General features: G+C 35.0%; 2 long non-coding RNA genes across 3 annotated transcripts; both read left to right on the forward strand.

Annotated features, from left to right (window-relative positions):
* The first annotated feature begins 38632 nt into the window (after window positions 1-38632).
* On the forward strand, window positions 38633-39117 carry LOC119766983. Of its 2 annotated transcripts, none has more exons than XR_005277246.1 (2): window positions 38633-38748; window positions 39015-39117. It is a non-coding gene; the product is annotated as an uncharacterized LOC119766983 (long non-coding RNA). The 2 variants fall into 2 exon arrangements; XR_005277247.1 differs by having other exon boundaries at window positions 38633-38693.
* Window positions 39118-39528: 411 nt separating this feature from the next.
* Window positions 39529-99391, forward strand: LOC119766982. The gene is made up of 3 exons (XR_005277245.1): window positions 39529-39566; window positions 70287-70330; window positions 99315-99391. It is a non-coding gene; the product is annotated as an uncharacterized LOC119766982 (long non-coding RNA).
* The last annotated feature ends 16093 nt before the right edge of the window (window positions 99392-115484 follow it).

Consider the following 115484-nt stretch of genomic DNA (forward strand, 5'->3'; position numbering starts at 1 on the left):
CAAAAAGCGTAATCAAAAGCAAAATGGACCGTTAAATTAGCAACAATTGATTATCAAGAAAAAAGAAGTGCTTTAAATTTGATTTTTAAATGTGAAAATTTGATCTCACGCTTATTTTTCTGAATTTAGAAACAAATCTATTTTATTTAATATTTCATAAACGACAATTCAGGCTACTTATTGTACTATTTTCAAAAGCTGTCGTGGGCCGGATTAAATGGATTTTTGGGGTGGATTCACCTGATTTATATTCTACTTGAAACAATAAATTATTTTGCAAAACTAAAATATAAAACAAAAAACTAGCATTAAACTTTTTTGCTTCTTAAACTTTTCATAATTTCAATTCTGTGATTGGAGTGTCTTCAGGGATCCCAAATCTACAATACCTTGACGAAACTGAAACTTCGATTTGCGTGAAACTTTGCTCTAAGGGGTTATTTTGATTCCTGATCACGAATCCGAGGTCTATTTTTCGATATTTTGTGACGGTGGGGCGGTACGACCCCTATCATTTTTCGGATTTTTTACTAAGACACGTTTTTTAATGATTTGTAGCTCAAAACCGTGAAGAGATAGAAATTTGGTGTCAAAGGGACTTTTGTGTAAAATTAGACGCCCGATTTGATGGCGTACTCAAAATTCCGAAAAAACGTATTTTTCATCAAAAAAAGTTAAAGAATAGTTTTAAAATCGCTGCCATTTCCCGTTACTCAACTGTAAAAAATCGTGAGACATGTCATTTTATGGGAAATTTAATGTACTTTCCGAATCTGAAATAACCCAGAATGGTAATTTATTCATTTAGAACAAAAAAGGAGAATGGGCAAATTTGTATGGGAGCTGGTCCAAGGATGTACACGAACGGGACCAACTTTTTTCGAAAGATCTCGCCGAGACATGAAAAAAAGTCTTCTGGACCAACTCTCTAAACCCCGGGGTTCAAAAGTTACATGCTGTTGAAGTTTGAGCATTTTGGGTAAAAATGTACAAAAAATCGTATTTTTGCTATTTATAAAATCATTTATAAAATCTCTGTTTCATTATGGATTTCGATAATCTTGACTTCATTCGACGCGTATCAGCAAAAACTATGAATTCTGATATGTCTTAACATGATTGAAACATGATTTCTCTTGTTTTTATCCGTTTAAACCGTTTGTGCAGTCGAAACTCCTAGGATGACCAAAGACATCCCAACACATTAACAAAGCAGTCTGCCATACTGACTGAAGCTATGCGGGTATGTTCCGGGGTCAAAAACCGTCGACCTCTTGCTTGTTATGACTGTAGCTCTACAGATCATAACTCCAGGGAGTCCTTGGATGACCCAGGACATCCTAACACATTAGCAAAGTAGTCTACCACACTCACTGAAGCCATGCGGGTATTATCCGTGGTCAAAAACCGCCGACATCTTGCTTGTTACGGCGGTAGACTCACCGGTCTTAACTCCAAAGAGTTCTCGGATGACTCAGACCATCCCAATAAGTTGTTACAACATTGCACTGAAGCCTTCCATACTAACTGAAGCAGTCTGGGTCGGATCCGGTTTCAAAACCTTGAAGTTTCGACTTGTTTATATGGGATGCCTCTTGCACAAACGGTTTAAACGAATAAAAACAAGAGAAATCATGTTTCAATCATGTTAAGACATATCAGAATTCATAGTTTTTGCTGATACGCGTCGAATGAAGTCAAGATTATCGAAATCCATAATGAAACAGAGATTTTATAAATGATTTTATAAATAGCAAAAATACGATTTTTTGTACATTTTTACCCAAAATGCTCAAACTTCAACAGCATGTAACTTTTGAACCCCGGGGTTTAGAGAGTTGGTCCAGAAGACTTTTTTTCATGTCTCGGCGAGATCTTTCGAAAAAAGTTGGTCCCGTTCGTGTACATCGTTGGACCAAATTCGCCCATTCTCCTTTCATTTTAAAATTACGTTATTTTTCTAACTTTGCAGGGTTACATTTTAGAGTAAAACAATGTTCTACAAAGTTGTAGAGCAGACAAAAACAAAAATTTTAATATATAGACATAAGCAGTATGCATGTATTCTTCACGAGTTATTAGAATTTTACAAAAAAGTTTTTTTTTAAAGTTATGATTTTGACCATTTTTTCGAATTTCTAACCCCTAAAACTCAATCGTGTGCTTTTAAAAGTATTTTTTTCGGAAAGCTCAGCTAATTTTGCATAAGAATGACCCCTTGGACGATTGTTCAAAATTCATTTTTTTTTCAAAAAGATCTAAACGCAGGGGAATGCATATAAAATTGATTTCAGTTGATTACATTTAAATTTCCATTGAATTAAAAGAAGGTTTTTGGAAAAATATTTTTTGCACCCTGAATTTTCAGGCCAACTTTGAAGGAGGGGGGAGGGACAATAACTTTAAATAAAATTTGTACCAGCCTAACCTGAAAAAGAGACTTGATAAAATAAGGTAAACTTAACTGAACTTAATATAAATGGCTCTCGAAAATTATTAAAGAACTGCTGTTCAATTGCATTTGCATCAATAACTTCAAAACTATTGAACTTATAGTCTTTAAGATGATAGATAGAATCTTTATTTTTGAAAAAGTTGAATTCGATGGAAATAGTATCAAGTGGCTATATTCAATTCACGTATTTGCAGTCGCAACGCTACATGATTTCTTGTATTGTGAAGTAAAAGCATAATATTTTACTGAGTCATTGGGTTTTTTTTCTAAGGAAAGGCCAACAAAAGTATCAAAACACCTTAAAAAATCCGCCTAACCACTCCAGCAAATAACAAACAAATCACTCAAGTATCAACAAAACTGACAATGAAGTGACGATTTTCGGGATAATCCCAGCTAGTAACACTTGCATCGAAGGTTAACCACTGTGAACTCAGTTTCAGGAGTTGACTTTTTACACTACAGTCGTGATAAACGCTTCGTCACAGGCAAACGGAAAACGGTGCAATATTCTCTGGAAAGCTTTGGATGATCGCGCAGAAAAAAAAAATAAGAACCATTTAGTGAGGTTTGCAATTACATGAGCAAGCAAACTGCGTGAATCGCCTAAAGTGAGTTGTAAAGCAACTAAACTAGTAAAAGAACATTACTCAAGAACTTGTCATATGTAACGGAGTCGGTGACAGAGGGTTTCAGGCGTACAATTAAACGCTCTAACACTGGGCACCAAAACAGTTATTAAAATCTTATGACTGATCACTGCCGTAACAATAATTGTTCTGACTTAATCTCGCCATGTGCCGCACCTATTCTGTCGGAGTTTGTAAACAATATTTTTCGGTTATTCAATTCTTCGACGACGACGACTTAATTCTTTCTTGAGTTTTGTTTGTGTTATTATCAGCTGCTGACGACGATCGTTCTTTATTCGCGATCGAGCAATGAAGACTTTGTTGAAACTTGATGTCTGTATTAGTCATGACTGCGCTCGGTCACACTGATCCACGTGCTTGTTCGACTCCAAGTCGGGTTTTAAGAGAGCTAGCGTGCTAAAATTGCCGGGTACGGCAAAATTGCGGAAAAATTTTCCTACGCATGTCGGAGCCACTTTAGAGAAATGATTACATCACGGGAGACGGGTGTCCAGGTGGTACTTAGAGTGGCGTTTACCTCTCCATGTGATAACTGTGATGTAAGGAAGGCATTGAAACGTGTGTCTAAGTACTGAAAATAACTGGGTTAGCGATGTGATTTGTAACAATTCTACGATTAGAATGCGAAAAGAGTGAATAAATCTTAGAAAAATAAACACAACAAACACTCCACTGACTCCGACTCTAACTCAAACAACAACTCCACTACAAAGGAGTTTAAAATTAGACAACTCTGACTCCAGCTTCTGAAAATTTAGCGACTCCAACTCCGCCTCCGGGTCCTCGAAAGTATCCAACTTCATCGATTCCGGCTCCGACTCCAACTCAACAGCTTTGAAAAAAAACTTTCAAGAATTCGAGTGATAACTAAAATTTTTAGTATTTTTTTCTAAATTTGCCCTATACTTCAATTATATTAAAGAATCAAAAATCTAAAAAAAATCAAACCATTCAATATAAAAATTATCATCTCTAATAATCCAATTCATTTTAAACAGAACTCTGAAATTTTATGTCTCCTTAAGGGGTTACATATATGTAGAAAATCACAAAATTTCATATTACAGAAAATTTATTTAATCCGCTCCACTTCAACTTCATGATTAAACTGAGTAAGAGACAATTTAAACTCAAAATTTTGCCATGCGCAAAGCGAGCTTTCAAACTTAGTGAGCGTTTTTTCTCGAAACACCGAGTTGATTTACGGGTGCCACGATATCTCGAGATGGGATTAACCAAATTGAATGAATTTGGGGTGAAGACTCGCAAGACATATCCCGTGTGCATGACGAAGCCCGATTTTGAAATTTTGCATTAAAAAAAACATAAATCAAAAACTGACGATTTTTTTATATGAAAATCATAAAAATATTTTTATCTCTTATTAAAAAAAACTTTTGGGAAATCGCCCTTCGTCATGCACACATGACCGGTTTGACGAGTCTTCACAAAAACTTTGAGCCGATTTGGTCACAGCAATGTTACACAGAAAAAAATCAATTCCCGTATTCGTGAATTAAGTTCACGAATTTGAGATCCACGAAGGAATTAATTCATGAGTATGGTGCATTTGCACTATAAACGTGAATATATTCCTTCGTGGTTCTTACAATCGTGAACTGAATTCACGGTTTCGAGAATTGATTTTTATCCGTGTAAGATATCGTGACACCCGTTTTTTGGAACTGCTAACTTCAAATAGCTATATCTCGGCAACGATACAACCAAATGCCTTCAAATTAGTTTGGTTAATAGTTATAATACAATAATATATATATACTTAAAATATATATATACTTAAATGTCCTGAAAACACATTTTTGAATAAGTTTAACTGTGTGCTCAAACATACCTCTGACATTTTTGCCGTTATACATGTATGTTACCTCTTAAAAACACATTTTAAAATTTTAACGGCCACCAATTTTAATCTTAACTGTAAAATGTCAAAATAACACTACTCGACAAAACAAAACTTGTGTCAAGGGATTGACGATATCTCATCGGTTCCTCAGAGTAAAGGCATCCCCGAATCCGATGCAATCGACAGAATTTGATTTTATGTCCACGCGGACTGACGAGAAGCTGGTAAATTTTTTAACATAAAAAAATCGAACAATTTAAAAAAAACTTGCGTCTCCTCCCAACTATATGAGCCATCTACAAAAATATGGAGGCGCCTGGTGCATAGCCATTTCCTTTAAACACAACGGAAACAACCAATACAAATGTATAAAAAAGTTGTCAAGTTCGGGGGGTCCACAGCTAGCATTTTTTGTACGATTATAAAAATAAATATTAAAAGTTTAAAATTAAAATATTTGAAAAACATTTTTTTTAAATATATTTGTTTACTAAAATTTTATGTTTCTCAAAGGTCTATGGGTACTTCGGGATGTCCATGGTCATCCAAGGACTCCCTGGAGTTAAGATCTACGAGTCTACCGCCGTAACAAGCAAGAGGTCGTCGGATTTTGACCCCGGATTATGTGCGTATAGCATCAGTGGATATGGTAGACTACTATATGAATGTAATGGGATGTACATGGTCATCCAAGGACTCCCTGGAGTTAAGATCTACGAGTCTACCGCCGTAACAAGAAAGAGGTCGTCGGATTTTGACCCCGGATCATGTGCGTATAGCATCAGTGGATATGGTAGACTACTATATGAATGAAATGGGATGTACATGGTCATCCAAGGACTCCTGGAGTTAAGATCTACGAGTCTACCGCCGTAACAAGAAAGAGGTCGTCGGATTTTGACCCCGGATCATGTGCGTATAGCATCAGTGGATATGGTAGACTACTATATGAATGAAATGGGATGTACATGGTCATCCAAGGACTCCCTGGAGTTAAGATCTACGAGTCTACCGCCGTAACAAGAAAGAGGTCGTCGGATTTTGACCCCGGATCATGTGCGTATAGCATCAGTGGATATGGTAGACTACTATATGAATGAAATGGGATGTACATGGTCATCCAAGGACTCCCTGGAGTTAAGATCTACGAGTCTACCGCCGTAACAAGCAAGAGGTCGTCGGATTTTGACCCCGGATCATGTGCGTATAGCACCAGTGGATATGGCAGACTACTATATGAATGTAATGGGATGTCCATGGTCATCCAAGGACTCCTGGAGTTAAGATCTACGAGTCTACCGCCGTAACAAGCAAGAGGTCGTCGGATTTTGACCCCGGATCATGTGCGTATAGCATCAGTGGATATGGTAGACTACTATATGAATGTAATGGGATGTCCATGGTCATCCAAGGACTCCCTGGAGTTAAGATCTACGAGTCTACCGCCGTAACAAGCAAGAGGTCGTCGGATTTTGACCCCGGATCATGTGCGTATAGCACCAGTGGATATGGCAGACTACTATATGAATGTAATGGGATGTCCATGGTCATCCAAGGACTCCCTGGAGTTAAGATCTACGAGTCTACCGCCGTAACAAGAAAGAGGTCGTCGGATTTTGACCCCGGATCATGTGCGTATAGCATCAGTGGATATGGTAGACTACTATATGAATGAAATGGGATGTACATGGTCATCCAAGGACTCCCTGAGTTAAGATCTACGAGTCTACCGCCGTAACAAGCAAGAGGTCGTCGGATTTTGACCCCGGATCATGTGAGTATAGCATCAGTGGATATGGTAGACTACTATATGAATGTAATGGGATGTACATGGTCATTCAAGGACTCCCTGGAGTTAAGATCTACGAGTCTACCGCCGTAACAAGCAAGAGGTCGTCGGATTTTGACCCCGGATCATGTGCGTATAGCACCAGTGGATATGGCAGACTACTATATGAATGTAATGGGATGTCCATGGTCATCCAAGGACTCCCTGGAGTTAAGATCTACGAGTCTACCGCCGTAACAAGCAAGAGGTCGTCGGATTTTGACCCCGGATCATGTGCGTATAGCATCAGTGGATATGGTAGACTACTATATGAATGTAATGGGATGTCCATGGTCATCCAAGGACTCCCTGGAGTTAAGATCTACGAGTCTACCGCCGTAACAAGCAAGAGGTCGTCGGATTTTGACCCCGGATCATGTGCGTATAGCATCAGTGGATATGGTAGACTACTATATGAATGTAATGGGATGTACATGGTCATCCAAGGACTCCCTGGAGTTAAGATCTACAATCGATGTAAAGTTATCGAAATATTTAAGTTTGAACGATGAACAAAAGTCCTTGCTTACCACTTTAGCCAAACGGCGACCTCTTTTTTGTTACGGCGGTAGACTCGTAGATCTTAACTCCAGGGAGCCCAACACATTTATATAGTAGTCTACCATATCCACTGATGCTATACGCACATGATCCGGGGTCAAAAGCCGATGACCTCTTGTTTGTTACGGCGGTAGACTCGTAGATCTTAACTCCAGGGAGTCCTTGGATGACCATGTACATCCCATTACATTCATATAGTAGTCTACCATATCCACTGGTGCTATACGCACATGATCCGGGGTCAAAATCCGACGACCTCTTGCTTGTTACGGCGGTAGACTCGTAGATCTTAACTCCAGGGAGTCCTTGGATGACCATGGACATCCCATTACATTCATATAGTAGTCTACCATATCCACTGATGCTATACGCACATGATCCGGGGTCAAACTCCGACGACCTCTTGCTTGTTACGGCGGTAGACTCATAGATCTTAACTCCAGGGAGTCCTTGGATGACCATGGACATCCCATTACATTCATATAGTAGTCTACCATATCCACTGATGCTATACGCACATGATCCGGGGTCAAAATCCGACGACCTCTTGCTTGTTACGGCGGTAGACTCGTAGATCTTAACTCCAGGGAGTCCTTGGATGACCATGGACATCCCATTACATTCATATAGTAGTCTACCATATCCACTGATGCTATACGCACATGATCCGGGGTCAAAATCCGACGACCTCTTGCTTGTTACGGCGGTAGACTCATAGATCTTAACTCCAGGGAGTCCTTGGATGACCATGTACATCCCATTACATTCATATAGTAGTCTACCATATCCACTGATGCTATACGCACATAATCCGGGGTCAAAATCCGACGACCTCTTGCTTGTTACGGCGGTAGACTCGTAGATCTTAACTCCAGGGAGTCCTTGGATGACCATGGACATCCCATTACATTCATATAGTAGTCTACCATATCCACTGATGCTATACGCACATGATCCGGGGTCAAAATCCGACGACCTCTTGCTTGTTACGGCGGTAGACTCATAGATCTTAACTCCAGGGAGTCCTTGGATGACCATGTACATCCCATTACATTCATATAGTAGTCTACCATATCCACTGATGCTATACGCACATAATCCGGGGTCAAAATCCGACGACCTCTTGCTTGTTACGGCGGTAGACTCGTAGATCTTAACTCCAGGGAGTCCTTGGATGACCATGTACATCCCATTACATTCATATAGTAGTCTACCATATCCACTGATGCTATACGCACATGATCCGGGGTCAAAATCCGACGACCTCTTGCTTGTTACGGCGGTAGACTCATAGATCTTAACTCCAGGGAGTCCTTGGATGACCATGGACATCCCATTACATTCATATAGTAGTCTACCATATCCACTGATGCTATACTCACATGATCCGGGGTCAAAATCCGACGACCTCTTGCTTGTTACGGCGGTAGACTCGTAGATCTTAACTCCAGGGAGTCCTTGGATGACCATGTACATCCCATTTCATTCATATAGTAGTCTACCATATCCACTGATGCTATACGCACATGATCCGGGGTCAAAATCCGACGACCTCTTTCTTGTTACGGCGGTAGACTCGTAGATCTTAACTCCAGGGAGTCCTTGGATGACCATGGACATCCCATTACATTCATATAGTAGTCTGCCATATCCACTGGTGCTATACGCACATGATCCGGGGTCAAAATCCGACGACCTCTTGCTTGTTACGGCGGTAGACTCGTAGATCTTAACTCCAGGGAGTCCTTGGATGACCATGGACATCCCATTACATTCATATAGTAGTCTACCATATCCACTGATGCTATACGCACATGATCCGGGGTCAAAATCCGACGACCTCTTGCTTGTTACGGCGGTAGACTCGTAGATCTTAACTCCAGGGAGTCCTTGGATGACCATGGACATCCCATTACATTCATATAGTAGTCTGCCATATCCACTGGTGCTATACGCACATGATCCGGGGTCAAAATCCGACGACCTCTTGCTTGTTACGGCGGTAGACTCGTAGATCTTAACTCCAGGGAGTCCTTGGATGACCATGTACATCCCATTTCATTCATATAGTAGTCTACCATATCCACTGATGCTATACGCACATGATCCGGGGTCAAAATCCGACGACCTCTTTCTTGTTACGGCGGTAGACTCGTAGATCTTAACTCCAGGGAGTCCTTGGATGACCATGTACATCCCATTTCATTCATATAGTAGTCTACCATATCCACTGATGCTATACGCACATGATCCGGGGTCAAAATCCGACGACCTCTTTCTTGTTACGGCGGTAGACTCGTAGATCTTAACTCCAGGGAGTCCTTGGATGACCATGTACATCCCATTTCATTCATATAGTAGTCTACCATATCCACTGATGCTATACGCACATGATCCGGGGTCAAAATCCGACGACCTCTTTCTTGTTACGGCGGTAGACTCGTAGATCTTAACTCCAGGGAGTCCTTGGATGACCATGTACATCCCATTACATTCATATAGTAGTCTACCATATCCACTGATGCTATACGCACATAATCCGGGGTCAAAATCCGACGACCTCTTGCTTGTTACGGCGGTAGACTCGTAGATCTTAACTCCAGGGAGTCCTTGGATGACCATGGACATCCCGAAGTACCCATAGACCTTTGAGAAACATAAAATTTTAGTAAACAAATATATTTAAAAAAAATGTTTTTCAAATATTTTAATTTTAAACTTTTAATATTTATTTTTATAATCGTACAAAAAATGCTAGCTGTGGACCCCGAACTTGACAACTTTTTATACATTTGTATTGGTTGTTTCCGTTGTGTTTAAAGGAAATGGCTATGCACCAGGCGCCTCCATATTTTTGTAGATGGCTCATATAGTTGGGAGGAGACGCAAGTTTTTTTTAAATTGTTCGATTTTTTTATGTTAAAAAATTTACCAGCTTCTCGTCAGTCCGCGTGGACATAAAATCAAATTCTGTCGATTGCATCGGATTCGGGGATGCCTTTACTCTGAGGAACCGATGAGATATCGTCAATCCCTTGACACAAGTTTTGTTTTGTCGAGTAGTGTAATGTTTAAGCCCAGAAGCAGAAAATTTTGTTTTATTTTAAACATTGAAAATCGGACCTTTACTTTTCAAGATTTTGGTGATCAAAAAACTAGGGCTAACTGGGCAACACTGATCAAATCTCATATTTCCTGTTTTTTTATCGTTGCAAACTTCAAAAAAGCAAAATGCAGATGGCTTTTCGACAATATTAAGGATAATTATAAAAACTGAAAAACTGCGACTTAAAAAAATACCAAAAATTGCTACAACTTGAAACGATGCACTGAAGTACTTTTTGATTGCAAATTAGAAAAAAAACATAAATGATTTAGACATTTTCTGAAAAAGATGGAATTGAAGCATTTTAGGCAGTACAAAAATTAAATTGTGTTTTTTGGAAAACAATTTTTAGTGACAAAAACTCATTTCAAAAATCAGCAAAAAAAAAGTTCCGTCCATCATTTTTTTGGGTGCAGTTCACAACTTTGCCGAAAACATCAAATCGACCGAAAAATTCCTCAAAAGATACAGATTTTTGAACTTTTACTTACCACTTTGCATGGGCAGCTGCCAAATTTGTATGGAAAATTACCGTAAAACGGGGTGACTTTGATAGCCGGGGTGACTTTGATAGGTTTGAGATTTTTCCGCAAAATGAAGAGTACAATTAAAATACGTAAGGAATGGTTTAGAAACATAATGACCGTGGTAGAGAAGTGTTCAAAGTACTTCTAGAAGAAGTTTTCATAAAATTTTGAAAAGTTTAAAATGCTTGTTAAATATAATTAAGAAAAAGTTTGATGAATAGGATTATTTTAAAATTCTCAAAGTGTCATGATTTTCTCAATGAACATGGTTTTTAATCGAAAAACGGAATGCATTTTCGGATTCTTTGGACAATTTTCCACTAGTAGATGGTTAAAAAAGTTTGTAAATAATAAATAATATGTGTTTTTGAAACACAATTCAAAAAAATCTCCAAATTTATAGGCAATTTCAGTTGAACAAATTTCATGTAAAATGTGAAAACTTGTGATTCGTGTTTCGAATTCAGTATAAAATGCAATATAAATCGTTAATTTTATAAACAAAACTAGTTTTAACAAATTTCAGTTAATTCCGACTTTTTAACAATTTTACCTAAAATTTCTATGTATTTTGCTTAAAAGCTTATAAATTTAGTTAACTAAATATAAACATTGATTATTTTTTTCATAAAAAACTATATCAGCTACTTTAGTGATGGTACATTTAGCGTACAAATAAAGTTTGAACATCTTAAATATGATTTTAATAAGAAAAACTATGACTATCAAAGTCACTCCGGAATTAAAACTAAGAATTTTTAACGTAACTATTTTTCTAAACATTATTGAAAAAACTTTTTTTCCGAAATAGTGCATGGACTTTGTGTAGTCTACCACAGTACAAGTTCTAAAAATAATAATCTTGAGAAAAACCTTACCTGTTGGAAAATATTCTAAAAACAAATTGAAATCCTATCAAAGTCACCCCGGTTTACGGTATCTGGACAAACAATTGATGAAATGGCTTCTTGAGCAGGATGGCTCCCCAAAATTTTAATTAATTAATTTATTAATATTCTAAAAAAGTTGCATTTCGTTGAGAATTGCTCTCATGTATTATTTTTATTTGTACATCAATTCCATATGAGGTCAATTCTCTACGAAATTGGCTGATTTCGACCATTTGTATTTTTTGTATTTTTTTACTCGGCTCAAACTTTGTGGGGGCCGTTAAGTTAACTAGAAAATCGCCAAAAAAATTCTTCCTTGCGCCTATTTTTTCTTAATAGTTCTCAAAAATTCTTACAACTTTACCGAAGACTTGGTGCCTTGATCAGAAATTCACTCAAAATTTACGGATTTTTGAATATTTACGAACCATTTTTGTATGGACAGCTGCCAATATTGTATGGAGACTTGTATGGGTGAACCAATGACGCAAAATAGCTTCTTTGGTCATAGGGAAGGCTCCCACAAAGTTTTAGCCAAATCAAAAAATACATTTAAAATCCATTTCCGGTTTTGGTAGGGCGTTAAAAGTTTCGTCTGTTCATAAAGAACATTTTGGCATAATGACACGGCATGATATATTTCAAAACTAAAAAAAAAAAATATTTCAAACATCGAAAACAAATCTCCCTCAACGTAAGCACGACTGCTTGTTTACACTTTTTCAATCCGTTCAAAAGAAGAGAGGGAGATATTGCGGCAGCAAGTCGGTTACGCATCGCGCAAAAGAATTGGCGCTATTTCCTTTCTTACAGGCAGTATGAATGCACGCGAAAAAAAATAGAACAGCCACAATTGCAACGTAATTTCATTGGCCGAGGTCAAGATCAAGTCGGATGGCCCGCAAAACAGTTTGCTTCTTTTTAGGGTAGGATGGTCTATTGTGGACGATTTAATTGGAATTGGTTGATAGCAAAATGTAAACTGTTCAATAGACAGTAGGGTTAATCTTTAATAATGTTAGATATTAGGAAGTTTATCAATTGTCGATCCACCTGGTTCATACTTTTGGATTCAGCAATGCTCTAACGTGTCTCAATTGAATTGCATTAAGAAACAAGCTATCTTCAAATGAATCACAATTCCAACTGCCATGCTGCATCACAATAAAACGATTTGTGAGTCGTATTTAACCTAAGTCTACGAAGCAGAATTACAATCTTGAAATGCTGAGGTCACAAAACAATTCCGTCCTGGGAAAAAAATAGGATCACCTCGACGTCATTCGCCGATCTCGGTGCATTCCCCGGTTCTTTTTCTCTATCGGTGTGTTCCGATTGCATTCCGATCGAGTGCATCCATCTCACCCCGTTGTGACGTTGATAACACGTGATTGACAGACGCAAGAAGCTGTCATTTCGCGTGTGCCCTTTCCGTCACGGCATGACGCGCAGGTCACACTTGCGCTCACACTCTCTCCGGGTGGTGGTTGTTACCCTTCAGTTGGGTATCAAATGTTTTGTAAACTTCAACTGGTGCATTACCATGAGCAGGTCCTGATTCCAATCGAGTTGAGCTGGAGCTGTTTTATAACACAATTGAAATTAGCACATTGGCACGGGACGAGTAGATAAGACTATTGTGCTAGCACCAGCAAAGTCCTCGTTTAGGAAGTGTGGCTTAGTGACTAAAGCCACTTAAGCCGGGTTAAGGAGATTGGGAACAAAGATTTGACCTGAAAGGGAGAATCTAGATCGGTTAGTGCAAGTCTTAGCTTAAACAATTGACGTAAAAAGGGAGATTACTACATTGATATGTAGATTTTTGTTTCTTGTTTCTTGTTTCTTGTTTCTTGTTTCTGGTTTCTTGTTTCTTGTTTCTTGTTTCTTGTTTCTTGTTTCTTGTTTCTTGTTTCTTGTTTCTTGTTTCTTGTTTCTTGTTTCTTGTTTGTTCTGTTTGTTCTGTTTGTTCTGTTTGTTCTGTTTGTTCTGTTTGTTCTGTTTGTTCTGTTTGTTCTGTTTGTTCTGTTTGTTCTGTTTGTTCTGTTTGTTCTGTTTGTTCTGTTTGTTCTGTTTGTTCTGTTTGTTCTGTTTGTTCTGTTTGTTCTGTTTGTTCTGTTTGTTCTGTTTGTTCTGTTTGTTCTGTTTGTTCTGTTTGTTCTGTTTGTTCTGTTTGTTCTGTTTGTTCTGTTTGTTCTGTTTGTTCTGTTTGTTCTGTTTGTTCTGTTTGTTCTGTTTGTTCTATTTGTTCTGTTTGTTCTGTTTGTTCTATTTGTTCTGTTTATAATGTTTGTTTGGCTGTCTGTTTTTGTTTTCTGTTATAAAAAAAATTCAAGCCGTTTATCTTTTCAATAGAATGACGAAGCGAAATTTTCATTCAGAATTTACTGATAAGACCTATTCGAGACACCTTCTTCGATCATGCTATTTTTTTCTTGCTACGCAAAACCGTAATTTTGGCGTCCAGACAAAATAACATCAGAGTTCATCTCGCACGAGTTGAACTTTGAGTAACACGCTGCTCACTTCGTTTGTTTTGCTCCGCATTTTCATGTGATTCACATGTGAGCATGTACTGTTATGTAGGGAAATTATCAAATGGTCCACTTTTGGATGTTCTTGGAATTAAGTCATTGAGGAGACTAGAGCACGTAACGTTTTTGAAGAAAATATTTTATTTTCCTGTTTTATTTTTTGTTTTTTTTTTCAGTCAAAATTATTAAGTAATTTAGGGATGACCCCTGCTAAACTCCACCAAACAGTAGCTCCAGTTGTTGTTCCAGTTCCAGCAAACACACTCATCAAAACGCACTTTGATGTGACAGGTTCGACTAGTTGCTGCTGATAAGAACCCCAACCGCTAAGCTGAGGAGGGGCCCTTAAACTATAACTTTCTTGCTTATACAAACTCGCTCAAGTGTTGTTGAACAAACAACAAGCGGGTGTCCGGGCTCAACTAGGTTCGGTTCAAAGTACACCCCCGGCGGGGCGGGCCAACCAGAGCGAATCAGCCCGGCTCTGACGTCAATCGACGTTCCGAGCTTTGAGTGAGCCATTATCATAAATTTACAGAATTTTTTGAAATTGTTTGTAAACTTTGATTTTAAAAGAATCCAAGGGCGCACGCTCTAATCTCGCCACGTGCGATCAAGGGCCATTTTTTTGGGAGGTAATTACCGCTGATAAAGAAAACGATTTGTTTGAACTTCAAGGTCTGATTTCGAAATTCCCCGGCGGAATCGTTGGATCAACAGCAATCAAATCGCGGCTACACCCACACCCAATAGATTGTTCAAATCTCCTCGATAAGATATAGAACTGCCCGAGAAATCAACGACCCGCGTCACAAATGCGATGATTTTTTCGTGATTTTTCGTCAAAATTGCCCACAAGTATCACTTTGAAACACGCGAATCCGTTTCATAAGAGGGTACACGGAGGACTTTGTACGCGTAATTAACACCACGAGAATACGCCGGAATGAGTCGGACAGTTGCGTACTTTGGACCGGGCTTCGCGTCAACAGACTTTGAGGGTTGAGTGTTTGTTATCTGGTTGTTTCGTTTCGTTTCATTTCATGAGGCCATTTTTTCTTAATGACGCTGAAAATGGTAATTGGTAATAGTTGATGCAAATGAGACGGTGAGAAGGGGATGCAGGGTGGGTAGATTTTCTTGCAATAGATAGGTTTGGCCTGTGGTGAGAAACGGATGTGAACGTTTTCTTTGTCTTGATTATTGATCAATTTTCTATTATGAATTTAAGGTAAAGAAATATAATTGCTGGACAATATTATGTATAGTCTTACAAATTTAGTTTATCTGCACGGAGAAAAAAGAGTTCTTAAAATCGTGAACAAGCGTTCATGAAAATGGGAACCTCGAACAAAGTGTTCAAATTCCATGGTACGATTTTGAAAAACGTACCATGAAATTTGAACACTTTGTTCGTGGTTCTCATTTTCATGAACGCTTGTTCACGATTTTGGGAACTCTTTTTTTTCCGTGTGATGATATAAAAAATATACAAGCTTATGATATTAAATAGTTTTCTTGAAAAAAAATCAGAGTGTCGATTTACAAATGGGCATATAAAAGAAATCCATTCAAAAGGACGAATGCCAAAAGGTTGAATGGACAAAAGGTCAATGTTGAAAAAGGTAAACAAATTCTGTAATATTTTTTTTCTAACAAAAAATACAATTATAATCTAGCAGAAATTGTCAAACTTCTAAAATATTATTGTAAAATTTATTTTATTCCAACAAATCCACATTTTTCTGTGCGTTTTTACACTCTTTCAGTAATGATCAGATTTTTTTTTATGATTAGCATAACTTCCAAACATTTTTTTGAAAGTAACGTCATCAGGGGTTACATTGGGTCTGGGGGATGAGATTGGATGATATAAAAATGCTGAAATTTGTATGACCCAATCTCATCCCCCAGACCCAATGTCATCCCTGATAATGAACAAAAATAAAATCAGTTCTTTAAATAATTCTGACTTTTTACATCATTTGTGAGTTTTTCTATTCTTTAAAACTAAACTATTCTTGATGGTTTGAAACAAACCATCTTGGAATATTTTGACGTTTTGTCCTTTCCACCTTTTATCCATTTGACCCTTTGTCTATTCGACCTTATGACTTTCGAACATTTGTCATACATTCGTTCTATTTAATGTTTAATTTTCATGTTGGTTCCAAGTTTTATGTACGCTTGATTTGTGATTTTGTGAACAATTTTTTTTGGGTAATAATGTTCTTCAATGTTTGAACTTGATGACGAGAACATGTATTTTATATAATTTTCTTACAAAACAATGAAAATGTAGTTAATTTTTTACCAGTTTCCGTCATTTCATCCAATGAATCAAACAAATTGAAATGTTCATTTAACTTTAAGTTTGGAATTTATGATATGTTATTGCAGTGATCTTTAGAACAATTGTGATTTTATTTTTTTCATTAAAAATATGTTCATACATTTATCAAGAGTCTAACATATGGACAAAGCAGATAGCAATATTTTTTTTTTCGTTTTAAAATTTATGGCAGGAATTTAAAACATTGGAAAGAAATAATTTTTTTATGAAAACAAAAATCACTATAGCTCAAATATTTAAATCAAAAAACGAAGAAATAGTTGCCGAGATACACTGTTTTACATTGTTCGTTCAAAAATGACGGTTGTTGAGTGACATTTGTAAAAAGATTTATTTTTACAAAATAATAATACTGAAGTGGCTGTTTATCTGAAATCAGTTGTCCGATTTTGCTGTCTTTTCAAAAATATTTTTCTGGTGTGGAATTATGAAGGAAATCATAATTATTTTGAAAAACAATAAAATAATATCTTTTTTTATCCTAGTTTGGACACGCTGCATATAATTTAAAAAAAATAGTAAGGCCGTTGCAAATATTTTTCGAAATTTATGTCGCCCCCCTCCCTTATTCAAAATTGGTCTGAAAAATCAGGGGGCAAAACATATGTTTTCTAAAAAACTTGAAAAAATTATATGAAAATAGAAGTCTAATCAAATGAAAATAATCTAAAATGAATTTTTCTGCAATGATAATCATTCTTAGCATTTTTGGGCTTAGTTAAAAATGTTTTGAATTTTTATAAAATTCCATGTACAGCACAGCAAAAAAAATATGTTTCTTAGATATTTTGGAAACTTATGATGGCAAAACAACTGGACAGGTGTATAATGCATTTTAAAACATTTTTTTTCACTGAAATGTTGAAACCATGGCTCGTAATTTAATTTTTTATACTTTTTTATTTTCTTGCCCCTCCCTCGACTTTGGTCAGAGTCGAGGGACATAAACTTCAAAAAATATTTGCAGCGGCCTAAAGTCTTTAAACAAATTTAATTCAGAGCGTAAAAATTGATTTCACAAAATTGTCCAAAAATATTTTTTCTCTAAACTCATATTTTTGGTGCCAGATTTTGCCCCGATCTAAACTCTGGCGCAATAGAAGCATAATTTCGTCCGCTGAAACTAAATTAGCTGTTGGATTTTGCTTAAAAAATATGGAAAAAACTTACTTAAAACTATGAATTCGATAGATCTTATTTGCAAAATTTTTAAACTTAAAAAGTTAACAAAAACTCTCGAAAACTTTTATTTAATTTTTTAAAACAAAGAAAAAAAACTCTAAAATTTTTGATTTAACATCAATATAACACAAAGAACTTTTCTTGTTGGAATAAATGCTTAAACTCAGTTGGTTTAAATTTGTTATCTCAATTATTTTGCAAAGAACTTAAGCTAAAAAAATTGATTTTTTTTTTCTAAAACACTTAAACTTTGAAACAACTGATCATGTGTTTGAAACAAACAAAAGACACAGCAACCAAAATAATTTTTAAACATTTTTTTTTGCAATTCCGTCGTGAAACTACTTACTTTTCCTGTCATTCTTGAACGACGAAATAGCCTACTTTTCTGTACCAAAAATGAAAGAATCGAATAGCAACACTTTTCAAAATAAATGCTGAAAAGTTCTACTTTTCAGCACTTGTTTCGAAAAGTAACACTTTTCAACATTTTTTTGATTTAAACGATTTATTGACAAAATACATGAAAATTTGACTTAAAATTTCACTCAATGGGTGTTTTTCGGAATTGCAAAAAATGTTGTATGGAACTCGTTGCAAAACTTGATTTTTTCAGCACTCGACGTATTTATCCAACTCGGTGAACCTCGTTGGATAAATGTACGACTCGTGCTGAAAAAATCCTCTTTTTGCAACTTGTTGCATAAACTACTATTTCCTTATTTTCTTTTGAGAAACTGCTTTTGTTTGATAAAATGCAAAAAGTCATAAAATAAAAAAAATATTTTGTTTTTTAAGCTGCTCTTTCTGAAAAAAAAATTCAATACACTTTCAATTTTATATTCTTTCTTTTTAACAAATTCAAAGAAGTTCTCATGTATAATGCAAAACTTCTTCCATGAAATTATTTGTAGAAAAGCCTTTTTATTTCCATAGAACTGTTAATATTTCAAAAATATGTTTAAACAATAAAGCATTTAGCTTAAGAGCGAGTTTTTCACCGATGTGAAACAGGTCGTATCGAGGTGCTCCGATTTGGATGAAACTTTCAGGGTTTGTTTGTCTATACATGAGATGAACTCATGCCAAATATGAGTCCTCTACGACAAAGGGAAGTGGGGTAAAACGGGCATTGAAGTTTGAGGTCAAAAAAACATGAAAAATCTTAAAATTGCTCGCATTTCCGTAAAACTTCATCGATTCCAGTTCTCTTAGATGCATTCGAAAGGTCTTTTGAAGCCCTTTAAAATGTGCTATAGACATCCAGGATTGGTTTGACTTTTTCTCATAGCTTTTGCAAATTACTGTTAAAAATGGATTTTTTTAAAACCTTAATAACTTTTTGCAACAGCCTCCAACACCCATACTCCCATAGGTCAAAAGTTAGGGAATTTCATGGACTATAAGCCTACGGTATTAACTTTTTGGCCAATCGCAGTTTTTCTCATAGCTTTACGATTTTTCTAGAATAAACATTTTACAACGGTGATTTTTGCCCTGTAGGCCTCCATAGTGGCACTTTTTGGTCTCAATTTTGTCATATTCGGAATCCTCAGAAAATTTTACGTTAGATTGAGGTGTTGGAATTTTGAATTTGATTGAAAAAATGCCATTTAGAATTAATTAAAATATTATTTAGCATTTTGTCGGATTAGGGGTAAAACAAGTTTTCGCCTACTTGATACAGCATTTGACGTATTGATCCTAGGGTAAATAATATCTATTTCTTTTTTCAAAAATGTTTTATTAAATTATTATTTAAATCAAAATTACAACTCCAATACTTCTAACTTACGTGAAATTGTCCGAGGATTCCGAATATGACAAAATTGAGACCAAAAAGTGCCGTCTTCTTGGCCTACAGGGCAAAAATTACCGTTGTAAAATGTTTGTTTTAGAAAAATCGTAAAACTATGAGAAAAACTGCGATTGGCCAAAAAGTTATTACCGCAGGCTTATAGTCCATGAAATCCCCTAACTTTTGACCTATGGGAGTATTGGGGTGTTGGAGGCTGTTGCAAAAAGTTATTAAGGTTTTAAAAAAATCCATTTTTAACAGTAATTTGCAAAAGCTATGAGAAAAAGTCAAACCAATCCTGGATGTCTATAGCACATTTTAAAGGGCTTCAAAAGACCTTTCGAATGCATCTAAGAGAACTGGAATCGATGAAGTTTTACGGAAATGCGAGAAATTTTAAGTTTTTTCATGTGTTTTGGACCTCAAATTTCAATGCCCGTTTTAACCCACTTCCCTTTGTCGTAGAGGGCTCATATTTGGCATGAGTTCATCTCATGTATAGACAAACAAACCCTGAAATTTTCATCCAAATCGGAGCACCTCGATACGACCTCTAGAACAAACCGAGCAGAATTTACAAATACTGCCTCTTAAGTAGATTAAATTTATGTTTTAAGTGTAAAAAGTAAATGGAAATATTATTTTTTCACCAAAAAAAAAAGAAAGCGTTGCTAAAAATTAAAAAATGCAGCAAATTTGTCTTAATGTATTCAAAATGACTTTATTTTAGTCCAAATAAACACAAATCGAATATCAGATTCTAACTTCCAATTAGAAGTTAGCAAGCGTTACTAAACGTTACGCTTGCTAAATACCCTGTGGTAAAATCACTTCCAATAAGAATCACAAAACCCCTCGTTCGACACGCCAACCGTATCACCCAAACGTCAAAGTTATATTCCCATTGAAGAAGGGCACCACTCACTGCAGCCAGGCAGCGATTGCGCAAACAAGCGCTCAAGGGTGGCGTTCGGTTTTCCAACTGGAAACTGTCAAAACCTGCGGACGACGGAACTGTCAGAGGCAAAGAAAAAGATACTTCGCACTGGCACTGGTCGGATCGTCGGTCGTCAGTCGTCGCGGTGATTTACATTTTTTCCCGTGTGTGTCGTGCGTGTGTTTCGTTTCGGCTGGAAGAAAGTTGATGTTTTTACCGTGCGGACGTTCCGGTGGTGCCCCTCGCGGAACCTGGTGCCGTGTGTAAAGTGCGCTGTTGTGGTGTGTGAATCGATTGCTCGGACACCTTCCGGGCCCTGCTGCCCGAGTGGATTGTGATTGTGATTGAAGCGGAGCGAAAAACTGTCTTTCGGAGTACATTTTTTTTGGGTGTTCTTTTGTGTGCGAGTTTGGTGTAGTTTTTTGGAGTTGCAAGGAAAACTTCGGAAATTCGGGGGTGAGTTCGATTGATTTTTACGCCCTTACGTGAAAAATGGTGAGGAGAAGGGGGACCTTTGCAAGGATATTGGCGAGAGAAGAGACAATGGCGTCTTCGCCTGCTGGGATTCTTGATAACAATGCAGTGCAAGCGGATCGCCCCAGCCAGGATGATAACAGAGCAGGCCGCGACGCGCACAGACAAGATTAGTCCTGTTTTCGCTGGCTGCATGGCCCTTCTAAAGGGGCCATATTCCTTTTGCCGTGAACTCTCGTTCGTATCGATTTTCTGTCAAAACGACCAAGTCCCTTCCGACAGGCAGACAGACGAAGAGAGGGGGATTCCAGTCGGAAATGATAAACATAACACAGATCGTCTTCCAGTTGGAAGTGACTTTTCCGCTTATCATCCGCGGTGAAGCCTGCTACGATGTCCGGTTACAGAACCGCTTCGCGGAGCTGATCGATAGCGCGCAGTGGGCTTAAAATAGAATTTGTCGCAATAATCTGCCGTCGCCGCCTAGCCGCAATCACCGACGACGGTGACACTTTCCGATGACGGCTGTTATGTATCGCATTTTATCGATTTAAGGTTATGTCAACGCCATCTTTGCCCCGACAGCAGAAAAACGAAAACAAACCGAAATTTGGGTCGCCCTGAAACCATTTCCATGTTCTCCGGACCCTGGCACCCATTCGGCGAATCCAATTAAATCGCTGTTTTTCCCCCCGCTCAGTCACAGTTCACCAAGTTGGTAGCGCAAACTGCAATCAAGAATAAAAACAAACCGAAGACGGGAGACAGATTAATCGCGCTGCTGGTGGTTGTTTTATTTTGACGTTTTTTGTGTCGCGACGACCAAGTCTTGAGATGTCAGACACGCTCGCGGCGATCGACCTCCGAAAGACGGAGGAGGAGGACAAGGCATGCCATGGAAATATGGCACGCAGACAGAGAAGCGCGCGGCGGAAATTCCGGACATTCCGGCGCAGGCAGGCAGGCAGGCGAAGCGGGCGCGATCGATGGACTATGAACTCGTTGAGTTTGCTTTGTGAAGGGTTGGAACAGCTGATAGTAGTTGGATGGGATTTTTCAATAATGAAATATTGATCACTGTCATGGTCACAAATATTTTCAATTTAATTTATAATTTGTAAATAGTTGTTAAGCATTTACATACAAGTCTTGGATTTTCTCATACTCTTTGAATGTGGTTTGAAAATTGGTTTTTTGACTGCATTCAGCGATAATTTATTTTCAAGTATGCGAAAAATAAATATTAAATATTTTTATACAACAATTTGTTCTTTGTTCGTTTTGACTCTACCCAGGGATTTATTCTGTTCATCATCTGGGAATATACAATTTCTAAAGCTGTATTTAATATTTTTGGTGAAATTAGAATTAATGGTAATTTAAAATTCATGTGCCCATTTTTTTAATTTTGATTTAAATTTGTTCAAAAAAGGATTATATAAATGCTCTCAAGGCATTATGAATTTATTTTAAAATTATCGGTGGACATGAATGCATTTTCACTTATATCAAAAAAAATATTCAAAAACAACGATCTTAAATCAGGATGGCCAACTCGAGAAAAAAAAAGATAAATCCGGAATTTCACCGAGAAATTTCAGTTTATGAAAATTTCAGCAAACTTCTGTCATATCAATATTGTTTTTTTTTATCTACGAGAGTATTATTTAAAAAAAAGTGTTCGAAATAATATAACAGATTCATGCTACTTGGTTTTCGATTTTTTCTGTTTAAAGTATCCCATTATACTTTTAGCCTTGTGTGAAATAATTTTCAAAATTTTTAAATATTATTTGAAAAAAAAAATCTGATAAGATGCAGTTTTCCATCAAATTTCCATATCAAAAGTTTGAGCCAAATTTAAAAAGTAAAGAAAAAAAAAACAGTTTTAACAGCTAATATTTCATTTAAATTTTTTTGGACATCAAGCTTTGGTGATTTTGCTATTATTGCATTTTTTTTGTGATAAATCCATTCGAAAATGTTGCGGACATTCTTTTCTAAATCAATTAATTTGTGTATTTTATTTACTCTCAAAAAGTCTAAAAGAATTGGTATTTAGAGATGCTCTAAACTTTTTATTTGAAATTTATTAACTGCCAAATACGAAATACCAATCGAAAAGCCTAATTAAAAATTAATTATCAACATGAAAATTATTTTCAAATCGTCATTAAAACGATTTTTTATTGATATTAACTTTAGAACAAAGGGCATGGAAATAAAAAAAACTCAAGCCTTATGAAAGTAAGATTGTGTGAACTTCTGAAAGCAATCCTGAGAAATGTAAATAGTCAACCTAGAACAGATTAAAATGCATTGCAATTTGATGTAAAAAACTGAAAAAAATCATTTGTTCTCGGCATAAAGACGAAAAAAAATCGGAAAAAAAACGAAAATTTTAAAAACCACCCTGAATTTTGATTCCACTGTATCTTAAAAAAGGTTAAGGACAATGGTCCATATTGTGATTTTACGTAAAACGGCCTAGAGACTCGATTTTTTAACGTTTCGACCACTTCCTAAAAAATGTTTTTAATAAATGTTTGTTGTATTTTTTAGAGTTGTTCCATCCTGCATTTTACGTAGAGTTTGCTCAAACAGATATTTAAAAAAAAAACTTTTGGGCTCGCAATGAAATTTTACTTCAAATTGTAAAATTAAAAAAAAATCTTTGAAATTGCGACTATTTGTGTTTGTATGTATTTGCATTTCAGAAATCACATAAAAATTTCCTACAAATTTGTCATTAACTAAACGAACATAAATTCTGTAAGCTTATGCGGTAACTATATGTTGTTGAATTTGTAAACATTGAAATGTTTCCAAAATCGGCAAAAAAATGTAGGATTTTAAATAACACTGTAGTCGATTTTGAAAACATTTTGCAAAGAAATCGAAAAAAATGTTGACGATTTTAGAAACATTTAATTTTTTACAAATTCAACAATATTGAGTTTCCGGAATTGCTTACAGAATTCTGTCCGTGTACTTTTTGATAAGATGTCGTGATACAGCAATATCTCAATAGGGTCCTAAAGCCCTTATTAAATTATATGTACAACGGTTAACAACACGATTAAAACAATTTCTTCTTTAAATAATGAAAAACTGGTATGTTAGCTGGAAGAGATAAAAACGACATTCAAATACAAAATTTCATAATAATGGCAGCAGTTTCAGTTTTATTCTAAACTGATTTAAAAGTTGTTATAAGATGTCTTACTTCTCTTTTTTTGTGGAATTTTTGAATGAAATCAGCCACCTCACCTTAATTTAAAAAATATATAAAACCCGGTTTAACACGCCAAAGTGATTTAAATTGCCAAAGTTTATCGATTGATGATATCCGCATTATCTGTCACTTCAAGTTCCCCCGTCTCAGCCTCCACTACCAGGTGCAAATGGGTTAACTTTTCGTGTTATCATCAATTCATCAATAATAACACGGTTGTGTACCTTGTTCTACCCTGTTCCTCCGTGGTCCCCAAGGAAAATTACCCCCCATCCCATGACCAAAAAGGCCCCACTTTCCAAAACACGCAAACTGCAGCCGAGACGCGCACATTAATCATTCATCGTTCAACGTTGATGTTTCGGAAGCCAACCCCCCGACCCCACTCCAAACCACGTGGAAACAAGTGTCGAAACCCACCTGGGACCACTTCCACCCCAATCAAAGTCCCTATTCATCCGAGCTCCGCCAGAATGACAACGCGGTGCCCAAATCAACATCCTTTTCCGCCCTCCGCCCGGGGAGCCATTCCGGTGCCGTCGGTAATGAACCAGATTATTTTTAACCTGCGATTCCCGAATCGATAACCCAATCCCAATCCAAAGCCATTGTCCTTTTTTTTCATTCTTCTGTGTTTGTTTGTCGTCAGTTTGATCGGTGTACCGACGACTGCGTCTCCCTCCCGTACAGTTACATTCCCAGAACCTTAAAAAGAGCACCGCGCTTGTTGCAATCGATTCGCATTTTTTCGGTAGAACCGACAATACCATCAAAGGAGCAGGCGCCACCGCATGCATACGCACTTACACACACTGCGCCACAAGAATGGGAAAACTTTTTGTCTACTTCGATTGGGCGTTGTGTGGCATTGTGTGTGTGTGTGTTGGGGCACCACCTCTCCTTGCATGGAACCATGTGTTGAAACGTGACGTCAACGTGGTGCGGTGGAATGGAGGGGGGCAGACTTACGTGACTGGAAAGTGGTGGAGAGAAGAAAGGGAGCAGTAGGCTGTGCGATGCGACGGGATGGAACAGGATATCGTAGAGGGTGGCAGTTTTTATTTTGAGATTAAAGTATTAAAAGTGCGAATCATCTCCGGAGTTTTTTTTTTTTTGATTATTATTTTAAAAAAACACCCCAAAGGCAACAATTTCAAAAAAATAAAAAATAAATCAAAATTGAAATAACAACCCTTGATTTTATCATTTCTATGATAAAAATGTTTAAAAATGCATTATAAACCTGTCCAAATGTGTTGCAATCATTAGTTTCCTACACACTAAAAAATTAATAATATTACACTAGACGTAATTGCAAATCTAACGTAAAATACAAGCATGTAAATTCAAAATATGCGTAACATTATGTGTTCTTGAGCGCAAATGAATTAGTTTTCTTGTGCATTCACGTACACAGAATTTTACATCTAAGGAATCGTAATATTCGCGCACTCTTGATGCACATACCTAGAGCGTGTTATTTGATGTAATTTTCAAGCAAATCAGACCCAATTTTATTCGTTCTCAGATATTTCACTTGACCGTGCATCGAAACGTCAGCCATGTTGAATTTAGCTGACGGATGGTGCGCTTGAGAACAAATTTCATTTTCGCGAAACCTTTGAAAAAGCAGTAACTATCTTTCACTGAGTATCAGAGGAACGTTAAAAACATTGTAAAAGGTAAGTTGATTGATTTTCCGTTGAAAACTAAAAACAATCTAACAATTTTTGTGCTTTTACAGGCCCTCGTGTTTTGTTCCGCCAACTTTTCCATCATTTGGTACAGCTCCGGATCTCAACCTGCGCGAAGGTTGGCGGAAGAAAAAGCTCAGTTCTTGGCTTAAACGGTCAGTGTCCATTGCGGATCCGACGGAATTTGACCAGCAAAGGCGATCTGATGAAGTTTCCCGGCAAACATCAAAACACAACAAGGCACAGAGTGTCGTCAAATCGATTCAGGTGACGACTAGTAGCTGGAACCGGTGTCTGAAAACAATGGGGAATGTGACTGTCTGAGAAAATCTCCCGCAGAAGAGAAATCGTTGAAATCGGAAGTGCTAACTAAAGACAAAATTATAAAAAAAAAGTGTGAATTGTCATGCAGTAACGAGTGTTCGAATAAAAATTACTTATTTGTGAATAAATGTGGTGTTTTTCTCTCAATCCAATAAGAATTCTCCCAGCCCAATTAGAAAAAATCCAAGGAAATTACGTTCGATGTAATTTTACACGACCATGTCGAGTCTTGTTTGGGTCGTGTAATTTTAAAATCAGACTGAATTTTACGTCTTATTTGACGCTCCAGTTATGTGCATCAAATAGACAGAATATTACAGGATTTTTTCGTAGTGTGTAAATATGTACGTATTGAGCAAAATTTTACTAGGCCGGTACAAATATTTTTAAAAGTTTTTGTCACCCCCCCCCCTTCAAAATTGGCTCGAAAAATCAGGGGGCAAAAAATATATTTTTACAATAAATAAACTTCAAAATTTCAATGAAAATTCAAGTGCAACCAGCTGAAATCAAATTAAAATACATTCTCCTGCGTTTAAAATCATTTTTAGCATGTTTGGGTTTATTAAAAAATCTTAAGATTTTTTGAAAATTTTCGATTCAATTTTTTTTTTTTCGATACATACAATTTTTGTTTTTGTCAGATCTTAGATTTTTTTGAAAACTAATGATTGCAAAACAACTGAACAAGTGTAAAATGCATTTTAAAACACTTTTTTTTTATTTAAATGTGAAGACTATGGCTTGTTATTTAAATTTTTATATTTTTTTATTTTTTTGCCCCCCCCCTGACCTCGGCCAGGGCCGAGGGACAAAAACTTTTTTAAATATTTGCATCGGCCTTATGGGCGAAAAAAAATATTTTTTTTGCGGTACTGTACATAGGAATTTCGTAAAAAAAATAATGTCAATCCATTCTCATGATGAATATGATTTTTAAAGGAGGAAATTGCATTTTAAATTGTTTTCAGTCAATAAGACTTCTATTTTCATTTAAATTTCAAAGTTTTTTGAAATATTTTTTTTTTATTTTGGGACGGTTTTGAAGGGGGATGGGTGGTGGTGACAGAAACTTTGAAAAATATTTGCAAAAGCCTTACCTTGACTTTTTTTTTAAATCCCGGAATTATATTTGAGTTTCACTTAATACAAATACCATAATTTGTATTCAATATTGAAGGTTTTCAAAAAACAACAGTATGAAAAATTGCGCTCAATTTTTTTAACAATTATTTAAAAAAATCGATTCTCTTCTCGATCTTCTCGATATCAATATTGTCATTTGAATAAGTATGCTTTGATTTTTTCGTTCTATAATTTGATACTTCTCGCTCTCGACGGTCCCTTCAATATCGATAGAGAGAAAGAGAGAGAGAGAGAGAGAGAGAGAGAGAGAGAGAGAGAGAGAGAGAGAGAGAGAGTCCAGTGTAACTTTTATGGAAGAATTAAATCAAATTAGTTGATTTAATCCAGAAAATGCCAATGAAAAAAAAAGTTTAAAATAAGTTCATGCTTCTCTTCGATGCTTCATTTTTGTCATTTTTTGTAAGTCTGTGTTATGTGTGCAATGCACACTGTGCATTAACCCTTTACAACCTAAACGCGGGCTTCGATCTAAACAATCGTCAATACATCAACTTTTAAATTAATGTTTGAGCATTAAAAATATTGGAAAGAGAAGCTTTTGAAATTTTCTAAATTTTGAAAATTTTACTATTTTTATGGATCTAATCCAATGTTTAAAAAAAATTATTTTGCAGGGACATTAATTTCTATTGACCCAGACGTAAAGATTCTGAATTTTTCATAAAGTTTTTTTTTATTTAATACAAGTCAGACAGGTTAGTTCCACTAAAACAACATTAATAACCGTTGCAGGATAGTTGCGATCCTCGTTTTAGGTTTAGTTTCATTTATTTATCTATATTAATCGTTATTTTTGCTGTTAGATGAATTCTGTTTTCAAGAAAAAATGCGTTGCTAAATTTTGGATGGTTTGAAAAAGCAGTTAGCTGTTCTAACTGAAATTTTGATAAATGAGATTATTACAATGAGTTCTAATCGGAAAACGTAAAACATTTTCGGATTATTTGGACATTTTTTCACTTAAAACAAAATAAAATTTGCTTCTAATTTTGTTACTATTTGATATTGAAAAAAAAAACAATTCGAAAAAAATATTCAAAATAATAGAAAATTTCAATAGAACAAATTTCAAATAAAATATCAATACTTTTAATTCGTGCTTCGAATTCAGTTCAAAGTGCAATCAATATTTTTATGATCAAAACTCGTATAGCATTTTAGGCTAATGCATATATGTATTTTGAACACTTTTTATACGATAAATTCGTATATTGAAAATTATTATACTAATTAAAAATTAAAAATTCCAAGGCAACTATTTTTTAAACACCATTGAAAATGTTGTATTTTCAAAAACCTTGTGCGGTACCTGTACCCCAGAACATATTTAAAATAGTCATTTCGAAACAAACCCTAATTCATTTTTTTGCCAAATCCAATGACATCAAAATGAAATGTAGCACAAATCATAGTTTAAAGGAACTTCAAAATTCTATTAGGTTTTTAACACATACGACATACGAAATTGATAACACTGATAAAATAAATTGAATTGAACTGAAACAAAACTTAACAAATGGAACATTTTCCAAAAAAATAATTTATATTCTATCAGTTTCACCCCGGTTTGCGGTATTATCACTCCTCAAAGCTCGTTAAATTGCGTGAGTATTTTTTTCAGTAAAAATACCTATGTTAAAAACAATGAAAACAATAAAAAAACTGAAATAAGTTGCCACCATGCCCACTAATAGCAGCAAAATTCCATGGAAAACGAATAAGTGCTGATTTTATGCCTTTTGCTCCTTCCACCCGAGAATTTTCCTGCTCCCCTCTCCGATTTGTCGTCCCTCCAAAGGACGAATCAGTGTGTGAGTCTATGCCGGAAAGGCCATTTATAGGGAGGTGTCTCTGTATCAGTGTGCCTTGCAACCACACAACGTGGTGTGGCCGGGAAAATGTAAACCAACAACGACGGGGGGAAAAGGGAAATCGATTTTCACCACAAATACACAGACACACCGCGGAATGTCCTATTCCCTTCTATTTGAGTATGAAGATGTGTTTGTGTAAGTGTAAAAGCTTGGTGGTAGCAAAATAAGGCTAGATGAAAAACGGGACGAGTTCAAGCTGCTTCTTGCTGCTGATAGTGATGCTGATGGACGGCCTGAAGATGTACGGGAATTTCGCAGCACCACGACTTGATAACATACTGAGCAGATACACTTACCCACACAGACACGAGCTAGGATACGCACATGTTTTTGCTGATATACTTGAGGCATACTTTTGGACGGAACTAACGAGCGGAACGATGACGGTATGCTGAATATTGGTGCATGGATACGAAAAGTTTGGAGGTTTTAGGGAGAACTGATATTTTCCCGAAATGTAATGCATCGTAAGAAAATCGAATAAGCTTTTTGTAACTTTAATTTACACAAAAATTAATGTTGAGATTGTTTGTTCAAATAATGAAAATTGATTAAACCTTTATTTTGCATAATTTCGTGAAACTTTTACAAAATTACTACCAATAACTGTAGGGGAGAGTGGGGAGACTTGATCCCTTTTTTTTGTATCGCACATAACTCTGTCAATTTCTCACAAAATTATGATCTTTGTGCATGAATTGAAAGCTTAAACATTCAACTATGTTTGGCTGATAAGGGTATTCCATCAGATAAGCTCTTCGAATAATGCCAAGCGTTTTTAAAAAATATTTTAAACCGGCATTTTCAAAATGTTGGGGGTAATTTGATCCCCCTTTCAACATTTTGAAGAAATCTTAAGCAAAATGTTTCTTATTCATCCAAACTTTTAATTTTCTATAAGATACAGCAATTTCACATTAAACCTGTACGTTTGTGTTCAAAATATAACAAGTTTAGCATGTATAATATTTAAAAACTTAAAATTTTCTTTTTTAGATCAAAATTGAGCATGTTTACAAAAGCTGGTAATTTTTGTTTACAAAACTTTTGAAAAATGGTTCAAACTGCAGTAAGTTATGTACAACTATACTAAAGGAAACTATGTACGAAAACCCACCCAAGTTATTTAATTTTGAGGCTGATTCCAGTGACTGTAAAAATGCAGGGATCAAGTCTCCCTAAACGCACTTTTTTAAACAATTGATTGTAAAAATAGTATGACGATAAATTTAACATCAAATGCGTAAGGGTTTTGGAGTTGATATGTTTATTAAACAATCCATGTATAAAAAATTTTTTTTTTAATAATTTTTGAGTGTTTTCTATACTTATCAAAACAAAGAAAAAAGATCTCTTGGAAGTTTTTTGCAGCACTTCTTAGAAAAATGTGTGTAACTCAATCTAAACATTTTTTAATTTTTTTCTTTGTTTTCTACAATGAGTTTTAGTCAATTTCGCACAACTTTCTAGAACAAAGCTAATTGTTTTACCCACATGCTGACGAGATACAGGCTTGGAATCAAGTCTCCCCGGGGATCAAGTCTCCCCACTCTCCCCTACACACTGGCATAATTTTGAATGTGTGGTGCTTTTAAAATGTTAGTCTTGATTTAAAAAAAAATAAAAGATAAATTCGAAAAGATAGGAAAATTTCACGAATGTCTCATTTTTTAATTTGTATGGAAAATTATATGGACAAACTAATGATGCAAAATGGCTTTTTTGGGCATACCGAAAGTGCCATAAAAGTTTCAGCTGGATTCAAAAATACAAAAATTAAAATTAAAAAAAAGACCGATTTCGTAGAGAATTGCTCAAAAGTCCCTTTGACACAACATTTCTATTCCATCACCGTTTTAGACTGCAAATTATTGAAAAACACATCTTTTCCAGTTGCTTCAAACATTAATTTTATCAGAAATAATTCTGATATCATAATTTCTGATAATCTGATTAATTATATAAGTTACGGAAATTGTTTTCCGCATAATTGATCGACACCACCAACATCGTCAGCACAGCCGACAACAGTAACCCAAACTGCGAACAAAGCTAAACTTCGTTTACCTCGATCATAATTTCTGATAATCTGATTAATTATATATAAACCAAACAATACATTTAATTAAACAAAATCATGCTGACTTTGTTCATTTTTTTTTCAAGCAAATTTCAATAAATAGTTCAAAAAATTTAAGAAAATGTATACTTCCGCTTAAATTTCGGGAATTCCCGGGAAATTTACAAATTTACCGGGAAACGGGGAATATTTTTTTCGGGAAATCCCGGGAATTCCCGGGACGGGAAATTGGACACTCTAGTTGGTAGAGAATCACCCATATTTCACTCTACAAACAAATACCAAAGTATTTTTCTTTTGTAATTCTTGATTTGACATATTTTTAAATGATTCATTTTTTTACCTGTAACTAAAAATTTGAAAAATCATAAAAGCTAGATAACTTCTTCAAAAACTTTTACCTGAGCAATTTTCGACCATTTTTTTTTTCATTCGGCTCAAACTTCGTTGGGGCCTTCCCTATCACCAAAGAAGCCATTTTGTGCATTGGTTCACCCATACAAATCTCCATACAATTGCTGGCAACTGTTAATTCAAAAATGGTACGTAAACATTCGAAAATCTGTAACTTTTCAAGGAATTTTTTAATTGATTTGTCTTCGGCAAAGTTGTAGGTATTGATGAGGACTATTCGGAATAAATAGGCACACGGAAAAAAATGTGATTTTATAGTTAAAATTAATAAAAATGCAATTTCCCAAAATCCGCATTTTTTTTATTTTGCCGACATAACATTTTTTAAATATTGATTTTTGTAAAACAAAAATGAAATCTTGTACTTGGACTGTACTTTTACTGTACTTGTTTTTGAATTATGGTGAAAAAAAGGTAATTAAAAAATCGCCAAATTGCAATGCAATTTTGCAAAATCCGTATTTTGTTTATTTTTGTTTTTTTTTATATATTTTGCCGATGAGTTATGATTTTTTTTAAATAGTGATTCTTGCAAAAAAAAAATGTATTTGAATTTTTGGGAAAAAAAAGTCAATTAAAACATCACCAGTTTTTCCACCGTGTACCTATTTTTTCTGAATAGTCTTCATCAATACCTACACTGCCCCTGCTCGCATAAATGTCCCATATGCAAAAACAGCAAGCTGAGAAAAACGCTAAACAAGTTTGTCCCACACATAAGGCTACGTGTTAAGTTTTCACGAAAAAACTGGATTTCCTCCTGATTTCTAGAACAAAGTACTGGATGATATAGGCTCTTTTGAAAGAGCACACGATTTTGAACCAAACTGCATCAATAACTCAAAAGTGTCGAAAATGCATATGGGACATTTATGCGATCATGGGCAGTACAACTTTGCAAAATACATCAATCATCAAAATCAATCAAAAAATCCCTTGAAAAGTTACAAATTTTCGAATATGCACGTACCATTTTTGTATGGACAGCTGCCAAAATTGTATGGAGACTTTTATGGCCCCTGACATCAACTTCAAAAATGTCGAGTTTTGTTATACGAACAATTCCAAATCTCCAAAAAATGCTCTTATCAAACTACTTCTTTAAAAGAAATCATCAAAAATGGTTGAAGAAAACAAAAAAAAAAAAGTGTCGGCAATCTTAAAATCAAAAGGGCTGATCTTTCAAAAAAACTCACAGCGATAAAATCCTTTTCAGCAACCCCCTGAAATAAAAACAATCCTACGATTGCCAAGTGGAGCCACAATTAAATTTTGCGAGCACAAATTATCGTTAAATTTTATCTGCCGTCCTTTTCTTCAGCAGTGCTGCTGAGGCCACTCGAAATCTCGATACGGCCATCGTCACTGTCGAATAAATACTGGTTTGTTCGTTGCTCCAAATCCTGCATCCTTTCCTCCTAAATCGTGACGGCGTTTGCTAGTGTTTGTCCACACCGGGGGGATGATCAATAAAATGTAAACCACGCCTGTACTTATACTGACTGCATACCAAGGTGCGGGTTTTCCGGTCAGAAATACACTCTATTTGTGTGTATTGGTGAGCTGGCCGGCGTTTCTATTGTTGACGTCGTTTTTCCCGATCGAGGTTTTTCGGAAAAGCATCTCAGTGTGGGTAACTGTGTTGGTGTGGGGAAGAGCAAGGGAGATGGCACATGTAATTAATAGTTTTATAATTCTTGTAATCGCTCTTCTTTTCAAGAGTTGAGAGAGAGAAAAAACAGGAAGAATTCGTTAACCTTGCCTGAGCTGAACTGATTGAAGGTGGAGGTGGTGGTAAATTAAGTGATCCAGATGAGGGTTTATTACACACTGCATGCATTCACATTTCCGCACATGGATTAAGAAGGGAAAGGGTTGAACCGGGTCGTCCTTCCTGCTTCTGCTCTAATGATGTAGGTTTGTTGAACACGGAAAACGGGGCTTGACCTACATACTAACGAGGGGAGCAAGGGTTTCTTGAAGTATGTGGTTAAACGGCGATTTGATTGAGATGTGGGAGATTAATTTCAAATTCTCACCGAAATAATGATTCAATACTAAATTCAAACAAAAAAATCATTCTCTTCTCCAATTTCAGTTCGCTTAAATCATCCGGAAAAAAGCAGTATTCCGTGTAATTAGGTAAGTGCCACCTCTGTAATGAAGTTACCACAGAAAGCAAACAATCAACCGTCAAACCGGTTGAGTCCTGAAATTAAGCATCCCTTCCTTCGTGCCCTCCCACCTGCTGGATGACTGACTTTCCCCTTAAGAATTCAGACCGGAGAAACCACACAAGAAGGCACCGTAGGATCTTCTCAACTAGTCACACAAAGAAGACCCACACACAAGAAATGCAAAGCAAGCCATGGAGGAACCGCGCTTATTGTGACGACCAACAAAAGGGCGACCCACCCGCGTCTCGTCTTCCACCCCGTCCTGATCCGAGTAGGCTACTGGAAGTCAGCGGTTTCAGTGGGTGGATGGCGGAGGAATGTCTTCATAGAATCGTACATCAAACTAACCGAGCTGTGGATAGAGAGAGTAGGCGCTGGCTGTGTGTTATCAACAAAACATGACACAGAAGGGTTGCCAGGGTGGATTTAGTGTACACTTTTAACTTTAATCGCATAATTTGGGGATATGTCCAGTATGACTCAGAATTTATCACGAAAGAGGACTACGTGATCCCTTGTTTTAATTGCACTTTATCACCTGCTTCAAGTTCTGCAAAATATAACTCAGGTGTTATTAGCTATACGGTTTTTACCAAGGGGGTTCCACTTCGTTTCATTTTTATGACAAAGTGTTGCCAGTCGTCGGGATTTTGTGCTTCCAGAATAATTAAATTGTTTTTTTTTTTTTTTTCATTGGAGAAATTCTCTACGTTTTCGAAAATCGGCTTTTCTTCGTTTTTTGTCCAGGTATTTCTTGTGTAAAAACAAGCAACTGAGAGCTGATCATACAAAATGGACATGAGATTGTTGGAAAATCTGTATTTTGAGAAGGGATTTGATGATCGATTTTGTGCCTTCGGTAAAGTTGTAGGTTATCATCTGGACCCTGGGAAATCCTGATTTGTTTCCACTTTTCATCACTCAAAGTTAAATTCTCAAAATATGTATTTTCTTTCATTTTAGATATTTTGTTGTTGTATTTTTTAGGGTACATCCAAAGGCATTTATTTTTGCTGGAGTTTAGGGTGGTGCTAAATCTAGTACCGGAGTTAAGAATTCCTGAAAAAAATATGATTTTTGTAAGAATACGAACATAATGTCAACAACATTATTTTAGAAAACTAAATTTAAATTACAACCTCTTTTTAAGTGTTTTGTTTTTAAGATTAAGTCATTTTCTGGTTAATTTTTTCGGAAAATACTCATTTTCAATTTAAAACTAGTTTATGAACGAAAAATCTGCCTAAATTATGAATTATTTTTCAAAACAATCATTTCAAAGTACCCTAAATAATTGTTTGTAACCCTTTTCAAATTTTTGGATTGACCCTATTTTGTATTTTTAAAAAGTGCAGAACATTTCACAGAAGTATTTTTTAACACTAAATATTTAACGAATACTTACCGAGATACTGTCAGTAGAAAAATTGAAGCTAATTAGATAACACATTAATTTTTCACAAAATTAAAAGTTCAAAAAACTTTTCTTTTCAAAAATAATTTTTGTAGGGGTGCATTTGTTTTTTTTTTAACATTTCCCGAAAATTTCAAACAATCATGGCTTTCACTTAAAAATTGTGGTGACTGTCAATTTCAATATTTTTTTTTAGAATGTAAGGACATTTTTTTCTTTGCAAATTGTCAATATAATGCTAACCATCTATTTTAATGATACAGGAAAGATTATCTGCTAGATTATTTCTCTAAATTGCAATTTGTGTTATTTAAAAATATAATTGAAAAAATCATTTAAAGCCACCGCAAAACCGGGGTGAAAAAGCTTGCCCCTTGAAACATTTTTTTTAGGAAATTTCAAAATTTAGGTTGAAGCGGAAGTTGAAACTGGAAACTATTCAACATGCATTTTTCTTCATTGATTATCATGATTAAGCTGTCCTGTTTTGAAAAATGTTTTTTAATTTTGTGAAATTCCATGTACAACACCACAATAAAAAAAATTGAAAAAAAAAATCATCAATTCAAATGAAAACATATCTTTGCAAAAGATTTGCAAACAACATTCTGCTGAATTACATTATTTTAAATTACTTTTTTCAGTAAATTTTTTGTACTTGGATTGTTATTTCATATGCCTATATTTTTATTGTGTCCCTGGACCTTGAGCCTATTTGCAATGGACAAACTTCTAATTGAATAGAAGGTTCTTGAATTTTAGAATAAAGGTTGGTGATATTTTATTGTAAATTCGTTTTAATGTTTTGAAATAATTTCTGCTTTTGTAAGAAGTTTATGACGTTTTAATTGCGTTTTAACGTCAATATATTTTCTAAATATTTAATTTCTTCATTTAAAACGAAAATCTTTATTCCATTTATGTTAAAAATACTCAAAATTGTTCACAAAATATCGTATTTATTCGAAAATACTCAAATTTTCATGATTTGCAAAATGGGTATCGAACGAAGTGGAGTTTTGTATGATTTTTTACATTATTGAAGTTTTTTTGAAATACTTAAATTTTTACAAAATACCCTTTTAATAAAAAAATTAAATTAAAAAAAAATTAAAAATTAAATTAAATCCAATTAAATTTCCAAAATTTTTAATATGTTCTACAAAAAAAAATTCAAAAATTGAGTATTCTCAAAAATTTGGTATTTTGTTAAAAACGAAGTATTTCAACTAAAAGAAAATAAAATGAAACATTAACAAATTTCGTTTGATACTCATACTGCACATTATAAAAATTGGAGTACTTTCCAAAATAAACGGTATTTTGTGAAAATGTTAGTATTAAAAAAAACTATAATAAAGTGAAAAGCATACAAAATGTCGCTTCTTTTGATACTCATATTGCAAATTGTAAAAATTTAATAAGTTTCGAAAAATACGGAATTTTGTGATTTTTTTTTATATTTAAAAAAAATCTAATGAAGTGACAATGCAAACCAAATTTTGCTTCGTTTGATACTCATATTGCATATTATGAAAATTTGAGAATTTTCGAAAAAACACTATTCTGCGAAAATTTTAGTATATTTTCCAAAAAAACAATAGAAAAGGGAAAAAGCATACCCAATTTCGCTTCTTTTGATACCCATATTGCAAATTATGAAAATTTGAGTACTTTAAAAAACGGTGTTTTGTGGACAATTTTGAGTATAAATGAAATGCTTTGAAACTTACTACATTTTCAAAAAATATATTCCTTGTGAAAGCATTCAAATTTTAACGTGATATGGTTTAATTAATTCGAGCTTATAAAGAATAAAAAGAAAACGAGTTATCGTCAATGATCGGCGATAAGATTATTAAAATTAAAACAAGAATTCTGATTTTTATAATCATGATATAAAACAATATTTTTTTTTTCAAAAAATAAAATTAAAACCACTCTTTTTATTATTTCTCCCAACATCGACTTTGGACAGTTTCTAGGAATATGAATTTAAAAAAAATACTTGCCTTAGCCTATCTGCAGATTTTTATTTATGTTAAGTTTGGATGAACTTTTAAAAATTGATGAATATTTTGTAAGGCTCAGTTTTTTACAAAGTGACTAAACTCGTTTCTACACCCAAAACTGGCAGCGCTAGTCCGAGAGTATGATGGTCTCGAGTCGAGAGAATAGTGGTACCATTCACGGACGCAGAGAACACAGCTCGAGATGGGCGATAGAACTATTCTCTCGAGGTTCATTTGCAAAAAAAGTTCATCCGTCAAACAAAAAACCAAAAGTGTCGACAACGGGAATCGAACCAGAGACCTTTGACAAACCAATCCAATGACTTAGCTGCCTCGGCCACCACAGCTTGGTGACCAAGGAGAAGTCAGAAGTCGATGTATGACACTTGTTGGAGATTTATTGATTCAACTAACGAATGAACTCATTTGTTATGATGGTGTGAGTTGGTACCATTATTCTATCGATTTTGGCACTGAGCCCTCAATAAATTTTGAGAGAACGATTATCTCGACTCTGAATTTTGGGTGTAGAAACAAACCTGCATCATTTGATAAAGGATCAGCAAAAATTTGGTTCATTTGGTCCAAGGGGGGAGACGAATACCTCAGATAAAAAAAACATTAGCTTTAGATATAAAAAAAAATCTTTCGTAAAATTAAAAGTCATAAAATAACTGGCAACACTTCTCCCCTCCTAACATTCCCTTAATTCTTTCACACCAACACAAACCCACCACAATCGGCACTCGTGCCGCAGAACCTGCTCCATTTCACCCCGACCCCAAAAAAACAGGAAAACGTTATCCTCGTGCCTAACCGACACTAACACTCCCATAACTCCTGCTCTCTCTCTCTCCCGGTTTGTTGTCACCCGGTTTTCCAACGGTCGGCCGTAGCCTACTGCTGATGTTTTCCCCCAAGTGCGCATGCGCCCCACCCCTAAACACACGACGCCACTGCCTACTGCGATGGTATTGGTTTTTTGTGGGGAAAAATTCGCTTTTCCAGCACCGTTTTCCGACCAGCAGTCAGTCAGTCTTGGTTGACGTCCGTTGCGGTTCAGTTCAGTCTTCGTGGAAAAGCATTTAATCAATTTCTCGAGTAAAAACGCACTGCCAATTCGCCGAAAGTGTGGTGTTCCGGTGGTCACCAGGAAGTCTCCAGGTTTGCAGCACGTCGCGTCCCCGGTGGGGTGATTTATGGGAGTTTTCGTTTTTGGGTTGTTTTTTTGGTCCCAGAAGAAGTTTGCTTTCGTGAGTTGACGGGAAAGGATTAAGGATTCCGGTGGCGTCAGCTGAGCTGGTCCTTTCTTAGGGTTTTTCCTTTGAACGCACACACATCCCTGGGAAAGTGATGTAACTCTTGACACACACGCGCGTGTTTTTTTGAAAAAGAAAAACGAGGAAAAGCCGGAGAGGTTATGCCTTTTCCATCAACCACGAAACTCCCTTCAAGTGGCAATCAGAAGGTTGAATTTGCCTGAAGCTTTTTCTCAAGTGGGGTGACCCATCTTCAAGTGAAATCCTTGCAAATTGCGAAAAAGAAAAATCAATCTAAAATCTACTTTTATCCTAGTTGTGAGAAAAAAGGGGGTTTGATAAATGGTGCAAAGTGTCCAACATAATCCAGAAAAAAAATTATCCTGTAGAAAAGTGGGTACTTGTGAGAGCGAGTCCAGGTGATTTTGAGTGAAATTAATGTGGTGAAAGGAAGAGAAAAGTAAAAAAATCACACAATATTTGCAAGTCATTAACGATTTCGCCCTTGGCCAGTGTGGTGAATCGACAAAAAAAGTGAAAAAGTGTGAAAATTCAAACAGTAAGCTTTAAATTTGTGAAGTGAGGAAAAGAGGAAGCAAAAAGCACCGGAACCAGATCCCCGGTTTCGCCTGGACCGTCCCGTTACTCTCCCAGGTTTTTCGGAGGGAAGTTGAAACGATTAGCCGACCCGGAAGTTTATTGTTCCCTGGTCTGGTACCCAGCGGTGTTGAGGAGGTGAGGGCAGGGTGAGGGTTTTCGCCTTCTTATCTGTTTGCTGGTAAGTTAATGGGTTTGGGGAAGAACTTTCAGAAGGGGGATGGGAACTTGTGAGGGTTTGGTAGGGAATGGATCTTTTGTTTATTTCGGTCTTGAGATGAATCGAATACTTTGGGGACTTTCGGTCAATACTATTTATTCCCTTTTTTATTGTTTTGATCCTTGATATTTTGTTTATTTTATATTTCTACTTATCGTGATTGAAGATTTTATGATTGTTATTTGTATTATTATTTTTAAACTTTTATCATTTTTAATAGTATAACCGCATAGGTATTTTTCATAAAAAGTCACATAAGTAGTTTTTAATTTCAAATTGATTTTTAAGGAATTTTTCATGATTTTTTCAAACATATTAAAAAAAATCTCAAAGTTCATAACTTGACCGAAGTAAGAACGCCCGATTAGATATTCTATTAACTAATGGGGAGAAAGCTCAAAAACTTGCTCAGCAGTTTGAGAGTGCTCATAATTTCAACTTAAATGTTTTGAGTCCTATTGAAGATCAAATTTCAATAGAATTTCAGAATATTGTTGAACAAGAAATTTCATCAGATGAAGTTTTTAATACGGATCTGAATGAAATAAAATCTATTATCAAAAAATTTAAAAATATGAAAGCCCCTGGTGAGGATGGCATTTTTTACATTTTAATTAAAAAATTACCAGAAGCAACTTTAAGTAGCTTGGTCAAAATTTGCAACAAATGTTTTGATTTGGCATACTTTCCCAGTAGTTGGATGAATGCCAAAGTAGTTCCGACTTTGAAACCGGATAAAAATCCTGCTGAAGCCTCAAGCTATCGGCCCATTAGTTTGCTTTCATCTATTAGTAAATTATTCGAAAGAATAATTCTTAATAGAATGATGACGCACATTAATGAAAATTCAATTTTCGCTGATGAGCAGTTTGGATTTCGCCTTGGGCATTCAACTACTCATCAGTTGTTGAGAGTTTCAAATTTAATTCGAAGCAACAAATCTGAGGGCTACTCTACTGGCGCTACTCTTCTAGACATAGAAAAAGCATTTGACAGTGTTTGGCATAGAGGTTTGATTGCGAAATTGAAAAGGTTTAATTTTCCGATTTACATCGTGAAAATTATTCAAAATTATTTGACGGATCGTACTCTGCAGGTATGTTATCAGAACAGCAAATCTGATCAACTACCTGTACGTGCTGGCGTCCCTCAAGGAAGCATTTTGGGTCCAATTTTATACAATATTTTTACTTCTGACTTGCCTGATTTGCCCCCAGGATGTCAGAAATCACTTTTTGCTGATGATACAAGCAGCTCCGCCAAAGGTAGAAGCCTTCGTGTCATCACAAGAAGATTACAAAAAAGCTTGGATATTTTCAATTCTTATTTGAAAGAATGGAAAATTACTCCAAATGCTGCAAAAACTCAACTTATTATTTTCCCTCACAAACCAAGAGCTGATTTTCTTAAACCAAAAAGTCATCACATTATAAAGATGAATGAGGTAAATTTAAAGTGGGAGGATCAAGTGAAATATCTTGGACTTGCTTTTGACAAAAACCTTACTTACAAGGATCACATTGAAAGTATCCAGGTTAAATGTAACAAATATATTAAATGTTTCTATTATCAAAAAATTTAAAAATATGAAAGCCCCTGGTGAGGATGGCATTTTTTACATTTTAATTAAACAATTACCAGAAGCAACTTTAAGTAGCTTGGTCAAAATTTGCAACAAATGTTTTGATTTGGCATATTTTCCCAGTAGTTGGAAAAATGCCAAAGTAGTTCCGATTTTGAAACCGGACAAAAATCCTGCCGAAGCTTCAAGCTATCGGCCCATTAGTTTGCTTTCATCTATTAGTAAATTATTCGAAAGAATAATTCTTAATAGAATGATGACGCACATTAATGAAAATTCAATTTTCGCTGATGAGCAGTTTGGATTTCGCCTTGGGCATTCAACTACTCATCAGTTGTTGAGAGTTTCAAATTTAATTCGAAGCAACAAATCTGAGGGCTATTCTACTGGCGCTGCTCTTCTAGATATAGAAAAAGCATTTGACAGTGTTTGGCATAAAGGTTTGATTGCGAAATTGAAAAGGTTTAATTTTCCGATTTATATCGTGAAAATTATTCAAAATTATTTGACGGATCGTACTCTACAGGTATGTTATCAGAACAGCAAATCTGATCAACTACCTGTACGTGCTGGCGTCCCTCAAGGAAGCATTTTGGGTCCAATTTTATACAATATTTTTACTTCTGACTTGCCTGATTTGCCCCAGGATGTCAGAAATCACTTTTGCTGATGATACAAGCATCTCCGCCAAAGGTAGAAGCCTTCGTGTCATCACAAGAAGATTACAAAAGCTTGGATATTTTCAATTCTTATTTGAAAGAATGGAAAATTACTCCAAATGCTGCAAAAACTCAACTTATTATTTTCCCTCACAAACCAAGGGCTGATTTTCTTAAACCAAAAAGTCATCACATTATAAAGATGAATGAGGTAAATTTAAAGTGGGAGGATCAAGTGAAATATCTTGGACTTGCTTTTGACAAAAACCTTACTTACAAGGATCACATTGAAAGTATCCAGGTTAAATGTAACAAATATATTAAATGTTTGTATCCACTTATAAACAGGAATTCTAGACTTTGTCTCAAGAATAAACTGTTAATTTATAAACAAATTTTCAGACCTGCCATGCTTTATGCTTTGCCGATCTGGACAAGCTGTTGCTTAACCAGGAAGAAAAAACTTCAGAGGATTCAGAACAAAATTCTGAAAATGATTCTGAAACTTCCTCCCTGGTTCAGCACCAGTGAACTTCATCAATTAGCCGAAGTTGACACTTTGGATGTTATGTCCAATAAGATAATTGATGCATTTCGACAAAAATCATTGCAGTCTTCAGCTGCATTGATCCGCTCTTTATATAGTTTATAAGTTAGTTTTAAGGTATCCCTTTTCCCTTTTGTACATGTAGGACCTCCTACATTTGAAATCACTGAATAGCGAAAGCTACAATATTTCATGAATAAATGAAAGTTGCTAGTATTTAAAATTGAGGTGAAAAGTCATCAATTGTGATTGGACACTCAATAATATTTTAACTGAATGAATGTACATGGAAGAGAAAATCAAAATAAATATAAACTAAAAAAAAAATCGCCCGATTAGATTTAAAAGTTAGATATAAAATTATTTAATTAAGGCGATTTTTTGTTCAGTTTATCAGTTAATCATAAACTACAACTTTGCCGAAGCCTCCGAATCAATCATAAAATACCATCTCAAGATATGCAGTTTTGATTATTTTTGTGGCATTTAATTTTTGCAGAACCAATTGAACCCTTTGTGAAGAAACCAATGAAGCATGTTGGCTTATTGGGACATACAAAATAGATTTAAAATTACAAAATTTCTAAAGCCAAAATTACACATGCTACAAGATAACACGGTTTTAACAAATTGAATATGATATGATAAAATTAAAAAAGAAATACCTTGTTAAAATTTCCCTATTTATTCTAAATTATTTAAACTACTAACTCGCTCTCGAATCAGCTTTATCAAAAAGTTAAGCTTGCAATTTTTAATATTTTTTTTCAAACATTATGCTTTCCTATTACTTTTCAACAATTTTACGATTTCTTGGATCATAGGAAGTTAAAAAGTAAGATATTTACAATTTGAAACCTAACTGCTGTCAACATGAAGTCGGAAATTTATTTTGTTGATCTCTATAAAATTAGAACAAAAATGAATTTAATGTATTGTTTTCAACGATGAGAAAAACTTTTAAAAATATTTGTATAAGCCCTACACAGAAAAAAATCAATTCTCGAAATCGTGAATTAAATTCACGAATGCGAGAACCACGAAGGGATATATGCACGTTTATAGTGCAAATGCACCATACTCATGAATAAATTCCTTCGTGTTTCTCACATTCGTGAACTTAATTCACGATTACGAGAATTGATTTTTCTCTGTGTAATGCTTTCAAAATAATAAGTCCAAACCCAAAAAAAATCAAGGCAGAAATCCAATTATATTATTGGTTAATCAAAGTTTAATACATTTGATTTTAATTATAGTTTTCAAAGCATTTTTATCACAATATTTGCGATTGTCTGTTTTTTGCCTTCCTCACTGAGGTAAGGCTATAATCCTGCTCTAAAAATGAACTTTTGAAAAACAGGTCAAAGACCTATATTCATGTATACCTATCGACTCAGAATCGAAAACTGAACAAATGTCTGTGTGTGTGTGTGTGTATGTGTGTGCGTATTCCCCTTGGTACTCAAAATTCTTGCCAAGTTTTCTCGGCACTGGCTGATCCGATTTGAGTCAAACAAGTTGCATTCGATCCGGTTTGGTGCCCCATACTGCACTATTGAATTGTTTGAAGATCCGATAAGTAGTTCAAAAGTTACGTATAAAAAAGTGTCAGAGTTGCGAATCGGGTGCTGGTATTTTGATGCCGGATCTCACTTATCTATATGAAAACTATGTCCAGATTCATCATCCGACCCATCGTTGGTTAGGTAATCGAAAAACCTTTCCAATGAGTCCAAAACATTGAAGATCTGGCAACCCTGTCACGAGATATGACCACTTAAGTCATATTTATGTACATTTTTGAAGCCGGATCTCACTTATCTATAAGAAAACTATGTCCAAATTCATCATCCGACCCATCGTTGGTTAGTTAATCGAAAGACCTTTCCAATGAAATCAAAACATTGAAGATCTGGCAACTCTGTCTCGAGGTATGACCACTTAAGTGATATTTATGTACATTTTGAAGCCGGATCTCATTTAAATGTATGTAAACTATGTCCAGATCCACCATCCGACCCATCGTTGGTTAGGTAATCGAAAAACCTTTCCAATGAGTCCAAAAAATTGAAGATCTGGCAACGCTCAGTTTCAAGTTTTGACCGCTTAAGTGACATTTGTGTAATTTTTTTATTGAGAAATAGATGGAATTTGTGTCCAAACCCATCATATCACCAAATGTTGGTAAAAAGTGAGGAAGGCACCAACGACATAGGTGGATTAAGTTAGTTTTTTTGTTTGATTCGCTTTAAAAAAAATGTCAATGAATTGTTAGTTCGTTTTTATCACAAAAATAATCATGTTAAAAACCAATTTATCAATGCAACTTTCAAACACTTGGAATGGAATAACTTTCCAGAAATTTTATGAAAAGTACAATTCTTTTTTGACAAAATTATTCATTTTGTTATTTGCAACAAAATCTAATAGATCAGTTTTGATAAACAAGAATAAAATTTGTATTCCAGATGGATCTTTAAAAATATTAAAAAGAAAAATGCCTTTTTATCAGCTTCTTTCTGATCTGACGACTTAGTTATGCATCTTTTCATGTTTTTTTTTTCAATATTAGGGGAACTTAAAATTTGAGCTGCAGTGAAAATACACAAAAATTGCCATAAATTTTAGTGCAATTTATTCACTATCCAAAATTCCACCTTCACCTCTGCCGTTTTGAAATTTTTTTTAAAATATTTTTTTCGAAAAAATCATAAAATTTCACAATTATTTCATTTTTTAACATTGAAAATTATACCATTCTTGCTGAGGCATTAGAAATTGAGGAAATGTTTGGATGAGACTCAAAAAAAAATATTTTTTCTTGTTTTTTTTCTTTTATTCAACAATTACAATTAAACAATTTCAAGATTTATTTTTTGAAATTGTTTGAAAAGTTTTAGGGGTAAAAACCGCAACTTTTGAGCCATAGAGAAGCATGAATAATTGTTGCCTCCGAGTTATGATTTTTCGTTTTTTTTTTTGAAAAATATAAATTTTAGTCAAAAAATTGTTTTGCTTCGGTTTTTAATGTAAAATAAATGTTGCAATCAAAAAGTACTCCAGAGATTTTTTGATAAAGTGCACCGTTTTTAAGATATAGCCACTTGAAGTTTAATTTTAAACTGAAAAATCCCATTTTTATTTTTTTTAAATAGTGTCCAATGGACACTATCCATGATTGTTCATTCCTGTGAATATATTTTTTTCCAATAAAATTGCCAAGATACATTGAAGTTTTTTAATTATTTTTTAAGCCCAAACTTTTCCACATTTTGTAATGCAAATATCTCAGCAACTAATGGTCCAATGTTCAATGTTGTAAAATAAAACAACTGTGAAATATTATGATCCAATCGGAAAAATATTTAAAAAAAATGTGGAATGAAATGTTTCAAAAGGCCCAAACAATCAATATTACATTCATATATGTCATTAAAACCTTTGAGGGTATTTTCTATTAGAGAGATTTTACATTTTTACAATTATCTGTTTTTTACTAAAATAAGAAAACAATTTCCGAAAATCATTATTTTTGATTTTTTTGTGTGATTTATAGGGCAAAACCCTATCATTTTTAAGGTATAATTCTGGGCAAATTTTGTACCCGCAATTTATGATTTTTGAAAAAAATGTTTTTTTTTAATCGAAATTGCACCAATAAAAATGTTCGACTGCAGTAAGGCAATGTAAAATCGAATTTGGAATAGAAATTTTTTTAAATAATTTAGGTGAAGTGCACCGTTTTTAAGATATGGCCACATAAAGTTGGAAAAATTTAGTTTTTCCTTCTTTTAAATTACGGGGGGTCTTGAGTTTGAGCATGAGGCTCTATAAATATTTTTTTCGAAAATTTCCTATAAATTTGTTCAAGAAACATTAAAGATTTGAGCTCCCATTTTCTTGTACCAATATCTTAGCAAGTAATTTTAACATTTCTGAAATTTTCTGATCATTTTGAAAAAAAAAATTCAACAATTTTGAAACCAAGGCTAACTTTTCTAAAAGGCTTTATATTGAATGTTAATGTTAGTCGTGATTCCAAAATTCCATGAGTTTTATTTTAATATTATTGCAGTGATGGTGGGGGAGTTTTTGAAACATTTAAAAATACTTTTTTAAGTTTAAGACAGGAGATGTCGTGTCCTTGGTCAAAATTTGATAGAGATGAACCCGCCTAATCCGGCATGTAACGCTCTAAACTACGGGATTTAGAAAACAAACCTAAGGTCCAACTTCACCACTGACAGTATTTATGTTTTATTTGAAGAATTAAAAGGATGCATTTTAGCGAAATTAATTTATTAAGTGATAAGCATTCCAAAGTGAAAGAAACAAATGAGTTTCTTAGCACAACATCCACCTCACTAACGCAACTATCAACCTCAGCGACTGACCTTTCCATAAACCACTGAATGGCTCGGTAAATGTCAGCACCATTCTACAAACATAACATCACCATCACCGCTGTCCCTGATTCTGCTGCTGATTCTTGGATGCTGGTCGTCCTGTGTCATATAATCAGGCCAGAACAAAAAAGCAAAAAAAAACTGCTGCTCACAGAACCTGCCACTCCAAATGAGGCCAATAAGCAAAATAAAAAAAAGAGAAAAACTTTTCCCTCATAAAAGCGAAAAGGACCTTCGTCGTGGCAGCATTGCGGCAGGAAAAAAAAAAACAAGCAACTTTTCATCAAAAGCCGATCTGGCCCATTCATTGATTTCAAATGAGGCAGAAGGAGAACCAGGGAAAAATGAAAATCCGTACATCTGCAGCGAAAATTTACATCTTTAGGTGTACGTCACGTACTCCGGGTACACGAAATGTGCCTCCGGGGGCCATCGGGGTTCGTCGGCTGATGAAAGCAGAGTCCTTCGAAGTAAGAGGACGACGTGCTAAAAATAAACTTTCTGCAAAAAAGGATGCACGTCCTGTCAGTGGGGAGCTTCGTTGCACGGAATACTTTAGCAAAGAACCAAGTTTCATCAGCTTTCAGCTTGGTGTGATAAAACGGAGATTGAAGTTCAAAGACGAAAACGCCCACGCGTACAAATTGGGTAAACATCGCTCACAAGTACACACAAATTCTCAAACACAATTCGAGGAAAGGGCCATCTACCCTAACGTCCAATTGCGGCCATAAACAAACGGACGACCGCTATCCGTTACAATTGTATCAACTTCGGAGTAGTGGGTGGGGTTGGAAAAACTCAACCAACCCCGAAGAGTAGGCCATGGCTTGCTGCCATTCGGGGGAAATCCAGCTCATCCGTGGAGTTTTGCGGAACAATGTTTTCCTTTTCGGTACATGATCACAGTGTGCGGTGTTGTTGTTTATTTCTGTGTGTGCGACCCCCTTCCGAGTTGGGTCCTTTCCGTCAGTGAGACGTGCCATCGCGGGCGGGGTTGTGTTTATGGTTTTGTGGCACAGTTTTTGGTCAGGTTGAATTAACTGGACACATAAGTTTTGTGTTATGGAAGACAGCTCAGATTTCCAAGAAAATCTAAATTACTTTATTGTATGATGTTGACCTGGATATTAAATTGATTTGATAAATAATTTTTTTATCTGATGTTTTCTTATTTAAAGTATACGAAATGTTTGTTTCATGAAAAAAATGTTTCAAATTGGTTGACCACAACATTGAACATAAACGATCTATGTAAAATTTATGTCAAGTGAAGTTACGTAAATCACCGTCACCGCAAAATGAACAAATTTTCCTGCGCGTATCAATATCTAAAAAGCCACCAAATGGCACCGTTTTGAGCAGTGAAGCCACCGTCAAGTCGTCACCTTTGGTGTGGTCATTCAAATCCCCCACCAATCCCAGGTGTGATTTTTGTTCCTTCACAAAAAAAGGTAAAAATGAAATATTTTTCGCAAACCACCACCAGACTTGTCCTCACCATATCGATTTCCCTACACTCCTCTAAACACGCACACAAACCAAAGTAGGCACTGACTTTCACCCTACCTGCAAAATAAAAGGTGGAAAAACTTGTGAAAATCGCGCCTCCTTCGACCTCGCGGGTATTAGCAAGGAGCGCGCGAAAAAAGCACTTTTGCAAACAAAAACCACAATACCAGTGTTGTATAGGGTAAAGTTTGTTTGTTGGTCGGATTGGCGCGTGGAACTTTTCATATTTTATTTTTTGTTCAGGCTAATATTTTTTATGAATGCTCGGTCGCGACGAGGGTGACTCCAAACGTTATCAGAGCGTAACGAAAAAAAAGAATATGAAAAACGAATAATAATGCCCCACCAACTAAATGGCAGAGATTGTAAAAAAAAACTCCGTCACTTTGGGAAATTTGTGGCGCTTGATCTGGCTCTTTTGCTCTCGCGCTCGTTGGTGGTGGTGGAAAAAGGGACGCGGTATCTAACGCCGTAATTTTCTGCATATTTAAACAAATTGGAATTACGCGATATGACGTCCCGCGCAAGCGTCCCTTGTTTACCTCCGAGTTTGGTGTCTAACTTTTGCTTTCCTTGGGGTTGGAAAAGTTCGTCCCGCGAGAGTGCACGCGCGGAAAATTGTTTCACGGAAGAAGTGCAGGAATTTCCTTCTCGGGGAAAAACTTTCGCAAAAGACATGCTTACTCTGGAATCGCTTGCGATTTGCGAACTTTGTGGTTGCGCGATTCCAGGAGAGTTGCAGAACTTTCGTGTAAATTTGCAAAAAGGGCTTTAATTTGTAAATATTTAAATTTAATGGAAATTCAAAATCAATAAATACTCACCTACTCTCTTCCCCAAACCAGAATCTAATTTAATTTGTCAATAAAGACAAACACAAAAGGCAACAACCTTCTCCAATTACAGCCAACATTGTTTGAAGTCAGCGCAAAGGTAACAAAGCATAAATTAAATTTTAATGTTTACTCCCTGAGGAGGTTCTCCCGGTTAAGGGGTGGTATGTCAATCAATGTTGGCATTCACCGTGCATAATATGTTTGTCTATCTGCCTGCGGCCTTTTCCGAGCCTATTTTCCCCCTTTCATTTTGGCAGTAAGAGGAGTGATCACATCCCCACCGAAAAAGTCGCATAAGCGATGTTGTTGTTGTGTTTGTACGCACGTGGGCGGATCACGTTTCCTCAACACTTTAATTGGCCTACTATGATGGGTGAGCGAAAATTGCGACAGCAGCAGAGTTGAGTTTGTAAACTATAACGAACGTCAATTAGGCACCAAATGTCGTGACATTTTGGCGAAAAAAAAATTAAGGGTGCGTGCAAACGATTCGCAAAAAATTTGGGTTCATTAGACGTCATTTGAAGAAGATAAATTAACTTCTTGAAGTAGGTAAAATTCGCACGATACGGTTTAAAACAGAAAAGCCCATTGAGAGAAAATGTAAAAAAATAGGAAAATAAAAGTTTTTGAAAATTCAGGTATTGTAATTTTTCCAACAATTATGTTCTAAAAAGTTTCCAACCATTTTTTTTTAAATCATCTAAACCAACAAAAGCTGTAGAAAAATATTGTTTATAAGCTTTTCATTGCAATTTTCATGCCTCAACATACATTGAAATCAGGTCAATATTACAATATTTGAGAATAAGGTTCAGTCAAAGGTCGAGGGGTAGTTGATCATTTTGTGGCTGAACACAATCGTAATTTCACAAGAAAATAAGGAAAGCATGTTACTATCTGTTTGACGATTTGAATTTATTCTATTTATGATTTACTTTCAATAAGATTCGTCTTTAATTTTTTTCTCCTTTTTAATTTTTTTTTTATCGACCGTCCATTGTGTTCAAAAAACAAATAAATGAATTGAGACGTGGACAAATATATTGTTATATTTGTAAAAAATGTTCTTTTCACAAGTGAATATTCAGATAACTGATTGATATTCAAACTAGAGTTAATCTACGAAACTTATTATCATCATCATAATAAAAGATTGAGTAATTGAATCAAGTAAAAAAAGGAATCCATAACAAACCCCCTTCGCGAGAAAGCCCTCCCAGTTCTGGTCCAGACTCTGCGGCATCGTTAATGCAAATACGCTCCCCGAACAATGTTGTGTGTCCGCATTGAATTTATATGCATTTTATTACAGCATCCAGCCAGCCATCCATTCATGTCACCCATTTTCACAGAGTGCTGTTGTTCTGCCAGGCACGACGAGCACAAACAAAGTTAAAATGTTGTCTGCGGATTTTTTGTTCTTTCCCCAGGAGAGGGGTTGTCTAGAGGGTGAGGGATAAGTTATGGGGAAAAAAGCTTAATTTGGTCAATTTTTGTTGGTTTATTTGTTAACAAATAAACTTCAACTTTTGCAAAGTATTTGTTGTAAAGATAAATTGCAAAATTGTTTTTGGAGAAATTTTATTTTTTTAAGCTTAATGTCTGTTAAGGGTTGATATTTTTGCGAGTTTCGACCACTGAAATCAATGTCCAATCCTATTGGGCAATTCCCTTCAGAAAATGGCCATGTGTATTCGCAATTCGTCTGTCCACGGGGTCCACAATTGAAATCCACCCACCCTAAATCGGAACAACGAAAGGACACAAACATGTTGTGTCGTCCAAAACAGTCTGGACACAAGCTGGACACCGTCGCCGTCGGTGCGTGTGATTGAATTTATGAATAAATTAGCAAATTCAATTTCAAATTTCCGCCGGCGGGGAGACAAACGGACCGGAAGTGCCCGCACGAATAATTGTGGGCTGGGACATTTGCAATAAGACGCAAATTAGCACTTTGCAACGAGGGGTGAAACTGCAGCAAAAACCTGGCCACCGGTCATGGTGAGGGGGTTTGGTGTAACAGATTGTTCAACTGAGTTGGGGTGTAAATCCGGCGCCAGTCAACGAGCTGGAACCGGAAAATGTCAGATAAGCTCGGGGGATTTGTTGTTGTGTAGGTAATTACTGATTTGGGGGGTAGAGTGGTACCGATAAGAATTAAATATTTTGATTTTCTTTAAGCTATTACAGATGCGATTTTGGTTTGGCTTCCTTCTCATTAAATTAGATTGTTACCATAAAAATATTGAACAAGCATTTTACAAAAACAAAATTGAACGTTTAAAAATTTTAAATTTGAATGAATGAAAAATAATATACAGTGGACTCTCTGGCTGTCGATCTTCTCGATATCAATATTGCTCCAGCTGTCAATAAATTTTTCAGTCCCTTCAAATAGATTGCTTTGATTTTCCGTTCTATAATTTGATAACTCCCGCTCTCGACGGTCCCTTCAATATCGACAACGAGAGAGTCCACTGTATAACATAACATCACACAAAAAACGAGTTTCTTAAAAAAACAGCTGAAAATATTACTTTAAATACATTTTATTATTAAATTACACATAATTTTTTAAATGTCATCAAAATTATCAAGGTTGTTAATCGATGAAATTATCCGAAGACCTTGACTTAATTTCATTTCGGATCATCAAACCACAAGAGAAACAAACTTTTGTTGTCATATTTTTGATTGTCGAGCTTAGGTACGACCCCTAAACTACGCTAAACTGACTTTAGTGACTCGACAAAGAGCTCGAATTTAATGTTAAAAGTTTAATTATCGAGTCTGGACTGAATTTTGGAAATACTGAAATTTTCATAATTTGCAGCATGAGAATCAAACGAAGCGAAATTTTATATGCATTTCGAGTTTCTTTTGTAAATACTAAACAAATTCTCAAAATACCATATTTAAAAAAAAAAATATCAAATATTTATTAATTGCGATATGGGATCAAACGAAGCTGAGCTTTGTATAGATTTTAGTTCTTTGAATATTTTTTTATGTAGAAAACTTAAATTTTAAAAAGTATTTTTGATAATATTCAAATTATTATTATTTGCATTATGGCTTTCAAATAAAGCGAAATTTCTTAAACATTTTCAGTCCATTTTTTTGTAAAATACTTAAATTTCCACAAAATATCGTATTTATGCAAATACTCAAATTTTTATAATTTCCAATGTGAGTATCAAACGAAGCGAAATTTTGTTTAGATTCACACTATATAATTTTTTTTGTAACAAATGTGTACTAAATTTTCATAAAATGTCGTATTTTATGAAAATACTGTAATTTTCATAATTTGCAATATAGTAATCAAACGAATCGTAATTTTGTATGCCTTTTCACTTCAATAGAATTTCATTTTAAATACTAAAGTTTCCACATGTTACCGTTTTATAGATGCTAATTTTTTTATTGTTTTCAATATGAATATCAAACTTAGTGAAAGTGTTGTATAGATGTTCACTCTTTTGTTATTATTTTTTTGTAAAATACTTAAATTTTCAGAAAATATCGTATTTTATGAAAATACTCTAATTTCCAAGATTTGCAACATGTGAATCAAACAAAACGTAATTTTGTATGCATTCACCTCATCATAGTTTTTTTTAAATTACATATTACTTAAAAAAATTACAAAGTACAATATTCAAATACTAAAAATTGTATTATTTGCATTATGGGTATTTTCATTTTCACGCCATATTTTTTTTGTAAAATACAAAAATTTTCTTGAAATATCGTATTTTATGGAAACACTCAAATTTTCATGATTTGCAATACCCGAGCAGGGGTAAATAACACGGGAATACCAAATTTTGGTATTACTTGGGCAAATAACAGGGACCAAAATGTGCCCTTGGTTGCCCAGTAATAGATGGTAAAATACCATAAAATCATACCAAAGTCTAGTATGTGGAAGGGCACAACAATACCAAACCATGTTATTCCAAGGGTAAGATAATACCTCAAAATAAAACCATTTCAACACCAAGTTGAGGTCTTCTGGATTTTTGAACATTGCTTGAATACCAAAACTTGGTATTGCCATGGTTTTAATTTTAGGTATTCCCGCGCCCTTGGAAAATCATATTTTGGTATTCCTGTGGTCTTCCACAAACATGATATTGGTTTGATTTCATGGTATTTTACCATCTATTACTGGGCAACCAAGAGCACATTTTGGTCGCTGGTAATACCAAAATTTGCTATTTTCATACCATTTTTAGTGCAACAGTTGCAGTTAGTGAAAAAACAGAAATTATCCATATGCAACAACCAAATCTACTCACCTGATGATTCCATGTTGTTTTTAGTGATATTCTTCACCACATTGAATGCATTTGTCATTGATGAAAGGCTGTACAAGATTGAAAAATAAGTATTATTAAAATGAAACTGGATTGAAATTCACCAAAATTCAATAATCTGTCGATTAACTCGTTTTTCAAAGTATTTGGTTATCCCAACTTATAGAAATTTCAACGATTTAAAAAAAATTGAAAATCAGCTTTAACATTTTTGGGTTTCAAGTCATTTTAGCGCAAAATTAATTATCTCATCAAAATTTATAAAAAAAATCTCATAGTTTCAGAGGAATTTGATAAAACCTTTCAATACCAAAATAATACCAAAATGTGCCATCCTGACTTAGAAAAATTTCCACAATTTCAAGTCATTTCTTTAGGGGGTTTATCAAAAATGTTTAAAATCAAGTTTGAAATGTCCGGTTTTCAATAAAAGCATTCGCTTTGAGACATTATTTTAGCGCAAAATTAATTATTTTGTCAAAATTGGTCGAAATTTTCCCATAGTTTCAGAGGAATTTGATAAAACACTGTAATACCAAAAGAATACCAAAATGTGGTGTACGACCATTGACAAATTCTGCAATTTTGCAATATCAAAACAATACCTTTAATTGGTATGATAGCACATTTTGCTCTTGCATAATCCTTAAGACAAATTTTAAAGGGTCCAGGAATACCAAAATTTGGTATTGATACCAGAGAAAGGTATTATTACGCATTTCCCTTGTTATTTACCCATGCTCGGGTATGGGTATCAAACAAAGCGAAATTTTGTATGCATGTTCCCTTTACAAAAAAGAAAAATACTGAAATTTTCCCAGAAAAAAACCATATTTTTCGAGAAAACTCTAATATTCATAATTTTGCAATATCGGTTTCAGACGATTTTCAACTTACAAAAGTGTTTTTGTCAAATAGTAAAATTTTGACAAATTTCCTTTACCTTTCAAATACCCTCAAATTTGTATAATTTACACTATAATTATCAAACGAAGTGAAATTTGGAGTTTATTTTAACATAATTCTTGTTACTTTGTAAATTGCTCAAATTTTCACAATTTACCATATATGTTTTTAAATATCGTGTTTTTTTAATTTCAATGTTTTTGAAAAAAATACGATTTTTGTTTAATATATTATTAGTATTTTACAAACTAAACCCTAATCAAGTGAAAAAAAAACAATTAGTAATAATTTTGTAGGGGAAATGTAAAAACAAGAGTGGTATATGTACCTTTCAAGAAGCTTGCCTTCATAATGTTGATATTTTTTTTCAATCTTGATTGGTTAACTTTGCCCATGCGATCCTCGATCCTTCCCGGTATTACTTTCATATTCTGCATTCATGTCCCTCAGGTGATTACAAAGTTTGATTGCTTAACTGTTGAATATTAGATCACGATATCAAAGTTTGATACCCATAACCGGTTTAGCAACAAAGTGACCCCTAGAATTTGAATTATTTATTCAGATTGTCATAATCTTCTCCGGGGCAAAAGGTGAAACAAATGAGAAAGTCTCCCTTACGTAACAAAGCTTTGGATAGAGATTTTTCCTCCCAAATGACTAGACCACTTCTTTGGAAAGTTGTTCAATATTTGCCGGCACCCTTAACCACTTATTATTCCTGCCAGAAAGAAGATGAAGTGGGACCGCATTTCGAGAGAGAGCGAGTCGATTAACATAACTTTTGTGTGCTTTTATTGTTTCCACATGCAAATCCCCTTTCGCCAAGTGAGGAGCTCTCTGCAGCAGCTTTTGTTCATCGTTCATGGTGGGTACTCTGAGGAAAATGTTCGAAAAGTGAGGAAAATGTTAATGCTAATGCATTTCTGAGCCCTTTTCCACGACTCCAGCCACGACTCGATGGAAAAGTGGGAAACAATTTTCCCTCCTTCAAAACAGCGAGAGCTTGGCGTGACATGGCTTGAAAGTTGGAGCTTTTGGAATTTTCTGGTTGGGCAAATTAAACAACTAACTTGCAAGCCCGCGGTTTCAAGGCGACAATGGTAAAGTTGCGGCACGGGAAAATTAGTTTGTTCATGGTGGAAATTTGCACAGCAGACATTGTATAGGTTAAGGTGCATACTGTTAGCTTGAATTTTGTTATAATTTAAAAAAGAAAAAAGTTTAAAAGCTTGCAAGCTTTGATGTTTAGCCGAGAAAGAATAAAAACACGAAAAAAAAATTCCAAAAAATATAACAGCACGTTGGATTAGCGCCACATCATTACACGAAATTAAGCTCAGCCACAGAGTGTCATTTGGGTGGCCAACAATACACTCAACTGGAGGACCATTGCCAACCGGAAGTGGGTGAAAGACACCGAGAGCCCCAAATAAATCCTGGCCACAAAACGTTTACAGGACACTGTAAAAAAAGATGCTGTCTAATTTCAGATAAATTTGTTGAAAAACTTTTTGATCAGATTTTATACTTTTTTAATAATATTTTGAAAAAAATTAAAAAAATCTATTTGAAATACGTTTTTGTACTGTGGAAATCCTGCCAGCCGGCGACATCCAAAAATAACAAAAACAACAATAACTTCAAATGTATTTCCTTCCCTGTACACAGAAAAAAAATCATGGTAATATTACATCTGGGAAGGAGTACATCTTTTATGTAAAAAAAAATGTGTAATTTTACCTCTGAAAATGGGTAATTTTACCACTATTCTTGTGTAATGTCGCTTTTTCAGTCTAAATTGAGGTAAAATTACATCATATAAGAGGTAATATTCTACCTTCCAAAATTAAAGCTTCAAAATTTACACATTTTTTTACTGTGTAGTTGGCGTTAACGGTCACAACAGCAGCAACAAAAAAAGATTTAATTTCATTAAAAGTGTTTTTTCCATTCGTTTGCCCTCGCCACATCTTCCTTACCCAACACAGCAACACTGCAGACTTGATCACGTCCTGGAAAGGAAGTTAGAGCATCTATTTGGAGTAGGAAGTGCACGGAGGAAAATTAGTTTTTGATTTCCATAAATATTGCCTAACGATTCGGAAAACTTCTACAATTGATTGAAATCTAATTGCAAATTTATTTCCCTCCGTGTCCATTTTCCACGTTCAATTTCCTCGCAAACTTATACATAATACCAACATTGAAATGGAACGTGCCATTTTCCGAATCCTCCCACTCTTCGCTCAAGAACTTGCCTTTTGTTTTCACCCTTCGGAAAAGCCAGACTTTTCGTCACGCGCTCTTCATTTTCCACTTTATTGAGCACAGGAATCTGAAAATGATGATAATGTTTTCCCTTCAAAAGGGGGTGCCTCAACAGAAAAACTACCCCCTTCAAGGGTGTTTGGACTGTTTGGAATTTCAAGTGTTTCTTTTTCTAAAAATCAACATGAAAATCATCCAAAGGAATGGAACGTAATAAAAACACTTCCCCAGTCTAAGGGAAGTGGAATGCGACACAATCGTTTCGGTGGGCACTAAAAAATGAAGTACACTCAGAGAAAAAAAAATGTATGTTTCTAAACAGCCTTTCATGCTCTTCTTCTCAAAAGGAAAAAAAAATAATGCATTTTCCAGTGCTGCTTATTGCTTGTTGTCACAATAAATTCCGAACCGCCGTCGCCGCTGCCGGGTGATGTCGAGAGTTTATTTTTGTTTGCAAATAAATGTGTTTCCTGGCCTAGGAGCGAGCCTTGAGTGCTGCACAGGAACAGGATAAATGCGTTTCTGCTGAATGGAGAACGTTTCTAAAGCTTGTTATAAATGTGTTTGCCCTTAGGGAACAGGACTGCAGTGGAAATTACGGGTTTAGAGGTGGTGGCTTTGAAAGTGTTATGCAATTGATGACATTCATCCAATCTAATAATATGTTCAAAAAGATTTTAGAGAAAAGAAAAAAAAGTTTCCGATGCCTTTATTTTTTCATTGATAAACAAAAAACGGAGAAGAGTTGTTGAAATTTCAAATTGATGCAAATCATTAAATTCTAAAAAAAAATTGAATCATTTATAGGAAAAACCAACATGCATTTGTTTCTTTTGTTTCAAACACAGTCCAGACTCGATTATCCGAAGCGTTCAACTATCAGAAGTTTTGTTTGTCCGAAGTTCGACTATCTGAAATTATTGTTTTCCAATGACTTCGTATAATTTAATTTATAACATCAAATCAGAATAATTAGAATTTTTTTTCTAAAGCTTCATAAAAATATTTTTTTTGTTGAAGTTAATTTTTGCCATCAAAATAAGTTATTAAATTACATGCAAAGAGTACATTTATTGGAAAACATTTGATCACCTATCCTATTTTACAACTTGTAGAGAATTTGATTTAATTTTGGGATCATTGATGGCTGGCGTGAATTTGAAAAATCTGATTTTAAAAAGCATGAAAAAGTATCAAATAAATTTTGAATGCTTTGCAAACACACAACACAAAAACTGAGAACTAACAAAATTGAAATTAATTAATTTTCCAAAGCAGAAAACAGATATTGTGCCGAATTTTTCCTTTTCACTTAGGCCGATGCAAATATTTAAAAAAGTTTTTGTCCCTCGGCCCTGGCCGAGGTCAGGGGGGGGGGGGCAAAAAAATAAAAAAATACAAAAATTTAAATAACAAGCCATAGTCTTCACATTTAAATGAAAAAAGTGTTTTAAAATGCATTTTACTCTAGTTCAGTTTTTTTGCAATCATTAGATTTCAAAAAATCTAAGATCTGACAAAAACAAAAATTGTATCGAAAAAAAGGATTTTGCATCGAAAATTTTCAAAAAATCTTAAGATTTTTTAATAAACCCAAACATGCCAAAAATGATTTTAAACGCAGGAGAATGTATTTTAATTTGATTTCAGCTGGTTGCACTTGAATTTTCATTGAAATTTTGATTTTTCGGGCCAATTTTGAAGGGAGGGTGACAAAAACTTTTAAAAATATTTGTACCAGCCTTATCACTGAATAAATAAAAAATAATAAAATTTATTGGCTATCCGATAACATTTTACAGCAGTGCGAGTCGATCCAGGTTAGAAAAATGAATGGACAAGAAAATTTTTTTAAAATAAAAATTGATTTTTCTGTTTTAATAATCATATGATTGAGACCGATACAAAAATTGAAAGAGAAATATTTCGGATCCGGTACAGTTTTTTGTCGAATGATAATTTCGCCGAATGGGGCGTTTTGCCGAAAGTTTTTTTTTTTTTGCTTGAAAAAAAATACCGTATCGTTCGAAAATACTCACATTTTCAAAATATGCTATAGGGGTATCAAACGAAGCAAAATTTGGTTTGCTTTATCACATCAAGAAAGTTTTTTTTTTTGAAAATATTAAAATTTTCACAAAATACCCATTTTTTCGAAAGAACTTAAATTATTTGCAATATGGGTATCTAACGAAGCGAATTTTTCTTATTTTTTACTTTATTAGAGTTTTTTATGGGAAATACAAAAAAAATTATACAATTACCGTATTTTTTCTAAAATACTCAAATTTTCAAAATATGCAATATGGGTATCAAACGCTGCGAAATTTTGTATGCTTTTTTAACGTTATTAGAGTTTTTCTAGGGAAACATTAAAATTTTCACAAATTGCCGTATTTTTCAAAAATACTCAGATTTTCAAAATATGCAATATCAAACGACGCAAAACTTTGTATGATATGAAGCATACACAATTTGAATGTATGTATATAGCATGCAAAATTTCATCTCGTTGTGTTTTTTTTAATTTTCAAAGGATTAATTTTCTAAGAAAGTGAAAAATCATACCAAATTTCGCTTCGTTTGATACCCATGTTGCAAACATAAAAAAATTGAGTTTTTTCGAAAAAATACGGTAATTTGCGGAAAATTTAAGTATTTTCCAAAAAAACTCAAATAAGGCCGTTGCGTTATTCTTCAAAGTTTTTGTCGCACCCCCCTTCAAAATTGGTCCGAAAAATCAGGGGGCAAAAATATATTATTTCAAAAAAAAAATTCAATTGATATAGAAGTCTAATCGATTGAGAACAATCTAAAATGCCTTTTTCTGCATCGGTTATCTTATTTAGCATGTTTGGGCTAGTTTAAAAATATTTTAAACTTTTATGAAATTACAATGAACAGCAATGTAAAAACTTTTTTTTTTCTCTCATAAATATTTTTTTGTCAATACTTAAAAATCTTGGAAATAAATTATTGCAAAACAACTGGACAGGGTATAATGCATTTTTAATCACTTTTCATTCAAATGTTGATACCGTGGCCTGAAATTTCAATTTTTTTACTTTTTGATTTTTTGCCCCCCTCTTCCCCCCCCCCCCTCTCGACTTTGACCAGAGTCGAGGGACATAAACTTTAAAAAAATATTTGCAGCGGCCTATATAGAAAAAGCATATAAAATTTCAATTCGTTTGATACTCATATTGCAAATTATGAAAATTTTAGTATTTTAAAAAAATACGGTATTTTTTGAACAATTTTGAGTATAAAATTTATATTTTTAAACTTTAGGCCGTTGCAAAAAAATTTCAAAGTTTATGTTGCTTAAAATGATTCCGTACCATTTATACCCAAAATTTACAATTTTACTTATTGGCAGAGAATTCACTAAAACTCAATTCTGTCGATTGGAGCGTATTCAGGGAGTCTCATTGAAACTTACTTTTACGAAACTGAAGAGTTTACCGACATCAGCTTATAAAATGTCGAATTGTGTTATTTATGTTCAGTAAAAATGTCATAATTGTGCCAAAAATCATGCACAATTAACATTACGGACGATTTAACAAGTATTTGAAATGTTCTATGAAAAAAAAGTGTCTGATTGCTACCCAAAAGAGGAACAATAAGCAGTTTAGGAATTTGAGCATATTTTGAAATTTGGTCAAATCCAATGAACAGACATTGTATTCCAAGTGATGCTCTAAAAAAATATTAAAGAAATCTGAAAAATTATGTATTTGCAAACATTTTTTACCAGTCGTAAAGTTTCTTCTAAATTGAGTGCTCATAAAAAAATCAAACTTTCCCTTTCCAAAGATAATAAAGCAATCACCCAGAGGGAAGTGACATCACTTGATACTGTCAAGTTTGCACAACTCCAAACACGCAACGATACTCCATGTTTCAAGCCACACAGCATCCATCCCGAACGCGAGGGTCGCAGATAATGGTGTTTGATACCCGGCAGCTAAAACTGCTCGGCAAAAACTACCGCGCCGTCGTCGGCGACACTAAGTCTGCTGCCAACACGACGACCAACGACGACAACGATGATGATGGTGTGGTGAAGCAGCAAAAAAAAAATGTACAGAAATTGAGAGCAGGCTGCCTGGCTGGTGGGCCTTTCCGTCCTCGTCGTTGTCCTGACTTGATGAGTTTTTCACGGTTTCGAGGAGGACTCAACTCGATCCCGCGGATAGTAATCTAATTTGAAGCAGGCAGGCAGGCAGGGAGGTGGTTGTGATTAAATGTTAACGGCTTCATCAAGGAAGACGAATTGAAAATGAAAATTATTTCCACCCACCTCGGGCCACCTCGGGGTTGGCTTGCTGGCACGATATTGGCCTAATTATAAGGTGGAATTAGGAAACGATATTCGTTTTTAATGGCCTAATTCCTTCAACTAGGTGAGCATTAATTGGACCTTCGGGGAAGGTTTTATTGCCTACTGGATTGCATGACCTGGAAGGTAATAATATGGAAACGACGTGGTTTACAGGGAGGAAATTTGCTACTATGGAAAATTAATGGTTTTGATCTACATTCCAATTAGTCGAAAAGTAATTCAGTGGAGACACTTGGCGGCTTCAATCTGAGCATTTTTAGATAGTAATAGAACAGAGAATCAGCATTCAAAGTTTGGCTAATTTGAGTCTTTCAATGGTAATGCTTTAATTCCACCACCTCAGAACATTAACATGAAAGAATTTTCCTGGATTTTGTTGATGAAAAGGCAGCTTTTTCCACGATTTTTTGCTTGCAAACAAACTCAGCTTAAAAAAGGTAAAAGGAAAAGAAAACTAAGCTCGTTGTAAAGAATTAAATGAATTATTTGAGCGAAAGCAGTTCCCAACATCGTCACAAATGTGTGAGTGCTTTTTCCCAGAAATGGGTTTTTCTCTACATCTGCACGCTTCAGTAGGGTTGTGAGATGAAAATGCTCTCAATGGGGGCTAAAATTGGAGAGTGAAAAGCGCGGGTGAAAATAATGGCTCACATAAATCAAAGCCTGCTGTGAGCATGACGGTGGTGTTGTGTGTGATGTTATTTTGTTGCGTTTTCATGCTGGTTAATTGTTATACAGTCGACTCTCTGGCTGTCGATCTTCTCGATATCAATAATTCTCCATCTATCGATAAATTCTTCAGTCCCTTCAATCTGCATACTTCAATTATCTTCATTCCTCGATATTTTCCCTTGCTTGAAGGATCTCTTCCTCGACGGTCCCTTGGATTCTGTTTGCTTTAAAAATCTCTTCCGGTTGTCAATAATTTCACTTTCTCATGGCTTGCATAGACATTTTTCTTGGCGAAACGTAGCTTTGAAGGGTGTTTGACATTAGTTTGTTTTTGTTTGATGGACGTTGCCATGATTCTCTCCCATAGCTGGGTATCAAGAAAAAAATATTTTCAATCGAGTCTTCATTTTGCATCGTTCTGTAAACTGATGATTCTCTTCCTCGACGGTCCCTTGGATATTGACAACCAGAGAGTCGACTGTATTTACTTTGTTTTAATTTCGATGTTGGACATAAAAGGGCTGAAATTCTTTTTATCTTTTGCACAAAAAGTAAGAAAAACAGTGAAATTTTCCATTGAATTATCATGTTGAAACTAAAATGAAGTTGAAAAATAATTGGTAAATTATCTTCATGAAAAACTATCCTTTGTAGGCACTTTATCTAAATATTGCATTTCCACCGTAATGAATAAACACCACAAAACAACTTTTCCTGTCCGCAATTAGAGAATATTACCGTCAGTGCAGAGCTTTGAATAAAACTCGAGACAGAGAGAGCAAAAATAGAGCCAGTCAGTCGTTGCCCCCTGAAGCAAAAAAGTTATAATTATGAAAATTAGGTTACTCCTTGGTAGGCAAACGCCCGGGTTGGCCAGGTTCGCCAACAGTGCCAGTCGAATTATCTGCAGAAAAAAAAGAAAACAGCTGGAGACGCATGGTAGGCGGTGGGCGAGTCTGCATGAAATGCACCATTTGGCCTCCCTGCAATGGTAAGCAGACACACGCAGCAGGCCACGTGTTTTTGCAACGAGACTGGTTACAGAGATGTAAATTGTTCAATGAAGACAATGAACAAATTTAACCATATTAAAAAGTTAAAGATGTAAAAAAAGTGTCAAAAGCTAAATAAAATTCTATGAATGCTAGTACAGTCGACTCTCTGGCTGTCGATCTTCTCGATATCAATATTGCTCCATCTATCGATGAATTCTTCAGTCCCTTCAATCTGCATACTTCAATTGTCTTCATTCCTCGATATTTTCGCTTGCTTGAAGGATCTTTTCCTCGACGGTCCCTTGGATTCTGTTTGCTTTATAAATCTCTTCCGGTTATCAATAATTTCACTTTCTCATGGCTTGCATAGACATTTTTCTTTGCGAAATGAAGCTTTGAAGGGTGTTTGACATTAGTTTGTTTTTGTTTGCTGGACGTTGCCATGATTCTCTCCCATAGCGGGGTATCAAGAAAAAATATTTTCAATCGAGTCTTCATTTTGCATCGTTCTGTAAACTGATGATTCTCTTCCTCGACGGTCCCTTGGATATTGAAAACCAGAGAGTCGACTGTATTAAACTTTTTTTTGTAGGAATTTAGGGAAATTTGAAAAAAAGGGCTAATGATAGAAATTAAGTGATGTTGCGTAACAAAACAATGAATTTACATAGAAAATTTAAATTAACTTAAAAAAATGCAACGGCTTAACTGGAACACAGTTGCAGTTTAATCAACATTAGCATCAAAGTTCATATATAATCAAAAAATTGTGATTCTGAGTAGCTTTTGTTCTACGAAAAACTTTTCTTTTCTTGTGTTATGTATGTTTTTCTTGGTTCATTTTCAATATTTATATTTGCTTTTATCTTGTCAAGTTTACGTTTTTTTCTGATAGTGCATTTATCTTGTCAAGTTTATGTTTTTTCTGATAGTATTTGGCTAATAGTTTTTATTTCATATTTTTACAGCCAATTTATATTTGGATTTTTTCTCACATTTTTTACTCTAGAGTTAAACTATTATCATTTAAATTGTTTAAAAATGTTGAAAGGTCTAGTCTGGGACAATACAAAAATTACTGCATAATTATTTTTACATATCATTGATTGTTTGGTGATATTTAGTCAAATTTGGTTCTTTTTTAATTTTGGACCTAACAACGGCTAAAGGAAATTTATTTAAAAAAAAATAAATTTAAAAGTTTCAATAAGCATTTGTAATTTTCTCATTAAAAACGATTTTAAATAAAATCAGAAAGATTCAATAGGATGGTTTTATCACGATAGCATTTTATGTTACACCAGAAAAAAATATTGAAACATTCTTTCGACTTCGGATTTTCTTATAAGGATTTCTTATTAGAATTGTATATTGAAGATTTGGCAACAATGCCAAAAGTAATGACCACTTAAGTGGAATGATTAGGACGTATGTAAATAAAATGTTTATCTGTACATGGCAGGATAAGCACTCGAAAAAAAAATATATAAATCATCAAAGTTTAAGATAAATACTGGAAATAATTATTATAATTAATTTTCGATCCAAAACCCTGTAAAATTGCAAATTTTTTCATCCCTGACCAGTTGCAGTGTGCCTATGCAGCAGACAGTTTCTATTAATACCAACACCCATAAGGTCGCTCGCACACATTCACACGTGCATCCTGTCTAGAGGCCTCCATCGAAGCAGGATCTGGACGGCTTTTCCTCGAATCAGCCGCCGTGGCTTGCTTTGTCGGCCCGTATGGCGGGTTCAATAAACATATGACGGGTGGCAAGGGTTGCGTGTCGCATGCACACTAAGGGAGAAGGGCGCGCCGCCTACTATGCCGACCCAACAGTGCTGCCATCGCGACACGCGACAGTGATGAAGGTGAACGCCGATTAGAGCGGGAAAAAAACGTTGTGGATTCGTGGGAAAATAGAGCCATTCTTGGGGCTGGAAAAAAGGCTTTTTTATCCTCTGCGTTTTTCTCTTCAATTTCCATATTTTCATAGACTTTGCATACACGCCAACTGGAGTTGTGTTTGGACCGCTGATGAGTGCTAACGACTTTTTTTTATTTGCAGTAGAAATACTTTTGAAGTTGGAATTTTGACACAATAAACGGAACCAACAAATTAAGAATCAACAAAATGAAAATTAATGGAAAATGTTCAAGGATATTTGTTTCACCGGCTCCAATCAATGCGTCCTTTGAAGTGTTTTCCCAGCAGCACTCTCTTTATCTCAAGGATCTCGCGTACATCCAATCTTGTTGAAGCATGTCACGATGCTGGTTTAGGAACTAGAAAAAGCAATATCTCGAAAGACGAAGAGACTGCTTTCCGCCATCATCGTGATTAATTTCATCACTCTTGAACTAACGAAAAAAAGCTCAAATTGGGTAAACTTGCACGTTTCTTCTCAGCGTGTTCAAACAAAAAATTATCCTGCTTAATTCACACCCAAGTCACACACATCCGGTAACCACCATCATCATCATCATCTTGAAAAGTTCCTCCTCGAACCTCTTCGGAGGGAGGTTCAGGTGCTTTGAAGTGCCACCACGTGGCGTGGGTGAGTTCACACGTGGAGGGAAACATAAAGAAAGCACTGCAAAAGGACCATAATTCATAATATATCGATTTGATATTAATAGAACGTCGGACGGATGTGGCAAGCCGAGGTGACAGGAAAAAGTGAAAGCCAATTTTTCCCACCCTCCCACGCGTCAAATTCCCACACACAGTAAGAGAAAAGTTGAGTTTGGTGGAATTTTTAACCGGGAGTCCACTGTCGAGAGCTTGTGGTGCATACTTTCCAATTAGTTTTGAGAAAGTTAGTCCACGTCAGATTATTGGAAACTGCTCCGAGGGGATTGGATGTGTGTGTGTTTGATAAGTTATTATGCAAGCTGGGTAGAGTTTTAATGGGGAATCATATCGGTTTTGGTGGCTTGAAAAGAAAAAGTTTGCTGAATTGTTCCGTGTTGGACAGGCTATTAGTGAAGTTGGTCCTTTTTGAATTGAATTTATCAGAGTTCAATATATATTTTCATTGATACCAATTCCCACTAACTGAACTGAACTTTGTACAAAACAATTGCTATCAATTTCACTATTGATCTTGTGACAATTGACTCGATAGAATTTTCCAGCAAATAAAAGTGTGAACATTGTTAAGAAAATCAAAATTTGATATTGAAAAGAGCAGATAATTTTAAAAAATCACTTTTAACATTGGATTTCGGACCATTCGTTTCCAGAGGAGAATCTATTTATTTCTGTCTTTTTCGATCTTTGCATGATCATATTTAAGCTACCAAAAACCGTATCAACAAAGTTTATAAAGGAAAATCTAGGGAGTTTTTTTTTTACTATTTTTTATAACCTTTTTTTTCCAAAAGTCGTAACTTGGTCTAAGATTGTTTGCCTGAAAACATGGCCATTTTATACCCCTGAAACATATTGGTCTCCGGCAAAGTTGTACACGGAAAAAAATCAGGTTTCAGGCAACTAATGGTACGATTTTCAATGTCAAAACATGAAACATTCTTGTAAATTCTCGATCTCTTCAAAAACAATATTTTGATTTTTTTTAAATCAAGACTAACATTTTAAAAGGGCCAAATATTGAATATTACGCCCATTTAAAATGCTAGTCTTGATTTAAAAAATTTCAAAATATTTTTTTCAAAAAGATCGCAAAATTTTACGAATGTTTCATGTATTAACATTGAAAATCGGACCATTAGTTGTTGAGATAACTACATTAGAAAATTATGGGTTGTTTGTAGAGCGTCCAATTTCCCGGGATTACCAATTTCCCGGGAAACGGGAAATTTTCAGCCAATTTCCCCGGAATTCCCGGGAAATTTTTAATTTATTGAACATTATTATGATCTTGGTTTTAATTAATATTATGCAAAACAAAATTGTATAGGACATCATCATTAATGGTTTAAATAAGTGTGAAGATCAATTAGCAGCTTGACTGCATGTATGAAATCATTCGACTACAAGAAAATGTATTTTGGTATTTTTGATGAGAAATATTTTTTATCAAAACTGTGAGTAAAATTAATCCATAATCAACAATCATAAAATTGCATAATCCATTTCATTTCATTTTTTATTTTGGTGGGCAAAAAGCCCCCTTGAGCTGTCTCAGACACATTCTCAAGAAGGCATAAAAACCACCTCATCTTAACGCATCAACAAGTTTACAAACTCCAATGATACAAGATTTCTTAAACTAATACATAGAACACAAATAAAACTTTCCCTAATTCTAACCTAAACTCCACAATCATAACATGCAGAAATTATGTTTTTCATGACAAATACTGGTTTCAGCTCTTGAACAAATGGTAAAGCATTTTAGTGTTGGTTTTACTCTGAACAATAAAACAAAATTCAAAGCAAGCTATGTATATATTTTTGCATTTTTTGAGAACAAACAAAAGAAAGTAATTTTTCAAAGATTATTTTTGTACTATTATGCAACATGATTAAAATTTATACGATAAATTAACATCATTCCACAAAGTCTTCTATTTTTTCACACTTAACCCTCTAACACCAGTAGTTGCACCAGTTTCTTTAGTACTAGGTATTCAACCAATTGAATTAATTCTTTTTGCACAAATTCGAAAATCTCAATTTTAATTTGGAGGTAAGGAGTTAACATTGTTTTGATGAAATAACATCAATCTATTAAAAAATTATCTAATTGTAATAATATAATACTCATGAGGCAAAATCTATTCCCAGCTGCTTCAAAAATTAATATTATCAGAAATAATTCTGATGTCATGATTTCTGATAATCTGATTAATTATATATAAACCAAACAATACATTTAATTGAACAAAATCATGTTGAGTTTGTTCATTTATTATTTTTTCAGAGCATTTTCAAAAAGTAGTTCAAAAAATTTAAGAAAATGTTTACTTCCGCTTGAATTTCGGGAATTTCCGGGAAATTAACAAATTTCCCGGGAAACGGGAAATATTTTTTTTCGGGAAATCCCGGGAATTCCCGGGATTTTTTTCCCGGGACAGGAAATTGGACGCTCTAGTTGTTTTATGAGACTTAGAAAACTTAAATTTTCGTGTTTCCTTTTCTAAAAGCGGCCGAGAGGCAACCAGAGGTCCAATCTTCAATGTCTCTTTGACAATTTTATAGCAAATTTTGAACTTTTAAAAAAAATATTTTTAGAGATGGTCACTCATGGTCACTATTTTCAAAAATCTGCAAATATTCCGCTAAAATCAATCTTTCGGTGGCTATTTCTTGAAAACAGAGCCCTTTTTCAAAAAATATGAAAAGTACTTTTCGATTGCAAATTCAACTGTACATAAAAAAAATAACGTAAATTTTTTTTTGCATAAGCATCGATTTTTTTCAGAAATCACTTTTTTTCAAAAATTCATAGCTCGGCGGCAGATTTTTTGACCATGTTTCTCTATGGCTCAAAAGTTGCGGATTTTTGTCCCCTAAAACATATCAAAAAATCTCGAAAATCAAAAAATACGTATTTTGGGAAATTGAGTTTTAGTGAAAAAAAAGTTGATTAAAAAATCTGCAATTTTTTTTCCGTGTACCTATTTTTTTCTCAAAAGTCCTCAACAATACCTACAACTTTGCCGAAGACACCAAATTGATCAGAAAATTCACTCAAAGGTTACAGCTGTTTGAATATTTACATTCCATTTTTGTATGGACAGCAGCCAAAATTGTATGGAGACTTGTATGGGTGAACCAATGACACAAAATAGCTTATTTGGTCATAGGGAAGGCCCCCACAAAGTTTGAGCCAATTCAAAAAATACATAAAATAAAAATGGTCGAAATCGGCCGATTTTGTAGAGAGTTGCTCAAATCTTTCAAGTCTTTCAAATCTTTGAAATCTTTCAAATCGTTCAAATCTGAAATTTTATAAAATATTGAAATATGAGGTATGTTTAAATCTTTGAAATCCTTCAAATCTTTCAAAAATCTTAAATCTTTAAAATCTTTCAGTTTTTTTTTCAAATCTTTCAAATTATTATTTTTTTTAAATCTTTCAAATTTTTCTCTTTGAAGTTTTTGATATTTCCTGAGTTTTTAGTCTTTTTTCAAATTTTTGAGATCTTTTTTTTAATTCTTAAAATTCATATTTTATTTTAAATTTATGCAATTTTTTAAAATTATTTATTTAAATTTATGATTGATAAAATTAGGACTGAGTAAGTGAGTGAGTAATCGAGTGAACAAGTGAGTGAGAAAGGGATTGAGTAAGTGAGTGAGTAAGTGAGTGAGTAAGTCAGTGAGTAAATGAGTCAGAAAGTGAGTGAGAAAGTGAGTGTGTAAGTGAGTGAGTAAGTGAGTGAGTAAGTAAGTGAGTGAGTAAGTGAGTGAGCAAGTGAGTGAGTAAGTGAGTGAGTGAGTAAGTGAGTGAGTAAAAGAGTGAGTGAGTGAGTAATTAAATTAGTAAGTGAGTGAGTAAAAAGTGTGTGATTAGTCAAGTGAGTAAATGAATTTTTGAGTATGTGAGTTAACGTGAAAATTTTCAAAAAAAACTTGCACGCAATCGAAATACAACTTGTTATTGTATCATTGAAAATCTTAAATCAATGTTGATTTTATCATAACAGCCATAAATGTTATAAACCATTATTTTTTCACTGTAACAAACAACATCACGGTGCCAATAACTTCCCCCCACAAAACCACCACCACCACGAGTTACAACGCTCATATCATTTCGCTGTGGTTTCACCTTAAACCACCCCTTATCGACAGCTGTGTTGTACACCCATATCACACCACCAATCCCTTCCACCACACACAGCCACGCAACCTCATCAAAGGGTTTCACGGCGCACAATAACGTGAAACCACGTGCAACTCCCCGTGGGATCCTGTCAGGATCATTCCCTTTTCCGTTGAGCTGAGGGGCACACGCATGAGCTGCGTTTGAAGGGTTGTTGGGGTAAGAGGGCCAAATCAGCACTTGACTTTAAAGGTGAATCTCAACATTGTACCTTTACCCCATTAGACGTCGTCTTTGTCGCAGTAGTTCATCAATTCTCGGGAAAATTTTCCACCCCCGCAGGGGTGTGTGAAATTGATTTTGTCTTCACCTTGTCACCGTTTCACGAGGGCGATAAGTAACGGTGATAAATCGTCGTGTCGTTTGTCTTGTTTCGGAAAATCCAGGTGCGCGTCAACAAGGTCAAAGACACTCGCCGCCTCTAATTTCCACCAATCACGCGATTTCGACAAAGGACGAGCCCGTATCGATGTCAATTTGTCGCTGCGCGACGACCTTCAACAACAGGCCTTCATTAGTCTATTAGTCAACGAATGTCTCGTCAAGTTGCGCGCCAAAACTTTTTCCGACAAGGGCGAGGAAAAAAAAAAGTTAATTTTGTCCTAATTGATGACGTCAATCAAGGACGAACACCAGAACTCTTGAGGGGCTCAATTTCGGTAATGGTCCTCTTGGCCTCGACGGGGGGAGGCAAAAAAAAGTTTCCAAATTGGGATTGGTGTTTAGCAGTGTTCCGGGCAGAGCCGGAACCTGTGCCAATTGGTTGTGATATTTTTTTGCTAATGGTTTCTCTTTGTTCTTTGTTTTGATTTCAGATTGTCAACGGCACAGCATTTTGTGGGTCATTCGGTGAAATAAGGTAAGCACTGTGGAATTTTGAGTTATTTTTTTTATTAAGGGGTTACATACATGTAAAAAATCTCAAAAATTCGTAATTCCAATTATTTATTAAATCCTTTCAAAAGATGATTTCCAATCACTCCTAGAAATTTCATATTTCATGATTTAAGTGAGTCGAAGACGATTTAAGTTAAAAGTTTTGCCATGCTCAAAGCGAACCGTCAAACATTGTGAGCGTTTTTCTCAAAACACAGAGTTGATTTGCGGGAGCCACGATATCTCGAGATGGGATGGACCAAATTGGCTGAAATTTGGAGTGAGAACTCTCAAGACATATTCCGTGTGCATGACGAAGCCCGATTTTGAAATTTAGGTTTTTAAAAAAATTACAAAAATCAAAAACTGTTGATTTTTTATATGAAAAACAGAAAAATATTTTTATCTTTTTTAAAAATAAACTTTTTGAGAATCGGCCTTCGTCATGCACACGGAACTCGTTTAGTGAGTCTTTACAAAAAAATTGAGCCGATTTGGTCTACGAAGTGTTCAGATATCGTGGCACCCGGCAATGGTACATCCAATTGTCTTCATATTCATTATGTTAATAGATGAAAATGTATATTTTAATACCTGAAAACAGATTAAGTAAAAGTCAAAGTAGTTATGTCACAGACATAACCGGAATGGCGTAGACTTACGTAAAATTTAGATATGTGAACATGTGGGTTTTCCTTATATTAATTTGAAGAATTAGCTATATATATTGGAAGGAACACCCATTCGAACGGCAAAGAGAGGAAAGAAAGAGACGAAGGAATTTTAGCGAGCCGAATGGGGGGAGAGGGGGCATAGGGGTTGGGGGCGAGAGCAGCCTCAGAAAGCTGTGCAATCTGTCGCCCCCGAAGACCAAAATTTGTTCCTGAAATTTAAATTCAAATTAGCTCGCTGCCTCGTCCCGGGTGGGACGAGGGCAACTCTTTCAACACTAGAATTTGATGAGACGTAAATCTTTCAGAAGCGCTCGCCGCGAATGCGACGAGCTAGTTGGATGTCCTGATTGTTTCACAACCAAGGCTTGACCCACGAGAGGCTTTTCGGCGGAAGGCAGCAGGCGCGCGCCTCATCTTGTTGATGCCTCGTCCCGGGTGGGACGAGGGATGGGGATTGAGGCACCTCCGAACCACAGCAACCACGAAAGATCCTAACGGTCCGGCCATCGAGAGGCAACTGGCTGACGGTGACGACGAGAAGGCGATGCGCACTTCTTTTCCAGTTCTGGTCCCTCTCTCCTGCTGCTGCTGCTCTGGTCTCTCTCCTGCTGCTCTGGGCTGAGCTTTCCTGCTGCTGCTCTGGTCTCTCTCCTGCTGCTGCTGCTGCCGGTCCGACGTCTGAGACGTGAATGATGGAATGGGCTCTGGCGCACGTTCTTATGTATGATTTCGGCCCGCTACTTCCCCTCCTTTTTCGCGACCGACACTCGGTCGCGTTGCTCGGATGATTTTCCCCTCAAAATAGGTACTTGACATTCCCGTCCGTGAGTGGGAAGCGCTCATTTTGCTTGCAAAATCTCTGCATTTTGAAAACATTTTAAAACATTCAATTGTTTCAATAGTTAAACTATTTTGCCAACAATGAAAGTTTTATAGCAAATTGCTGAATAATTTTCGAATCGAATGGCACATAAATCGTGTCGATTCGATTAGAGGGAAGGAAGATATAAGCGTTTGACGGATGACGCAGTTATCCAGGGCCTTCGGCCCGGGTTTTTTGGAATGACACCCCAGTACCTTCGACAAAGACGTAAGTCTACGTCAAAAAGTTTTAGAGTGTGCTCATAGGAACCCTTGACATTTTAGCCAATTTACATGTATGTAACCCCTTAATTTGGTTCACGATTTTGCGAGAGAAAAGCTTGTAAAAACCCATAAAAAACATAAATTAATCAATAAGCATAAATTTCGAGTAATACAAAAAATCGAATATTGAGATTAGCTTAGCTGTGTATCCACAGTATTTAGCAGTGTGGCTACCGCCACAATTTGCACACTTCGCGTTCACCTTGATTTGCTCGTTTGGTTGTTGTTGATTTAACAAAATTACAAAACCCACCAGTTTTAAATTTATGATCCTTGTTCGGTATTCAATAGTTCAGTAACTTTTATTAACTTCTAAAATCGCATGACAGTGTTACCAGATTGTAAAATTTTATGCCTTATTTTAATTGTTTTAATATCTTCAAATTATTGCAAACGACCGGGTTGCAAGAGCAGTTCTCTAGAATTCGTAAAAAAAAAGTTTTTACTTTTGGATGACATTTTTCCCATCGATTCCAAGATACTTAATATGCTATATTACATAATTGATTTCTCCATACAAATTTGGGGGCAGTCCACACAAAAAAAGAAAAATGATCGATTGGTGTCTTCGGCAAAATTGTCATGAGAACTGTTGGAAAAAATAGTGACCAAGAAGAAAAATAATACCAGTTTTTTTTTTTAAATAAACTTTTAATAATTTAGTTTAAAGATATTTTTTAGCGGACAAAAATTGCCAACTTTTGAGCCATAGAAGGTACGTTGGACGTTATGTATTTTGCCAAATTATGTTTTTTTTAAATAGTATTTTTTTTAAATCTCAAATATTCCTCCAGCAAAAATTCCAAAAATCATTTTAAGATGTAAAACTGAATTTGGAATCAAAATGAACTTTTGTGATTACGAGTTAAAGCCATTTTTAGGTTGAAAATTTCAGAAAATATACATACTGATAATAATGTATATTTGCAAAGCTGAAAAAATACTCTACAATTTTCATTTTTTTAATTCCTACTACCTTATATTTAATCAAAATTTTGAAAAAAATGTTTTTCTAAGTGTTACCCTTTTGGGCCTCAATTTTCAATCGATGACTTCTTTAAAACTATGGATCGAATATTTAATGATAAATAGTGATGTGAAATTTCTTAACTTCTAAAAAAAAATTAAAGATTTTTTAAATCCCGACATACATTTCAACATGGGCCAAATATTTCGTTTTAAATCCTTTTGAAGAGAAAAATTTAAATTTAAAATTTCAAGCATTTTAAAAAAAAAAGTATTATAAATTTATAAAATATTGTTTATACAATTTGTAAAAAGTTAAAAAAAAATGCTCTATTTGATTAAAAATACTAAAAAAATCGTTATTGAATGAATCCTAAACAGATAGAACTTTGTAGAAATTTATTCAATGTAAATCTTTTCTAAGCATTAATGTTTTGCCCCCCTGATTTTTAAAGGAATTTTTTTAAGCATAATATTGTACAAAACTATATTTTTGATGTTTTTTTTTTTTTTTGAGTATGTTTTAATTGAGGATAAAAAATACTTCTTCAGTTATTACCCAAGTTAATGATGTTATCATTTGTAAAACAATCAGCAATTGTACAAAAATCTAAATAAAAAATCAAAATTATTAACTTCATGCTTTGAATAAAAAATTTAATTGAGAATTGTCCAAAATCCAATGATAAAGTCTACTGTGATCATGTTAATTGACTTTTAGATCACATTATTTCAACATTTTAGTTAAGGAATTTCTGGAAAATTAGTGCATTTAATTTAATTTCATTTTTTTCACTTACTCCAACAGAAAAAACAAATAATTTTGAGGTCCTCTGAGTATCATTCAAATGTTGTCAAATTTTGAACGTCAAAAATTAAACATTAAAGAAATTATGTTACCTTTCTAAAGAAAATAATTTCAATAATCAAAAATATACAAATAAAACAAATCGGTAAAATAAAAACTGTACAAAAAATTGAGTCATTGATTCCTCCTAAAAAACTGATCTCAACCTTCTCAAAAATCCCTGCCCAGAACCGTCTCAATTTCTCCGATAAAATCCTTCCACGAAGGCTTTCCCCCCTCATCTGGCATCTGGAAATCAATCACGATCGGTTTGCAGCGCTCAATTCAGCCGCGTAATTGTGATAGATGTAGGCCAGATTGGACGGAGTCAAACCCCAGATTTCTCCGCCTACATTCTCTCCGTTCGTCATCTTCAAAAACATGACCCCGTCGTGACTTCTGTGATCCAGAAACGATGACAAACATGTTTTCTCCCGCTTTGAATGGCACACGGATTGGGAGTTGATTAATGACCGGTTTTCTTCGCCGGACATCATTGGGCATTTTCCTCTCTTTTTATTCGAAGACGATTGTGTAACGTTTTGTGATGTAATCGTAGGAAGAAAGGAAAAACGATCAAGCAAAAAAAAACTAGCAATAAAATGTTTTTCTCGGAAGGCAGTTGCTTGTTCTTTTGCCAAGATGAAAATGAAGGTTGTCAGTCGAACAAAAATGAAGATTTTCATGAAAATCAATCAAAGAGAGTTGATTTTTTTTTTTCAAAACTTTGTTTGCAATTAATCAAAAACTTCATGTCAGAAAATTGTCAGATAATTTCAAATTGCTCATTTGGCAGGTGCTCAAATCCATGTTTCCAGCCTCAAGTCATTTGAAAAATAAATCGACCGTAAATTGGATTTTATAATCGATTGCCCTGGCACTGAAGTTGTGTGAACAACTGTCCATTCTACGAGCTGCTGTGTGCAACGAGCAGGATATTTATTTATCTGGCCGCCCTCAGGCAAGGATGCGCGCCAGCCAGCCGTACAAAAATGATATTTTATTCACCGCAGACAACGAAATGAAAATGTTGCCCTGCGCCCGAAACTAGACTCGATTGGGTGGAAGCTCCCCAAAGGCAATATTTTTATATTTTTTGAAGTCGCTTCGCCCAACGATGTCGAAAAGTTGTCCAAACGACGTGTCTTTCCCATATCGAAAAAAGCAAATGGATTATGTTTCTTTTGTGGATCTGGGGGAAAAAAAACACCAAATCCAGCGAGGAAAATAAAACCTTCAAACGTCGAGCGAATTCTGAAGGGAAAATATGTTTGTATTTCTCAATTTTCCCAGCCTCGAAAAGAAGACAGAGAATTATACGCTGGAAAAGGGGAAAGTTTGCTTTGGTTGAGCCATGATTTTGGTCCGTGTCGTGGATGATCCAATTTTCATCAACTGAAATCCCATTTTCGGAGTCAGTTTGTGAAGCAAGGATGGAACGAAATCTTCCTGGATATTGCGAGTGATGGCGATCTCTTTTATTGGCTGACATTCTTTAAAAAGAAAAATCTCTCTTTTGATCCTGAACTTGGAGCATTAAGATTGTGAAACCAGTTGATTCTGGTGAAGAATTTGACAGTTTCTTTGTACTCAAATTGAAAACATTTGCTTCGATTTCAAGATTGAATTTTGGTGATTCAAAATTCAAGATTCAAGATTCAAGATTCAAGATTCAAGATTCAAGATTCAAGATTCAAGATTCAAGATTCAAGATTCAAGATTCAAGATTCAAGATTCAAGATTCAAGATTCAAGATTCAAGATTCAAGATTCAAGATTCAAGATTCAAGATTCAAGATTCAAGATTCAAGATTCAAGATTCAAGATTCAAGATTCAAGATTCAAGATTCAAGATTCAAGATTCAAGATTCAAGATTCAAGATTCAAGATTCAAGATTCAAGATTCAAGATTCAAGATTCAAGATTCAAGATTCAAGATTCAAGATTCAAGATTCAAGATTCAAGATTCAAGATTCAAGATTCAAGATTCAAGATTCAAGATTCAAGATTCAAGATTCAAGATTCAAGATTCAAGATTCAAGATTCAAGATTCAAGATTCAAGATTCAAGATTCAAGATTCAAGATTCAAGATTCAAGATTCAAGATTCAAGATTCAAGATTCAAGATTCAAGATTCAAGATTCAAGATTCAAGATTCAAGATTCAAGATTCAAGATTCAAGATTCAAGATTCAAGATTCAAGATTCAAGATTCAAGATTCAAGATTCAAGATTCAAGATTCAAGATTCAAGATTCAAGATTCAAGATTCAAGATTCAAGATTCAAGATTCAAGATTCAAGATTCAAGATTCAAGATTCAAGATTCAAGATTCAAGATTCAAGATTCAAGATTCAAGATTCAAGATTCAAGATTCAAGATTCAAGATTCAAGATGCAAGATTCAAGATGGAGATTTTATGAGCAAATTAATCTAGTCCAGTAATAAAAGAAAAATTTAGTTGTTCTTTCCACACAATGAAATCAGCCAAATTCGTCGACTTCGAGTAGGACTTCCTCCCACACTTGACAGACGACAGGTGAGTCAGAAAATAAGCCAAGAAAAGTGTGGGTGCAATCAATCGACGAAAGGTTATCGATGGATGGAGGGCTTTTTTCCGAAACACAATAAGTAGGGCAAAGCTGAACTTTTTTTTCGGCAGAGGAGTCGACCTTTCTCCAGTTCTTTGTTGTCAATTCTGATGAAAAATGCTTCATTTTTTAGCTTGTCATTTGCGCTTTGAATTAAGTTGGTTCCGAGAAATCTGTGGCATTTCATCCAATTGTTGAACCTTGTGGGAAGAGACTGGAATTGATGGTTTTGTCAAACCTTAACAAAAAAGCCAGATCGAGAATCCGAAAAGAACGAATGCAAACATTTATTTTTCCAACTGAACCAGAAAATTGTCAATTTGACTAACAGAGCAATGACTCACCTTAATGCACAGCTAGTCATAAACAAAATTTAAAACCTGTCGGAAACAACATAAAAAGACCCTCCTTCTTGAAATTCAGAAAGCAAGCCGGAGACAGCTAATAAATGCGTTTTTATTCAAATCGATACACTGAAGAAGGCGAAACAACAAAAAAAACTCACCGGGAAAAGGATCCCTACGGAAACACTCCCTCTGATGGAAAAGGACAAAAAAACAGGAAGGACGAAAAAGGTGCTAAAATATTCCTCTTCCTAGTCCTCGTTTCTTCTGAAGCAAAACATGGACAAAAAGTTCCCAAATTCAGTTGAAGTAAGTTGTTGCCTTTTCTCACATTTATGTTGCTTTAAATCCGAATGTAATTCTTAATCTGTTGACAGTGTTGCCAGATTTCACAAATGTATTTCAAAGATTTGTCTTCTGATAAACAGTAAGATCTAAATGAAATTTTTAAGAATTCTTACTTATACGGTTTAAAAAGTTCAATTTATTCTTCTTAAGTTGCGATATGTCATGACAGGGTTGCCAGATCTTCAATTTATTCCAACAAACTGTGAGACGATTTTGAAGATGATTTTTATGCAATTTTACTACAAAACAAATGGCCTTAAAGCGTTCGATAAGTCAATCTAAAGCAGCAAAATTTAATAACAGGATTGCCAGTTTTAGTCAAAGTTTATTAAATATTTTTAATTTTTGTATTTTTCAATTTGGATAAAACTTTGGTAATCGATTCCTAAGTGCCAAATAAGCCATTTTGCATTATTGGTTCTTCATACAAATTTGGAGGCTGTCCATAGAAAGGTATAGGTGATGGTTAGGACTATTCGTAAATATCAAACACACGGAAAACAAATTTAATTATTTTTGAAATAAATTGTTTGTCCCAAAATTTTGGTTATGTTAAACCCTTTTCAATTTTTTTGATATGTTTTAGTAAACAAAAAGTGTAAACTTTTGATGTATGGGGTATGATGGACGATTTGTTTTTCGCCAAGTTATATTTTTTGTTTTTTGAAGTAGCGAAAATTTACTTAAAAAGAATTCCAAAATCACTTTTAGATGTAAAATTGAATTTGGAACCAAAAAGTAATTTTGTTATTATTTTATTAAAATGCACAGTTTTCGACCCAAGCAATTTCAGGTTATTTTTTTTTTTAAGTCTTTGTTATTTTTTGTTAATTAAGTCTATTCTTGTCCATCTCCGTAAAAAAAATATTTTAAGAGCTAAGAAAATTCATTAATGTTTTTTTGTGGATTCTTGATCCAACCTTTGATTGCTGGTATATTGCCTTGCGAAGAGATTAATACTTCGTAAAATTACTTTTCGAAAGTACTACCCTATCAGCCCTCGATTTTCAACCGATGATATCTTGGAAACTTTTGATCCAATTTTAATGATGACAAGTGAAATTCAAGTGCATTTTTTTCAAACTTTTGGTAAAAATGTTTCAAATTTTTTCACGACTTACATTCTAAAAGTGTCAAATAATTCTATTCAAGTTATTGTCAATAAATTAAGGTTTTAGACAAAAAATGATCAGGTATCATAATCTTGAAGCAACAAAATTTCATGACGGGGATACCAGATCTTCAAATACAATAATTAATCGAAAAAAGTTTTCCACACAGCCATTCTTTACCCAAGTAGAGTTAAGATTGAAAGGGTTGCCAGATGTTACTTTTTTAATTGGCTGATATGTTGTGAAGATTTGAACTAACTCGAAGTCAATTTAAACTCGAAATTCGAGTTAAATTTTCTTAACGTCCTGGTAAAAATATTTTCAGATTTTAGAACGACTTACAAAAAAAAGTGCCAAATATTTCAATTTAAGTCATTGTCAATAGGATATAGATACTAGGTTTTAACAAAATTTGTTAAGTATTGTAATTTTGAAATATCCAAATTTAATTACAGGGATACTAGATCTTCAATTGTGAAGGTTTTAATGGAGAAAACAATTTTGTGTGTGATTTTATTGCCTTTCCTCAATTAGAAAGACAACCAGGAAGATTAAAACAAGCTTCGCGCTACCTTTCGCAATCGACCAGCGCGAGGCAGAAGCAGGCTTTGGCTTTTATTTCAGAGTTGCTTCACGATTGTCACGTGGACACGTGGAAAGCGCCATGCAGCACACCTCGCCGGTGTCGCCGCCTGCTATATTGGGGATGAGGGTGGTGTGTGGATTTGGGTTGGAAAAACGGGGAGTGCTAAATTTATGTTCACTCGACAAGTTGTGCGATGGCTACTTCGATGGTTTTGCTTTTGGATTTTTGAGAAAAAGTTTTTATTTTTTTAGTTGAGTTTTTGAGATAAAGTTTTTTTTTAAAAGATCATAAAATTGTTTTTTTTTTTTTTTTTGCTGAAGCAATTTGAATTTATTTCGCTTAAGGTGGATCGATCCCTGGGATTTCCCCATTACTCTGAACCAAAAGTCCCCCAGGACCATACCAAGAGAGGGAGGGACGAGGAAAACTCTATTTATATCTTCTCCAGCTGAAAGGTGACGGCTTAGCCAGCGTTACCTTCCTTCCCCCAACCGTTGACTTCGCTGTTTCCTTTTTTGGCGCTTTATCGTTCACAAAAAAAAGGACTTTAAGCTATTCGGGGGATGCAAAGTTGTGCCGGGATGTATTAGAAGCATCGCCGATTAGGGCGATAATTCTCGTTGACTTTGTTCTTACTGGTTTTGGGGTAGAGTCGATGTAGCCGAGAGATAAGGTTTTGGTAGAAGGAGGAGATTCCCAGGTCCCGGAACAATCCTCCTGTATGGAATAGCGATTGGCTAAAGGCGGAAGCACATTTCCATCTGAATGGAGAATCTATTTATAAACCCGAGCCACTCATGCTGAACAGTTTGAGCTCATCTACAACATCATAGCCTTGTTGTATTACCAGTCCTGTGTGATCCACAGCCACTGCCGGAAAGCACATTGGGAAATTCTCCAAACCATTCCGAGCAGAAGGCAGCTCTTGCTTGCAACAACAACTAGTTATGAAGCAATAAGAGCGTTCCAAGCGTTTCCAGGGGCGAAATTTTTCGAAAAATCAATAAATTTTGTGAAGCGTGTAGCGGCGCCGTGAGTTCAACCTTGTCGACGAAACTGAACATGTGGGCCAAAACGCCACAAACCATAAAGGGTTGTCCTTCCAAAGGCATTGCCAATTATATAGTCTTCCCTGTGTCGAAACCGAATTTAATCCTTGTCGCAGCTGCTTCGCTCGCGGTAAATTTAGAAACGCTTTTTGCCACATAATTTGATTAAGTGAGCTTTCACGGCCAATGAGCTGCCGTGTGATATGGATTCTAGCTATAGTTGGATTAAACTATAATTTTGTGTGTGTGTGCAGGGCACGGTCTATGATTTACATTTATTGGTTCTGTCGAGCGCACAGCTGGTGGTTGTTAATGGGTTTTGGAAAATGGCATTTCGCTCGTAATGACATTGAACTTGTAGTTTTAGCTCCAAAGTGGGTTTTGCCCAGGTTAAATATAAGTCCATTTTTTGAACTTTTATCAATTGAATTACTTTTAAATTCACAGTAAGTTAAGGCAAACATTATTAACCTCGTCCAACACTGCAGTGCAAATTGCAACGATTCAACCTTCTGAGAATAGCATCAACCTTCATATCCGTCCACCCTGTGTGTCCTTTGCCCTTGTCAACCACAACCAACAACGACGACGACGTTGGCAAGCTGTCTTCTTCCGTGAATAAAACTATTTTCCCCGTCAGTAGCTTTTCCTCGATGTATCTGCCTCATCCTTGGAGATCGACCAAGAACAAAAGGACGACTTCAAGAAGACTTTTCTTCTTCGCAAAAGTTACAGTCAACTCTCGTTAAGTTGATTGTGGCAGTCAACAACAGTGACAAAATCCAAACTTGAGTAGTTGACTGTAATTTTTTGTCTTAAGACACTCACACACAGAGAGATTCAAAGTCAGTAGCAGCATCCTCCAGGATGAAGAAGAGATGGCTTATGGTCGTGGAATGGCTGTATGTGTGTGTGTGCTACTTCCGACAGGAAATCTAATCTGGATCTGTTTTTCTTGCAATTTCTTGCCTGACTGATGTATATCTTTCTCGCACACACACACACACAGTTTCACAAAAGAAAAGAAAAGATTTCCTTTCCGCCAGCATCATCCGCAAAACTTTGCAATAAAGTTGCATCTTATGAGGAAATTCTTGGGAGTGCTGAGACTCTTAAATTCAAGAAAATTGCGCTGTGAAGAGACGGAAAAGTTCATACTTGCCTGCGTGCTGTTTGCTGCAAAGGTGTAATTATCTTGCTATTAAATTCCTCTGAGAGCGTGCTTTCGTTTTGGGACGGCGAGGAATGTAAATGTTCATGTTTGCTTCTTGGAGGATTTTCATTTTTCTTCAGCAAGCGCAAATTTTTCTTTTGTGTTTTAATCTCTAAACGGGATAGCATTTTTTTTTTGTTATCAATTTTTCAATTTATCAATTTATCAATTTATCAATTTATCAATTTATCAATTTATCAATTTATCAATTTATCAATTTATCAATTTATCAATTTATCAATTTATCAATTTATCAATTTATCAATTTATCAATTTATCAATTTATCAATTTATCAATTTATCAATTTATCAATTTATCAATTTATCAATTTATCAATTTATCAATTTATCAATTTATCAATTTATCAATTTATCAATTTATCAATTTATCAATTTATCAATTAATCAATTTTTCAATTTTTCAATTTTTAAATTTTTCAATTTTTCAATTTTTTAATTTTTCAATTTTTCAATTTTTCAATTTTTCAATTTTTCAATTTTTTAATTTTTCAATTTTTCAATTTTTCAATTTTTCAATTTTTCAATTTATCAATTTATCAATTTATCAATTTATCAATTTATCAATTTTTCAATTTTTCAATTTTTCAATTTTTCAATTTTTCAATTTTTCAATTTTTCAATTTTTCAATTTTTCAATTTTTCAATTTTTCAATTTTTCAATTTTTCAATTTTTCAATTTTTCAATTTTTCAATTTTTCAATTTTTCAATTTTTCAATTTATCAATTTATCAATTTATCAATTTATCAATTTATCAATTTATCAATTTATCAATTTATCAATTTATCAATTTATCAATTTATCAGTTTATCAATTTATGAATTTATCAATTTATCAATTTATCAATTTATCAATTTATCAATTTATCAATTTTTCAATTTATCAAATTATTTTTTCATAAAATTTGAGAAAAACCTTCCACCATTTAACTCACCTGCACCATAAACTGACATTAGCAGACATAAAAACGTTATAAAAATAGATCCACAAGCTCAGAAAACGTACGTGGACTTCAAACATTCCGTCACGTGTCTGCACCTGCTGCCACCTGCCTCCTTCACGAGATGCTCTCTGCTCTGGAGGAGCCCATTTCGAGTGCCATTAGGTCCCGTCGTGGTGGGATTTATGCTTATGATAGCTCGACACCGGTGCTTTTAATGATGTTCCAGCGGGCAACCCCTTCAGTCGAGATTCGTCACGATCGTATTTCATGAAAAGCGGAAATGTACCAACATTTTTATTTTTACTCCCCCACTCTCTTCACTCTTCACAAAACCACTTGAAATGTAGCTGCAAAACGTTTCTAAAACATTCATTCAAACACACACACACCATTTGCGCAGTGCATTGGAGCGCTAATTCCCAGCTTCCCGGGTTTGAAAATTTCGCGCAAAAAATAGTGTTGTGACACCTAGGACGACGGCGACATCCTGCAGGAAACAGACAGCTTTTCCATGCCGTCTGTCATAACGTAACGTACACCTAGCTTTCAGGTTTGCAACACGGGAACCCACTTTGGGACGAGAAAATGTGTGACACATTTGCGCGCGCCAGGTTCGCGGTCTCATGCATGAAAGTTTAAGTTGAGTGATCCACTTTTGAAGCTGGGAAGTTGGTCTCAGAAAATGGCAAATAGTGTCTTCTTTTGTTCTTGCTCTTGTTCTGTCCAAAACCAAAACCAAAACCAAAACAGTTCTTGATCAGTGTTCGAATAATTCTTGAACGGGTTTGAACCGTTTTCAACAGTTTTCAACAGTTTTGAACAGTTCTTGAACAGTTCTTGTACATTTCTTGAACAGTTCTTGAACAGCTCTTTAACAGTTCTTGAACATTTCTTGAACAGTTCTTGAACAAACCTTGAACAGTTCTTGAACAGTTCTTGAACAGTTTTTAACTGATTTCAAACAGTTTTTAAACAGTTTTTAGAACAGTTTTTAAACAGTTTTAAGAACAGTTTTTAAACAGTTTTTAAACAATTTTTGAATAGTTCTTGAACAGTCTTTGAACAATTTTTGAACAGTCCTTGAACAATTTTTGAACAGTTTTCGAAAAGTTTTGAACAGATCTTAAACAGTTTATAAATTTTTCTTGATTATACTCGAAACAGTTCTTGAACAGCTCTTGAATAGTTCTTGATAAGTTCTTAAACAGTTCTTGAACAGTATTCGGAAAGTTCTTGAACAGTTCATAAATAGTACCTGAACAATTTAAAACGTTACTTAATCCACCTTTAGGTGGTTGGTGCCTTCCTCACATTTAGAGCGTAATGCTATCCAAAATAGATACAAAAGGGTGGACCTTTCAGTGTTCTATGATTCATACCATCAGATTGGGTAGTCAGATCTTCATAATTCAGGGCTCTTATGTGCTTATAACTTTTGATAGGGTTGTCAGATCTTCAATCTCTTGAACTCGTTGGAAAGGTCTTTAAATTACCTATACAACGACAGGTCGCATGATAGATCCGGATAACGTTTTTGTCAAAATATCTGAGATCCGGCCTCTTAAAAAAATCATAAATAACACTTAAGTGCTTATAACTTTTGATAGGGTTGTCAGATCAGCAATCTCCTCAACTCGTTGGAAAGGTCTTTTGATTACCTATCCAACGGCAGGTCGCATGATAGATCCGGACAACGTTTTCATCGAAATATATGAGATCCGGCCTCTAAAAAGTTCATAAATAACACTTAAGTGCTTATAACTTTTGATAGAGTTGTCAGATTTGCAATCTCTTGATTTCGTTAGAAAGGTCTTTTGATTACCTATCCAAAGACAAGTTGCATGATAGATCCGGACTACGTTTTCATCGAAATATATGAGATCCGGCCTCTAAAAAGTTCATAAATAACACTAAAGGGCTTATAACTTTTGATAGGGTTGCCAAATCTGCAATCTCTTGAACTCGTTGGAAAGGTCTTTTGATAACCTATCCAACGACAGGTCGCATGATAGATCCGGATAACGTTTTCATCGAAATATATGAGAACCGGCCTCTAAAATGTTCATAAATAGAACTTAAGTGCTTATAACTTTTGATAGGGTTGTCAGATCTGCAATCTTTTGAACTCGTTGGAAAAGTCTTTTGAATACCTTTCTAAAAATGTATAACATGACGGGGTTTCTTACAAAAACCACCCTTTTTACAATCTTCCGGACTTTTGTTAAAATCGTTTTTTTAGCGTAACTTTTGAAGTACTTAACTAAACTTTATAATTTTCAATAGCGACTTATGGGACTCCAAGACGGATCGAATGAGACCAAAACGGTCCAAATCGGTTCAGCCAGTGCCGAGATAATCCAGTGCAATTTTTTTTGATCAACATCCCACCACACACACAGACATTTGCTCAGAATTTGATTCTGAGTCGATATGTATACATGAAGGTGGGTCTAGGAAGTCAAATTAATAATTTCGTTTTTCGAGTGATTTTATAGCCTTTCCTCAGTAAGGTGAGGAAGGCAAAACAGTTCTTGAACAATTCAAAAACAATTACTGTTTATAAATAGTACTTGAACAAAAAACAGTTCCTGAACAACTCCAAAACAGATCTTGAATAAATCATGAACAGTTCTTGATCAATTCTTGAACAGCTCTTGAACAGTTCTTGATCAATTCTTGAACAGTTCTTGAATAATTTTTGAATAGTTCTTGAACAGTCCTTGAACAATTTTTGAACAGTTTTAAAAAATTTCTTGATTATACTCGAAACAGTTCATAGAAAATTCATACATAAAATTTGAATTGAATTTTTATTTATTTTCAATTTTCTTAAAAAGTTCTTCATCAATTCTTGAACAGTTCTTAAACAGTTCTTGATCAATTCTTGAACAGTTCTTGAGCAATTTTTGAATAGTTCTTTAACAGTCCATGAAATTTTTTTGAACAGTTTTCGAACAGTTTTGAACAATTCTTGAACAGTTTTTAAATTTTTCTTAATTATACTCGAAACAGATCATAAAAAACTCTTGAAATAAATTTGAATTGAATTTTTCATTTTTTTTCAATTTTCTTAAATAGTTCTTGAACAATTCTTGATCAATTCTTGAACAGTTCTTGAGCAATTTTTGAATAGTTTTTTAACAGTCCTTGACAATTTTTTGAACAGTTTTGAACAATTCTTGAACAGTTTTTAAATTTGTCTTAATTATACTCGAAACAGATCATGAAAAAACTTGAAATAAATTTGAATTGCATTTTTCATTTTTTTCAGTTTTCTTAAATAGTTCTTGAACAGTTTTTGATCAATTCTTGAACAGTTCTTGAGCAATTCTTGAACAGTTCTTGAGCAATTTTTGAATAGTTCTTTAACAGTTCTTGAATAGATTGGGAACAGTTTTCGAACAGTTTTGAACAATTCTTTAACAGTTTTTTTAATTTTTCTTAATTATACTCGAAACAGATCTTAAAAAAAATTTGAAATAAATTTGAATTGAATTTTTCATTTTTTTTTTCAATTTTCTTAAATAGTTCTTGAACAGTTCTTGATCAATTCTTGAACAGTTCTTGAATAGTTCTTGAACAATTTTTGAATATTTCTTGATTAGTTCTTGAAAAATTTTAGAACAGTTTTCGAACAGTTTTTGAACAGTTTTTTAAATTTTTCTGAAAAAATCTTGAAATAAATTAAATTAGAATTCATTTTTTTTATTATTTTAAATATTTCTTGAACAGTTATTGGACAATCTAAACGTAATAAATCGATTACATCACCAATTTGCAAATGGACCAAAGAAGAAAAAACTCCAGTTCGAGTACAGTTCACCAGTGCCATCTGCCATCTGCCAAAACCCGATACACAACACTGTCAATACCGTGGCTCTGTGGCCGTCCCCGGAAGCTTCGCGCGCGCTCTTGTCATAAACAAGTCGGTCCCCAAGCCCAGAGCCCAGGCTTAGAAATGGAGAAATGAACACAAGCAAAAAAAGAGTTCGACCAGAATCCAGGTCGTCCGTGTACGGAACCCATTTGCATGCTGTTCGGGGAGGAGGATCACATTTCACCGGACACCGCACCGCACACGTGTGTCTAATGAATGTTGGCTCCGCTGGGACTCCCGGGGAATGATGTACGAGCTTTCGAGCAGGTCGTACGACCGCCCGGTAGCAGCAGCAGGTGTTGACAGGTCATTTAACTCTACATCGGATGTGTGCGGATTTCGGCCAGTGTTGCCAGTCATGGGGGGGGGGAAACTTTGCGTTTTGAAAAGTGTGCAATGATGCATCAGAAAAAGCGGGTCGGAAAGTCATTTCCCAAAAGTGTGATGATGATACCTTTACTGCCCCTGATCGCATAAATGTCCCATATGCATTTTCATCGATTTCGAGTAATTAATGCAGTTTGGTTCAAAATTGTGTGCTTTTTCAAAAGAGCCTATAACATCCAGTACTTTGTTCTAGAAATCAGGAGGAAATCCAGTTTTTTCGTGAAAACTTAACACGTAGCCTTATGTATGGGACAAACTTCAAATGCGTTTTTCTCTTAAACACCCAGTGGAGTTTAATTTATATGTACAAAGCACTTATTTCACCACACTTTGATTTTTGCCCATCCATAATATTTCTAGCTAATGAACAGCAAATGAATAGGTTACAAAAAATACAAAATAAAATCATGCGTTTAATTTTAAAATGTAATAGGCGAACTCCAAGGCAATCTATGTTAAATGCACTGCAATGGTTATCGGTGAGGCAGCGTGTAACATTTCTAACAGTTGTTTTAATTTATAAAATAGCAAACGGAATGGCACCTGAATATCTTCAAAAAATATTAGTTCGTGGTTCAGACATTCATCAGCACAACACTCGTATGGCTTCAGAAATAAGAGCAGCATCGTTTCTTTTAACAAGCACACAAAATTCATTATTTTATAAAGGTATAAAACTATACAATACATTGCCTAGAGACTTTAAAAATGAAAAGAACTTTGCGGTGTTCAAAAGGAAGACATTAGGTTTTATAAAAGAAAATGTTGGTATATGATTTGAGTAATAGTTAAGTGTAGATTAAGTGACTTTTTTTTTGTGTATAAATTGTGTGAATATCTTTGTATGATGATAAAATAAGCAAAAAAAAAAAATAAATAAAATAAGGTTGATGGACGCGCATGGGCTTAAAGAATAACTTATAATAGCAACATAACAATGAAAACAAGAAGTGAATTAACCATACAAAATATCTAACCAGATAAATCAGACACTCTGCTATTCCCATGGGCGGGGGTAAGTGGAGGGCCATCATCATCATCAGCTTGCTGTTTTTGCATATGGGACATTTATGCGAACATGGGCAGTTTAGGGATCGACCATAAATCATAACACGGTAGCTGATGGTAGCACGGTTTGGGATCGTCAAATTAAGATTAATCGCAGTTTTTGTACACACGATTTAATATGATTTTCATCTTCTGGATTGAAAGTTTCAATTTAATAAGTCAAGTTTGATTCTTATCAAATTTCCAAGGAAACATCTCCAACTGAATTTATCCTCCTCCACAAAGGACACCGAAACTCAAACATGTTACTGCTTCTGACAACATTGGACAGATTCTGTTGATTTTTATCAGAAAGGTCACCATTTTCCTCGCTTCCACCGGAAATGTTTGCTTGCAAGCTGTCGTTAAAATCAAAACAAGTTAACTGCAGTTGACGGCGGTGCTCAGCTCCATCCCTGGAAGATGGAAGGTCATCCTGAGCAAGATATGAAGCTGTAGTTGCTTCCAGGAAATTCCAAATTAAACTGCAACTGATGATGGAGTGAATGTCAGAGTCGTTTTCAGTAGACTTGCAAGCTCATAATGGGAAACTAACCAGGATGGAGAAGAGATCTTGACGTTTGATGCAATTTGAGTAGATGGGATGATTTTCCAGGAACTTTTGAATTAATAATGATGAAAGAGGATTTAATCACATTTTGTGCAAGCAGATTTAATCAATTTCGGTTTAAATTATGTTTCAATTTGCTGTGCATCAATATTTTTGTTTCACTTTGAATAAAAAACTCAATCATACACAAATAACAGTGCAAATTGCGTAAATAATATTGTTTTACCAATTTTCCCCAAACTCCACCGCACAGCCTCTGGAACAAAAAAAAATCAACAGCGGTTTTATGAGGCTTGTTTCACCGGTGGAAATTTAAATATTTGAGCACTAAATTGAAGTGCAAATACGCCGCACCAGACTCACCGAAATTTTTTTTTTTTGAAATTAAATATGTCTTTATTGAACTTTCTTATAATAATTACATTTCATTTACATTCTAAGTGGTATGGCTACATGCTCTTCATCTTTGTTATATTTTTCGTTTTCTTATTAACTGTTCACATTCATTTATTTATTTCAAATTGTTTTACATTTTTGCATTGAATCGAATACATTTGGGTAAAAAAGAAAAAAAAATCACTTTAACAACTAATCCTAACTTAAAACTAAAAAATAAATTCATTGAAATATTCAAAATCATCAGAACGAGTAAACTACGAACTGTATTTTAAGATAAATCCTCCAAGCGTTCTTACTTGTTCCGCACGAGTTTTGCAACCACGCAGTGTTGTTGTCATTTCGATGAAAATGTTCAGAAGTTCTTGTGGTGAAAACAGGTCACTACTGCCTTCATCCGTTGATGCTGGTTGGTTTTCCTTCGGTTGCTGACTGAAACCAGGAGGTGTTGTATTCTCTGCAACTTTTTGCCGCTGATTCAACGGCAATGGCTGCAGATTTGGAACCACTCGAACAGATCCCGCTCCTGGTGACGCCAAAGCAGGAAAATCCACGTCCGTGTAAGTTGGTGGTGTTTTGCGACGATTTGGTTGGTGCCTCGTCGTCGCTTGCTGCCGAATTTTTACAAACTCAGCTCGTTTTGGGCAGCTTCGATTCGTGGTAGAATGGTCGCCGCCGCAATTGAAGCATTTCGCTTCGATGTTCTCGTTGATTGTTTCGCAAGCTTGAGTTTTGTGCTCACCTCCGCAGGTTGCACAACGACTCTTGATGAAACAGTTCCTTCCACCATGCCCAAACTGCAAACAGTTCGAACACTGTGTCACGTCACGGTGCACTGGACGATAACGTTCCCAAGTCACGATGATGTTGAAAATTGCCCGAACTGCTTTCAGCTCAGACGGCGTTGTCGATCCTTTCTCGAGATGAACCAGGTACAGTTGATCACGATACTTGATGTCCTTGTTGTGTCTCGTCATCTTGAAGACTTCGATCACGTTCAACTTAAGAGTTTTGAGCTCTTCTTTCAGCACACTCACATCCATGTCGTACAGGCCACGGAGGACCTGTTTCATGGGGCGTTTACCTGGATCGTCATGGCTGTAGTATTCAATCTTTGTGTTGTTCAGGAAATCCCGAACGTAGTTGTAATCCTTTCTGGTAGGTATCAGAATTTTGAGTCCATCAGCACACAAGCGAATGGAAGCTCGTAAAGCACCAGATTTGATAAACCCGGTCAGCCACTTTCGCACCGAATCCGATGACGATGTTTTCACAAAAATGGGTGGCAACTTTTCCCGTCGTTCAAATTCTTCCTTCTCGCTCACGTCCACAGGGAGGGTAGCGAACTGGTTTCCAGACAATTTTTGAGCGTCCTTGCTCAAACTGCCTGGCTTTGCAGGTAGCGCTTCGGCATTCTTCAGCTTCTTCAAATCTGCCGATCCTGCTGGTGAGGACCGCCTCTTTTTCTTGCCGTGAGGCATTTTTGCACTTTTTAAGCACTTTTTTGGTTTGTGAGGGACGCACGTCTGACTCGCTTCTCTGCTGATCGCAGACTGACTCACCGAAATATGCAAACATGTCATGCCACTTTATACGAGTTTGTGTTTTTGTCACTGAATATGCTGACATGCGTTATTTGAACATGATTGCTGAATTTAAATTGGTGCTAAACGATTTAAGAATGTTGACAATTTCAAACAAAATCATTTAGAATTAAAGCAATGCTCAAAAAGTGCTCATGTCTGCAAAACTCTCCCATATTGATGAATTTCGCATTTTTTTCAACATTCAACATTATATTTTTGATTTGAATGAAACTTTCCCATGCATTCCCTTTGTAAAAAAGAGCCATTTTGCATCATTAGTTTCTCCATACACAAAATCGGAACGAAAATATTCAAAAGAGATTTCTGATCGATTTAGTGTCTTGAGCAAAGTTTAATTGTTATGACTAGTTCTTTTCAGATATAGAGCAACACGGAAAACAATTCGCGTTTTTACCAAAATATATTTTTTTAAATTTTTGATTTTTTTTTTTTGTTTGAGGAAATTTTGAAGGCATCTAATGCGCTGTTGGAGCAATATCATTTGAAGAAATAAATGCAACCGTAAAAAAAATTAAAGTTTTGTCAAATCAAATTTCTAAAATAATTTTAGATGCAAATTAAATTTGCAATCAAAAATGGCTTTACACCAAGCTTTTCAAGAGCTTTTTTTCGAGAAATGTTAAGTTTTTTGCAATTTTTAAATACATTTTAAAGGAAAAACCTTGCAACAAATATAATCGACAAGTTTTGAAAAAATCCTACATTTTTCATTTTTAGACAATTTCAAGACAAAGTGACAGTTACCGATATACAGCCACTTGAAAAAAATATTTTGTAAAACTTTTTTTCTCAGTGCTATCTAAATTTGCCCTCATTTTTCAATTCTCAATATCTCGAAAATTATTGGTTCAATTTTAAATGTTATTTTTTTGAATTTGTGATTTTTTTGATAAAAATAATATTGAACCCAACATTTAAGACCGTCAAAAAAAGGTGAGTTTATCCCTTTAGAATGGCAATTTTGGATATCGGTATAAATTTTTTTCACAAAACACCGTTTTTTTTTTTTCAAGACTAATCTTTATACTAATTCATGAAAGCATTTGAATGTTCAAAATGTTTATAATATGAATTTTTACTTTATTGAAATTTTGTATATAGTGCTCGAATTTTACAAAAAAAAAACCCTTATTTAATAAAAAAAATCTTAAATTTATAATTCAAAATCTTTTTATTAAACTGACATTTTGATATTATAGTAACTTTTTTTTAACACTGCTACCAGAAACTTGATCAAAATGTTTAAATTGCCACAACAACTACTCTGTACTTGATAACCTGTTGATTTTTTTTTTTGAAAATTGTGAAATTTAAGTATTTTGTTGAAGCACGGTATTTATGTAAAAAATTTAAGTACTTTACTCCAAAAATTTGGTTTATGGATGGCCCGTTATATCCATATTAAAAAATGAAAATTTTCATGCAACTGGGTATTTATGAAATTTTCAGTGTTTAAAAAGAGATTTATAAATTGTAATAGCAAACAAAATTTCATATTGTTTTAAACCCATATTGAAAATTTTAAAAATTTGAGTTTTTTTCATAAAATGCGATATTTTGTGAAAATTTAAAATTTTACAAAAACAACACTAAAAACGAGAAAATGCATGCAAAATATTGCACCGTTTGATAACAGTATAAAACTAAAAATTAGTTTAAAAAATTTGGGATTTTGTTAAATTTTTCAAGTGTTTCTCAAATTTCCCTTTTTTTCTTAAATTTCACTAATCTTATCTAGTCTAATCACTTTTTTTCTTAAATTTCACAACAAAAAAAAATAATTTCTCACAAAATTTTAACTTAAACAGGCTGTATCCAAGCATTTAGGAACAAGTTTTGTATAAAAAAAAGTATAAAAGTATAAAGTATATGTAGGAGTGCTTACTAAAATTTTCAATTTTCGAAAAAAAAAATGCCTGTAATTCAAACGGTGCAAACTATCAAATAACTATGATGAGTAGAGGCATTACTGGTTGCATGTTGTAAATTGCATCTAAAACTGATTTCGGAAATTTCATTTTACAATATTTTGGATTTTTTTTCTAAAAATCACAACTTCTTCAAAAAATGTATATTTATTTCATCATGTTTTACAACTGCTCTTTAGTCCCTTAAAAAATACCAAAATCTCATATTTTGGAAATTCATTATTTAGTGATGACAAGTCAAATAAAAATATGAGGAATTTATTTTTTGGTATTTATTTTTTCCTAAAAAGTTCTAATCATAACCTACAAACTTTACCGAAGACACGAAATCAATGCATTTTGGATAGATTTTTTTAGAATGATGCAGAAAGGGTTAGTTTTTCATAATTTGTAATGGTCTTATTTCCAGAATTTTATTCGAAAAGGTCTTACAAATGTAGGGAATTGCATTGCTTGTATATGCAATGGAACCATGAAAAAAACTCTAGATTTTTACTTTATATGTTAATATTTTTGTCGAAAAAACTCAGACTCAATTCTCTTTAAAACACACTGCGGTAGATAACTGTTTCAGTTTCAACAATAAAAGTGCAGTTCCAGATAGCAATTCAAAGTAAATATTTAATTCATAAATGCAACCATGTTCATTGTTCAACATGTTGCACAGAATATTCCGCTGGTCTATTAATAAACTCCGAATGACCACCATTATACAAATTGTTGTGCACCACCACCACATTCACCGCATCGCATCGCATAAATTGGGTGATAACTTGCGGGGGGGTTTCTCTCCCAGTTTTGTGCGTATCTCTGCGGATTGGAATTACCCATTTTAATTAATATGGTAATCATTTATTTACGTGGTGCAGCTGCGCTGCGTTCGTGTGACACGTGGCATCAATTATGGTTTTGTCTTCTTTTTTTTGAAATTGATGCTATAATTATCCTGACGGAATCACACATTGATCTGCTTATTGAGAAGCACGATCTATTTGTGGAAAACTTATTTTAGCAGTTTTTCCGTGTAAGTCGTTATCGTTTTCTATTTGAAGAAATCTCTCTTCCAACAATGTTTTGCCAACTTCTATTTCTGCTAGTTAACAATGTGTGTGCTCCCACTATTATTGTCAATCTCCTAATCGGATCAACGACATCTTCCAATTTCGTAGTCTCAACTGTAAGCAAGAAATTTTCCCCGAAAATCATCCCCTTACAAGCTATTTTTGCTTTTGTACCGAAATCTCACTCCCCCTGAAGGTAGGCAACCAACGGTCCGCACCATGTTTTTCCGCTAACCTAATTTTCCACAACGACGACAAGTACGAAGAAGACGAGGAGAAGGTCCATAATCCGCTTTTCCCTCGGAAGGATCACCTCCCACGCGGCGCGAATATTCAGCATCCCTTGTTCGTCGTGGACCATGTTTCGTCCGGCTTGCGTGTGTGTGTGTGATGATGAAAGACGGTCCCCGAATGTGGGAGCTTGTGAGGGTGATTGTGTGTGTCCGGTCCACTGAATTAACTCACCTGTTCATCTGGTCGAGAATTTTGCGTTAATTGCTTTGTGCGGTAGCCGCGCGGATCAAGGGGATGGTGGGGGGCATTCGTGAATTACGTGGTTTATTTTAAAATTTCACAAAATTGCATGTTTTGTGAATTTTGAGGTAGCTTAAAACTAGAAATAACAATTTTGGCTACGTCGCTTATGAACGGCCTCAAAAGTCCGAGCAGATCTGACAGCGTTTGCATGATGGTGGGTGGTATCCAATTTGGGGATTATGGGAAGGAAATTGGCGAATAAAGGTCCACACTTGATGCACGCCGGTCCCGGACGATGGCATTAATTAATACTTCATAAACAGAGAGCGGTGTGGTGACAATGGTTGAGTTTATGATTAAAATTACTTTTAAAATCTCAGTCAGCTAAGGCAACACCCAGAATGATCACAATAAATTTGAATATTTTTTTCTGATTTTGGCAATTTTGAATCTAACATAACTCTATCAATGTTGTAGGCAGATGATTTTTTTTCAATTTCATATAAATTCAACAAAGATCTTAAACTACACAAAAAAGCATATTTGTCTCATGTGCTTATTTGAGCAAATAAGCGAAATAGGACAGATATGAACTTACCTTACAAACTATGACAACCAAAAATTAGCAATAATAAATATTTCTAAGATCTACAACATTTATATTCAATTCAGTTTTGTTGGTTGGTTATCAAGAAACATTTTTTTTATTCTACAAGAAGCTTCAAAGAAAAATTTAAAGTATAATAATTTCCATTTTTTTTTTAATGTGGCCTTTTTGAGGATTATATCCAATATTTTCAAACAAAACTGAAATTTAAATCTATCTTTTTTTTTCGATAATCTATTTAATAAATTACAACATTATATACAAAAAATCATTGTTTTTCAAAGATGCTTCCAAATAGGATATATTTAAATGGTTCAACTATATTTTTCAGAAATTCACAAATAATATAAAAAAAAGAATTTTATTTAATAAATCAAAGTAAATTTCTTTAAATCTCAATGTTCACTCTTTAAATTAAGGCTCTGAAATTCATCATTCCCGATCGGCCATTTGGCAACCATTTTTTGTTTTAGAAAAACATTCAAATCTTAATTCAGAATGTTTCAATCAAAAAAAGGGTTTCTTTGTGTTGTTTGTAGAAGAATTTTACATGTAGTGATTTTTTTTTTCAATTTAATTTACTTTATTTATAGTTTATTTATTTATTTCTGGACCCTTTATTTCTGGACCCTGAATTCAGATCCATCATTGACGGTCATTGCCCCAAAAGATAAAGACACCATCTGCAACCTTAATTCAAGATTATAAAATTCATTGAAAACAAATATGTCAAAACATTTAAAAGTATTTAACATTATTTTTAAATTAATATTCAATACAACAATTTTTATCAGATTTAGTCATTTATAAATATTTAAAAATCTGATCAATTGAATGTCTTCGGCAAAGTTGTAAATATTGCATAAGACTTGTGATTTTTTAATTTGACTCATCACACAAAATATTGAAAAACGCAAAAATGTATTTTTTTTTAAATCTCACTTTTGGATATGTTTAGATGAGATCTTTTGAAATGAGCCAATCAAAAAATACTTAACATACAATTTGATATCGTGCACACTTTTAAAGTTATAACCACACAAAATTATAGTTTTGTTCAAAACGTGGCTTTTTATCCATAGAAGAACAAGCTTGACCTGTTGGAAAATATATTTTTTCGAAGAGATCAGAAAATTTCCGACTAATTCGCTTCAAAGACATTGAAGCTTGGACCAATGGTTGCTGAGATAAAGCTTCTTAAAGAAAAGCAATCAGGAAAAATATAGTTTTTTTTTTTTTATTTCACCTAACCGTTGAAAAGGTCATAAAACACTTAGTTTTGATCATGTCTAAAGTTAGACCTGATCTAAAAAAATATAGTTTTTTCGAAGGTAAAAAAAGTTTTAAAATACTTTAATTTAACTAAACTGAAAATTGGACGCATATTTATGTGAAGTACTTTTTGATTGTAAATTTGAATTTGATATATTACATCAAAATATATTTTTTTACTATTTGCCACGTCTTTCAAAAATAAAAAAAAATGACAAATGAATTTTAGTCAACTTTTGCCATAGCTCGAAAAATGTCAATTTTTGTTATTTATTATAAATCAAGAAAGATAGAATTTTCTTCTTTATTATAAATCAAGAAGATAGAATTTTCTAAAATTGTTATTTTGCGCAATTATATTTTTTAAGTATGAAAAGTCTAATAAAAAAAACAGTTATTTTCTGAAAATTTCTAAACAACATCAACAATTCTGTTGATTTTGCCAGATAATCTGTTCCCAAGATAAGATCATTGAAAAATTTAAAAGCCTTTTGTATTGATAGCTTTTCGAAGTGTGTCAGAGAATGTTCTTATAGACTTCACAGTAAAACAAATGCCGAAGTTTCTTTTCAAGTTTGTGTTCCTTAAATCTAGTTAGGTCAAGTGGAACGGTGTGGTTTAGGATTTAGGTGGTAAAAAAATTGATAAAAGTCATAAAATGGTAGAATTTCTTACAGCTAAAACTAGGTGTGATTTTCTTTGTTTGCAGCAAACATATAAAATTCAAATATGTTTGCTATCATATCTTTTAAAAAAAAAAAGTAACACCAATCATACGCAACCCGCTATCTCTATCTATCTTTACCAAAAAAAGGCCAAACAGCAGGAAAAGTACATAAATCGTTACCTTTTCCTCCTTCTTTCTATGACAGCTAAAAAGTTCGACCGCACCTTCGAAGAAGAACTCCACATATCGCACAGCCCATAAATAACCTCAAAATTGCGTTCCGAGATCGCTCCCAAAAGTGGACCATGTGGAGATTCTGCTGGGAGCCATTTTTCACGAATAATTGCTTCAAAACTATACCTTTTTTTGAGGTGGTAGTAAAATTTTCGTTTCGACCAGCATCAGCAGCACATCAAAGGTTGGAACCACACTCACGTAGTTCGAGGCACATCGGTCGAGCGTAAACAAATTTGCGAAATAATTGAATTTTCGGCCTATCGGCCGCTGGCCACAGAGTTACCAAAGCACCCACACGCAAAATGGTACACGTAATTTGGTTTGGTTTTGGCCACTTTTTGGAAATATGTTGGTCCTGGAAATTTTTCTATCCGTGGTGGTCAGTTTTTTTTTCTGATGATAAATTATTCAAATTGAACACCATTGTACAAATTTATGTAATTTCCAACATTAAATTGCCTCAAATTGGACACTTGAAGTCGATTTTAAACTCAACATAAGCTCTTCACCAAGAATTTTATGAGATACACGAAAAAACAAATCCAAAAGTCCAACCCCTGAGGGCAAAAAGAGGAAACTTTGTTCGCAAAAGAAACACGAAAAGCCCAAAAACGAACCCTCCCGGTTTAGGATCGTCCAAGTTTTCTTATCCCTGCTTAATTTTCCGAGCAAGATAATACTCAAACAAAACAAGCCCAGCGGACAAGCTTTGTGGTTTGACCTTTTTTCCGATTCCACAAAATGGAATTAATGAGCGCAATTGATGAGAATCGTCAATTTATTATCCCAATTCCGTAATTGAAAAATGGTTCATGGGTTGCAAAAAAATAAAACGTTCAAAACCCCAATCAAGTGGCAGTCAATTAAATCAATTGATTGCATTTTCAAATTAAAAAAAATATCTAGAAAAGCAAAATTAAGTCCGCTATGATCAGATGGAAACAAACAATATCAATCCACCTATGAAATTTCAAATATTATGCTTTTATTTTGTATTAAAAAATATCCATAAATTAAAAAAGCACAAAGACTTTTTTTAACAAAATCCTGAAGTTTTCCTATCGTAAAATAAATTATTTATCATTTCAAAAAGTTAAAATAGGTCATTAAATTGAAATTAGATTAAAACCTTTTCCGTGTTTTTAAATGTTTTTTGGAAAGAAAAATTCAATCATTTCGTTTAACCCTGATTCGAAATTCAACCTGAAAACATATTTTTAGAAACAAAAAATGCAAAAGAATAATGATATTTTTTTAATACAATAAAAATTAAGCAACATTTTTATATGAAATAACGTTTGTAATATTTTATTCCAACCATTCAATATTACTCCCTTTGGAATTCTTAGTCTTGATTCATCATCTGTAAATTTGTTTTTCAAAAAGATCATAAACTTTAACTATTTTTTTTTTTCATTTCATAAATATCTAAAATTGAACCTTTAGAAAATGTGGGAATTTTTAGATTAGACTTGCATAACAAAAATTGTCTTGTTTTTTTTCTTTTATTCACTGTATTTCAGCCTGTATTCAGCAACCGGAGGTCCAATCTTGAATACATCCTTTTTGGAAATTTTATGGACCATTAAAAAAATATTTACGGGATTGGGCAATCATGGAAATTATTTAAAAAGAAAAACTAAAAACGGGAATTTTTCAGTTCTAATAAACTTTCTTTCAATTTAAAACTGAAGTTATAAAAAAATTGGACTGAAATTTATTTATTAAAAAAAACATTTTTCAAAAAATCATAACCCAGCAGAACATTTTTCTTCATACTCCACTATGGCTCAAAAGATGCGGTTATTTGTTCCCTAAAACATATAAAAAAATTACCGGATTTTGACAAATAGATTTTTTGTGAAATTATTTTTTTAAATCTGCATTTTTTCAATTTACCATTTTTTTCTGGATAGTCCTCATCACTAACTACAACTTTGCCAAAAACACCAAATCAATCAAAAAATGTCCTCAAAAGTTACAGATTTTCGAATATTTACGTACCATTTTTGTATGGACAGCTACCAAAAATGTATGGAGACTTGGATGAACCAATGTCACAGAATGGCTTCTTTGGTCATAGGAAAGGACCTTACAAGGTTTGAACCTAATCAAAAAATATAAATAAAATCCATTTCCGGTTTAGTGGAGAATTGCTCAGCTAAGTTAAATTTAATGAAACGTGTTGAATAAATAATTGAGACCAACTTTGACTACTTTTAACTTTTTTTTAGTATGAAAATATAATAAATTGAAAATGATACATAATACTTTTTCAAATTTTGGCTACAAATTTTGTTCAATAAATCTTGTGGTTAAAGAAATTAACTGTTTTTAACATTTTAGAAATAATATCTACTTTTATTTTTAAACACATTTTTATACAAAACACAAATTTCATCAATACTACTATACCACTTTATTTTTAAATAGAATAATTTTTCCCAAAACCAACAAAACCTTCGAAAACAAAAATCGCATGGAAAGCGAATAATTAACAGACTCTTTTCACGAGTGCACTTTTTGGCCAATAAAGGGAGAAAAAAAAGTTGTCCAAATTGGTCCCCAAAGACTGGCACCCGCTGGTGTCACACCCCACCTCCGAGCTTTAATTCCGGAACTTTTTGGCAACAGCACGGCATACAGCTCAGGTGTGATAAATGTGATTAAAACCGGTAAAAAATTAAAATTTAATTAATTGCACTTTCGACTGTCCACTGACCACTCTGGGGGAGGATAAACATTATTATTGTGCTGTGAGGAATGAAAATATCAAAAATTACGCTGCCAATTTATGTTTGTTGGGGGATTTTTTTGCTTTTTGATGTTTCAATTTCGAAAGCTTTTTGAAACGTGCCATATTAAAAAATCATAAAATTGTAATTATTGATCTGGTTGTGGAACACAACGGAACTTATTTACAATTTCAATACTAATAAATCATCCAACAACAAGGTCACTAAATCACGTCCGTTTTTTTCCCTCGTTATCCTTGCAGGTCCTTACAATCCCCCTTCTGCAATCATAGAGTATTCATCGCTTTTCCCGGTAGAGAATGGAATCTTCTACATTATGGCAAGTATCATAAATCGTGTCACACATTGTTTCGCAACCCAGGAAAAATAGTTATCCTCAAACATTCACCAGCTAACGAAACTTTAAGAACGCCAAAAATAAAATAAAATCTCACTCGGCTCCACGTGCGGAAGCTGGATGACAATAAAGTTTCGACTCGAACCACTTTTTTTGTGAGAGTCCTTTCGTGAAGATTTATCGCCATCCATTATTCATCAGAGAGGGATCATAATTCCTGGCGCTGCTGCTGGTGGAACTGCGTTTGTTTGTTGTCCGGATCCTGTCCCGGCTAAGCAAAAGAAAGTCCCGGCGGGATTTGAGTGGATTTTTTTTTTTTGCTGATAAAAATATAAGTAAAAACTCAAGTGACGACAGGACACTCTCCGTTCGTCACTGTCACTTAAACGCAGTGAATTTCGCCATTTATGAGGGCCGCCATCGTAATGATGCTCATTTTACTTTACAGTTGTTACAACTGTGGCCAAAGAAATCAATCTGGAAATACTATTTTATTCCAACAAAATTTAAAGCCCTTATTGTTATATATATAAAAAATTTCGACGGTTTTGTTCGAACGCGAATCAATTCAACACGGAATGTCGGATCGAGGTGCTCTTTGTGACGTTGGGTTCGTATAAGTCCAAGGAAGGTTCTTACGCCAATGTTTGCGCACATACTAGCGTCAGATTCCCGGTGCCTTGCAAAATTGTATCTTTCTTTTGTAATCAGAACTCGCGGGTTGTACAGAAAACATTTATTCTCAAAGTCGTCAGATTTATTCGCGGTCAGTTATTTGGACGGACTAAAAGTGGACTGTAAACACTAATCTCAGTAATACTGCGTCTGATAATGGTCTGAACTGGTCAGTAGTACGGTTCGCAGAGCAATGGCCAACTGCTAATCGGTTCCTGCTGGCCAAAGCTACTTATTTGATCCTCAGAACTCCAAACACTCACTGGATGTTCTGTTTTGTTGTTGTTTATGTTATGCTGTCTGTTTTTGTGTTGCTGTACTAGAGCATAATCTGCACTGGCTCACAAAATCTGCTCAGTCCTGATTTCGGCGCGTTCAGCCAAAAAGTGGCAACTTTGGCCACTCTGAAACCGATTCCGGAAAATCTGCAGATTGTATGGGAAAAGTTGCGTAAAATCAAATTTTGATCATAGGAGGCTGAGCAAGGAAAAAAGCTAAAAACGTCAACAAGCGAAAAAAGGAAAAGACGAAGTTTTTCGGGTGAGGCTTGTTGTTATATAGAAAGAGTACAATTATTTTTATGTGATATTTTTTAGGCGAAATTTAATCTAAGATTGGCAGGAAAATGTATTTTTTCCCTTATATATAGTAGAGTTTACAATCAAATTTAAAACGTTGTTAAAGTTAATGTCAATAATTTCCGAGTTTTTGTCATGCTCTATAAGAATTAGACTTTCTAAAGCTGTTCCAAAAAAATTAAATAAAATTTTATCTCAATTTCGGACAAAAAATAAAAACTTAAATTTGAGTCAAATATTATCTGTGAAAAACATGCGCCTCCAAAATGAATCTCTTAGCTATGGAGGCGCATTGTTTCTTAAAATAAAGGACAATACAGCTTAAAAATTTGCTTTTACTTTGAGACAGAAACTAAAATTATTATTTTTAATTAGGATCAACTTTGGAGGCCTAATTCTTTCAAAGTATGAGCTGTTTATAATTCATCGAACCTTGGTAGGGTTTATTGAATTATTTGTTCAAATTACAGTCAATTACCGTTTTTATTGTTTTCGCACTTTTGACATCAAATCCGGGTTTTCTGTGACTCTATTTTTCGTCAAATTTGAGTGGTTGATTGCCTATTAAATTACTTCTCATTATTTCATCACCACCATCTTGGATTTGAAATTTCCGAATGACTCCGAAAGCATTTTCGAAAATATTTTTTTCCGTTGATCAAAATTAATGCAATGCAAAGGCTACTGCAAATTTAATTCAATGTTCTACACACCCCCCTCTCTTCTAATTCTTTTTTAAAAATATCCCTAAAAATGAGGAGCCAAAAAAATTATGTATTGTCTTCAATAAAAAGATTCGATCAAAAAACTTTTTAAATCGATTGTTAACTATTCAGAATTCATTGTAAAATACACATTTATGTATTTTTAATCAAATAATAGTAGTTTATGCAACAAGTTGCAAAAAGAGGATTTTTTCAGCACGAGTCGTACATTTATCCAACGAGGTTCACCGAGTTGGATAAATACGACGAGTGCTGAAAAAATCAGGTTTTGCAACGAGTTCCATACAACATTTTTTGCAATTCCGAAAAACACCCATTGAGTGAAATTTTAAGTAAAATTTTCTTGTATTTTGTCAATAAATCGCTTAAATCAAAAAAATGTTGAAAAGTGTTACTTTTCGAAACAAGTGCTGAAAAGTTCAACTTTTCAGCACCCATTTCAGTGCTGAAAAGTAGAACTTTTCAGCATTTATTTTGAAAAGTGTTGCTATTCGATTCTGTTACTTTTGGTACAGAAAAGTAGGCTTTTTCGTCGTTCAAGAATGACAGGAAATGTAAGTAGTTTCACGACGGAATTGCAAAAACACTTTTTTTGCAATTCCGTTGTTAAACATCTTACTTTTCCTGTCATTCACGAGCCACGTAACGGCCTACTTTTCACTACCAAAAATAATAGAATGGAAAATTAATACCTTTCAATACCAATGCTGTAAAGTTCTACTCTTCAACACTGAAACTGGTGCTGAAAAGTTGGACTTTTCAGCACTGTTTTCGAAAAGTATCAAAATGTTGATAGCAACTCTTTGCAAAACTTGATTTTTTCAGCACTTGTCCTATTCATCCAACTCGACTATCCGACTCGTGCTAAAAAAATCTTCTTTTTGCAACTTGTTGCATAAACTACTATTAAGCCATTTACATATTTTTAAAGCCGTTTAAGTTTAAGAATAAAAACTTATTCTCATGAATTCATTTATTTTTTGCAAATTTTTGATAGTAGCATAACTTTAATTATTTTTCGACATCTCGTGAGATGTTTTTCAAGGATTAGGTCCAAACATTTACGAAAACCATATTTTTTAAAGAATTCTTGCATAAAATTAAAAATAAACATTTTTGCTCAAATTTTAAATTGTTATCAAGCGGATCTACAGGTTTTCCTTTTTGCCTTTCTTACTAAAGAAAGGCATAGGTTTTACTTTATGGCTGGTTTAAAAATATTTTTTGAATGTTTGAGACATTTTTATATGGTCCATCCCCAAACACTTTTAAAACTGATTTGAATAATTGTTTGTTAGCCCTTTTGTTTTAAATGCAAATTTTTAATTAAAATTTATTTATTTAATTACTTTATTTATTCTAGTTTATAAAATTTCAAGTTTATTGGAATCTAAATAGCATCAAAATTTGCTCATTTTCAATATCAAGTTTTAAGTTTATGTTTAAGTTTTTTAATGAATTTTCAATTTAAAACGACTAAATTGGTCATTGAAAAAAAATATTTCAAATGCAATAATGGTGGAATTTGAATGAATACTTTTATATTGAAAGAAACCTTTAAGTATTTTTTAGATCAAATAAAAAAAAATTAAGTTATTATAATTAATTTAAATTCTAAAATTTAATATGAAGTCGCACTGGTCTTATACCCTTCACTATAATAAAAAATTTGAAACAAAAATGTTAAAATACTTGATAATGTTTATTTTCAATTCTCTGGATTTTATTTTGAATGAATCTGAACAACTTTGCCTAAATTAAAAAAAAATAACAAGAGATTCTTATTACCAAAGATAAGATTGAAAACTAATACAAATCGTTGACTGAAATAAACAGGTTAAAAGAGAAGCTGCTTTTTTTTATAAACGGACGATTAAAAATGGTATCAATTAAGCTTGAAATTAAAAATTGAATTGAAATTTACGCTGATTTGGTATTTTTTTATTTTATATGGAATGACATCGTAACGTTTTGGTCATTTAACTCGATAGAATTGCCAAATCCATACAAATTTCGCTTAAATTCTTACCAAAATAATTTTTTCATTCTTTGATTGATCTTCTTTGATGCAAACTAAAATTTAACGCCTAAATCCATAACTTAACATTAACCTGAAGAATGGACCACCAAATTATCAGATTAATTCACGAAGTTTTTTTTTTTGCAAAACAGAACATCCTATTGTGGCATAGGTTGCTGAGTTTAAGCATCACTAAAAGCTGTGTCAGATAATTTTTTTTCAAACTTTTTTTTTCTCTCTGCTAAAATCGGAATATGTCAGTCAGAGTTGACAAAACCTTGAAGTTCTGTAAACAAAAGCATGTATTCTCAAAGCTATTATTTTTTTAGGTTACCAAAACCAATATTTAATAAAAGTTCGTTAAAAACTTAAATATTTCAGAATGGAATATTGCGCAATTCTCACTAACTTGGACTTCGCACTAAATTATTGCTATCGATCGCACTATTGCGACTTGTCAAACTGGCTTGGGAAATTTTAATTTTCTCAAAAAATGATCAAAGCGAGCCGGTGTTGCTCACCTGTCAATCGCAATTTTAAAGTGCGAATGTCCAGTTTGGGGGAAACTGCGACTGGAAATGTTAATAAACAACTGCTGGTTGCCTAGTTTTTGGAAATTTCGTTGTCAAAAGTGCGAGAGAAAAGTGCGGGCCAAATCCAAATTACAGTGCAAGGATCAATAATAAATCAAACATTTATAGGTCAAACGGTACTGCATCTTTTTGGACCATGGGCCATCATTTTATGCAATAGGGCGTTTGAAATAATAATGTTTAATCTATCGTTAATTTTCCGGAAAGTTTGGTGGTACGGGAAAGTTGTTTCTTATATTCTAATCTACCATTTGAGACGAGACGACTTTTTTTATTTTGTGCCATTCTACTACACAATTTTTATCTATTTGGATGATTTTTGATCGTTTCTTTCGAAATTTTGCAGATATAAATTGTGTATATTTATCATAACATCATAACACATAATTTCATTTCCGAATGTCACACTGCAACTGCCCTTCCCAAAAGCAACAAAAAAACCGAAGATGGCCTCCCTTCTTGATCACGTGCCAACGAAAACAGAATCATTAGGTCACGACCGACCGACGACGATGGCAGCAGCATCAACGACGCCAATAAGCCCACTTTCGACGATGCGCCATTTTTATCCTCCAAACGGCGGGCATCTGTAAAGAATAAAAAGAAGAAGACACAATTTGGAAGCTTTTTCTGCAATGCCCTTCCAAATGGTGATGGTTGGTTATTTGTTTTAAAGTGTTACCCTCCTCGCTCATCCTCCTCGTTTGATGCAGATGGTAGCACTTTGATAACTTTATTTATAGCATCGTGTGTCCTTTCTCGGAAAATGCACGCGGATTTTGGGCAAACAGATTTTTACGGGACAGCCTTAAAACAGAGGGGGAAAAAAGTGGGGAAAAGATATGGAATTCGATTGCTGCGAACGAGAAAATGGGGGGTTTTGGCACTTGTGATGGCACCCAACCGAGAGAAAGAAGGAGAGCTGAGTTGAGATCAGCATTGGAGCAGAGATTTTTATGCCCTCTTAAGCATGGTGGTGCTGGAAAATGGAGTAATTCTCCTAGAAGTTCTGGAAGCTTCTTTATGTTTAAATTGGTTTAAATTTATTTAATTTTTAAAATAATTTCAACATAATCATTACTATTGTTCAAATTATTTGGATTTAATTGTATTATTATTTTTTTAATATTAGCAAAAAAAAACAAAAAAATCAGTTTGAAAAAGGATTGAAGCTAGCAAGTACCCAATCCAATTACGGAGCAGCACACGGGGGGCTGCCTACTGCAAGGATACTGAACTCGAGGCTGGCTGGCTGCTTGTTGGGCGATGGTAGTTCAAGTGCGCTACCACGCTAGAACCAGCCTGGTGCACGTTTCTATGTCAGATAGTGTGTTCAAACAAATTCACAGCTGGAGGTCGGGTCGAGCCAATGATAAGTTGAACCAGTTAATGACGCAACTGCTATCGAAAATCGAGTGGAATTTGGAGGGTTTTGAACGCTCGAAATTCCAATTTAGATTCAAAAGCTTTTTCTGAACTTGTACTAAAATTTTCTTCAAAAATGATATTATCAATTTTGCAACAAATTCCCACCAAAGTTCGATATCGATTAAGTAATAAATTCATTCGAGCAAATGTATTCCAGCCCCCCTCTCGTTTCCACAAATTTCACGAATATTGTGCTGTCCTGTTTCCTTCACGTGGACCAAACAGCAAAGTTGTCGCTGTAACGAGTCGACATTAGTTTATATCCCAGCAGCCATTAAAAATGATTGATTGGAACAACAATAAACCTGCCTCTTCCATTTCGCACACTACCCGGCTGAGGAGGCTAATGTTTACTGCCAGGTTATGATGGTGTCCCTTTTTCCCACCAGGAGTGTTGCTTTTGGATGTCCAATTTGGCATCTGTTACAGTGTCAATATGTTTTATTCTGTTCTTTTTTTGTTTAATACACCATTGAAAACAGTGCAAATTTCAAAGTAGACAAAGACAAATTATATTTTGAAATAATATATTATATATAAAGAATATTTCTTAAACTTATTTTTTGTTAGATTTTTTTATCTTTTTTTGAATGAAACTATGTCGAAAAAGCCATTTTGCAACATTATACAAAATGGACATGTGAATTTTTAAAAAATATCTTTAGACAAAATTGTTTTTTTTTGCAACCTACAACAGGTTAAAATGTTGTTGCGGCCGATTGCCTCAACCCGGGACGATTTTGATTCTATTTTCGCGGGACTGTAAACCACGTTCTGGCACGGCAGTAAAACACTCGTTTTCTCTAACAAATTTCTAATACGACCGATTTATTTACATCTGTACTGAACAAAGTTTGCGAACGGAATGAATTTCTTGCACTTCCTCTTTCTCTCGTTCTTTGCGCGCGCTCTTTCTTCGCGCCAAAACCGTCGATCAGGTCGCTGTTGCTTTTTCGCCGCTGACGTTTGACAGCGACGGCGGGGGGTTTGCCGATCGCAGCAACCAGTGCTGCCATCTGACGTGGTTTTTCATTTCACGCTTGAAGAGCCTACCAAACGGACGCGATGGCGGACATTCTCCCGCCCGCTGCGAAGCTGAAACTCCTGCAAGACTTGAATCCTCGTCAAGCCTTGAAGCTTCTTCTGGCCGACGATCTGGACTGGATGCTCCGATTCCGGGTTGAATTTGGCTACAATGTGGTGCCACTTGGAAGGTTCCACAGGTAGTTGGTCGGGATTGGTCGTTATCTGTTGCGGAGTAGGTTTCTGGATGATGCGGCAGGTTCCGCCGGTGTTTGGCTTCATCTGGTAGGTTTGGTTCTTGGATACGATCACCGGCTCTCAAGCGGCCATCGCTATCGAGTATCTGTGGGCGAGCTGGCTGGTACGAGGCTGCACTCAGTTTCTGCTCGAGGTTCGGTACAGGGCCCTCCGACGGCAGCGTGTCCTTGTAGCGAGTAGCGTCTGGCTCAACAACACAGCGCGGAGGAATTCGGGTATCCGGGATCGGACTCGGAACTTGAAGCACATAGCGATCGTTCTCGTTACGGCGGTGGGTTATCTGTACTTGACTATCGACCCTTTCGTTCTCGGCGGAGTGGAGTGTTGACTCTACGGTCTTTTTCAGGGTATCCAGGCGCACAACATTTGCATGGAGAATGGAGTGACTCACCTTGTCGCACGGATCGTAGGTACCCGTGACAATCCAACCCAGATCTGTCTCTCGGAGCGTTACACTGCCGTTGCGCAGCTTCACCTTGTCCGACCGCAGCAAATCCCACATGTAGTTGGACGCCATCACCAGGTCGATGTCGTTGGATTCGAAGAATTGTGGATCTGCAAGCTGCAGTCTGTTGGGAATTTTCCATCCGGACGTGTCGATCCTCTCGGACGGAATGATTCCCGTTGGCTTCTCCGAGATGAGGCAGGAAATGGTATCCCGGAAGTCGACGTACCTCGAAGAAAAGTTCAGGTTGACACTTCTCCTCGCTGGAGTTTTCACGGCGTTCGCTCCAATCACCGTCACGTTGCACTTTGTCAGCGGAAGCTCGAGCTTACGTGCCATCGCCGCTGATAAGATGTGGGCTTGCGATCCGGAGTCCAGGAGTGTGCGACATGGATGTAGTCGACCGTGCTTGTCCACTACGTTGACGATTGCTGTTTGCAACAACACAGGTCGGGAGGTTTGCAGCAGCCCGCTGTTACAGCACGATGTCGTCTGCTCGGGATTGTCGGCTGAGTTTATGTTGCTGGGCGCTTGCACAACGGTGGGTGAAGACTGGGGAACAGCTTCGAACATTGGTGGCACTTGTTCTCTCGGTAGGTCCATGTGAAGCAAATTATGATGTCGTTCTCCACACTTACAGGTCCACACAGAGGGACACTTCTTGACCAGGTGGCCAATTCTCAGGCAGTTGTAGCAGGCTCGTGCTGCTCTCACCTTCTCCAGTCTTTGCGGGACAGACATGCTGCAGAAGGCACTGCACCTGTAGTTTAAATGGTTGCCACTGCAAAACTCGCACACCACCTCGCTTGTGGTCGTGGCTGCAGCGGACACATTCACCGAGGGTTTCGTGGCAGATGGCATCTTAGAGACTGTCGGCTTGACAGCAGATGCCTCTGGGTCGGACAGCTCGCATCGCTCGAGAATGTGGCATCGCTTCCTCAAGAAGTCAACGGTCGCTTGATATGTCGGTAGCTCACCTTTCTCAATCGTCGCTTCCCAGAGCTCTCGTGTCTCGCGGTCCAGGGCAGCTGCGAGGATGTTGACCACGATGAGTTCCGAAACTCCCAACAGCTCTTGCTTGTGGAAGCGTAGACCTTCGACGTGCCTGGAACACCGCTCGACGACATCTCGCAACTCCGTCGATGACCGCTTGTCCATCTTTTTCAGCTGCAAGATGCCTTGGATGTGGAGATCGATGATCAGCCGCGTGTTCTCGTACTGCTCCTCCAGTTCCTTCCACGCTCCCTGGTAGTTATTATCCTGGATGGTTCGTAGGTCGATCTTACCTTCCGCTTCACCAACGAGCGCTTTGTCCAGGTGGTACAGCTTGACGGCATCGGAATCGGACGAATTGCGCATCAAGTCCTGGAACATGGCCTTGAACTTTGCCCAGTTCTCGTAACGTCCGTCGAACGTTGGGAGTGGAGCACGCAACGCTTGCTGGTGGATAATGACCTGTTGTGCGGCTTGAACAGCCGGAAGCACAACCTGGGCAGGTCTTTCATGCGCGGTCAGCAGCATTTCCAACGCGACCAGCGTTCGGTTGTAGAGCTGCTCGAACTCCAACCACTTTTCCTCTTGCTGTTTGGACACCTCATCTGTCTCCACCAGGTCCAAAATCTTGTCGTGAATTTCGTGACACTCACCGTAGTATTTCTCCACGTTGCGCTGATGGACTCTCAGCTGCGGCGGGGCCACGTCGGCCTCCCGTGGTTGGGCGCCTGCTTGGGCACCTGGCTGGGCGCTTGGTTGCACGGCATGCAAAACTCGCGTGAGCTTTCCCTTCACCAAGCTTCGCTTCTTCGAAAGCGCCTTGATTTCACCGTCCGCCATCTTTGCCTTCTTTTTCTCCCACAGCTTCTTCGGCGTCAGCGGTTTCACTGGGGACGGCACTAGCACTTCGACGACGGGTTTCTTCTCCTCAACTTCTTCTTCGCTTTCCGGTTCCGTGTGCAGCTTCAGGAGCGACCGCCACATAGAGTCAGACCAGCAACGCTTGTGCCGCCTGCACTCTACGGATTGTTCCACTCGTGGGAACCACTACAAATGGCGTCGCTGCGCTTCTTCACTGCTCACTCACTCCACGAAACTTTCTGGCACTTCTTTTGCGGGCTCTTGCCGCCACTGTTTCCGCCGTTGCAGGCCACGGAGTCGCCTTCCGGAAGGATCTTTTCTCACTTCCAGAGCACACACTCGAAATCTTCTTCCGGTTGTGTTCTTCCGCTCGCCCGATTTTCCGGAATCCACTGAATACTTCACTCGCGGATCCGACGGTCGAATGTCCAAATATCCGGCTCGAAGGACCAAATGTTGCGGCCGATTGCCTCAACCCGGGACGATTTTGATTCTATTTTCGCGGGACTGTAAACCACGTTCTGGCACGGCAGTAAAACACTCGTTTTCTCTAACAAATTTCTAATACGACCGATTTATTTACATCTGTACTGAACAAAGTTTGCGAACGGAATGAATTTCTTGCACTTCCTCTTTCTCTCGTTCTTTGCGCGCGCTCTTTCTTCGCGCCAAAACCGTCGATCAGGTCGCTGTTGCTTTTTCGCCGCTGACGTTTGACAGCGACGGCGGGGGGTTTGCCGATCGCAGCAACCAGTGCTGCCATCTGACGTGGTTTTTCATTTCACGCTTGAAGAGCCTACCAAACGGACGCGATGGCGGACAAATGTTTTAAAAAATTAGATTCATGGAAAAAATATGATTTTTTTATTTGAGTTTTTTTATTTTTAATATCTATTAGGGAATTAATAAAGACATTTCTGCGTAAGAGATGGCGCAGAATGTGATCCGGATATATAATTTAAAAAAATGTAAAGCCGTTGCAAATATTTTTTGGAGTTTATGTCCCAAGGCAAAAAAATTAAAAATTTAAATTAAAAGCCATGGTACTATTTTTCGAATGAAAAAAAGTGATTTAAAATGCATTTTTCACCTGCCCAGTTGCTTTGCAATCATTAGTTTTCAAGATATCTAAGTATTGGCGAAATTTCACAAAAATTCCAAATAATTTTATCGATTTCAGACATCCTAAATATAATTTTAAATGCAGGAAAATGCATTTCAAATTGTTTTCAGTTGGTTTAACTATTTCTATTATAATTTTCTAGGGCAGCGAATGACCAAGAAGGTTAAAGCTGCCAGAAATAAATGAATTAACAACAACAACATTATAATTTTGAAGTTTTTTGACAAAATATTTTTCCCCTTTGATTTTTTGTACCAATTTTGAAGGGAGGGAGCGACATAAACTTTGAAAAATATTTGCAACAGCTTAATTAAAAATATCAAAACAGAAAAAAAATATAAACCATAAAAAAATTACAAATCAAATTTGTAACCAAAAATGACTCAACACATTTTAAGATGTAGTGTACCATTTTCGAGTTACATATACAGCAATTCCCCACGAAAGCAGCATGGAAAAAAACAAAAGTGCTCGGATCGGGCTCAAAATTTTTCTGGGGGTTCCCTGGCTGAAATAATTAGACCCGTATTTTTTTGTTTGGCCATTAGGGTGACCTACGCCGTCTTAGGGTGGTCTGTAAAATGGCCATTTTCGTCGATTTTCGCAAAAACCACTTTTTTCAAAAAAACATAACTCCTTACCATTTCAACCGATTTCAATTGTCTTATACGCAAATGAAAGGTGATAAGTTGGCCTTTCAAAGAATAATAATAAGAATTTTCAAAAATATAGCCTAACATATGAAAAGGTCGAATGAAACTTTAAAATGCCGTTTTGACGGTGTCTGGACCAAAGAGCCTATGTCTGGAAATATTTTTATCGGAATCCTTGAACATTTTTACATAACATATTAAAAAATGGAAGGAGTTCATTAACAGGATTCCGAGATATGATTTTTTGAAAATAAAATCCGTGTTTTTCGACGCGCCGCGCGCAAAAACACGAAAATGACAAAATCGGCAAAAAATCAACTTTTTCCACTAAAACTGCGATAACTTAAAAATTTCAGCGATGACCTATACATGTCTGGGTACCAAAAGTTGCGTCTTTCAATTACAAAAAATTCATCAAAATCATATCTCGGAATCCTGATAATGAACTCCTCCCATTTTTTAAAATTTTATGTAAAAATGTCCGGGGAATCCGATAAAAATATTTCCAGACATAGGCTCTTTGGTCCAGACACCGTCAAAACGGCATTTTAAAGTTTCATTCGACCTTTTCATATGATAGGCTAGATTTTTGAAACCTCTTATTATTATTCTTTGAAAGGCCAACTTATCACCTTTCATTTGCGTATAAGACAATTGAAATCGGTTGAAATGGTAAGGAGTTATGTTTTTTTGAAAAAAGTGGTTTTTGCGAAAATCGACGAAAATGGCCATTTTCCAGACCACCCTAACACGGCGTAGGTCACCCTAATGGCCAAACAAAAAAATACGGGTCTAATTATTTCGGCCAGGGAACCCCCAGAAAAATTTTGAGCTTGATCCGAGCACTTTTGTTTTTTTCCATGCTGTTTTCGTGGGGAATTGCTGTATATAAAATTAAAGGTTCACTTTATGCAATTTAAAAAAATAATGAGTGAAAAAAGAAAAAAAAAATAAAAATGTTTTCAACATTTTTTTTTTCAAGACTTTGTTGGTCAGACTGCTAGTTGGCTGGATACAGCCTCTAACATTTTATATTTTGTCATCTGATTAGCACCTATTATTCAACTACAAATATCTTAGAAGTTCATTTTTTCAATGTTAAAAGATTAAACTTTAGTGAAGTTTTGTGCTCTTTTCAATGAAAATAATCTTTCCCACCAATTGGAAATGTCCAACATAAGTGTGTATACTGCCCATGTTCGCATGAATGTCCCATATGCAAAAACAGCAAGCTGATAAAAACGCATTTGAAGTTTGTCCCATACATAAGGCTACGTGTTAAGTTTTCACGAAAAACTGGATTTCCTCCTGATTTCTAGAACAAAGTACTGGATGTTATAGGCTCTTTTGAAAGAGCACACAATTTTGAATCAAACTGCATCAATAACTCGAAATCGATGAAAATGCATATGGGACATTTATGCGATCAGGGGCAGTATAGCCCTTTCAAAAAGCCTGTTTGATTCTGAAATTTTGGAATAACTTTCATTGAAAAAAGCAGAAAATTTCATTAAAGTTTTATTTTCAATATTGAAAATCGAACCAAAAATTTCGAAAAAATTGCTAGTTTAAAAGATGAGAGTTCATAAGATGACATTAGGAAAATTTTTTTTTTTCAGAAATTTAAACTTTAATGATCTGCTTGTTACTGATCATTGAAGTTTAAATTGTGTGATCAACAAAATCATCAACAAAAAAAGAAAATTTTCTCAGCCATTTGATATTTTTTTTGCTTTCATTAAATATTTTAACCTTAAAATGTTTATAACTTTTATTAAAAAAACATTTTAATTGTACATTTGATTTGGAAAAAAAGCTCAAATTGTATTAAACAATACTTTCATTATTTCAAAAAAAAAACATAAAAAAAATCATATTTCCAGTACAAGATTGCATTATCCTAAGCTCTATCGCAAAAGATGCAGTTTTTAATTATCAGTTTTATTTGAAGTCTCTGCCTCTCAGCATGGGTAAAAATTCAAAGAAAACATATCTTTATAGTTATGGCACAACCAATAGTTTTCAAAATATCTATGTTCTATCAAGTTTTATTGCATTAACCCTCTACTGCCCAAATTGTTTTTTCCTAAAAAAAAAAACAATATTTTTCCTGCGTTCAGGAGGTAATTTTTAGCAACTTTTGGTCTACGAAAAACTTTACTTCGCTTAATTTATTTTTTTCTTGTTTCAATTTTAGTATTTAAATTTGCATTTATTTTGTTTAGTTTATGTTTGTTATTGGTAGTATTTGGCCTGTTATAGAATGGCACCATTATCATTTAAATTGTAAAAAGATGCGAAGAGGCATAGTTAGGACACTACAAAAACTACTGCATACTTATTTTTACTTAAAATTTAGGAAATGTTAGTAAAAACACAGCCAAAGTTGACCACATAAAACAAATCAAACTTCCAACCCTAAAATATTCAAAAATTTTAAGAGTTCTTCTTCCCAATGCATTTTAAAGATCAAAAATTTGTTGAAAAAATTGATTTTTGATGAATTTTCAGATCGAAGCCCATCTAGAAGCTTGAGTTGAGGGTTAATAATCTGTGGCATTTTTTTAAATTTGGCTTAAAATGAGAAAATAAATGTTGCAAAATATAAATAATAACTTTGTGAAATTTTGTTCTATACATTTACTGCCTTTGCCTTTCTTTAGAAATTTTGAAATTTTGAAATCAAATAAAATAAAAAAAGCATTGAAAAAGGAATGATTAATTTTGACAAAATTTTAAAATAGGAACAAATTGAAAATTTTAATTTGTACAAAAAGGTTAGAATTAAAACTATTAATTGATGAAAGATGGGCAGAGCCTAAACTGACTTCAGCAAAAAAAAAATAACACTTTGCAAAAAATCAAACTTAACTCAAATGTCGATTTATTCGAAAATTTGATTTTTTTCTCATTTACGGATTTTGAGCAACTTGTGTTATATAAAAATCTATCCCCCTTCTCTAAAACTTTTACTCATTATCTTTTGCTTGTTTGGTGCTTTTCAGATTTTTTTATTCAGTTTTTAGGTTTAGATAGCTTTCACATTTTTAGTTTTAAACTTAAACCACTAGCTTTTAAGTGGAAACAAGTGCTTAATACTACCATTTTTCAATTTATTTCAATGGCTGCTCATTTTTGTTTTAATAAAAGACAAATGCTTAAGAAAATATGTGTGATGGTAACATAAAAAGATTATCGTTGAAAAAAATAACAAGAAGTAAAATTTTGTTAAATTGGAAAAAATAGATATGATCGAAAAAATTTAAACGTTTGTGCATAAACAAAATAAACAATAAAGATAACGCAAACAAAACAAAATCTGTATTTGTATAGTTTGTCTATTTGTAGTATGCAGAAGTAATAGATTTCACCGCAATAAAAGCCATTTCCCAACAGTTTTAACAAATCTTTTCATCAGAAATGTTCCATTTTTTCCCCCCCAGTCCGATGAAACTTTTTCATCTGACACACAATTCTGCACCTGATTTGCTCTCTGCAGCGTTTCAGCTTGCTATCCGAGGCAGTAACAGCAGTGCTATATAGTAAATGATGATTGACGGAAAAGTTGCTACTTTTTTTTCCTTTTGCTCCTGCAGTTCGATGCAGATACATTGCAGCTTCAGTGGCAGGATCGATCGACTTTTTTTTCGCTGTCTTTCTCTGTCTATTTTAGGAGTGAATGCTTTTCAATTAGGGTGGATTCTGCATGTTCTACTGTTCTCGTTTTTTTCTAGTTCAACCCCCACATTCTGTTTCAAGCTTGAAAGAGCTGTCTCTCATCACTTCATTCTTCACAATTTTTGAATGGAAAATTGCATTCGCCTTTGATTGCGTGCGTGGGATTTTCTTTGAGAAGAGAATTTTCCTTCCCTGGAAACGGAAATCCTTTTTGATCAAATTACTTTCACCCCGGTTATCCCAAGCGATTTCAGTTATTTAAGCCTGATTTAAACTTTTCCTTATCCAAAGTGAACCTCCATCAGTCAGAATAAATAGTTAGTGGCCGACCCACGAAACTTTCCGCCCTCGATCGTACAAGTTTATTTATTACCTCAGCGTCGAGAGCCGATTGGAAAAGTTTAATGTTTCTACTTAAGTGGAAAATCGAGCAATTATCAAGTCCATTAGTCAACGCGAAAGTTGGAGGGAAATCTGGGATAAATCGAAAGCAGAACCAATTTCGATTAGTTTGAGTGAATTTCCATCAGCGAAAACTAACGAATTTCAGTTTGCCGAGGAAAGGCAAAGTTTCGTGTTTTTATTTACAGCTTCGATAAATACTGTTGACGGAGGAGACCGGTTTATTTCGTGCAATTAATAAGACAAATTACTCAAAGCTACTCAACCTACCCAACTTTAACAAAACTCCAACAAAAAAACAGCAGACACCGAAAAAACACCTCCTGTCATTTCCGGGAAAGACTTAATTTTCAATTACCGCCTAACCGCAAAGTGCTTTTTCACAAGAAAGAGACAAAAAGTTCCATCATTTTTTTCTCCAACTTTTCCAAGAACAAACAAAACGCAAGAGTTTGTTCTGCAGCTCACAGAACGAACGAACGAGCGAAAAAATCCAGCTAGACGAAATAAGCTCAGTTCCGTCCCATGAATAAGGAATGAACATGAAACAGAAAATGTACTTCTGGCTCGTTTTTCAATTTATTATGCTTTTTCCGTGATACGTTCGTATCGTTGGCGTC

Source organism: Culex quinquefasciatus, chromosome 2, assembly GCF_015732765.1.
Source record: "Culex quinquefasciatus strain JHB chromosome 2, VPISU_Cqui_1.0_pri_paternal, whole genome shotgun sequence".
In the NCBI taxonomy this organism is placed as follows: domain Eukaryota; kingdom Metazoa; phylum Arthropoda; class Insecta; order Diptera; family Culicidae; genus Culex; species Culex quinquefasciatus.